Below are 144,179 nucleotides of genomic sequence, written 5' to 3' on the forward strand. Positions count from 1 at the left end.
CTCATTTAAAAGCTAAACAACTCATGTTAACGTAATTTGATTATAAAATTAGAAACCACAATTATATTTCAGGAACACAGTACCTTAGTGATATTAAAGGATACTTCTGATTAACCTGGCATAGAAAATTATGTCTTGAGCCTTCACATCCTATACCAACTCTATACCTCTGGCCATATGTTTAATTTGTTTAAGAGTTTAAGATGTGGGGATATGTTTCTGTTAAGCTAATTTCAAATCTTAAGATAGAAATGAATTTTTTTTTTAATTCCCAGATACCTTAAATGCTACTATCTTATGACTCTTTCGGTTCAGCTCACCCTACACATAGCTTATTGTTCTTCCAAACTATGTCTTATTAAACAATACTGAAAAATTAAATAGATAAAAAAGTTATCACAAAGGCTATAAAAATCATTAGCCGTAAGTCATTTTTAAAGCTTGATTCGAAATAAAACTTAATCCAAAGGGCACTTGGAGAAAATGGCACAAATTTTGCTATGTAAAAAAGTAAATTGAAATCATAGGCTCAAACTCCTAAAATTTCTGATGGCCTACAACTTAGGTTCTTAAGGGCATAGCGTTGACAGAAACTTTTATAGTTATTTAAAAAAAGGCAACACTTCATTGTTTTCCCTTGAAAATGGTTTCCTAATTTACTTGCAGGATAAAGGTTAAGGGAAAACGAATAATAAAAACTAGCCCAGTGCTCAGTAATTGGGCTTCCTGCCTACTTTCCCCATTCCAAAGGAAGAGGAGACACCATCCTACAAGAAATAATTTCATAGACAGCTGGGCTTTTGCAGTGTCAGTCGGCACCTGATGCCCCATATCTCCTGGTTCTTTTTGTTCCCGACAGTTGGCCTGGCAATGGTGGTGAAATAGGAGCAATTAATTTGCAGATGAGGAAGGGCTTCCCGTAACAGTTGAAGGGTACCATCTGGCACGATTCCAAAAACTTGTAGTGTTTTTAGTGTGGGAATTTCTCCAAGTTCACTGGAAAGGAAGAAAGATACTTTTAGAGGAGCAATATCTAGGGAAACTATTGACTCACTACATGGCCCAATTTTTACTTTTGTACCACATTTCACAAAATGCAAATTGGAAGCAATTCACAGTAAATGATTTGAGGAAATGTAAAGGTGGAACAACCTGGAAATCATACCTGTGCCATTTGCTAAATGAGACTCCTAACAACCTTTGAATCCTCTCCAAGGTTTACTTGAAATCCAACTGTGTTTGCTTCCTTTCTCCATTCTTGATCTCAAAGGGGTTACTGTGCTGTGAGGCAGCAAGCTCGTGATGATTAACATAAATGTTTTGCTGTGGCATCAGTTGGAACCACCACAGACGGTGGTGGATTTTAAGGATGTGGACATGACCTTCATTTGAAAGACGCTCCAACTCTCAAAAGATTTCAGCAGGGTTTTTGATAATAGTTCACAGTGAATAGGTCCATTATATGTGATGAAACTTACCAGTGACTTCCCTAAGATCATGGAGTTGGGTGCAGATTAAGAGAAAAAAAAAAAATCTCACTTTTCTAGGGGGCAGGAGCCTCTTAAAGCTATTCTATGTATTACCATTTTACCTATCACAGATAGGTGAGTCAGTCCCCTTCTTCGGTGTTTTATATTAGGTGAAAAGCAACTGTGTCAACAGTGAGATTTTGGTTCACAAAAAAGAAAATGAAGCCTATTTCCAAATGTAAATACTTTTTGGTTTTGGTAATGATTCTTAACACAGATCTATGTGCCTAGAAATTCATCTCTGATCTGTATTTGCTCCAGGTTGGGACAAAGTACAAAGTCTCAGGAAACAGAACATTTATTTTGGAATTTCAACAGAAGCCCACTGCAGATCAATGAACAGCACATCAATGACCTTGAGTTAGAAGCATCCTTTGGGTTTTTATTGTCAATAATTACTCAAATGTGCATTTTTAAGAACTGTCACATGGCCTCCAACCTCTTCCTTCAAGCACATTCTACACCATTGTCCAAGGAGTCCTTATAAAGCCTTGCTCAGATTATGGCACTCATCCACCCCCAAACCTTGGGTGTTTCCTGTGACTATTCAACAGGCTATAAGACCTTCTGTTCTAAACCGGCTCTTCCAGCCTTCCCACTTTCCCTCTAAACTGAATTTATTCTACATTTCAGAAAGGGTCTTAAGCACCACAGATATTTAATAGATGTTAGTTTAATACAAGATGATGGGTACTGTGGAAAACAAAAGCACTATTCAAATAAATTATGCTTGTTCATAGGGGGACAGTGAGATCTGAAGGTCATAACAAATCAAAAAAAAAAAAAAATCAAGAAGAACAAATAGCTGTTGTTTTTAAAGCAAGCTACTTTCTGGACTATGGAATCAAGTCCCGATCCATAGATCTTTATACTTATTACTGAAGATGATCATTATCCCATCTAACTTCACATCCTTCTTATGTGAAATCTAAGTGTATAAGAACCGTATGACTGTGAGAATTCTGGTTCTGGGATAACCAAAGCAGCTGAGTTGTGAATCATTCTGCAGCGGGTAATATTTAAAAGGAGCTGTAGGTGGGAGTGAGAAAAGGAGGAGGGATGACAGATGGCAGAGGAGGAAATGTTCCCACAACAGCATTGGAGAGAGATTTGTTGAGGATGGAAATCACACAGCCCTCTCAGAGTCACAGAAGGGAGCCACATGGGATGGGCTGAGGGGTCAAAGATCAGAGTCTTCAAAATTTTAAAGAGGACAAAAACACCGCCTCTTGTTACATGCATTACCTATAACAGAGAAACTGCAAGCATCTCTGACATTACATGGAGAATGTAAATGAACGCAGCGATACTGAACTGAAATGAGCTTAAAAGCCATTATTTCTAATTTAAGAAGTGTAAAATGACGATGGTAATGTCTTCAGGATCTCTTTTCAATTTTAGTAAACAAAAAATCTTTATAAACTCACAGTTTACTCCTCATCTACATAATCCTATTTTCCTTTTTAAAACTGAAAATGCCTCAACTGATTCTCCTAACAAGAATGTTTAAGTCTCTCCTAATGTGAGAGATCAATTTACTCTCCTCATCTTAGATTTCTTACTTAAGTGGTAAAGGCAATATTTAGAAGAGAGTTTAGATGTGGGAGATAAGACCAATTTAGGAATAAGGAAATAAATATGAGAGGATGTGAGGAGGAAAAACCTGAAGTTTGTCAGTATTTCTCAATTATTATTACAGAACAAACATTCAAATTTTATTTTCCCACTTCTTAGATAAGGGGTCAATAACTTTGAATTCTTTAGCACAGATGACTGGCTCTCTGGAAATTATTGTTGAGGCACCTGGAAGTTTTAATTATGAATTTAAAATATATCAGCTGCAGAATGAAATTACTGGGCAAGGCATTTTGTTTTGAGAGACTTAAGGATAGGGTATGAACAAACAAAATCTTAAGGGATTTATCATGTAAAACCATCATACTGTTTACATTATACCTAAAGAAACACTCTTGGCCTTAACATTCAAGGACAGTATCTTTCTTCTTGTTCTCACTCTTTGCTGGCACTCTGACTTGTAACTAAACTCCTGATGCCCATTTCTCTTATTTCAAGGTAAGATTTAGAAAACTAAGTAATAATGCAGAGAAGGTTCACACCTTCTCTGTAAATATTCCAGGCCCAGGCCTGAACCGTCAGTTCACACTGGCTGTGCGGATTACTAATACAGGTAGTACAATTATCCCGTTGGACACAAACATTAAAATATCAGGGCTCACAGCCCTCCCCTCACCTCTGGTTGAGGAAAAGTGTCTGGGTTATTACCTTCTTAGCTTCTTTGTTTCTGCAGAGAAGGGACCAAAACAAGACATATGGATAGATTCTCTTGAGAAAAGAAACCAGAAAAGAATTCTCTCCTGGCAAAGAAGTGGGAGCCCAGATGGCAAAGGCAGGAGAGAAAAGATGACAGAGAAACCTTTTTGGGTAGACTCTAGAGGCTCCTAGGAGTTCTGGATGCTAGAAAATAGAGAGGCAGGAATTTTAATTAGAGTCCCATGTTTACGAGTTTAGATCCCAACATTTGAGAGCCATGCAGGTAAACAGTGGCATCTTTTTTAGGTAATGCTTTTCCAAATGAGATACCAGCTAAATCCCTGAGCCCTGACATTCATTCATTAAAATAATTAATCATACAAGTACCAGATTTCCCAATATTAGTTAACCTGATATAGCTGAAGTATCTGATTTAAACATTAACTACGAAAATCTAATTTACAAGATCCAAACCATTAATTTGAGAACTAAATAATGTTTTGGTTTAAATTCACCACCTTCCTTAGGTAGGTAGCTAAATCTAAGTTACCGTCATTTGGATACTGAGCTAAATGAGCATAGCAGCCTAATATGGAGCATATATTGACTGAATGTAATAAACAGCACCTGACCAAGGGCAAAATACTGACCTCTTGTGGTTTGCAGTGAAATTGCTATACATTTACATTAGTCATTAGGAAGACTATTACAGCCCTCTGGGATAAAATAAAGGAAAACTTTTAAAAATGAAGAGACAATGATACTATTCCCAAGACACTTTGGGTATAAATACTTCCTAAAAGAAAGATGGATTCAATTGCTTTTATTTCTTGACTGTAGAAATTGTTAAGCAGGTAAAATTAAACCTTGGATGAACCACCAAACTCTTTTTGCATCTTTCCAGGAACTCTCAAATTTAGACCCAGCTCAGGCAGTAACTCACCATCACACCTGGGTAAGTCACTTCACTGACAGCCCTTCTGCTCAGACAGCATGGAGACTCCCATGAATATACACCACCTACATGCTATGACTCTTCATGTTCCTTGACCATCCAGGTGGTATATCACTCTTACAGAACTTTTTATTTAAGTCCAGATGAAGGCTTTTGAGTTAACTAGAGCTGATTTGAAACTTTTTTTTTTTTTTTTTTTAGCAGGGGGTGGGGTAGGCAGGGAAACCCATTCACTCACATGGGGTCTGCCTTCCCAATTATACTCCGAGTGCTCTGGAGGTAAAGGCTTGCTTAAGCTTCTTTTGCAAGTCCTTCAAAGACACCACACAGTATTCTCGTATTTTAAAATGCTGACAGTGTGATAACAAATGTTTAGTGAACAATCTCAGTCAACTCAACTTTATTAGATATTCCAAGCAAGAACTCTGCTTTGGCTTTTCTATTTTGCTGGTCTTTCCCAGCTAGCTTGTATATGCTAATCTTAATATTTAAGTTGAAATGTTTGCTATTATTAGTGACGGATTTAAACACCAAATGGAATCTCTGTTGGTTCCTGTCTTCTACAAGAATTAAAAAATAAATAAAATTTTAAAAATATAAATAAAAAAATACAAAACCAAAACATACTCACAGTAGAGTTTCAGGAATTATATCATAGCACCGACTGAGTGACAGGTGTTGGAGGTAGCTGAGCTGGAGAAATTCTGGAAAGCAGTCATGCTTTAGCATGACACTGTCACTGTAACAGAGCAGAAGAGAGGACATTCAAAACCACCCTGGATGGAGAACGCCACTGCTCAGTTCCTTCCATTCAACATTAGGGTCCTCTCCCCCAATCAATGAGCAGTCCAGAGTTTTCAACTTTTGATTTAAAATAAAAAACAAAAACATACCTTAAGTCCAAATGGACAAGGTTGGGGCATCTTCTGACTAAGGTAGAGACATCTAGGAAAAATGAAGAAATATGATGGTCACTGCTAAATGAGGAACAAGACAAGGATATTAGTATCAATACTACCACATTTAATGATTGTGCTGCAGGTTCGAGACAATGCAATTTAACGATGCACTATTAGAAAGAAAAAACCAAAATGATCACCTTGGTATATAAAAGTTTCTACTGAGAAAACCTAAGAGTCCATCTGAAAGACTACTGGCAGTGTTGAGAAGGCTGTGTGAAATGACTGGCTAACAACAACCCATAGCTTAATTATGTATCAGCAACTGGTGGGATAAAAACAAGGAACAAAACAAAACAACAGTACATACAGACAAATACACAGGCGGCACTTCAAACCAGTGAGGAAATCATGTCTTAAAAAACAGTGTTGGGATGGGCTTATGGCTCAGTGGTAGAAGCACTTGCCTTACCTGGGTGAGGCACTGGGTTCAATCCTCAACACCACAAAATAAATAAATAAATAAATAAAATGATATATCCCAACAAATTCCACATATAATATAGGCAATTATTTATTGAATCTTGGGATATATAAAGACATATAGGAAACACTTATAATATACTACATATATTTTTGAAAATTCTACCATGCAAGGGCTGGGGATGTGGTGCTTAGTGGTAGAGTGCTTTCATGGCTAAGATCCTGGATTTGATCTCCATACTGAAGGGGAAAGTCTACCACGTTGGAATAAAAAAAATTACGGAAATATCAGAAAACTGGGAATAAATGTTTTCAACACAAGTTAAACAGTTAGTAGTCTTACTGTACACATAAGAGAAATATATATATGTGCATATACACACACATATACATATATGAAAAAAATAGCAGTCAAAAAGAAAATAAAGTAACAAATACTAAATAAAATTAAAAATACCACTTTTCAGCCATCAAGTGAAAAAAATTCTATTCTAAGCACCCAGACCTGATGAAATAATTGATGAAACCGTCCACCAGAAATGGATATTTGATTTTATAAGCAGCCTTTCCAGAGGCTGAAAGTGATTTCTTTTCTTTTTTCTTTTTGGATGCTGAACTGATATTTTAAAGCATATTCAAAGCAATATACATCATTTTACCTTTTGGTCTAGTTGTTTCACTTAGAAAAATGCAGATATGCAAGAACATACTGACTGTAGTAATAGTTACAAATACCTCTCCTTCAGGTAGTTTAGTTTGTTAACCTTTGTCTATTTAATGAAATATAATACTAATCATTATTATTAAAAATATTTTTTTTTCTGTGACATGAAAAAACATTAGGAGATACACTGAAAACAAAACTTCTACAATCCAGTGTAAACTCTATTTAGTTGTGCATGCACACACACAAACCCACTTACATATACAAACTCACAGAAAGAAAGACAGGAAAGAAAAAACCCTAGAAAAAAATATTCCAAAATGTTAACTAGTAAGGGGGTTGGGATTGTACAGATAACGTTTCAGAATTTAGAAAAAGTCACACAAGCTCAACAATATGAATCAATAAATGTGATTTATGCAAAACAACAACAAAACTTCTCTATCGTTGAGGATTTTTTTTCTTCTCACAGCTATATTTTTGGCCACATCATCTTCTCTAAAGTCTAGACTTTCATTTCCAACCGCCTTCTCAACTTATCCATTTCAGGTATATGATGGCATCCAACTTACATCTAAAAGCAAATACTCAGTATGTCCCCTAAATCTGTTCCTTCCCTAAAGTTCTTCTCATCTCAGAAAGTGATAACTTTATGGATCCAGTTGCTTAGGCCCAAACTCTAGGAACCACATTTGACTGTTTTTCTCACTGCCCACATCCAATCTGTCTCCAAATCTTGCTATGCTGGATTTCAAAATGCACCCCAAATCTGATCATTTCTTAGTACCATGAATGTTATCACCCTCGTCTCCTAACTGTCCTCCCAGCTTCACACTTTCCCCCCTGGCACTAGAGTAAGCCCTTTTTAAAAAAGGCAAGTCAGAACCAGGCTTGTTGGTGGTGCATGCCTGTAATCCCGGTGACTCAGGAGGCTGAAGCAAGAGGACTTCAAGCTTGAGGCCAGCCTCAGCAGTTTAGTGAGACCTCATCTCAAAACAGGGCTGGGATATAGCTCCCCTGAGTTCATACCCTACTAACACACACACACAGGGCAGGCAATTCAGTTCATAACACTGTTTGACTCAGAATATTCCAATGGCTCAGAAAAAAACCCAAAACTTTTTCTTTGGCTTAGAGAGCCCTTGGCTGCCTGTTCTCCCTTGCTCCTTCTCACATACTGGTTGCCATGTCAAGCTTTTGCATCTGCTGGTCCTTTGTTCCAGAATGTTATCTCACAAATCCACATGGATTTCTCCTTCACTCAACCAGGGCTCTGCACAAGCATCACCTCCTCAGAGAGGGCCTCTGTTTCACCAGTCCACCTAAGAGTAGTCTTCTCCATCCACATTCCACCTGCTCATCTGCTTTATCTTTCACAACATTTGGGAGTTTTGTTCACTGTCTGGCTCCCACATAGAATGAAAGCCGAATCAGTGTGACTGTCTTCATTTTGTTCAGGGCCACATTGTTATGTAACTCTGGAACACAGCTACATATAACCTGGTGCTCCATCAACATTTATTCAATGAATGACCGCAAAATTAAGAAAGTGCATAATACAGTTTTGGGTGACCAACTGTCTAGTTGGCCAACTAGCCATCAGTAAAATTTTAAAATCTTTGATACCACCAGAGGAAAAACCAAACAGAGAAGGGATAAAATTAGTCTCCCTTTCCATTCCTAATTTAAGCCTTGTCTTCCCTGGGTGGGAAGTGTTAGTAAACAGTAGTCACTGACAAGATTCCCTTTTCACTGTTCCCTTCACTTGGCCACAAACAGATCTACTAAAGCTAGAAGGGATCTTAAAAACCAGGCAATCCAACCTGTCACTTCAGAGCAGAGCTGATATCTGCTGGGAGTCAAGGTCAAATGCAAGATGAAAAGCTAGGTCCTCCAAGATCACATTGCGCTTATCTCATTAACTGCCTGCCCCACAGGGAGGGAAGTGATACTGGCTGGTGATGCTGAAATAACAGCCAACAGTAACTCTCACCACGTGCCAAGAACTATTCAATGTGCTGCACGTACATCAACTCATTTATTCTTTATTATAACTCTAAGAGGTAGGTCCTATTATTATACCCATTTTGCCGATGAGGAAACAGGAACAGAAAATAAGGAAATTGCTCATGGCTCTCCAGTAAATGGCAGAATGGGTATTTGGAACCAGGCAGCCAGGCACCAGTTTGTGAGCTAAAACCAAATCCATATTATCTTATATATAACACAATATTGTGTCCTACACTAATGGCATTAATTAAAATTTTTATTTCCATGGTGTATTTAAGAAAACTATCACTTTTAATTTATACTCTCTTTGTCCTTGAGCTGAATGTATCTAGTAAGCTGGATTTTATTATCTATAATTCTTAATTAAAACTTGGTAAACAACTTATCTTCACCTTTTCTGGAAGAACAAAAAGAAGAGTTTAATCTATACTCAGGCAAAATTAAGAGCAGTTGCTTTATGGCAGTTTTTCAAGCCTACAACAAGTTCAGTGTCAGAAGATGTCAGAATCTCCCACTACCTCATTAATGTATGGTGAGACTCTGGTGCAGGAAGGGACTGTACCTAGAGCACTGCCAACCCTTCTCCTGAGCATGAGCAGGGAAGAACCAAGTGTGGTGGTATTCAAGGGGGAGGATATCCTGCACACTGGTGGTATTTTAAACTCCTTGGAAGGTGGTCTGGAAAGAACTAGCCAAAGCTTAAGAACCCATTCTTGGAAATGTGCCTGAAGATTTGTCTCTGTCCATCCCAAAGTTATTTCTAGAAGTGAGAAACTCAAAAGATTCTAAATGTCCATTAGAATATCAGCTGCATAAATTATTATTGTTTAATATAAATTATTCCATATTCAGTTGATGGTGTATCATACGGCTGTTGCTGATGTACAGTCACTGAAAATGGAGCTATTTGGAGAGAAGGCACACTACAAACTAGTATTCCATATATTAAATTCCTACACTCAAATGAGCTAGTTACCAACATCAAGACATGGTGGATGTGTGTCACTGGATTAACTAGCTTTTATGCAGCCCAGACTGAGACTGCAATGTGAAGCTATTGAAAAAAAAAAAAACCTTTCCACTTGTAACCTTGTCCTCTAATTCGCTAGCTATTTACCTTCACCTAACCCTTCCTGATCAGCAGTTTCTCCCCTGGAAAAGGAAATAACACAGGCACTGGGCTAACTTTGAGATAACTTAGGAGCTGTTTAATATATCATATTTATTTGTACTATTAAAGCCTCAGTTGCCAAGGCCCGGAAGTTCAAACCTGATTTCTGAAGATTCTTTCGGTAGCCACTAAGATTCAGCTGGGTGATGGTCTCTGACACATGTGCGACAGCCACCTGCACGTGCTTTTCAGTGAACTCATAGCACCAGGAGAGGTTCAGCTCATCCAGTCTGCACAAAAGGAAGGTAATAAGGATAACGTGAACATATCACACAGGAATGAATTTGCCTCAAGCAGTAAATAAAGAAAATATAAAACCAGAGATTCCGTACAGTTTTATGCACAGAACACCCACTGTTCTAAGCATCTACCTTTGCTCATCTGAAACTGCCTTCTTCCCTTTGACATTTCCCTACCCCATTTGCTCCTGAAAGTTGCTCAGGGGATCTGAGCAAAGATCCTAGTGTTTCCCTCTTCTGGAAATAAAGGGGAGCCCCCTCCTCTCCTGCAGACTCAATCCTCATCTCAGGACTGTAAGTGGAAATGCCAGCCTATATGTTTTCATTCTCAAACCATCTAGGTGGTGGGCGAACAACCAGACAGACTGAGCAATCACTGAAAACATTTTACAAAACTGGTAGATGGTAGTAAGGGTTGTAAAATGCCACTTTGTCTAATGTGCCTCTGTTAACTGAATCAATGAGGTTTTCAAAGACAATCATCCACTAAGTCACACCTTCCACTTCCCAAAATCACTAGAGTAGCACTATACATCTATATCTTATTGATGACATTCTTATCCAAAGGCAATTGACTTTTAGCAGATCACTAATAAGACACAGGTACAAATGCTATATACCAGAGACAAAGGAATAGTTTAAAAAAAAAATAACATACTACACACACATACACACACACAGTACTGTGTATTCTATAAACCATGTATCCCCTCACTTAGAAATATCTCTAACTCTGTACCTTTTATCACTGACATTATAAAAGATGTTAATGGAATCACTCACATCTATTATGGTTTATACTTAAAATGTACCATTTTTGATCAAACCTGCAAGTTAGGTCTATAGATATTATAGGGGAAAAAACTTGACTACATAAGTCAAGTGTAAACAGATTTCTTTCACCTACACTGTGATAAATACACCACATTCCCCCTGCTTTCATAGTAACAAATAAACAGAAAAAAAGAAATCACTATACAAGCATCTCTCCCATAAAAATGGAATTGATTTGATTCTAGAATTTAGCAGGAAAGTTTTGCAAAGCAAAGGATACTGTGCTTTGTCAAGAACGAGGAGAATTAAGAATAGCTCAGAAAGTTCATCCAGCTCTGCTCAGATGTGAGGGTAACTGCACCCGATTCAAGAGCTCTATAATCAAGGCTCAAATCTTTCCTACCTGGAACAGCTGCTTAGCAGAGTCTTCAGGGCAGACTCAGAAAATCCAGCACACCCACAAAGGTTGAGTCGTACTAAATTTGAGTTCTGCGCAAGATTACTAGAAAAAGAGAAAAATGCCAAAGGAATACCGATGAGGCACTCTTGTTCAATCAATAGGAACTTGGAGGAAAGCAAGTTAGTGTCCTAAGTGCACAGGCCTTTGAATGAGATTGAGTTTAAAATTCACATTTCACTATCTCTGGGACACTCAGCACGGTTCATTGCCTCATTTTATTCACCTGGGCAATGGCCATAGCAGTATCTTCTTTGTGGGGATATTAGGAAGATTAAATGATACAATGAAATAAAGGACTTGGCACAGTATCTGATACAGAGTAAATGCACCAGAAACACTGATCAATGTACTTTTCAAATTAAAAAAAAAAAAAGCAAGCAATGGGATGAACATTAATTCCATTTGTAAGCAAATTTCCACATGTAAAAAGTCACAAGGTTCTTGCAATATTACATCACTTAAATTTGCCCTCTCCTCTACTACATTCCTAAATACCTTGTTGAGGGCAACTTAGTGATTAAGAGCCATTATTCTGAAATCATGTCTTAATGACAGGTTCAAATCTTGATTCATCACCCACTAACAGTGTGACCTTGGACAGTGTGACCTTCAGCCTCTGTGTGCCTCAGTTTCCACAGCCATAAGAAGGAAACAATAAGAACATATTTCGTGGGATCCTCTCAGAATGGAATGAGCACACACTTAAAGAGCTCACTTAGTACATGGCACCAGCAGCTTTACCTCAGCTGCATCCTTTGTCCAACAGTTCTATGTGAATGTCTTTAATACCTGACTCACAAGTCACTTCCTCTGAGAAGGCTGTCTTCCCCAAATTTAACTGGCCTCTCTCAATGCCTCATAGTCACCAATCCATTTAACAAACATGTTGCACTATAATTATCCATCTCACCCATGAATGAGGCATGGATCGTGCATGAAGTTCTGGAAAGTTCTACAGAAGTTGGAGCACTGCACGAGATATTTTGTGTGTCCATCTGGACACGAACGGAAGTGGCCCCTAGTTACAGACAGGGTACACGTTTAACAAATACAAGAAAATGCCTTTGTCACATGTTTTGGTTGCTACTCACTTGACAATGGGATCAGAAAGCTGGAGGCCTTCCAGGCTTAGATTCTGCAACTTGGAGCACTGAGACAGAATGCCATGGAGGGTAGATACGTTTATAACTGAGTTAGACAGATCCAAGTGCTGGACACGAAAAGGGCTGAATAAAGAGGACAAAAAGGAGTTCTCCGTGAGGTGGCTGCCACAAGTGCACTCAGGTCCTATCAGGTCCTTTCTTTTCCCCAAATGAGCAATCCATCACAAATAAGACCCTAAATACACATTTCATGTATTGAATATAGTTCTGGTCATAAAACAAATTGCTACTTGTTGTTGCCCACTCTTTTTTTTTTTTTTTTTGTAAATTCAAAAGGATCTTTGCCAAGTGCAGACACTGCTGCCAATACTGTCCCAGTTCCTATGATGATCCTGGTTCTGGCGAGGGTGAGTGGGTACGTGGCAGTGGTTATGCACTAGAACAGGGAAGACAGAAGAGGAGGCCAAGTTTAATTTTAGATATGCTAACATTGAGGTACTTGGAAGAAATTCAGGTTTGGAAGTCTTTAGTTAATTAGAAATAGGGAGCTTAAAAGAGAAGGCTGAGCTACAGATAAGGATGTGAGAGTCCTGAACATAAACATGTCTGAGAACAGCACGTAGATGAGAAGAAAAGCAGCCAGGAATGAATTCTGGAGAGAACAAAAGGAATCACACATGTACAGAAGACTAAGAAAAGGCATGAGTCGGGGAGAAAGAAGCCGGGACATGATTCAATGATGGAGAGAAGGGAAAAGTCCTAGGGTGGGGAGACACGTTTCACCCTTAGCTCTGCTGTGGCCGGCTTCTTTCTCTCTTCAGTGTCTAGTTATTCTACTCAAGCGTGAGACAGCACCAACCCTTAATGCTGCATAATTAGCAGTGCCAGAGAAATATTTTTTCAAAACAGTCTACCAAACAAACAAACAACAAAAAAAGAAACCAAAAACAAAGAGGGATTCCCCCCACCCTCCCATTGTAAATCTGCCCAAGTTTGTCCACAACAGGACTGAAAGCACAAGCTACAAATCTGAAAACACCACTTGTACGTTTCTGTTTGTCAGAAATGGGCAGTGGGGAAAGACAGAGGCTGTTTGTCGCGTGCCTCGAATCTTCACGATCTCTACCTGCTGAGGACCCAACAAGAAAAGCTCAATGAACACCTTTTGTGTTTGTGTGTGTGTGTGTGGGGGGGGGGAGTGATACTGGGGAGCAAACTCTGTGCCTCATAAATCTAGGCTAGTGCTCTACCACTGAGCTACATCCCCAGCCCCTCAATGAACACCTTTAACCCCAGGAAGAGTACAGTAGAAACCCTGAGTTAAAATCAGAGTGACATCACTGAAACCTGTGCCATATTTCAACCCGAAGGCCACAGGGCACGATGTGTACCTAATGTCCCACACTGCAAAGAGGATCTGTCACAGGCTGTAAGGCTGGATAAAGAAACAAAGGCGTCTTGCTCTGTGTTCACCTCAAGGTTTAGAAAAGAGCCTTTTTTAGGGAGTTTACTTTTTTACCTGCAATGTTCAACCAAGGGTTGGTCCACAAATGATCGGGGGCAGCGGAAGGCCACCACGCCTCGAGACAGCAGACGAACGATCACATCTGGGTGCAGATTTTTACCTGTGAGGTCCAGGGTTTGCCAGAGAGATTCATCAAACCTAGAAAAGAGGAGGTGCTTGACTTGGTAAGTAGTCACAGGTAATGCTGGAGGCGCTCAAAGATATTACTAACCAGTGAGACACAGCTGCTAAATCCCCTTGAAGGAAATTTTACTTCAAAGATGACTATGCAAATAGCTAAGATATTTTAAAGACACTACTAAATATTTCTTGATCATAATATGAATAAACTTACACATTTTACTTTTTATATATTTCTAATTTAAGTGATTCAATGCTAAAATTAGCACTTTCAATGATCTAGAAGCAGAGAATAAAATTTTAATTTTCAGGGGCTGGGGTTGTGGCTCAGCGGTACAGCACTTGCCTTGCATGTGTGAGGCACAAGGTTCAATCCTCAGTACCACATATAAATAAATAAAGGTATTGTGTCCATCTACAACAATAACAAAAAAATTTTTAAAAAGCTGAATATTATTTTAAAAATCTAGTTTTCAATTCAATATGACAACTTTAAAACTGATTATTCAAGATGGATGTGGTGGCACATGACTGTAATCCCATGGGCTTGGGAGGCTTGAAGCAGGAGGATCTCAAATTCAAAACCAGCCTCAGCAAAAGCGAAATGCTAAGCGACTCAGACCCTGTCTCTAAATAAATACAAAATAGGGCTGGGGATGTGGCTCAGGGGTCAAGTGTCCCTGAGTTCAATCCCCAGTCCTGCCCCCACCCCCAAAACTGATTATTCAAATCACTTGATTATTTACTAGATGAGCAGTTTCAAAGTTTCTTAAATGATACCTCTTGCCATTGTCATTAAGCATGAACAGACCTGGCTTGGTGGGGCATACCTACTATCCCAGGTGGGGCATACCTACTATCCTAGTACTCAGGAGGCTGAGAAAGGAGGATTGCAAATTCAAGGTGATCTTTTGTAAGTGAGGGAGACCCTCTCTTAAAATAAAAAATAAAAAGGCCTAGGGACATAGTTTATAGCTCAGTGGTAGAGTGCCTTGGATTCAATCTCTAGTACTGAAAAACAACAACAACAACAAAATCTGTGAAGAGATCACCACAATTTCCAAAAGTAACATGCAAATAGAACTTAAGAAACAAAGTTATTCTATTTTATCACTATTTTATTATGAGATACAGCTATCATAGATATTGTCTAGGAAAAAGCAGTCATAGTTCAGCTCTGCTTTATAGTATCTTACACTGAAATCAATCACATGCACCCATATGTGTATGTATGTACATGTGTGTATGTGTACTACTGTGAAAGAAAAAGGGAAAATATTAGGTTACAGTGTTTCTAAAATAAAAGGGAGGTTCAAAAAATGTATCCACAGATGAATTCAAGCAAATGAAATAAAATGTGAAATATAAGCACATGAGGGGATATTCTCAATTCTTAGGTGCAGCAGAATTTTCTTTTTTTTTTTTAATAGTACTTGAAATAAGTGGCCCACTGGCCAGGGTTTTGAAACTTTTGGTATATAGAAATTATCAGTGTGTGATTTGACCCCTATTATTAGAAAAGGGCAGACTGTAGATAAGATATCCATAAGAGACTGGAATGCTTTGAATCTTTCTCTTGCCCAGACAAAAATCTACTTCCAAGAAAATGACACTGGATTACCCGCTGGTTATCTCAGATCTCATGCCTGACATTTCTATTTGCACGGAGGCAAAAACAGCTTACTAAGCATTCTGTAACAACCTGGGGAAATTTCTGGAACATTCACATTGTTCCTGAATAACATCCATCTTAAGCATAGACAGGAAGATGAATTCAAGAGCTGTCTGAACCCCAAGCCAAATATAACTAGTTAGGGTTACAGCTGTGTAGTCAGCTGGACCTTAGATTCTTGTTTTCCCACTTACCTCTCAACCTACTGTTCCTAAAACTGAAATAGTATGGATATTGTCACTTAAGACTATATGGAAGATTAAACTGATAACACAGCCCCTGGCACATAGTAAGTGCTTAATAAATATCATTGATTTACATTTCTGACAATTGAAATGAAGAGCAATGGACTTCAAGAGGGGGAGATAGAGGTCGAAGATACAAAGCAACAGATATGTAGGCTAAGTAAGTCTCAAGATCTAAGATACTACATGAGGACTGCTAGGAATATTGTAGTGTATTTGGGATTTTTGCTAAGAAAGTATATTTTAAGTGTTTTTGCTACAAAAGAGAGAAAAGGGAACTGTGAAATGATGGATTTATTCATTTCCTCAAGCACAGAACTATTTCACTATTTGTATATTAAACCATCATGTTGCATACCTTAAATATGTACAACACAATTTTTTTTTTTTTAAAGGCTGAGATTTTGCATGGAGTGGACAAACGCACTGCTGGTGGGAAAGGAAAACCAAAGTGGGGTTTCCTGGGTGGGGAGAAGTAAAGCTCAGCCATCGTGCCAGCACTACAGGCGTGCAAATTCTTTCACCTTCTAAGCATACAGCCTGCTCCTGCCAATGCCTATGCTGTCTTGTTTCCAGACACCCTGGAAGGCCTCCTGCTGTCTCACGAAGGGAGTTCTGAATACGTGGAGAGAGAAACCAGATAGATGGTCTCCAAACACAAAAGCGGAGATGGGGAAGGGTGGAACTGGTTAAAAAAAAAAAAAAAAAAAGAAAGTTTCGATTAAAAAGCAGCCTCAGGACTAGGAATGCAGGTCAGTGGCAGGGTGCGCCTAGTGCACAGGATGCCCTGGGTTCCATCCCCAGCACTGGAAAAATAAACAACAACAAAAACCTCAGTCTTTTTCTTGCTTCAGGCCTGTTACTGTCTTCCCAGCCCACCATCTACACCTAAAAATTGTTACCAAAAAACACCTAGGGTGGTACTCAACATGCCCGGAGGCAGGCACTGCACCAGCAGTACAGTTTATCCTCACAGCCACACTACACTGAGGGAAGCATCACTGCAGGCTTACACAAGGGACGGGGAGGCCGAGGCTAGTTAGCATCAAGTACCTCACTCAAGTCGTGCAGAGTGTAAGAGGCAGAGGCGAGGCTCACACGGGGATCTGTGCTCATACCTGGCCTCTGGAGTGAGGCACACTGTCTTTATGGCTTTCCAGAACTCTCTCTGCTCTTAGCCCACTGCTTGGCCCAGACAACACACCTGGTAAACAGGTGCCAAACTGAATACCAGGCCAAGAAGTTGTCAGAAAAGGGTAAAGTTTACACTTCCAGGAAACTCCTCTCTTCCACTGTGAAACGAAGACACTATTATTAAAACTAAGACAGTCTGCTAGGGCTTCTGTACCTTTCTTGGCTTTTAGTTTCACCAGACTGAAGTGAATTCATCTCTTTCCCTTCCTCCCTCATCTGTGCCAAAGGGGTGCAGAATACTTACGCGAGGCAGTACCACCTCTTACAAACGCCGGAGACTTTCAGCAGATCGGGGAGGCAGAGGCAAGAGAAGATCCCCAGGAGCAGCTCATCTGGGAGGGAGTCCCACGAAACACCTGTAAGACAAAAAAAAAAAAAACAAAAAACAAAAACAAAAATAAAAAGTTTTCTTATCACCATTCTTCTTCCTTGCCAAGTGAACTGAGTCTTGCTAAGCATGCTAAGGGTTCACAATGGTTAGCTTAAAAGGGGGATTTAACACTAACTGAATTCTTCAGCCTCACCTTTGCTTTTCTGTCCAATCCAAGCACCTCACTTTCTCAGCAGTATGAGAAAGAACCAAGACTACTGGTCCTGTCCTTTTCCCCTTCATTGCCAGTCGGCTAGCCACGGGCAGGGACGTAAATGGTGGCACAGAATGAGGCCCTAGCCCATCAAGGTATCATGATGTTCTGGGTCACTAAGACAAGCATCCTTGCTCCCCAGGCTGTTATTCATTTCAAAATCAAATTGGTATGTAAGGCCCAACTGCTATGCTTTGAAGGCCTCGCAAGACATCCTCAAGGACAGGTCCTATCTACCATGATTTATTTATTTATTTACTTCCTCATTTCTCTAGCCCCGCCCCCCCCCCCCCCGCAGTCCACAAGTTTTGCAAACGACCCCCCACTCTGCTTTTTAACATTCTTTATATTTCCAGAAATAAGCACAAAGTCTAATCTCTCCATCCATTCATACATTTACTGAACATGTACTACATGCAAAGGTCTGTTCTAGGGATACAAAGATAAACACAGCATAGTCCTAATCTGCATTTGCCCAGAGTTTGAGAGGGATAATAAGGAATTTCAGTGAAGTACGGTGATAACCTACAACAGGGCCCAGGGTGTTCTGCAGTACATGGGAGTGCAGCGGCGGCAGGGAAGTCTCTCTAGAGATGGTGGCAGGATACAGGTGCAGGCTCTATCAATGCCTGTCCTTCTCAGTACGTAACAAAGTTAAAGGACTGACTGAGGCCATGAAAACTAAGGGTAGTGGGATAAAGGCAAATCACCCATGCTGACGGTGGTCCTCAACCTGGAGAGACAGCTGGAGGTTATACTGAGGGTCCTCAGTGTGACAACCTTTCTACCACAGCATTCCTCCAGAGTCAACGCAGGCAGAGGACAGAGGTTCTTAAATCAAGTTCCTGCCTGCTCCTCAAATCCAAAAAATGTTGAAAGACACTTCTTTCAAGTTTTCCTTCCTTAGTTCTTCATTCTTTGCTTCCTCCTGCATATATAGGGCATATTTTCGTATTTGATCTGATAAAAAAATTATACAGTTGCTAACATGTTCAGGCTTTACTATGATCTACAAAGATGATCCAAGTAAGTAGCCTCCGGGAGTTTGAGAATTATTGTACTGAGGGAGAAGCCCAACTTTGATTGGAGTCCCAGCAAGATTGCCCTGACTACTGTGAATTTAGGTAAGTTACTTAATCTCTCTGGGCCTCGATGTTCCATCTACAGGAATGAGAATAAATAGATTTATCTTGCAAAACCATGAAGATAAAATGATGTATGAGCAAGGATAAAATGATGCAGCAGAGAGCTAGTCAATCATTCTCACCTTTATTCCTCTCTTTCCCTCATTAAATCTGCATGTTTTCCTTTTATGACAATGTCTTCTTTTCAATACGTGCTTTAGTTTTTTACCAACAGGCGAAAATACAAGATCTGAAGAGAGTTGACAAGAGCTGCACAGTGTGATTCACCAAAATCTCATATCTGCCTCCTAAGTTTGAGATTCCTGGGGACAGACCCTGAGAACATGACTTCCAGTCGTTTCTTTGGGAAGCAATGGAAGGAAGAAAAGAAAAAAAATGGAGACATGGAAGAGAAGGAAGCTTACTCAAGGCATGTCAATAAGTAAGTTACTGTTATGGGCAGCTGGGATTCAAATCTTCTGGGGACTCTATGAGACTATCTGGAATTGCCCCATAGCTGTCCTGCCCAAGGGCATGGATGCTGGTGAGTTCATGAGGGCTATCAGTCTCTCTGCTGTTAACTCCCTAGCATTCCCTTCCAGAGAAAGCCCTCAAGCACAGAGTCACAATGCCAGAAAGCCTCTGGCATTACAGGAATGGTGAGCTTCATGGGGGCTGTGGACAGGGCGCCAAGAGGGTCCACTGAAGATGGGTGGGAAAGGAAATTAAGAAAGCTTGCTGAGAAATGCAAGGCAGGTAAGATAAAAAATACAAAATACAAAATAAAATACAAGTTTGGTGCTTTTAATTTTATTGTAAAGATGTAAGAAAAAAGGAAAAAACAGAAGAGCAATAGGAAACAGTTAATTAAAACTGCTAGGAAGAAAATGGAGCCAGAAAGATGAAGGTAGAGCTAGCACACCCAGGCAATGAAGCTGAGCACACAAGAGAACAATCTGGAGTTAGGAGGCTTTGTGCTGCAACTTCTGTCTCCAACTGCCTGGCTCCTCCCCCTCCTCCTCCAGACTTCAGCTCAAACAGCTCTTGCTCAGAGAAGCATTCCCAGGTCACCAACAAAGCCCTACGCCCAGGCTTCCACATTCAGCACCTCACACAATGTCCGACACATAAATGGCACTTGATAAGTATTTATGAAATACAATATACCTTTTATTCCCCTTTCATCTGCCGCAGTCTGGCTGGGCACAAAATAACCGAGCCACCATGAAGCACTTGTAGGTTCAAACAGCAACTCCTTTATTGCCCGAACTCCTGCAAACGCCACCCACAGGGCCCTTCCAGGAACACCACACACCAACTGGAACTCCCTCCACTTGAACCTCACCAAGCAATGCGAACTCTCCAGGAGTCCCCGAGAGAGAGCTCAACTGGGAACTCCTCAATGGGCACCCAGGGCAGCAGGAGCCGCCATATTGCCAGACAGCAGGGGTCCATATACAACTGAATAGACAGCCGGTTTCAATCCAGCATCATCCAGTCACAGCAATTATACACAGCTTAACTTAATTATCAACATCTTAATGGCTAGCTGGCATCACCTCTCAACCACTCTTTCTGGTAATATGCCAGGCACCAGGCTGTGGCTCTCAACATTCATCCAAGCTATAAATGTGTTAATTTTCTTAATGTGATTGGTTAATCTTCATTAACCAATAAATACATGCCCAGTGCCTAAAGCCCAACACTGAATATTAGAAACTGCCTAACTGGTATTTCACAAAGGAATGATCAATACTCCAAAGAATGCTGGCTTTAATTTAAATATAAGCCTGTTAAGACCAGTTTCCTCATTTGTAAAATGATAAGGTTGACCTGTGACTCCTCTTTCAAAGACGTGACTGTGCTGGGAGCTAGTTAGGAATCACAGCTCCTGCCCAGTGGCCTCATTAGGAGATGAACTAATAAACAAAAACATAACCTAACAATTAAAACTGCCACCTACTGGAAGCCCTAAAAAGTCTCAGGCATTTATGGAAGAACAGTGATGCAATCTTTGGGGCAACCTGTGTATGATCATCTGTGGGGAAATTTATCTTAGTGGGGTTAAATAACTTCACCAAGGTAACAACAACTCTTAGAGGGCAGAGGCAAGAAACTTGGGTTTCCAAACTACCCTACCTCACAGTGAGGTGCAGTCACAAGAAGTGGGAAGCCTGATGACCTGCCAGGTGGCAGAGGCCCTGTAGGTGGAGGTATAGTACCTGCAAAGTACCCAACTAGTGCATGGCAGAGTGGGAATTCAAACCCAGGTCTGACTTTGAAACATGGACCCTTTCTACCTCCTTCATACTCTTAAGAGTTTATGTTTTCCTATTGTGAACAGTACTTGATTTATTCTAAAAGTTTAGCAAAGGTGAGAATTAAATTATGACTTGCTATGGAAAAAGAAATCAATCAGGGCTAGCAAGAGATCAGTGGAGGGAGAGGGAGCAAAACGCGAAGATGCTGAGAGTTCCAAAGGGTTTGCCACCGAATGGAAGAAGCAACAGCTCAGGACATAGAGTCTGAGCTAAAAGCCAAGCATCCAGGGCTCCACTCAGCTGACCACAGAGCATAATTCACAGGGCCCCTGTGTTGGGGTGCAACAGCCTGGAACTGGCTGCTGTCTGAGCAGACAGGCAGAAGTTTGTCTTCAGTAGCTGTTCTAATGGCTGGCATCCAGGATGTGATATGCTTAATCTAATTTTACTTCCCATATTTAATTCTCAAAACATCAGCCATCTGTTTCCTGGATTCCTGACTACATCGCGGCCTGGTCTGTTTGCTGAGAGAGGAAGGGAAAATCTAGGTCTCTTCTCCACTCGCTTCTGCTTAACCCACTGAAGCTACGTACTGATTAAAGCTGTACACAATGATAAAGATTCCAATCTTAAAAGACATGGACAACAGCAAAACATGCTTCCCAGCCAGACCAGGGCAAAAACTGGCCAGAGCAGAGAGCTTGCTGATCACCCTCACCCACCACTTTCAAACTTCTCCTCAGGCACAGACCCAGCTTCCCATACCTCTGTAACCCATCATCTTCCATGTCTCCTCTGGAAAGAGGGAGGGACTTATAGTTTTCCTTCCTTTTTTTGGTGGTGCTGGGGATTGAACCCAGGGCCTTATGCATGTAAAACAAGCACTCTATCAACTGAGCTATATCCCCAGCCCTATAGGAGAGTTTTCTATGCATTTGATCTGTGCAATATAGTTAACATCTCTTACTTGAACTATATTTTTCTCAGAATGTCTCCTACACTCAGATTCAAACAGAAAATTCAAAGTAATCTTAACCATCTCCCAAATTTCAACTTTAAAAAAAAGTTGCTTCTCTCTTGAAGGCATCAATAAACAAATTATACTTGCAAGAGAAGCACGCATCCTGATGCTCATGGCTACTGTGTTTTTTAAAGGGAGGGGGGTTCACTTAATGATTGCTTTTCTGCCTTGTTTTAAGTAGCAACACCCCATGCTTCCATTCTAGGGAACTACACACAGATTCTGCCATCCTGGATAAGCTCTCCTTCCTCTTCCCACAAACAATGAAGAGAAAATTAGATTGTGCTAGCTTTTGACATTTTTGGTGTTCTTATTTTTTGGCTAGATGGGCCAAAAAGCAAAACTGAAAAACTAAACAGGGGTCCCCAGTGCACACCTTGGCCCACAACCCTTTATTTCTATGAAAAGCTTGCTCAATCCTGGGGGATGCAAGGAGTTACAAAGAAACAGTAGAAACTAAGATTTGGGGACTCAGGTACAAAATAGAAGCTCTGAGAGCAGGATCTTTTATTTATGTACATGTCTTTATTCCCAATTTCTATAGTGATGCTTGATAAATATTTGCTGAATGAATGGAAAACAGAAAACAAAGCAAGATGACTTGAAGGGTTCCATAAAAAGTCTCCTATGTAACTACAATTTGGGAACTGTTGACTGAGACTCATTGATAAGTAGTGAAATCAACTTAGTAAGTTTAACTAGTATTTTCTTTCATTAAAGAATGGAATAGAACAGAATAGAACAGAATAGAAAATATCTTGGTAAGGAGGTATATAGTTTGGTGAAACTCTCATTTCATGTAAACACCCAGGATTGCAATATACTTCTTCTTGGTTAAAAACAAAAAGTTGGGGATGACCATTTGCCCTGGGGTATTGAAACACAGATTCCCAGGCTCAAGGACTTCTTGATTCATAATCTTAGGAATTTTGCACTTTGAACCAGTTCCCTTGAGGATTCTGATATACTCTGAACTTTAGAGTCTCCAAACTAAGAACCTTTGGAGGGTCTGGAATTTCGAGCAGTCTAACAGCCATGGAAGAGCTGAGCCACAAATTAGTTCAACCACATTTTCATGGTCATCACCTGTTTAAAGGCCAGGAAAAGGCATTTAATAAGCATAAATAAAATGTGACTGTCATCTTCTCACTTATAACTGGCCTCATTGCTGGGCTGTTTCTCCATAACTCTTTTCATACACGGGCCCCCAAGGGCTAACCAGACCTGTTCTGGCACAAGCTGGCCACATAACTTTAATCTTTGAAAATAAACAGATGAAGAGGATTTAATTGCCAGATGTGAGGCTGGAATGGGGCCTGCAAAAAGACAATGCTTAGCAAAGAACTAACAAAAACTTAAACTCTGGACCAGTCATCAGATCTCTATGTACAGCAGGTGTGGCCTTTCCTACCCTAATCCTGGCAGAGCTATTAGCCACCTGTCCTGACAACTGCAGACAAAACTCCCTGGAATGAGGATCCAGCTACACTGGAGGCCTAAGCTTCCAGAGGCCATGAGGAATCCTCTACACCAGCTGTCCCTCACTCTGTATCACTGGGCCCACTCCCCCAACCCATCCATCGCAACTGACCAATCCACATGGAAGTCCATGTACATACAAATGTGTCCTGTTGCCTCCCCTGTTTCTCTCAGGTGATACCAAACATAAGTCAGTTTGTTCTCTTTCACTTCAGACATATATTTATTTAGTCGATTTTAAAATCTAGACTCCCTGATCAGACAATTTTCAGCTCCTCTCTTTCCTTGGAAGCTCCATTTTTGCTGAGGGGAAAGAGGACTGCCCACAACAACCCGATGGAAATTAAGTTACTTTTGCATAAGGGGTTCCCTCTCTCTGGCTCTCCAGAACACTCACTGTTTGAGCTACTCATCTGCAGCTGGTGTTAGCCACAGCCACATATTGCCATGTATAAGTTGCTTTTATTTATTTTCTTTTCTCCTTGTTTGAAATTCCTAGGAGATAGCATCATCCTTTATACTTCTGTCTGGTTTCAGTGACTTGCTTAAATATATTTTTAGGAGTTGGAGTCGTGGTAGAGCTCAGTGGTAGAGCGCTTGCCTAGCACATGTTAAGACACTGGAGTTCGATCCTCAGGACAGCATAAAAATAAGTAAATAAAGTTATTATGTCCATCTACAACTATATTTTTAAAATGTCTTTTTATTTATATTTGTATATATGAATGTGGAATGACATATAGCAATCAAATTGCATTGGATAAGTTGATCAAAATATGTTCATCTTAGCAGAAAGTATCTTTCACCATGTTTGGTCAGTTAAGCACCAAATTGCTAGTGCTACATTGCAGACACTAAAAATAGCATGTGACATTAAATTTTAAAGATAAAAAGTCTATATTTCTAGGATCAGACTAACAGTATAATGGTTAAAAACCAAAAACAGTCTCTCAAATAGGTGTCAGAAATTTTGGTGACTAATAGTAACTGGGTTTACTTATGGAGCACTATGTGTCAGCAGCATACAAAGAGCTTTATTTATGTGCAGCCTCAGTCTTCACAGCAACCTAGGAAGTGGGAATTATTATTCCATTTCACAGGCCTTGAAACTATAACTCAGAGAGTTCCAACAGCTTTCCAAGGCGGGTAAACAGCAAAATAAGGATTCAAATTCAGATTTACCTGACCTCATCACAACCTTCTACCGTCTCTCCCAATAACTCGAATTCTTGGTATGGATTTTCATGCCATAAGTTGGACAAGGCTCTCTTTTCTAAAGAAAGGGTTGAGGAAACAGATTTTTTTAAAGCAAACAAGCAATCAACTCATCAACTTTTCTGCAAACAAAGCCACACGGGAGAACTTAGAGATGTACTTATTTACCTTGGCTCTTATTTCTTTAATCTGTCTTCTCCATCATCACTAACCCAATTTAGACTCTAATCACCTCTTCCACAGATAATTCAACAGCCTCCTGATTCTACTGTCTCTAATGTCAGAATATATCCAGAATCTGATTACTGCTGATCCTCCCCCACACATCTTGACTTTTATCCTCCATCCCAGGCAGTTTAGTCTGAGCAAACCAGAGTTTTTTCAAAAGGTTCCACAGGGTTGCATCACAGCTCTGCTCAACACCACCTCTAGCCTCTCCTCCCCCTCTGATTTCCTTTCCCACTGTTGGTATAAGGCTTCCTTCTTGTTCCTTGGGCAAACATGTCATCCATTTCTCCAGGATCTTGCAAGAGTTGTTCCTTTTACCTGGGGCTCTTTCCTCCAAGATATTTGCATGGCATAGTCCCTCACCTCCTTTATGCCTTTGCTTAAAGCCACTGTCCAACTGAGGCTTTCCCTCAGTCTCCTATTTAAAACTGCAATCTACCTTCCACCCCTGGGACTTCCACTCCCACCTGGCTTGCTCTAATTTCTGTTTTTAGGCATCATTCTTATCACTTTCTAACAATACTGCATGAAATACCATATTTATTATGTTTATTGTGTTCCCTCACTACAATGAATGTTCCACAAGGGTAGGAATGTTTGCTCCGTGTTATATCCTCAGCACCGAGAACAATGCTAAGCACATAGTAGATGCTTAGCAAATATTGCTGAATTAATGTTTTAAATTATTTATTAGCAAGCAAAATTCATTACCTCCAGGTCAATGTTCTATGTTTACCCTATGGCTTTGAGTACTCCAGGGTTCAGGGTTCTGTCCACCTTGAGGCATTCATTCACTTGCTTAAGAAACCAGGAAATGGGGAGGTACTAAAAAGAGAATAAGCTGAGCACAGGGGTGAAAGTCTGTAAGCTATTAAGCAGCTGGGGAGGCTGAAGCTGGAGGATCACAAGTTCAAAGCCCAGGCTCAGTAATTTAGTGAGGCCCTAAGCAACGTTGCGAGAACCTGTCTCATTAAAATAAAAAATAGGCTGGGTATGGTGGTACATGCCTATAATCCTAGCTGCTCCAGAGGCTGAGACAGGAGGATCGCAAGTTCAAAGGCAGCTTCAGCAACTTAGTGAGGCGCTAAGAAACTTAGTGAGACCCTGTTTCAAAATAAATACAGCTGGTGATGTGGCTCAGTGATTAAGTGCCCCTGGGTTCAATCCCTGATACCAAAAGTCAATCAATCAATAAGTAGAATAATATACGGTGATTTCTCTTTTGGTCAATCCATTCCAACTCTGGGGAATGGACCTGGGGAAAAGAAGGTGAAAATCATGAGTCCATAACAATAATTCAGTCAAAATGAGGAGAGCTTGAGAAATATTTACTAGACAAGAAGGAAAGCTACAAAGATTGATTAGACATTGGGAAAGGAGAAAATCAGGTTTCATCTTCTGTATTGGGTGACTGAAAGGATAATGCCACAGTAATGGAGATGAACATCCCAGGAGAAGCCCATTTGGGCGTGGACCTGGGAGACAAGTTTCCACCACTTTGAATAACATTCATTTTAGCAATCTATTGACAAATAGCTAATGTGATTAAGGCAGAAAGCTTAATGAAGTAAAAAGCAGCAATTATAAACAAAAGGGATCCTAAAAGAAGATCATTGTTTATGTTCCCATTTATCAGTGGTACTGAGCTGGACTTTGGGCAGGCAGATGCCCTTCTAAGGAAAAAGGCAGCAAAGTCTTTTCATGGGTTAAAAGTTTCAAGTAGATTGTGCATTAGAAGACTTAGAGACTTAGAAAGATTTCAGAAGATTTTAATAAGCACTGGTCCCACTTTATTGGAAAATAACTTTTAATTAAGTAATTCTGAAAGAAAAATTTAAAAGATCCCCCAGCGAAGGGTTACCAACAAAACAATCCAATCTACCCCCTATATAACTGACAGTTTTCCCCTCATCTCTTACCGGGGAAGTTCTCTCGATTGAGTTTAGGCCTGCGGATGATCACAAAGTCTTTGTCACTCCCTTTGCTTTTCAGCCGTTTCCGTGTGGGGCTCTGAGGGTGGCCCAGGTTAGAGAGCAGTTCCTGGGGGATGTTCTCACTGTCCACCTCCTCCTTCTCTAGGGCGGAGACCCCCATGCCTGACAGCAGTTCAGAAGTCTTGCTAGAATCCCATCCCCACGTGAAGCTGGTGGTAACGTTGCTACTCTGGTCCGGAATCTCCTGGAGGTGCTTCCTGCAGAAGGGCACAATACCCCATTCCTTTTGAAAGCACACCCCTAAAAAAGTCCAAGGTAGGCATGCAAGAAGTAAAAAATTATGGGTTGTAGACAACTTTCAAAGCAGCTAAAAGAATTGCATTTGTTACGTGCCTTCAGCGAGTTCCCAAGAATGAAAGGAAAAACGGGGTGGGGGTGGGGGAGAGATCCAAAAGGAGTTTTGATTTAGGATCCCGTACAAGGCCTCAAGAATTTCTTCCCGTGGAGCGAACAAGGGGAGAGGAAGAGCAATGTGAGTGAATGAAAATGGTAGGAGAAAAACCCATTTAGAGACGCCAAATAAAACTGCACGCTGATCCTCGCTCTAAAACATCCATCCATCCATTTCCCCCCAAAAGGTGCTCTAGGCAACAATACAGCATTAGTAACAATCTTAGCAAAAGTAGCAACATGCGCGGCCTAAAAGAATTGAGACGGTCCATTCATGCTCTGCCCTCTTCTGCAGTCGACTTACCTGTGCATGGCGTCCACAGGTTCAGGAGTTTTAAATACCTGCATTAATTGCACAACTGCCCGCCTCCCAGATTCCCGCTTTGGCGCGCGACAGCTCCCAGCGTGCGGTTCCAGCCCCCAGCAGCCAGACCCGCGCACTCTAGCAACGTTCCATTCCTGCAGCGCGCGCAGGGCTCTCCTGCCCGCTTTCCACCGCGGCCTCCGCGGCCCCGCAGCCTGCTGGGAATTGTAGTTCTTGGCCTATCTCGCAGTCCGACGAACTCTCTCCGACTTCCTTCCCTTGAGATTTTCCCCGCCTTGCAGATACCCACAATCCCCCGCGGAGCAGGGCAGGAAAACACCCAGAGTAGGCGGGGAAACGGAAGTGGGCGGAGCTCCGACTGACTGGGAAATGTCAGCTGCTTGACTGTGGACGAGTTTTCCTTTCCCGGGAATCCGAAGGCCTTCTGGTGACCGCCACCGCCGTCGCCTGTGCTCGTGGGTCTCAGACCCTGGACGGCTGTGGCGGACGTGGAGCTTCCCTGTCTTTTCCAGACGCTGTCTGGCGAGATCGGACGGTGAGCCTTAGTGGGAGCTGTGAGGCGCGATGGGGTCTGGGGTCCGGGCGAGCACAGGTAGAGATAAAGGGGGTCCCTCGAAGTCTCTGAACGGCCGCTGTCGCGAGGCGCACCTCCCTGGCCTGAATGGAGGCAGCAGCCAGGCCCGCCGATCGGTCAGGTGAGAAACTGCGAGCCGCCGTGTCACACCTGACAGTCCCTTTGCCAGGAAGCTTGTTTCTCCACCAGGAAGATCCTTACCTCATCTATAAAATAGGCACCGCCACAGCGACGCAGCTCTCACGGGCTTGGAGTGAGGATCACTTCAGATAACGTGTGTGAAAGCCTTGTGTAAACTAAAGCGCAGGTGAACTAGAAGCGGTGGTTTAATTTTAGGGGAGCCAGACACCACAATGGTTCCTGTGTGGGGTGGGAAAGCTGGGTATCACCTTAAAGGCTTGACCAGCCTCATAAATTCTAGCAAGGGAACAAATAAGATTACGGTGTGAATGCAAAGGGCTGTGCGAAGCTGAGAGCCACTGGAAAGCTATTCGGGTGCTCTGGCTCCACCGGCTGCGTGCATTTGCGTCGCAGCTTAAAAGCAAGCTGCATTTAGAATATCTCTGAGTAGAGGAGGTTGGGGGTGGTTAGAGTAGGGAGCTTGTGGTATTTCAGGTAGGATGACCATGCGAAATTCATTGTGCACACTGGATTATAACCGTGACCCCGGGAAAACAGTGAGAGAGGAAAAGGGGATAAATCCCAAGCCTAATAAAAAATAAAGAGCATTTATAAGGTTCAGAAGTAAGCAAGCCAGCTTCATTACAAACGTATTAGAATATTAGTTCATATGCTGTATGACATAACGCTGTGTTTCTTTGAAGAAGAAGCGGGGGGAGAACCTTCCTTTCTCAGGTATGTGCTTGTTTCAAGCTTGATCCTTGGCTTGAAAATTAACTGTTACCTCTCCATAGAGGAAGAAATTCTGACACTTTTTGTTTTTGAAAGTAGGTGAGATTGGTGTAAAGAGAAGATCTGTTCACAAATTGATGTTAATTGAAACGATATGAAGAATACTGAGCTCATTGTTAAGAATTCATTAAATAACGTTACTATATGGAAAATATTTTAAAATGCAACCTTCTGGTTTTTTTGACATAGAGTAACCTGTATATTACTTTGGAGAAAACAGTCACCTTAGTTTAACTCTATCTACATCCTTTCCCTTAAGATTGCCACTCACTAGGTAAATGTTTTAGCAAAAACATAAAATCAAACAAAACCCCCCCCCCCAAAAAAAAACCCCACACAAAACCATATAATAAATACATGTACAAATCCATACACACACACCCATATGTTCAAAAAGAGCTAGAATATGTGTGATACCTGAATTAGTGGACACTAAGTCCTTTCTAGGGCTCAAGGTAGAGCCTGTTAACTTTGAAAATTAGAATTCATTTTGCCTTGGTAACAAATATTTAAACTTGTTAGTGTGTGTGTGTGTGAGAGAGAGAGAGAGAGAGAGAGAGAGAGAGAGTGTGTGTGTGTGTGTGTGTGTGTGTGTGTGTTATTGATTCCCTCTAATTGTGGTCTTAATAAGTAAAAGTTTAAATAGGTACACATGACTTTTTAAACATACATTAATTGTGTTGATTTGAAGATTTGAAATTGCTAGCTACATAGAGACAGCTGTCTGATCCCTTTTTTTAAAGTATTGCATTGTGATTATTACTAATGAATCATATTTTAGTTTCCTGATTAATCTTGTTAGTTTAATCTTATTTGGCATACTGCATATACCATATTTCTAGTACTAGAATTGATAGATCAGTATCCAAAAGAGTTACATTTTTTATAACTGCAAATGATATTAGGGTAAGTAAAAGTTTCCAATACTCTGGAAACTTCAGATAGAATTAAAAGTTACTTTGTAAATCAGAAAACTATTTATCATGTAACATCAGATGCTTGGAAACAGCAAAGTGATATCATTTATGCATAGTCAAAATCACAGCATGGTTACAAATTGATCAATATTAGTAGGCCTTAGGAGGGGCCTAAAAGGACTGGCAACCATAAATAATTGCTAGTATAAATTACTAGTAGTTGTTAGTTTCAGTTCTGATTATCAATTATTATAAAAGAGATTTCATTTAAGTAGAAGAATGATGTGCTTTTACCTTAATGCCATCATAGCATGAAGTGAATTTTAAAATTCGTTTAGTTTTATTCTCACATTAGTTTCAGGCACCAAAGACTGAGGGAAATTACAAAGCAAAAGTTTTCACCTGTCAAATTTCAAAAAGATCCTTTTCCCTTGATTAGTTTTAAACTAGACCTTTAGATATTTTCAATTTAATGCTGTGTGATGGACAGATACTGGGGAAAGAACAAAAGGGTTCTCCTTTGCTCTATTTTCTTTTCTACTTTTCCTGTGTAGATGAGACATATATTTCTATAAATCAATTAAAGTTACAATACCTGAAAAGTAAAAAGTTGTACCTTAAACAAGATTTTCTTAGCATTTTGTCTTGTATATCTAAAAGAATAATTAATAGGAGAATGATTTTTTAATTTGTCCACTAGAAACCTGAACTAAAGAAGTTATTCAAACAATTTAAATTACAGAAAGAAAGAATATCTTGATTGATTGAAGATGAGACATGTAATTGCCATCCAAGCTGGATTGCAATCCAAGTCAGGATGCCTCTGGCTTTGCTACTTACTGGCTATGGGAACTTGGGCAAAGTACTTATTCATTCTGTGCCATTTTTCCCTTTATTAAGCAAGGATACCATCCTTTCTTACTAGATTGTGAAATTTTGTTGGATTAAGTAAGTGCTAGCACCATGCTTTGAATCTGGCAGACACATACTAAATGTCAGTGCTTCCTTTTTTAAAAATTACTTTGTTATTAAGAAGGATTCTAAGGTTTATTATGTATTGAAGTAAGTCTATAATTTATATACCTGGAATCTTAAGAATTTGTTAAGTTTTTGCTTTTCTTACCTACCTACCTGGTTGCTGTCTTCCCTTTCATGCCTTGCTGAAGGTGAAGCAAATTATAATGTGTCTCTCTTTATAAGTTGCTTGGAGGGGCTCTTTACACTTTGGAATTCAGGTTACTTGGTTGGTTTGCCCACTAAGCTCTTAGATGGTTTCAAAACATACTATGACTTTTTCTCATTTTTAGAATGATGATGATAGTCTATTATGGTATTCTACATCCTAAAATGAACTTTCTCAAAACTCAAGATTTAAATATGAGAATAATGATTATGTTAAGCAAGACTTAAAGTTTCATTGGCAGTAGAGAATTGTTGACATTATTATTCACTTCTAGTTCTGATTCTTTTTATTTTTCATTATTAGGATCTTGAGGCATCTCAAGATCATTATTATTCATTGTCTGAGTAAAGATACCTATTTAACACTGAGTCTGATGAATCATTAGATTCATTCATTCAAATCTGAGTTTTTTTTTCATTCAGTTTCAGAATCTTTGGTTTATTTTTTTTCTAATTTGTTATAGCAGAATGCAATTCAATTCATTTTACACAAATAGAGCACATTTTTTCGTGTCTGGTTGTGCACAAAGTGGAGTCACATTATTTGTGTTTTCATACATGTACTTAGAGTAATGATGTCTGTTTCATTCCACCGTCATTCCTACCCCCATGCTCCCTCCCTTTCCCTCCCTTCCCCTTGTTCTATCTGAAGTTCATCTGTTCCTCCCATGCTCCCCACTCCACCATCCCCATTCTGAATCAGCATCCTTATATCAGAGAAAACATTCCACATTTTTTTTTGAGGGGGGATTGGTTTACTTCATCTAGCATAATATTCTCCAATTCCATCCATTTACCTGAAAATGCCATGATTTTATTCTCTTTTAATGATGAGTAACATTCCATTGTGTATATATACCACATATTCTTAATCCATTCATCTACTGAAGGGTATCTAGGTTAGTTCCACAATTTAGCTATTGTGAATTGTGCTGTTATAAACATTGATGTGGCTGTATCCCTGTGGTATGCTGTTTTTAAGTCCTTTGGGTATAAACCCAGGAGAGGGATAGCTGGGTCAAATGGTGGTTCCATTCCCAGTTTTCCAAGGAATCTCCATACTGCTTTCCATATTGGCTGCACCAATTTGCAGTCCTAACAGCAATATAAGTGCACCTTTTTCCCCACATCCTCACCAACACTTCTTGTTGTTTGTATGCAGAATAACTGCCATTCTGACTGGAGTGAGATGAAATCTTAAAGTAGTTTTGATTTGCATTTCTCTAATTGCTAGAGATGTTGAACTTTTTTTTCATATATTTGTTGATTGATTGTATAACATCTTCTGAGAAGTGTCTGTTCTGTTCCTTGGTCCATTTATTGCTTTGGTTATTTGGGATGTTAAGATTTTTGACTTCTTTATATATCCTAGAGATTAGTGCTCTATCTGATGTGCATGTGGTAAAAATTTGCTCCCATTCTGTAGGCTCTCTATTCACTTGACTAATTTTTTATTTTGTTGAGAAGAAGCTTTTTAGTCTGAATCCATCCCATTTATTGATTCTTAATTTTAATTCTTGTGCTATAGAAGCCTTTTTTGTTTTCTTCTTTTTTTGGCTTTAAAAACTTTTTAATTTGTTCTACTTAGTTATACAAGTAGACAGTCAAATGCAATTAAACATCAGAATGCATTTCAATTCACTGTACAAAGATGGAATGCAACAATTCAATTCTTTGGTTGTACCTGGTGTAGTGATGCACCATTTGTGTAATTATATCTGTACCTGGGGTAATGATGTCCCATTTCATTCCACCATCTTTCCTATCCCCATAATCCCTTCACACTGTCTCCTTTGCCCAATCTAAAATTCTTTCATTCTTTTTATGGTCCCTCTTTCATCATAGATCAACATCCATTAATCAGAGAAAACACTTGGCCTTTAGATTTTTGGGATTGGCTTACTTTTCTTAGCATAATATTCTCAAGCTTCATCCATTTAACTGCAAATGCCATAATTTTATTCTCTTTTAATGCTGAGTAATATTCCTTTGTGTATATATACCAGAGTTTATTCCTTTGTGTATATATACCACAGTTTCTTTATCCATTCGTCTATTGATGGGTATCTAAGTTGGTTCCATACTTTAATTATTGTGAATTCAGCTGCTATAAACATTGGTGTGGCTGATTTAAAGTCCTTTGGGTATAGACTGAAGAGTGGGATAGCTGGGTCAAATGGTGGTTCCATTCCAGGTTTCCTGAGGAATCTCCATACTGCTTTCCAAAGTGGTCGCACCAATTTGCAGTCCCACCAGCAATATATGATTGTACCTTTTTTCCCACATCCTATCCGAATAGGAGTCGTATTAAGGAAGTTGGGGCCTAATCCCACATGATGGAGATTTGGGCCTCCTTTTTCTTCTGTTAGGTGCAAGGACTCTGGTTTAATTCCTCGGTCCTTGACCCACTTTGAATTGAGTTTTGTGTATGGTGAGGGATAGGGGCTTAATTTTATTTTGTTGCATATGAATTTCCAATTTTCCCAGCACCATTTGTTGGAGAGGCTATCTTTTCTCTAATATGTATTTTTGGTGCCATTGTCTAATATAAGATAACTGTATTTATATGGGTTTGTTTCTGTGTCCTCTATTCTGTACCATTGGCCTACAAGTCTGTTTTGGTGCCAATACCATGCTGTTTTTGTTACTATATCTCTGAAAGGTCTGGTGATGCCACCTGCTTCACTCTTCTTGCTGAGGATTGCTTTAGTATTTTGGGTCTCTTATCTTTCCAAATGAATTTCATGAGTGCCTTTTCTTTTTCTGTGAGGAATGTCATTTGGAATTTGATTGGAATTGCATTAAATCTATATTGTGCTTTTGGTAGTATGGTCATTTTGACAATATTAACTCTGCCTATTTAAGAACAAGGTAGACCTTTCCATCTTCTAAGGTCTTCTTTAATTTCTTTCTCCAGCATCCTTTAGTTTTCATTGTAGAAGTCTTTCACCTCTTTCATTAAGTTGATTCCCAAGTATTTTTTTTTTGAGGCTATTGTAAATGGGGTAGTTTTTCTAGTTTTTCTTTCTGAGGCTTTGTCACCGATGTACAGAAATGCCTTTGATGTATGAGTGTTGATTTTATATCCTGCTACTTTGCTGAATTCATGTATTAGATCTAGAAGTATTCTGGTGGAATTTTTTGCGTTTTCTAGGTATAGAATCATATCATCAGCAAATAGTGATAATTTGAGATCTTCTTTTCCTATCCATATCCTTTAATTTTCTTTCATCCTTCTAATAGCTCTGGCTAGTGTTTCAAGAACTATGTTAAATAGAAGTGGTGAAAGAGAGCATCCCTGTAAAATCTTTGATTTTGACAAAAATTTTGTCATTTTTTTGTTTACATTCTCATCAATTGCTATTAATTCTTTCTCATTTTAAACACTGGGGTTCTTGAAATTCTAAAGTTATCTTAACCTTTAAATCTTCCATTTGGAGTATACTTAGCCTAAAGAATCATTATCAACCATAAAAGGGTAAGGAACCCGTACTCTAAGTAACATTAGCAAGCTGATTATTAAACTATAATAAAAGCATTTGACAGTAATATTAAATAATATCTTGATGATTGGAAAAAGCCTGAATTAGATTTTATGGATTTAGGCTTTTGGAACTGATGTTTTGAAGGTATGATCTGCCTGCTTGTCAGAGACTAAAATTTGACAGAATGAGTGAATTGGCATTTTTAAGTAAAACTACTTGTTGCGTTAGTGTTAATGCCAAACTATGATAGCTTTAAATTCTCTTTTATTTCTACTCACCAGGAACTGAATTTTAATTTGCCTCCAGATTTTAATATCATAATCATCTTCTCTTTATTCTCCCTAAACATGTTATTGTAATATTTGGAGAATGTTAATCAACTACTGTGGTCATCAAAGACCTATTTCTCCTTTTTGCCCTTAAAATTTTTGCAAAGCTGCGTGTGGTTACCATTTAACAAATGATTTATATTTGTCCACTTCTTTTTTGATTGTGTGCCTAGGAGAAGGAGATTTTCTTTCTATGTAGCATTGATGAGTCAGGCACACCTTCTCCACACAACTCTTGAGATGTGTTCTGTCTCTTAACAAACAGATGAAAAGGCTGTTTAGTCTATCCTGCTGACCAAAAGAGATAATCCTAATTTGTTGAGAAAAACAACAGGAGCCAGGCTCATATCTTGTTCTATAAGAATATGGGAGAACCCAGACTGTGGTAACCACAGAGGATGAAAAATAAAAAGTTACTTACCATTTCATAGGTTTATTTAAGTTTATTTTTGTTCTTGTTTTTGGTACTGGGAATCAAACCCAGTTGCGCTTTACCACTAAGTCACATCTTCAGCTCTCTTTTTTTCCCATCACCCACAGATAATCTTTATTATAATTTTGGTTGTATTTTAACAAAAGGAGAATAACATTGATACTATCTGCAATATGATTTTTAAAAAATTTTTTGTTCTCTTTACTTATATGACCATAAAATGTATTTTGACATATTATACATACATAGAGTATACCTTCCCATTCTTGTGATTATACATAATGTGGAGTTACACTGGACTTGTATTCATATATGAACATAGGAAAGTTATGTCTGATTCATTCTACTGTCTTTTTCCTTCCCATCCTTCTTGCCTTTCCTTCCCTCCCCTTTGTCTAATCCAATGAACTTCTGTACTTCCCTTCTCCTCCCTTATTGTGTTTCAGCATCAGCATGTCAAAGAGAACATTTGGCCTTTTCTTTATCTATTTATCTGTTGAAGGGCACCTAAGTTGGTTCCATAGCTTAGCTATTGTGAATTGAGCTCCCTATTCCTTTTAAAAAATATATTTTTTTAAGTTGCTTAGGGCCTCACTAAGTTGCTGAGGCTGGCTTTGAACTTGCAATGCTCCTGCTTCAACCTCCCAAACTACTGAGATTATAGGTCTGCACCAGTGCACCTGGCCTCTATTTTGTAGGTTTTTTTTTTTTTTTTTGAGGGAACTGAGAGTAAACCTTTTAGGGTAAAACTACTCTTAGACCATTGAGGCAACTAATCTCCTAAATGCCCTCCATACAAAGGCAACAAAGTTTAGTAGCTAGCATTTATTTAGTACCTATTCTAATGCCTGGAACTCCTTCATGGTGTTTTACTTTTATATATCATTTGATCCTCATAGCAACCTGTGTGAGGTGATTATCCTCATTTTGCAGCATAAATTGCATAAAGTTATACAAATATTAAATAGAGTTGGAATTTCAAACCCAGGTTTGCTAAGGTATAAGAAAACATTTGTATTTTAAAAGAGTTGTAATGTTAGATACTTAACATCCTGCAAAAAATTTCATTCTCTGTGTATTTTACCTTCATATTACTACATTGATTTTTAAATAAATTTAAAATTATAAAATAATATTGTTCCGTTTTTAAAAACTAAAGTGGCATACATGGATCCAAGAAAGCACAAAGAAGAAATTAGAAATCATCTCTTTACTACACGGTTACAACTGCTATCAGCATTTTGGTGTGTGTTTGTCCATGCATATGTGTATGTTTCTTGTATATACTCCCTACTTCTGTCACTTTTTATATATCTTAATGTGTCTCTCTGGATCTCTTCTTTTTTCTAAGTGGGGACTCTCGTGATCTCTCTAATCATTCTCTGCATAGTTAGGTAACCCTTGACTAAGCATGGGTCCCTGCTCCTGTCAGTCATGGTCAGAGCATCAGGATAATAAGTTCTAAAACCATGACTGTTTTTCTCAAAAAATCTGTGGACTATTTAGTACAAATATTTAAGTTGGCCTGTTTTTATATTTAATGCTGTAATGAAAAATAACATGGAAGATAAATCTTTTTTATCTTTTCTTTTTGAGAATAATTTATCTGAAAAGGAATTGCTAGGACAAAGGATATGTACTTTTCAAAAGGTTTTGTCAAGTTGTTATCCCCTCTAGCAATGAGGTTTTGGTTTTTTAAATCTAGGCTTGAGTTTTCTAATCTTTATTATTAAATTATACTTTAATTGAAAATTTTCAAGAAATTATATTTAATGTCAAATAACTAAATCACATGGAGAATAAGATGCCCCTATCTTTCAACAGAAAATTGTTTTAATTGATATATAGGAATTCATAAGGAACCCTAGAAAGTGTTATCATTTTGTGCTATAAAAATTCCTCACTTGAATTTAGATATAAGATCAAAGATATGGACTTTAAAACTATTATTTTCTCATCTCAAGTTAGGGAAACTCCAGTTTTTATCTCCAATTTCATGGGACCAGTAGGCCTCACCTATGTCATAACAAGGCAAAAGAAGAGCTGGGGTTGTGGCTCGGCGGTAGAGCGCTCGCCTAGCAGGTGTGAGGCCCTGGGTTTGATCCTCAGTTCCACATAAAAACAAATAAACAAAATAAAGGTATTGTGTACAACTAAAAAATAAATATTAAAAAAAAGACAAAAGAAGAAAAATAGATGATGTGGTAAACACAATATAGACGCACAGTGATGTCTATTTCCTAATCTCTGGAACCATTAAATATAGTTAGATTATTCAGATGGATCCAGTGTAATCAAATGAGCCCTGAAAGGTGAACCTCTCCCAGCTTAGGGCAAAAGATACTTAACACCCTGCAAAAAAATCTTTGAAATCACATAGATTTCAAGTTTGAGAAGGACTTGACAAACCATTGCTCTAAGATGATATACATGACCACCAAAAGGAAAAAAAAGAAAGAAGAAAAGGAAAAAGGTAACTATGTAAAGAAATGGATATATTAATTAGTTTAATTATGGTATATTGACAAAACATGTGGTGCACCTTAAATGTATATAATTTTTAAAAAATCATATACAGGGCCACATGTAAAGGCTGGGAAGAGTCCTCTTGGCTAAGGACAAATGCTAACTAGCAGCTTATAAGGAAAGAGGGATCTCTGTTCTATAACGATAAATAATTGAATTTACCAACAGCCTAAATAAGCTTAGAAATGGATTCTTCTCCAGAGAGGAATGCAAACCTACCGACACCTGAGCATAGAACTCAGCTGAGCGATGTCCTGCTTGAACTTCTGACCCACAGAAACTATGAATAATAAATTGGTGTTTTTATAAGTTACTAAGTTTGTAATACTTTATTACAGCAGTGATAGGAGATTAATACACTGAATATAAGAAGTAATATCACAATATAATTTCTTTAGTACTAGAATAAAGGATCCATAATTCTATTTGTCTACATCATTTTAAAGTACTGTGAGTCAGACTGAGAAATTGAGTGGTAGTAAAAAAAGTAATAGTGGCAAGTTATAACTATGATTTTGGTTTTTGTTTATGCCCATGTTTTTCCTATGTCATTGTTGTCTTATTGTTTTTATGCATATTATGTAAAATTGCATGTATTTAGTTTTTCAGTTAATATTAGGGTGATTTTCAGTAAGATTCTATCATTTAGCATTTTTTTCATAATCTATAGTATTCAGTCTTTTTCCCTATGATTTGATTATCATATTCTTTGCATTGGACAATTTCAGGTAAATAAATACCTCAGACAAACTAAGGGATTTTCAGACAATAAATGTTGCACTTAAACAATAATTTCACACTAAATGATTTTTTTTAAAAGCTGGATCTTGAAGATGGTTAACAGTTTTCATGAGTGTATTCTACCTTGAGTTTTCAGTAAAATATTTAATCTATTCTTGCTTTAAAAAGATTGCCTTTGAAATGAGCAGAAATAGAAAAAAATTGTGTAAATACTAAAGTATACAGTAATTTTTTAATTCATTCTTTTATTCCTTCAAAAGATATTTCTTAAATACCTACTATATGCCAAAAACAACTCCAGATACTTAGGATATGGTATGGATAAAATAGTTAAGTGCTACTGTCTTGGAATCTAGGGAAGGAAAAATTAAGGGAGACGATGTTTACAAAGAACATGTATCAGGTAGATAAGTGCATACTGGGAAAATGTCACAAGATAAGGGGATAGAGAACAATGAAAGGGGTTCAACTTTACATTTAGGAAAACTGAAAATATTAGTGTTTTAAATTTGTAGATGAATGGAAAGAAGTCACTTCAACAACATAAAGAAATAGTGAAGAAAATAGTTTAAAATGTGATTTTTGTGATATTTCATGAAGAGTTAATTTAGTCCATTAAAGTAATCAAACTTTTATTCTTCTTATAACTAGTTTTGGCTGGAGAGGTTTGTACACTTGAAGTATATTATCAATTCTGCTTTATTTTTATTTTGTTGGGTGGCATTATGATATTTATTCTCAATGTTAAAATATCAGTCAGTAATCATCCATAGACAAGCAAATATGCCTAACATTGATTTAACTGCCTTCAGTTAGTAAAGGTAAATTATTTAGGAGTGGAGAGATATTGAATAAGTCTTGTTGACATCTGTATAATCAACATTTTAAAATATTTTCAAATGTATGATTTTATTCAGTGGCATTCATGATTGTTTGCACATAAAATAGGTAAAATGGCTTTCTCTAAAGAAAATAAGGTTTACATAGATAAATGGCAAATAATATTGTAAAACAGTAAATAAATAAATTTCAAGTTCTTGAAGTTGAATTGTTAGAAAATATTAGCAAAAAAAAAAAAAAAGAAACTAATGTTTTAAACAAAGGAAAGGTTTCTTCCCATTAGTTCCTCTCTCTTCCTTTCTGTCTTAGAAAATATTAAATTATGGGCTATGAATCATCTTAGAAAACTTTATTTGAAAATGAATTCCACCTCTTGTACTAACCCCTACCCAACTTGTTTCTGCCAGTGAATGTGCTAATCATGTTTTAGAGTTGTTTTATGATTTTCCTGGGGTCTGTGATGATTTGCTAAGAGATACTATGATGTATGTAAAGTCCCTGCCTTCCCCAAAGAGTGTATAAAACTGCTGCAAAAAAGAAAGAAAGAAAACGTTATTTTACTAAATTTCCATTTCCTAGGATCCTAATTTCCTAGGATAGCATGTTTGTTTAAAATATTCTGTCAATACTTAAGACACAAACTCCCAAATGACACTATATCAAAACTCTGCACCACACATAAATAAATAAATAAATAAATAGTCCATTGACAACTAAAAATTATATAAAAAGAGAATTTCTTAATTTGTAATATTTTAAGAACTTGTGTGACATTTGTCAGAGAAATTTTTTTATGAAGATACAATGTATGTGAATTTTTTTTTTTAAGTACTGGGGATTGAAACCAGAGGTGCTTTACCATTGAGTTCTGCAACCAGCCCTTTTTATTTTTTATTTTGAGATAGTCTCACTAAATTACTAAGGCTGGTCTCACACTTGAGATCCTCTTGCCTTAGCCTCCAGAGTCCCTAGGATTACAGATGTGCACCACTGTGCCCAACTGTATATGAAATTTTTAAGATGTGCTTTGAAAAGTAAGATATAGGACTTAATGTTAGGAATTATCCTCTTCATCTTATTCATAGTCCAATGTAAAGCATGACAGTTTTCCACAGAGGTTATGAATATGTTAGTAAATATTTAGAACATTTCCAAATGGTCACTTCCAGTTTTAATGCTACATTTTATTTTATATTTTTTTCAGTGAAGAGATATGGTTCAGAAGCATACATGAATAACTTTGGTTCATCAGAGTGAACATTCAATAATGAGTGGTGCAGCTTTGGGACTCGAGATTGTTTTTGTCTTTTTTCTGGCATTATTCCTACTTCATCGATACGGAGACTTTAAGAAACAGCATAGACTTGTAATTGTTGGAACACTGCTTGCTTGGTATCTCTGCTTTCTTATCGTCTTCATACTGCCTCTGGATGTTAGTACGGTAAGATGCGAAACTAATTTTCGCAATTTAGAAAGCAACTGTAATTGTGCAGTTTGTTTGAGATATATTATTTTTAAGACAGCTGAATTGTATAAGGTTATACTTATATTTAGAATTTAAATGTTATTTTAGGAATTTCATTGTTAAACAGCATAGCCAGGAAGGTAAGTTTTGGTAAGCAGATTTACCAACTCTAATATCCCTTGAGTACTTGGTAACTTTTTGATTCTCATTGTTTAAACCATGTATTCATTGCTTTAGACAATATACAACCGGTGCAGGCATGCCGCTGCAAATTCCAGCCCTCCTGAAAATAACAGTACAGCAGTTGTTACCCCAGTTCCAAGGTATGTATTTCTTTTTTTTTAATATAACTATTGTAGAGAAAATTGCTTAAAAATTAGCAGTTTTTATCATCCAGATTGTGTATTTAGAAAAGTTATTTTCTACTGATCTTCCCATTTTCATTCTTTGCTAGTAGTTATTTTATTATGTGGTATTCTAAACTTTAAATATTTAAATCTAAGCTTTAAATACTTAAATCTAAACTTTATTGTTACACAGGGCCTTTCAGTAGATGATAGCGAGAGCTTAAGAAAAAAAAAAAAAACAACTAATTGTTTGCTCTGGTTCTTCCCCTTATTAAATGTGTACCTTCCAAAACCTTTTTCCTCTTCGTCTGTCTCATATCCAAAAAATGGAGCGGTTGGGGTTATGGCTCAGTTGTAGAGTGCTCACCTGGCATGTGGGAGGCACTAGGTTTGATCCTCAGTACCACATTAAAACAAAACTATTGGGTCCATTACAATTAAAAGAATATTTTAAAAAATAGAGCCTAGACTTTCTTAGATTTTGGCACCATTACTAAATAAATAAAGGAGTATGCATTTTCTCTTTTGCCTAATTTACAAAGTTGTTATAAAGAACAAGGGGGTTATTCTCTATGTAAGATACTCCTTTCATATTTCATATCCTGTTAAAACATCATACTTTTTCAGTAAGAAGGAATAAAATTTAAATTGTCAAAAGATTATATTGAATTCATATTATATTTCCAAGTAAAAAAATAAGTCTATGTTGATATAAGACTTTTACCAATGTTTTAGTATTTGTGTGGTTATTTTTGCAGCTTTTATAAAATATTCTAACTTGAATAAAAGTAAATTTAAAGTGTATATGCTTTTTCTCTTTGATGAACCATGAAAAACTAGATATAGACCAGAAGCAATTATTGCATTAAAAGTCTTTAGACTAAAGGATATAGGAAGATTATTAAGTGGAAGAATCTATGGTCAGAGACTCATCATCAGAAAATTCAAGCAGATGCTTGTGTGTATGTCCACAGGAGCTATGCCAGTGTGACTAATATAATTTACATTCCAATTTCCAGGAATTAATAACCTAATGACTTCTCTTGCCCGACCCCTTCTGCTAGATAGTAATAGCAAAACAAAACATAACCAACCCTACAACTGGGATCAGTCTTTTTACCCAATGATTAAAAATACACTGCAGTTGGGCTGGGGTTGTAGCTCAGTGGTAGAGCGCTTGCATCGCACGTGTGAGGCCCTGGGTTTGATTCCCAGCACCATATAAAAATAAAACAAATAAAAAATAAAGATATTAAAAAAATACAATGCAAGTTGAAAACCATAATCATTCCTTTTTAGAACAAACTGTTTTGTATCATGTACATTTTTTCTGTTTGACAGTCAGCTTTGAATTTTAAGTTTTTTCCTGAAATTTTATGAAAATCAGTAATTATTAACCTGATGTAAATGAACTTTGCCACACAAAAATTAATTATATAATTCATTTAACTTAAAATTGTTTGTGATTAATTGGCTTTAAATTGTTATTAAACAGCCAACATCCATGTTTTAAGCCATGGAGTTACATTCCTGATGGAATCATGCCAATTTTCTGGAGGGTAGTATATTGGACATCACAATTTTTAACATGGTAAGTGACAGTAATGGACAAAATTTTTAAAAATTTGGCCAAAGTAAACCAAAATATATGATAATTTCTCAGTGAACCCTCATATTTTGCAATTTATTCATATGTTACATATTGTTTCTCTTAACTCTGTATCTTCTTTCTGCCAGCTCATGTCTCTTTTATCTTAAAAAAAAAATGAAACAAAAAAGAAGAAAAGGGAAACAGACCAAAAATATAGAGAATAGAAAAAAGTTTTCCTGGTCACTGTTTCCCTGCAGTTATTGCCTTTTTTTGTGACCCTCAATCTAGTCTTCTTCTAACCCATTATTACATGAAACTACTCTTGCTAAGGTCACCATTATTCTCTGACTTTCTGTCTCTTTATCCCAACCCTCTGAATTTTCTTCAGGGGAATTTCCTTCATATTAGTCTTCCCTAAAATTTTATGTTTGGTCATCTTATCTGACTCTTCCTTCATGGCTTTGAATTGTAGCCATGGTTTCATGTATCCAGAATCTTGCTTTCTCCCCATTATAGCTTTGTCCTTCTGCTATGCACTAATCTCAAACTCACTCCCTACTGAACATCTCAAGATATTCTGGAGGCAACCAAACTCAAATGGGAGGTGGTGAACATTAAGACAAATTGCATAGCAGAATAAAGTAGTGCCTCAATAAATTCATGCTTGTTAACCATCTGGGCCCTCAGTGTTGCCAGAATTTCCTTCTTTGCTTCATTAATCTGTTTGCCTATTCTGTACATCAAATATTTCCTTATTATTTAATTTTTTGAGTTCTTTGTATACTCCGGATATTAGGGGTCTATCTGAAGTGTGAGGAGTAAATATTTGTTCCCATGATGTAGGCTCCCTATTTACCTCTCTTATTGTTTCTCTTGCTGAGAAAAAAACTTTTTAGTTTAAGTAAGGCCCATTTGTTGATTCTTGTTATTAACTCTTGTGCTATGGGTGTCCTATTAAGGAATTTGGAGCCTGACCCCACAATATGTAGATCAGAGCCAACTTTTTCTTCTATCAAATGCAGAGTCTCTGATTTGATATCAAGCTCCTTGATCCATTTTGAGTTAACTTTTGTGCATGGCGAGAGAAGGGGATTCAGTTTCATTTTGTTGCATATGGATTTCCAGTTTTCCCAGCACCATTTGTTGAAGATGGTATCCTTCCTCCATTGCATGCTTTTAGCCCCTTCAGCAAATATAAGATAGTTGTAACTTTGTGGATTAGTCTCTGTGTCCTCTATTCTGTACCATTGGTCCACCCGCCTGTTTTGGTACCAGTACCATGCTGTTTTTGTTACTATTGCTCTGTAGTATAGTTTGAAATCTGGTATCGCTATACCGCTTGATTCACACTTCCTGCTTAGAGTTGCTTTTACTACTCTGGGTCTTTTATTTTTCCATATGAATTTCATGATTGCTTTATCTATTTCTACAAGAACTCCTCACACTTCAGATAGAGCCCTAATATCCAGAGTATACAAAGAACTCAAAAAATTAAACAATAACATAACAAATAACCCAATGAACAAATGGGCCAAGGACCTGAACAGACACTTCTCAGAGGAGGACATACAATCAATCAACAAGTACATGAAAAAATGCTCACCATCTCTAGCAGTCAGAGAAATGCAAATCAAAACCACCCTAAGATACCATCTCACTCCAGTAAGATTGGCAGCCATTATGAAGTCAAACAACAACAAGTGCTGGCGAGGATGTGGGGAAAAGGGTACACTTGTACCTTGCTGGTGGGACTGAAAATTGGTGCGGCCAATTTGGAAAGCAGTATGGAGATTCCTGGGAAAGCTGGGAATGGAACCACCATTTGACCCAGCTATTGCCCTTCTCGGACTATTCCCTGAAGACCTTAAAAGAGCGTACTATAGGGATACTGCTACATCGATGTTCATAGCAGCACAATTCACAATAGCTAGACTGTGGAACCAACCTAGATGTCCTTCAATAGATGAATGGATTAAAAAATGTGGCATTTATACACAATGGAGTATTATTCTGCACTAAAACATGACAAAATCAAGGAATTTGCAGGGAAATGGATGGCACTAGAGCAGATTATGCTAAGTGAAGCTAGCCAATCCCTAAAAAATAAATGCCAAATATCTTCTTTGATATAAGGAGAGCAACTAAGAACAGAATAGGGAGGAAGAGCATGAGAAGAAGATCACCGTTAAACAGGGTCGAGAGAGGGGAGGGAAAGAGAGAGAGAAGGGAAATTGCATGGTAAAGGAAGGAGACCCTCATTGTTATACAAAATTACATATAAGAGGAAGTGAGGGGAAAGGGGAAAAAACAAGAGAGAGAAATGAATTACAGTAGATGGGGTAGAGAGAGGGGAGGGGAGGGGAGGGGGGATAGTAGAGGATAGGAAGGGCAGCAGAATACAACAGACACTAGTATGGCAGTATGTAAAAAAGTGGATGTGGAACTGATGTGAATCTGCAATATGTATACAGGGTAAAAATGGGAGTTCATAATCTGTTTAAATCAAATGTATGAAATATGATATGTCAAGAGCTTTGTAATGTTTTGAACAACTAATAATAAAAAAAAAGAATCAAAAAAATATTTCCAGTCACTCCAAACTTCTGTCCTCTTAGTTGCTGTCTTCTACTCATTCCCTAAAAGTCACACTTACTCTTAGCATAGGACTTTACTTTCTGTCAACCTCACAGTGAAAATAGAAGTCATCAGATGGCAGTTCTTTTAGCTTCTCACTAACAAACTTTCTTCCAAGGACAGAAGAGTCATTCTTGTTAAGCTAACCCCTCTCGTTAAATTGTGGACTCACCCCATTCACCTCTTGTTACCTATTTATAATTTCCTGTTTTGGCACAACAAGCAAAAAGTCTTTTACCTCGAATCCCTTTCCAGTCTCCACCTTGTTGATCTTATCATGACTAAAATTTTTGGAGACTTTTTAAAAAATTTAAGTGTAAACTTATACTGAAAAAAATGCATATTCTGTTTAGTTTGACTTTTTTTTCAAAATGAATGCATCTATACACCAACACTCAGATAATGGTGATTCAGGACATGAACAATGCCCCAAGATGCCTCTCTCATGTTACCCCAGTCATCCACTAACCACAGAGGTCACCATGATTCTTTAAAAAAAAAAAAAAAAAATTATTTATTTATTTATTTATTTATTTATTTGTAGTGCTGAGAATCAAACCCAGTGCCTCACACATGCTAGGCAAGTGCCCGGCCACTGAGCCACAACCCCAGCCCCATAACCATTATTCTGTCTTGCATCACCATAGATTAGCTTTGCCTGTTTGTGAACCTTATAAACATTAGTTGTATGGTATGGATATTTTTGCATTTCTTTTTTGCTTACATATTTGGAAGATTCATCAACATTACGTTGTATGTATTAGTGTTCTGTTCTTTTTCATTTCTATAAAAGATTTCATTTTATGTACATACCATGATTTATCTTACTTAGCCAAACTTCTTAAATGAACTATCATTTGACATCTCCATTTATTCATTATTTACTTATTCCTCAACCCGTGTACCCATTTTTTTACACCCAAACCTCCACTCACACATAGAGGTCATCAGTTTACTGGACCTCTTGGCAGCATTTTATTCTATTGTTTTATGTTTCCACTTTCAAATACTTCCTTCTCTGGTTTTTGTTTAACTTGCTCCTTGAATTTTTTCCTTGACCCTCTATTGTTATATCTCAGTCTCCTCTGATTTTTTCCCCTTTTTCTTTACTTCTTCCTTAAAAGTTGACATTTCTAAGTACTCTCTTCTGAACTCTAAAGTTGGATAGCCAACTACTTCCTCCTCTTGAAGTCTCCCTTGGATATCTTCTAGGTACTTTAGAATCAGTAGGTTGACAACCAGTCTTTTCCTCTTCTGCTTCTTATTACTTCTATCCTTGTCACACTCAGTTAGTTCTGGTTTTGTTTCCTCTCCATCCATTATCCTGGGTGAAGTCATAGAAAATTTAAATTTGATCATACCTTTCTTACTATTAAAGAAAATGTTTCTCATTCTTTGGGTATAGTCCAAACTCTGCATAAAGGCTTTAAAGGTCTATTTTTAGACTCATCTGAAGTCATTTAACACTTTTGTACTTTTTGCTGGTCATTGTGGCCTCGTTTTCTCCTAGGAAGTACTCTTTCTTGCCTTAGGGCACTTGCTTTCTGTCAAGTTTAATATTACAAAAATAAACAGTCATCTAATAATGTTTATTCAGTATTAACATGTAACTACTCATAACTGTATTTATTACTGAGAATTGCATATTAAATTTGAGATTTATGTATTTCTTCTGTTTTGAAATTATATAGATATATAATTGTTTTGTTTTTTATTATATTTTCCCTCCATCTAGGATTCTCTTACCTTTCATGCAGTCATATGCAAGATCTGGAGGGTTTTCTATCACTGGAAAAATAAAAACTGCACTGATTGAGAATGCAATCTATTATGGCACCTATTTGCTGATTTTTGGGGCATTTTTAATTTATGTAGCTGTAAACCCACGTTTACATTTAGAATGGTAAGAAAAGTAGTGTTCTTAATGTTCTGTGAATGTTTGCACTTTTAAAAATCAATTTTTATCTCATATATACAGGTCATTTCTCAAGAAATATTCCTAATTTTTTTATTAATTCCCCCAAAAGAATATTTGAATAGTCTCTATTACTAAGAAAGAAAATGTGGAATAGCATCTTTAAATGTAACCAGTAAGTGGTAGATTAATGCTTTGACTAATAGCTATATATTAAAAGTAATAACATTGTTTTTATTTTTTGGTACTGTGGATTGAATCCAGGGGTGCTTTAACACTGAATTATATCCCCAGAACATTTTAGTTTTCATTTTGAGACAGGGTCTTACTAAGTTGCTTAGGGCTTCACTAATTTTCTGAGCTAGCCTTGAACTTGTGATCCATTTGTTTCAGCCTCCCAAGTCTCTGGGACTACAGCATGAATCACTGTACCCACCTAATAACATTATTTTTAGATAGGACTTCAAATTTTATAAATGAACAAATAGCTGTTTTTTTTCCTCACCAGAACTTGTAAATATTTGTATCTTTTGTTTTAATTGTAGTTTAAGAGCATATTTGTCCTTAAAGTTATTTTAGATTTAGATATTTCAATGAAATTGAAATCTATTTTGTTTTTATGATGGGTAATGTATGCAAAAAGCCAGGTCTGAAAATTTAGGAATAGAGTAGTAGTGATAAGTGTCACTGTTACGTTCCTGGGATTTGTGTAGATTGGCTTTGATACAAGTTAATTTGAAATTTTTTCAGCCTTCTCTTGGGTAATATTAAATAAGAAAGTACCTGGTGAAAATTATGTTTGTTTGTGAAAAATGTTCATTTTTTTTTGCCATGAATTATCATGGGTTCTCATTTTGAATATAATTGAAACATTGTTTCTTATGTTAAAGTCCATTTTTATAGTTGTTTTATCTTTCCATTAAAATAGACTTATTTGCTGTGACTGAAAAAAATAACAGGATTTGAAGATATATATATACATAAAATATATATATATATATATATATATAATATATATATTTATAAATACATATAAATAAATAATTTTTCCATCTTTTAGGACAGTTTTCTGAAAAAGTATTTAATACTAGTTAGTGTTACTTTGCATTTTTGTAGGAAGATGTATTTATTATAGCTTTATTATTCTCTTTCTCAGGAACCAACTTCAGACAATTGGAATAGCTGCTGCCAATACATGGGGTCTATTTCTTCTTGTGTTGTTGTTGGGGTATGGCTTGGTGGAAATTCCTCGGTCATATTGGAATGGAGCTAAAAGGGGTTATCTACTTATGAAAACTTATTTCAAAGCAGCCAAACTGATGACAGAGAAAGCAGATGCAGAAGAGAATTTGGAAGATGTTATGGAGGTAAGCATTTTTAAATCTTACAAAAGCAACTTTTCACAAGTATTATGTAACTCCTTTTTGTCACCAAATTTTTGGTTGTTGATAGCACATGAATGGGCTTCAAAATGCAAATTTGATGATGTCTCTATCAGAATAACTTCTTATTTCATTTAGTGCTAGAGATCAAACCTAGGACCTTACACATGCTAAAGCAAGCAATCTTTTGAGGTATCATCTTCTTCTGACAAATGTCTGGGAAATTATGTTCAGTAGTATAAGGCTATGCCTGTTGTATTGGGGTACTTTCAATAGTGCTTTCTTTTATGCTCAGAAATTTCCCAGATTAGACAATAAGTTATATGGTTACTCTAAAATAGTGGAAATGAAAATAGTGATCAGAGGACATTAGTTCCTAGTTTAACCAAAGGCAATCCCACCATGTGGGAAACTGAGAATAATTTGCATGAAAGTTTGTTTTCAGCAAGTTTTGTTCCCTATCTGTAATCTTAATTAGGCAATTCATTGTATTCACTTGTAAAATGCAAATTACTTGAACCAACTTCACCTTATTCAAAGTATAATTTGAAAGTCATTACTTTCAGGAATGTACACAAAAATATATAACAAATTATAAAAATTTGCTGTGTTAAATAATAACTTGCTCATGAATTTAAAAGAGGTATTGTAGACATTTTTTTCTCCCAGAAGAAAACATGCCACTTTGGTGATGTTAGTTGCCAATTTAAAACCTCATATAGAAAGCCTTTCATTCATAAAAGGAGTTAGCATTAACTCCTAAAGTTCTAATATGGCCTACAAAAAATTAATTTGGCCCATGTTTAGCTCTCCAGCCTTATCCCAATCCCCCATCTTCCTTACTCTCGTCACTTTGGTTACTCAGACTTGCTAATAATGAAACAGTAAACAATTCTTTAGACTTAGTATTTATGTAACACTCAACTTTGGTTCCTTAAACTTAATAATGATAATAATAACAAGCAGGAAAGACAGTAGAATGAATCAGACATACTTTCCTCTGTTCATATATGAATATACCACCAGTAAAACTGCACATCAATACAACCTCAAGAAAACAGTTTTAGACTTACTGTTTGCCTAAGTCTTTCTAAATACTTGACATACATTAATATACAATTAACCCTGAACAATGGCAGAGGTTAAGGGCATTGATCCCATGTAATAAAAAATCCACATAACTTTTGACTCCTCAAAAACTTAACTACTGCTATGCATGTGGTACACACCTGTAATCCCAGTGGCTGGGGAGGCTAAGGCAGGAGGATCCCAAGTTCAAAGCCAGCCTTGGTAACTTAGGGAGGCCCTAAGCAATTTAGTGAGACACTGTCTCTAAATAAAATATTAAAAAGGCTATGGATGTGGCTCGGTGATTTAAGTACCTCTTGGTTCAATCCCTGCTACTAAAAAAAAAAAAAAAAAAAAAAAAAAAAGCCTTAATTACTAGTAGCCTGTTGTTGACCTAAAGTCTTACTAATCACATAAATAATTGATTAACACAAATTTGTATGTGTATCATATATGGTGAAATATACACTAGAACCAATGAAAGACCATTTTTTACTGAGAGATACAATTTACTGAGAAGAGGAACTGAACAGGGCTACAGGGTTTTAAGTGGATATTCACAACACTTAAGCTCACCTCATCAGCAACAAGAGGTGGTTATGAAATGTATTACAGTCATATATACTACAGTTAATTTTAAGCAATTATGACTTAATACTGTATCTTTACATTTTTAACGTTTTTCATGACTACAAATGGTGCTATGTATAGGGTCTGTAAGTGTGTGTACATTTGGATGAATTTTGACTTTTTAGAATAAATTTGTATATATTTTATGGTAGTAAATGATAATAGACTATCCTATGTACCTTTAATGCATTCATAACAGAACTAACTTTAAAAAATATTTTTTACAATATTTCTAGGCTATGTGGTTCATCTGTGGGTTTTTATTTATTTTTTTAAGGAGAGGGGGGCTTTATTTATTTATTTATTTATTTATTTATTTATTTTTATGTGGTGCTGAGAATCAAACCCGGGTCCTGCCCGTGCTAAGCGAGCACTCTATCACTGAGCCACAATCCCAGCCCTCTGGGTTTTTTTAATTGTTACAAACCTCCAAAAATAAAAAATCTGCATACAAGTGGATCTGAGCAGTTTCAAGGGTCAACTGTATTTAATTAAAACAATAGCTGTAACAGAGTTTATTTTTAATTCCCATTTTATGAAAATGATGCACAGAGAGGTTAAATAACTTTCCTATATATCACACAGCTAGTAAGTGGTAGAACCAGAAATTCTAACTTTAGCTTGTGCTATAATAAAGACTAGCACACTTTTTTCTGTAAAGGCCGGATGGTAAATATTTTAGGCAGTGTGTGCCATATGGTTCCTGTTTTAACTACTGTTTTTGTAGCATGAAAGCAGCCATAGACAATACATAAATGAATGAGCATTCATGTCTTCCAGTATAAGAACAAATAATGGACTGGATTTGATCTGATCGGATGACCTCTATCTCTTAATCATTACATTTATTACCTCTCTTTTCTGTCTTTAAGCATGCTTTTCCCACACTCTTGAAATATTCTTGACCTTCTTCAACTAATTTCTTGCTTCATTTTCAAGTCTTAACATAAATGAGAATTCTTTGGGGAAGCCTTCTGTATTAGCATCCTAGGACTGCAATAACAAAAGTACTACAAACTAGGTAGCTTAAATGACAGAAATTTATTGTCTCACAGTTCTAGAGGGTAAAAGTCAGGATCCACACATTGGCAAGTTTGGTTTTTTCTGAAGGCTGTCAGGAAAATCTGCATCACACCTGCCTTCTAGTTTCTGGCTTGCTTGTAGTCTTTGGTATTCCTTGGATTTTAGATCTCTGCCTTCATCTATACATGGTGTTCTCCTTGTGTGTCTCTGTGTTCAAGTTCCCCTTTTTATAGATACCAGTTATGTGGGATTAGGGCCCACTATACTCCAGTATGGCCTTGTCTTAATTTAGCTAATTTTATCTGCAACAACCCTATTTCTAATAAGACCACATACTGAGGTACTGGGGATTAGGGCTTTAACATATGAATTGTTAGAAGATACAATTCAATCCTTAGTGCTTTTTCTATTCCCCAGACTCTTAGACCCTAGCAACCATTTTTTAAGTGAATGAATAAATGAACAAATGAAAGTATACTGTGGAAAATTTTATGTTGACTTTTCACATTTATTCTCTATAAAATGTAAGAACTGTAGCAAACGTTGATTCAAAAAGTCGGAATAAATATCTAAATATTCGAATATATTTCCTCAAGTCTATGATGAATGTTATCACATTTTTCAAAGAAGATAATTTACATTTGATAATTTTATGTTTATATTTTGATATACCTGAAAATTTGAAACTGAAGGAAAATTCGAGATATTTGAAAATTTATACTTGATAATATACTGAATGAAATAGATGTTGTTATTAGGTAGGAGCACTTAGAAATAAGGTGTGGAAAATGAAGAAAAAACATTGGTGCCTTCAGTGCTACTTTAGTATTCATAGGTTTAAAGTGGGGGGATTTAAAAAACTTTAGATAAGAGAAAAATTTCCATATGAATAAGAAATACCTCTTTTCTTAATGGATTATAATAGCAGCTGTTTCACATAGATAGCAGAAGCCTTCTCCCTTACCCATAAAAAAAATGGTTTGAATGTGGTTTCATTTGTCCATATACAAGTACTTATTGTCTTTCTGCCATAAGAAGTGCTATGTAGAACTGACTGTTAGAATATTAACTGTCTAGAGTGGAAAACTGTATCCTCCCATATAATGTATGGTAAATGTGATGTGAATGATACAAAGAAAATGCTCTAATATGGAGAGCTTTCATATCTGAATAGTAATCAGAGGAGATATAGTATGACCTGGTATGACCTGGGTCTTTAAGGATGAATAGAATTTTGATAGCTAAAAGCATTCCAGTTAAATATCTGAATGTTTTAAACCAAATCAAAGTGAACATAGAGTTTATCTTCAAAAGATAAAGTCATAGTTGGGCCTTGAATGCCAAATGGAAAAGTCCAGAATGTATTTTGAAAATAATAAGGAAGCTGGACATGGTGACACATGCCTATAATCCTAGCAGTTCAGGAGGCTGAGGCAGGAGGACCTCCAGTTCAGAGCCAGCCTCAGCAAAAGCAAGGCTCTAAGCAACTGAGTGAGACCCTATCTCTAAATAAAATACAAAATAAGGCTAGGGATGTGGTTCAGTGGTCAAGCACCCCTGAGTTCAATCCCCAGTACCACCCCCTCCAAAAAAAGAAAGTAATAAGGAACCAATCAATGATACTTTCCAAGCAGGGAAAAGATTCTTAGATATCCACATAATCCCCAAATGCAGTTTTATCAAAACTACTTTGGTATATTTAAAATATGTATCTCTTTGGAATTTAAAGGTAAAATATTTTATATAGAATATACAGTCAGATTGTGTAGTTCGTTTTTCAAAGTAGGATAAAATTGTGCTCAATTACAAACTTTAAGGCAGTTTAATAATAGACAATTAAAATGTAATAATGTTTCAAGGGGACATTTTAAAAACTCAGGTTTGTTCTTGTCACTCTTGCATTTGGGCCTCACACATTTACCTCAAAATAAATTGTTATTAATGCCTTTTAGGAGCACTTTGATTTTCTTCTTCGGCCTAGTGAAGTGCTAGTCAGGACTTTACTCTTCTTTTCTCTGTAGTCATGCTGGCTTTTTGTTTGTTTGTTTGTTTTTTCCTATCTAAAATAATTTGTTCACTTCTACCTGGAGACCTTCGTATTTGCTGTCCTTGTTCTTCTATTTGGAATATTCTTGCCCCTCCTTTTAATTGACTAACTTCTACTTATTTTGTTTTATCTAATTTTAAATGAAGTACGGCTGTCTAGTTAGGCCTCAGTAGCCACATTGAAATCATATGCAACTTTATTTTAGTTTACTTTATTTATTTTATTTGTGGTGCTGTGGGTCAAACCCATGGCCTGTGCTAGCCAAGAGTTCTACCTCTGAGCTACAACCTGAGCCTGTATTTCACTTTAACTTATCAGTGTATCAGAAAGCCTCCTATAAGAGATTATACCCCCTCAGAGGATTTTACTTTTTTTTTTGTTTTACAGCAGTTTCCACAACATTTCTACTTGACTAATGTCTGTTTTCTTCATTAAGCTAAGTTCCTTGACAGGAGCAGTGTCTGTTGGTAGAGATTATTCCTAGAGTATGCATATACTAAATTTTGACAGACAGTGCCAGGATTATATAGATTATATCACTTTTTACTGCATATGGAGGGCCTGTTTCCTTACACTCTTATGTCACTACATAATGTCAAGTTTTTTAACTCTGCAGGAAAGCTCTTTTTTAAAAATTATTATTTGTTTATAGTAAGCTTGAACATTATAATTGTAATTATAAACCAATTGTATTTCTTCTGTATTCTATTTTTTCTATTTAGTAGTAAGAGCTATTCATATATTAAGGATGGTGATTCTTTGTCATATAAATTAAATATTTTTTCATAACTTTTTCTGCCTCTAATTCTCTATCCCTTGAAGCCCTTCTCTGCCTTATAGTCCCAATGTTCTTTTTTTTTAAATTTTTTTTTAGTTGTTGATGGACCTTTATTTTATTCATTTATTTATATGTGGTACTGAGAATTGAACCCAGTGCCTCACACATGTGAGACAAGCACTTTACCACTGAGCCACAATCCTAGCCACCAATATTCTTTTTAACATCCTGCTCAGTTCCCTCTTAACTCCCAGATTGTGATACGGAGTTTCTTCTGCCTGAAATAGTGATTCCAACTCTTGTTTTTATTTCATGAATATTATTGAATATTTCTTAGGAACTACTAGTTCATAATTGTTTTTAGTAAGCTTGAATATCTTTTTAGACATTTATGGATCAATTGTATTTCTTCTGTATTCTCATTTTTTGTGTATCTGCCTGGACACAGTGACATAAGCCTAAAATCCTAGTGACTCAGGAAACTGAGTCAGAAGGCTAGCAAGTTCAAGCCAGCCTGGACAACTTAGCAAGACCCTGTCTTAAAATTAAAAAATAAAAGGGCTAGGGATGTAGCTCAGTAGCAGACCAACCCTGGGAGTTCAATTCCCAGTATGGTTATAAAAAAAAAAAAATCCTCTTCCTAACTCTTTTTATGCCTTTCATTAAATTACCTATTTAATTATCTTACCACTACATTATAATTTGAGTCAAAGATTGACAATGCAATGTCTTCCAACCTTGCTATTCTGTATGTATTATGGTCACCTTATAGCCACCACAGTGCTGACATGGGTTGATCTTAATAAACAAATATGAGATGAATCAATCAATTGTGGCTGCTCTAGAGTATTCTCCTATTGGAAACATCAGGTGCTTTGTGACATGTGTAGTCTTTTCCTTTGGTTTCTTCACTGTATAAATGAAATGATTCATCTTGATGAGTATGGTGGAGTAATACAGTCCTGTTCTTAGGATCAGTTTATCAGATCCTTTGTGAACATTTTAAATAATGTTTAATCATCTTTGTATATTAAGTAAGCAAATGATAAGGGAATAAATCTAGAAAGTAATAAAAAGTGAGTGAATAGATACAATTCAGTTGCCTTATACTTTTGCATGTCTTTTTAAGAACTCGTATTCAATAAACAAAACAAAAAACTGTGTAATGCTAAGTAATTTGAGTTGAAATTAAACTTGTAAAGTTTTAGTAAGCTTGAAATGTCTCACCTCTAGAAATGGAAATATTCTTATTCCTCTTGTTCTTGTTATAGGAGGTTCGTAAAGTGAATGAAAGCATCAAGTATAACCACCCATTGAGAAAATGTGTTGATACAATACTTAAAAAGGTAATTTTAAAATATATAATTACATAATATATAAATTAATATGTAATAACAACAAAAGCATCATAAAAGTATAAAAATGTCTATGGTTCAGGTCTTCCCAGTGCATTTTCATGGAAATATTAACCATAAACCAGTAGTAATTTGTACATAGACTTTTTCCTCTTGTTATTATAAGTTTAATGTTAATTAGTGACAATATTTTCTACTAAAACATGAAGATAGAGTTAATATTGAGTTATGTAAAATAATTGCTATGACACAGTGTTGGAGATAAATCTTTAAGGTGCCATTGTATATAAGCACTGAAGACATTTCTTTTAAAAGAAAATAAACTGGGGCTGGGGTTGTGGCTCAGCAGTAGAGCGCTCGCCTAGCATGTGCAAGGCCCTGGATTTGATCCTCAGCACCACATAAAAATAAATAAATGAAATAAGTGTATTGTGTCCAACTACAACTAAAAAATAAACATTAAAAAAAGAAAATAAACTAACCTCTATAATTTCTTGCAACTAGCTTTCTAAATGTCATTTTTACAATATAATCAATCACAAAATAACTGACATTATGAAGTATATAATAAGTATTTAATAAGAAACCATATAATTAAGGTTTTGATGCAGTGGTATTGAGTTACAGGTATTCATATACTTCAAACACAGTTCTTTGTGGTTCCCCAGTTGTCTTTTATGCAGCCTGAGAACCACTGAAATATGTCTTTTCCTATTGTACTGATTGTTAGCTAGTGTTACTTTGACTATTTTAGTCACAGGAATAAATTTTCTGACCATTTTTCTCGTAATTGTAAGTTTTGGAGACCTATTTAGAGAGGTTAACTAACTTGCCCAAATTCATATAGGTAATAAGTGACCAGTAGTACAGCAGATACCCAAGATCCTACATGTGTTTCTCTATATTATGCCTTTCAAAACTTCAGCACCTTGGATTTCTTGTAATGTTTTTCATGATTTAGCTAGAAAAATAATTGACATTTTTTTCAGATGCTTATTTAGCATACACCTTTCAAATACTATTTGCTTCATGTAGGTAAACTTACCTACAATTAAGGTAAGTTTGCCTCTACCATTGTCTTGACCATTCCCTAGCTAGTATATCTGAGATAAAGATTAATGTTAATAGAGGTGAGAAGAAGCTGAACACATTTTTTAAAACATTTTTTAAAAAAGGTGAGCAAGTGAAAATCTATTCAGAGATGCCAATAAAGGAAGAAAATGTTTTCAAGAAAATTAAAAATGCCCAAGAATGAAAGATTTTTTAATAAAAATAAATTTTCATCTTTTATAATTAATATTTTAAAAATCTGTTTTCTTTTTAGTGTCCTACAGAGTATCAGGAAAAAATGGGTAGGAACATGGATGATTATGAAGATTTTGATGAAAAGCGTAATGCCTATCCAAGTGAAAAGACTCTGGTAAAATTACATAAACAGGTAACTTAAATAATTAATTATAGCTCTTTCTCTTTCAGTTAGATTTGCAATTACAAATCAACTAGATTTATAATTATTGCACACAAAAAATAAATTTTGATTGAATTCATATCTAAAATTTCTTTCCATACTATGCATATCGTTGTTCTTTGAAATGTGTTAACTTTGTGCTTCCAGACAGTGGTACCCTGGGCAATTGAGTAATAAGGATTAGAACTGTTACAGTCTATGGAACTATCATATCATAAAAAAAAAAAAAAAAAAATTCTTGACCCTACACAGTAAATATCACTAGTATGTTCATGTTGTGACTAAAATAAAATAAAATAAATAAAAATTAAAAATGCTCACTAGCATTTTTAGCGTCATAGCAAGAAGCACCATGTCACTTTGTCCCCTTATTTGTGATCATTAGGTTGACACACTGTTCTCTCAGACACATTCACCCCCTTATCTTTTTTAGGTGATTTATTCAGTTCAGAGGCACCGTCGAACTCAAGTACAATGGCAGATACTCTTGGAACAGGCATTTTATCTAGAAGATGTAGCGAAAAATGAAACTAGTGCAACTCATCAGTTTGTTCACACCTTTCAATCACCAGAGCCTGAAAATCGATTTATCCAGTATTTTTATAATCCTACAGTTGGTATGGAATTTCATATAAATTTCAAAGTTTAGTAGTATTTTTTCTACAGGAAAAAGTGCATATTTTCTCAGTGCAAAGCTGAATTTTACTTGTATTATTTAGTTTATACCATGTGGTAATATGGGGTAACTATTTTACTTGTAAAAATATATCATCTGAGCTGGGGTTGTAGCTCAGTGATAGAGCACTTGCCTAGCATGTGTGAGGCACTGGGTTTGATTCTCAGCACTGAATATAATAAATAAAGTCCATTGACAACTAAAAAATACTAAAAAAAGTTTTATCATATCCATTAGTTTCCAGTGTTACTTCAAAAATGATTAAATTCTAAAATGTATAACAAAAATATATGTAATATCTCAAGCATATTATATATGATATATATTTAAACTAATTATAATTTTAAGCAACTATAAATCACCAGCTTGAGTCATATTGACATACTACTAAAATATCCCCTAAGAAATCCTCTTTGCTTATTTACATTCTAGTCTTTTTTTTTTTTTTTTTAGAGAGAGTGAGAGAGAATTTTTTAATATTTATTTTTTAGTTTTCGGTGGGCACAACATCTTTGTTTGTATGTGGTACTGAGGATCATACCTGGGCCGCATGCACGCTACTGCTTGAGCCACATCCCCAGCCTCTTACATTCTAATCTTATTTATGAAGACTAGAGAAAAATTAGAAATGCCCAAGAAGAAAGATTTTTAATAAAAATAACTTTTATAATTAGAGTTTTCAAAATCTGTTTTCTTTTTTAAATATTTTTTTTTTAGGTTAGACGTTTATTTTATTCATTTATTTATATGTGGTGCTGAGAATTGAACCCAGTGCCTCACACATGTCAGGCAAGTGCTCTACCACTGAGCCACAACTCTAGCCCCTGTTTTTTTTTCAGTGCCCTCCAGAGTATTGGGAAAAAATTAGTAGGAGCATGTATCCTACCATAAAGTCTCCTTTAATCTTTAATGTTTTTAGTCTTTGTGTTTTATAACTGAGGTGTTTGTGGAAAGTACAGGCCAGCTATTTATTCAATGTCCCTGAATTTGAGTTTGATATGTCTCATGATTAGATGTAGGTTATGCATTTTGAGCAGAAATACCATGTCAAAGATAACATGTTCTTCTTAGTGCATCATAGCAAGAAGCACTATGTCACTTTGTCCCCTTACTGGTGATCATTTGGTCAGGGTATGTCTGCAAGATCCATCCACTGTAAAATTGCTATTTTTCTTTTTATAATTATCTTGTTGGGATATTGTCAATACCCTTTTACTCCTCTAGTTTTCCTAATTGTATTTTTTCTTTAATTTTCCAGAATGGTACTGGGAATGTCTTTTGCGACCATGGTTTTACAGGATACTTGCTGTGGTTTTGTCTATCTTCTCTGTGATTGTTGTGTGGTCAGAGTGCACATTCTTTAGCACAACTCCTGTCTTATCCCTCTTTGCAGTCTTCATACAGCTGGCAGAAAGAACTTACAATTATATTTATATTGAGGTCAGTTTATTTCATATCTGTCATAAAATACATGTCTGTTCACAGCATAATCCTTAACTATTGTATCTTTTCTCATACGTTTCTTCCAGTAATAATAAAACCAGTGAAGTTTCCCACAATGTTATTAGTCATACTTCCAAAAATGAACTTCTTCAATTTGCCCAGAGTATAAAACACTAAGAGCTATATTTGAGGAGAGCTAGTGAAAAATTGTTTTATGAGAATACTTTGATCCACTTTATGCCAATGAAGCTACATAACTTATAATCTTCATGTGAAGAGTTGCCAAGGGAATGGGAAAACAGGCTCACTTCAGGAGGTAGATTTGAAATTTATGGGTCTAGGATGTTGAACTGGTTGAAATGTAGATTGTTTTTATATAATTTCATTTTCTTAGGTGATTTTTAAAAACTACTTTATTGTATTTTAATTTTAGGACATCAATAAGTATTAGGAAATGAAGGGTAATGCTTATTATAGTATATAAAATAATAAAGTCCGTTAGTCTTAAACTGTTCTGTTTTTGTTTTTTTCAGATTGCTTGCTTTCTGTCTATCTTCTTCCTAAGTATCTGTGTTTATTCTACTGTATTTAGGATTCGTGTATTTAACTATTATTACTTGGCTTCACATCACCAGACTGATGCGTACAGTCTTCTTTTCAGTGGCATGTAAGTTGGATTGAGTTTAGAAATAAGAGAAATGTATCCATTGCATGCATTATAATGGACCTCTCTTTTATTGTTTTTTTATGGATGTTGCATATATTTCTATGATATGATTGATAAGGCTTAAGTATTGAATAATGTTTGTTGATTCACAGATAAATCCTCCTTGAGGTTTAAGGTTAAACTAGGTGTGTTAGTCAGCTTGTCATTGCTGTGATCAAGATTTGTGACAAGAACAACTTAGAGAAGGAAAAGTTTATTTTGGGTTCATAGTTTCAGAAGTCTCAGTCATCTCTGTTCATGGTCAGCAGACTCCAATTCTGTGGGCCCGAAGTGAGGCAGAACATCATGCTGTGAGGTCATGGAGGAGGAAAACCATTCTGTTCATGGAAGCTGGGAAATAGAGAGAAAGAGAAAGAGCCAAGGACAAAGTATAATCCTCAAGGGCAAGTCCCCAGTGACTTACTTTCTCCAGACACACCCCACTGTTCACAATTACCACCCAGTAATTCATTTATATTATTAATCCATCAAATGGATTAATCCATTTATTAGTTTCAGCTCTCATCATCTAATCATTTTATTTCTAGAGCTTTGCAACATGAGCTTTCCAAGGAGCATCTCATATTTAAACCACAATGTTACATATCCTAGATTACAAAGGAGAAGTAAGACACAGTGAGCTTGAATTTACCAATTAGAGATTCAGTATGTAGATAAATAAATAATAGAAACAATTTAAAGTTTATAAATATTAATTCATACTTAGAGAATATTCACAGAATCAGTGGCCTAAACTGAATTGAAGAAAGAAAATCAACAGGAATAATTTTTCCTGAGGAATTTAGAGTTTAGAGAAATGGCTCTAGGTTGGGCTGGGTTGCACAATCTATTATGTATTGTCAAATCAGTCATTTGAGGCATTTCTAAGGGTGGGGCTCAAAGATGTTCACTGGAATTGATACTTGAAGTATCTTTAAGACTCTTGGGGCTGGGGATATAGCTCAGTGGTAAAGTGCTTGCCTTGCATGCACAAGGCTCTGGGTTCAATTTCCTACACCACAAAACAAAATAAGACTTTTATTTTTATTTGACAAATAATTATGAACTTGAAGGAAGTTGCTAATGTACTACACAGAGTCCTATGTATACTAAACTTCTCCTGATAATGAAATGTTATATAACTATTGTATAATAACAAAACCAAAAAAATTGGATCATTACTGTTAACTACTCTGTAGACAATATTTAGTTCTCACCATTTTCAGTGCTTCATTTTTCTATGTAAATTCCTACAGGTACCATCACAATCAAGATCCAGAACTGTTATCTCACCACAAAAGAGCTTCCTTATAATACCTCTCTATATTCTCGTTTCTTCTTTCTTCCCATACTCAATTCTCTACATATGAAGTTTTGTAGGGTACTTTTTAAAACTGAGCAACCCTTTATACTCACTATACCTGTCAGAATGAACATTTTGATGCAACTTTAGATCTTTTATGTACAGAGTACCATACCCCTTGAGAATGTTACTGACATTGCCATGCTGTGAGATACATTGCACAGATAGTAGAGTTAAAAGAGGTGCATACAAAGGAACTTCACACAAGTTATGGGGTACCACTGTGACAAGGAGCCTGAGGCTATAGTTTTGCCATGTAGATTTTGATGGTTTTAAGGGGGATATGATTAATAGGATTTTCAGAATGTCTCCCAAGTGACTAAGGGATGTTCATGTTAAAAATTCAAAATGTATATGGTGCAAATAAATGAATACTATAGCTATAATGATTTGAAATGTTTTTAGTACATTCAATGTAATATAAAATATCTTTTGCTGCACTATTTTTTATATTTTCTGGTATTAAAAAATATTTACTGCAGGTTATTTTGCCGCTTGACTCCTCCTTTATGTCTTAATTTCTTGGGTCTGACCCATATGGATTCATCCATCTCTCACAAGAATACTCAACCAACTGCTTATACATCTGTAAGTATGGCCAGAAAACAGAATTCATTATCTCTATGAGAGATCATTATTGTAAACTTTCTTTTAATGCTGGCAAAAATGTACTATAGCACTTTTAAACTCATTTTTGTGACTGAAAATTTTTCCTGCTGAGTGTGGTAATAGACATTTGTAATCCCAATTACTTGGGAGAAGAGGCAGGAGGATCTCAAGTTTAAGGCTAGCCTGGGCAACTTAGTGAGACCCTGTCTCAAAATAAAAAAAGGGCAGGGAATAGAGCCCAGTAGTATACTCCCCACTCCTGGATTTAATCCCTAGTACCATTGGGAAAAAAAATTAAACTTTTTCTTAACAATGTATATGTGATTACTAATGCTGACTGGATAAAAGTGATTTTGCTTCTCATCATAAAAAATGTTTTTTTGTACATAAGTTGTCTATCAGAAGAGTATCCAAAGACCTGACCTATAAAATATTAACCTTAATAAGACTATTAAAAGCTTAAGAGAAAATTTGGATTAAAAAAACAAATTTTTTAAAAATTTGACTGCATAGTGTATTGCTTTTATTTTTTGATAAATTCAGTTTATTAATATGACTATGGTTGTAGGTAAATTTTCTAAAGACAAGAAGGAATGAAAAATATAGAACTGTGCTGATTTAACTTACTTTTTTCTTGCTCTTCAGATTATGGGTTCCATGAAAGTTTTATCCTTTATTGCAGATGGATTCTATATATATTATCCTATGTTAGTGGTAATTCTCTGCATTGCTACTTATTTTAGGTAAGAAGCTTAACATTACTTTTCTCATACTCATAGTTGTATTGGGGTATCTTTTCTTTTTAAAACTTTAAAAAACATTTATTGGTTGGGTTTTAGTTGTTTGCTTTATTTTGGTTTGGGGGGAGCTGGCATAGTTTGAAGGGACTGCTTGAGTGATCAGGTCTGGTTCTCTCTCTGAGGATATTTTAAAGAAAAGGGAGGTAGAGTTATTTTACTACAGTTATTCAGGCTACACAATGGTAGGGTTAATTACAGAATATTAACTTCTAAATCCTGATCTTTGACACCGACAGCCAGTATAGCTTACAAAACCCTTCAGCTTGTCCAGCTTCTTTCCAATAACATAATTTAGGGCTTTCCAGATAATTATTGCTGGATTTCTAGATTCCTCAGGTCATGGTCAGTGCAAAAGGTCGGGTGAGGAACAATTATAGTCAGGAAAAAAACATAGGGTTAGGGAAGAAATTCTCCCTTAGTTTTCTTTTGTGAGATTAGAGAGAAAGGTGGAATCTTGGCTGGAATTCAAAAGGAGTTAATGGACAGTTGTGTGTGACTTCTCACACCCTATCTTATCTACTTTCATGTGTCAGGTATCTGCCCCTATATTGTATGTATTCTATCTGCCCTCTCTGTGTAAGTGTTCCACAACACACCCAAAATATCACTTTAGCAAAAATGTCTTATTAATGTTAATCAGTTCGATTCTCTAATGAAAACAACATTTGTCTACCTGTTTTTCATTTAAATTTTCCAATATCACTACATAGTTATTGTAAATAATATTTACTAATAGGTAAAGAATAAATGGATATTTTTTAAAATAAATTCTTTGTTGAATTTTAAAAGGTATTTATATTTTATCTTCTCATAAGTAAAATAGCTAAAAAATTAAAGCTTATTTATTTTTGCAGTACTGGGGATTGAACCCAGGAGCCCTTTATCACTAAGCCACATCCATTTTTTTATTTTTTAATTTTTTATGAGACATGGTCTCACTAAGTTGCTTAGGGCTTCACTAAGTTTTTGAGGTTTGCCTCGGACTTGGAATCCTGCTTTAGCCTCCCGAGTTGCCAAGATTACAGGCGTGTGCCACCATGCCCCACAAAGACTATAGTTTAAATTATGTTGTTAATAACAACTGATAGCAAATATGATATTTTGAGTTTTTCCTTTAAGGTAGAAAGGACAAAAACAAATTTATAATGCAAAAATGAATTATTAAAAAGAAGAGACTAATCATACTTTGTATGTCTAAAACTAAGTTTTGATGATATGCTTATTCATTTTAAAAACTTATAAAACTATCAGTGGAACATTAAGTACTTGTGATACATAAGTGATGTATTTTCATGTCAGTAGAAGTATTAGTATTTTGAGATGAGATGATTATATGGATCAAGGAATAAGGAGTAGAATAGTACTCTGTCTACTATAAAATCTTAAAAGGAATCATTATGTCTAAAACTTAAAAAGAATTATTAAAAGTGTTTTTCTGGAGTTGGGATGAACATTGTATGTCCTTTTATATTGAAGTAAGAGATCAGGAGCTGGAGTTGTAGATCAGTGCTAGAGAGCTCTTGCCTACCACGTGCAGCATTGGGTTTGATCCCAGCACCACGTAAAAATAAATAAATAAAATAAAGGTATTGTACCCATTTAGAACTAAAAAAAAAAATTTAAAAAATGTCATATTCCTCAATTTTTAAATTATCTCATAAAATAATATTGTGTTATAGAAATGTATGAAGCGATATCTTACTGACACTTATATGTAACTTGACTTTATAGGTCCATTTTCATTTGTAGTGCGGTCACAGTTTAATTCTTATACTAGGAGCAGAAAAACCAGACCCACAGATAATGTTCAGATTTATTTGCCCAGACAGAGTTAGGTTGTTTCCTGGCACTTTAGACAAAGACCTTTTCAGAAACTAGTTTCATGCTTCTCATTCCCCCCAAAGATATGAAGAGGTTAAGGAAGTATTTAAAGTCACAGAATTAACATAATTATCTACCTGAAAGCCCAGTTTCACTCAATGGTAATTTGTATAAAATATTCTTTATATTGAAACATGCATATGTATTCTGAATTAGCCAGATATTTACACATTTAATGTAGATGGTAGATCTTCACTTCAACTACCTGTTTTTCCTTCTTCATACACTTAATTTTCATCCTTGCCTCTTTCTTCCCCCTTTGCCTCTGGAATTCAGGTTTCTGCAATTAAAAGCACATCAGAGACTGGGGCTGTAGCTCAGTGATAACATGCTTGCCTCACATTATGAGGCACTGGGTTTGATCCTCAAAAATAAATAAAGATACTGTGTGTCTATCTACAACTAAAATATATATATATATTTTTTTAAAAAAAGCACATCAGTAAACAAGTCTGAGAACTAAATGTAATAAAACAAGCACTTTTAAAATTTTTGTCTTGGATTGAAGTCCCAGCTCTGCATTTATTAAGAGATTTTTAGCAAACAATTTAACTCTATGGGCCTGTTTCCTTATCAGAAAAGTGATATTTATTTCTTAGGGTTATAGTAAGAATTAAATAAAAGCATCTGTAAATTGTCTCATGCATAATAGTAACAATATTAATTCTGCCTTTCCATCGATTCCTGCCTTCCTTGTGTTCCATGCTTTCAGAGTACTAGTACTTCTGTGCTGCACCACAATCAGATTTAAAGTAAATAGCAAATAAAATCTGAGGTAAAAGCCCACAGATAAGGCCAGATAAGGCGTAGATTACTTTACAATATATAACTTTAAAAATTTAAATATAACTGACTAGTTCTCAGGAAGAAAAATAGAACATTAAAATCAATTTGCATATTTAAGACTTTCTAAACCAGAATATTCTGCATTTGAAAATGCAGGTTTTATGTGTGCATTTCAGTTGTAAAACTGTTATTTGAAAGTAATAAGGTGTTCTTGTATGATAGTCATTATTTAGCATCCTGGTATAGTTGTTTTCTGAAGATATGCTGAAGGCCTAACATAGTTTGCTTCCATAAGAAATCTGGGTATAATAACCCCTAGTGAGTGAAGTACTGGACATAAGTTTCAGAAAGTGAAACAAGTGCTTCTTGATGAATGATGGATGTAATACTACATACTTGCCATGATAACTAAAAATGAAGCATAAGCTTCTTTGAGGGTGACAGTGCTAATGAAAAGTTTACCTAAATATTTACAATGTAAAATAATGCTTGTCTTTTTGAAAATCTACTTTTATTAGTTTGGGAACCCGTTGTTTGAATCTGCTTGGTTTCCAGCAGTTCATGGGTGATAATGATATGACATCAGATTTAGTTGATGAAGGAAAAGAATTAATCAGACGAGGTAAGATTTTAAAAAAAGAAATATGTCACATTAGATTGGGTAGAGAGAAGTGATGGGAGAGGAGGGATGGGGAAGGGGAGACAGGAAGGGCAGCAGAATAAAATGGACACTAGTATTGCTGTATGTATATACGTGTCTGTATAACCAATGTGATTCTGCAACCTGTTCACTTGGAAAAATGAGAAATTATACCCCATTTGATTCAAATGTGAAAATAAATAAATAAAGTAAATGAAGGGAAAATGCTAAGTACTAAGATTCAAAGTACAAAATTAATGTTTGTATAATTTGTAAATAATTTGAAATCTCTTTTCAGCAATTAGAAGTTTACAAATTTTTTAGCTAAAAATCTACACACACAGCTTTCTTAGGAAATATAATTGTTTAATAAGTTCTGCATTCTAGAGTATGTCTACAATTACATAACACACTTGTATTGTCTTTTAGTTGTTTTCACATTTGCCTTGAAACATATTTGCCAAGGTCTATGCAAGTATAAAATTCATTTATTTAAAAAACTATCAGTTTGATAACTACTTGGGAAATTATTCAACCAAGAGTACTTTTTTATAGAATATAATGATTATTAATGTGAGAATGTTAGTACTGTTAGAATATATATAGCAGTCTATTAGAACCTATTCTCAAAATTGAAAGTATTAAATTTACTGATGTTCAGATGATGATGGGAAAGTGGGAAAAGCATGGACTTTAGAACGTTGGTTCTTAGATATACTCCAAAATTAGCTTGCATAGCCTTCACATGCTTTAAAAGAAGGGAATGCCTAATTGATATTATGCTTTCTGCATTAATTAGAACTCATCTGGCATATCATGTCCAGTCCTGAGTAAGATTTTTACAAATAAGATTGATGAATTGGAAACTGTTAAGAGGATAGTCAGAATTTTACACTTTTAGAGCATATTCTAGGGGAGATTGGGACCCAAAAGGGTGAGTGTATAACCTGAAAAGAGTAACAAGAGAAAAACACTTATACAGAAAGAACAGAAATAAACTTAGTTTAGAAGATAGGACTAAAAAAGAAAAAAAGTTACAGAGAAACAAATTTCAGATCATCATGAGGAAGAAGTGTTTTCCTTCACTAAAGCTATTTGACAATCTTCACCAAATATAAAGAAAATGAGCCCTGTGTGGTTAGGTTACTTCTCAAGTTCTTTCTAAAAATGACTTATTACATTTGATTTTGTAGTTATTTAAAAGAAATATTGGTCATAGACTGATATCTTTACTTCATTTTACTGTATGTCTGATTAAACCATATTATACCAAATTTGAGGCTCTTTTTCTGTCTCCAGAAAAGAGAAAAAGGCAAAGGCAAGAAGAAGGTGAAAATCGAAGAAGAGTAAGTACAATATTTATTACATTATTATAACCTATTGATTAATGTGAAATATTGTAAGAATTGTAGTAATTAGCTGAAGACAGAAGAGCAGTGGGAATATGGCATAGGATGTATTGTTAAAGGAGGAGAATTTTATTACTTTTACATATACATGCTAGGTTTCCTGTCAGACTTGTTCTAAAATATCATTAGTAATAAATTATTTCTTATTCAGCATCAAGCAGTTTCTCATCTAAGGCATGTAGTCAGTAAATATTTGTTAAGTGAATGAGTGAATTCATGTAGTCTTCCTAATAAAGTGGTTTGGATTACTTTAAAATTGTTACATTTTTGCAATAATGCAGTAATTCTTTTCCTCCTTAATTTTTTCTTTAGTATTTGCTGAGGAAACAGACCTTCTCCTAGAATGAAAACACAAAAACTGAGAAAATCTATTCATGGTTTCCACAAATTTTTAATAATTGGTTGTGATTATACTGATATATTTTAGTGTATGTCATGTGAAGGGGAGACTTGTTCTTTATTTCAGAAAAGTAGAAGAATACTAGAATCAAAGAGTAGAAGGTACAGGAGGTAGATTTCATTTCTCTATGAGAATTTCTGACTTCTACAATTTACCAAAATTGTAATAGACTGCTCAAACATAGAAAATGATATTATCTAGTTGAAGAGCTAAAAAGCATCTGGCATGGATATTTTACAATGAGTCCCTGCATTACATGGAAGGTTGAATCAGGTGATCTTGAATAGCCATTTCAATTCTAAGAATTTAATTAATGGAATCTCAGTTAATGTGACTTTACTACATATAACTCATAATTCTATGTGAATCAACTTTAATTATACTATCAAAAATTACTTCAGGTCTCTAGCATTTGTAGTGAATTTGAAAGAAATTTTTATTAGTATCTTAATCACATAATTTCATAGTTTTTCCATAGTCCACAAGTTTATTGGAACACTGTTTCAAATTTTAGTTAGAATAAAAGTTTAACATAATCATAGCTGGCAAGTGTCTTTAAATGTTTTCATTAAGAATTAAAGTTTATAGGCTGTATCTCCCTCTGGAGATGGCCTACATTCTCCCTTTAATGTGTCTCTGTTTTCCTAAATAAACCTTTGTCTGTGTCTCTGAAAATAAAAGATTAAAGTTTATAGAGGCTAGTTTTAATAAATCATGTGAAGATAAAAACATTGGCTTTTTTTTTTAAGGTATGAGGATTGAACTCAGGGCACTATGCATGCTAGGCAAACACTAGTGCTTAGTATCTGATTTTTAAAGGCACTATGGAAATTATACTATTACTAATAAATTTCTGAGAGAAAATGATTGTTATATTACCCTGCATATAGACTTTTGACATTGATGAAATATTCTCTGTTCTTTTGTTATATATTAATTTATGTTTCTTTTCTAGGAATGGAAAGAACGTTATGGACATAATAGAGAAGATTCCACTAGAAACAGAAATGTTCATCCTGACCCAAAAGAGTCAAATTTCTCAGATATCAATACCAATTGGTGTAAGTAGTTTATTTTCTAGTTTGCTTTAAAATATTTTTCTTGTGCTTACTTGCATAGAGACTGATAGTTAGGATTCCCCTCCAGAAATGTCTCTGTAGAGTTGTAAATGTGCATCTGCAGTGACTTTCCTTTTTCACATTCTTTAGTATATACAAGGAAGGGTAAACTCAAATGTGCATTTTGGTAGGAAAAGGAGAAATTAAGACATCAAATGAATACTATAAGTATACTAACCTAAATATAAAAGCACTTGTTCAATGTGTTAGGCAGGTACTTGTTTGTATTATTTACCTTGATTTTTTTTTATAGATGTGGGTATTCAGCTGGTTTTACAATTGTTTATTGGCTGACTCTTGTATTCAGGTACTTTCTATATATACACTGATAAAGAGAAGGTAAATTTCTTGTCCTCATGATGCTTATAATTTAGCAAAGAATTGATACCAGGTAGAAGCCATCAGTCACTGGTATGTGTTAAGAAACTTTCCCATAGCGCTGACTCTGTACTGACATAAGGCAGAAACCATTTGCCCCTGGGAAGGTGCCAAGAAACCTATTTCTGTCTAGGACTTTGTACTGTGTAGAAGGCAAAGTCTGTCACTGGGAGAGATATGATGTTGCTGAAGGAGCCCTACCACTGAGGCCTCAGTGCACAGAAATCTGCCTAAGACTGAGGATTGAGCAGGAAAGCTGAGCCCAACAAGAAGTTTTATGCAACGTTAGGCTACTATTAGAGAAGTAGAAAATGGAGAACCCCCTCTGTGGCTGAAATATGAAGGTGGAAAAGAATACTGAGAGAAACCATCTAACAACTTGGGGCCCTCCCAGGTATGAGGCAACGACAGTTCATTGCAGGAGAAATGTGAAATCTGTGGAGATTTAAGGGAACTAAAGCAACAACGAAGTCCAAATCCAGATTAACTACAGATTAACTACAGATTAAATTGATTCAGTCCTACAACACTAAGATGACCCATTCTGAGCACATAACAGTTATTTATCTTAATTTCTTCTTTTATACAAAATGTCTGGCATTTAACCAAAATTATGAAATACACAAGGAACTAAGAAAATATTAGCCATCTTTAAAATATAAAATATGCAACAAATTAGACATAGAAGCAGCTCAAGTGTTGGAATTATTAGACTGTAGAATGAATTAGTACATTAAAATATCTAATAGAAAGATTGGATAATGTGCATGAACGGAGGGGGGGGGCGGGAATTTCTCCAGATGGAAACTATACAAAAGAGGCAAATGGGAATGTCAGCAACATTTTAATGATAGACTATTTGTAATATTTAGATTTGTCAGGAGAGTTATTACTGAAGGGTGCACACCTGGTGCTGAAGGAACCCACCTAGGGAAATGGAAAAAAAGTTCTGTCTTGGGAAAGGAGTTGTGTAATACAAAAATATTTCTGTAAACATTTGTCTGAACATTGAGGAATGAATGGTATTTAGCTAGGTAAACAGTGTTCTAATCAGAATGAGTGCAAGAAATAGTGACATGAAAGAGCCTTTAGAAGTGTGCATGTCTTTTCTGTGATGGCAGCCTGAGCATAAGCTGGCTGATAAGAAAGAAAGCCACAGAGATAGTTGGAGGAACAGACACTGTCATGCTCAAAAGTTTAGATTTTATCCTAAAGGTAAGATTTTAATCTGGGAAGAAGCATGATAAAGATGAATTTGATGCTATAATTTTCAGAAAAGAAAAACCATAAAAAAACTTTTTGGAGTCTGTTACAGTAATGCAGTTAAGAAACAAGGAGGGCCTAAAATAAGGCAGTGATCCTGAAGATAAAAAGAAAAGGATTTATTTAAATGATATATAGGGTAGAATTAAGAAGGAGAGGGCTAGAGTTTTAGTTAAAGCTAGGAAATAGAGGAATCTGTAAAGAAATTTTGAACTCTTACCACTCAGTAGAAGTTTATAGAATGGAAAGATCTGGGAGTACGGGGGAATGGTTAAGAGGAGAGGAGGCATAAAACCTTAGATGAACTAGAGAAAAACCTGGAATGTGGTATTTAACCATAATTTGCTGAATGAATGAGTGAGAAACATGACAAAGACTTCCCTTTAAAGCTGAGTCTGAGATGACAAAAATGTAAAATATGGATAGTATGCTTTAAGTTTTTAAAATAAACTATATTAGAAGTTGTTTTGAATCTATTTGGATTAGATTAAATTTACAACAACATTGTGAGAATTTAAGTTGTTATGTAGAAATCCACATCTATGGGCTGGGAGTGAGGCTCAATGGTAAGAGTGTCTGCCTGGCATGCAAGAAGTCCTGGGTTCCATTCTGAGCACCTCAAATAAATAAATAAAGATATACTACGATGCTTCCTGCTTTAAAAAAGAAAGAAAGAAAGAAATTTCCATTTATGTAGAAAAGGAAGAGTTAGTTCTCTAGATTTGTACTGATTAGTATGATAACTATTAGCCACATGTAACCATTGAATAGTTGCAATGTGGCTGGCGCCCCATGTTAATAACATTTTGAATATATTGGATTAAATTAAACATATTAAAGTTCATTTTATCTTTGTATTTTTACTTTTTAATGCAGTTACTAGAAAATTTCGAGTTAAAATATGGAACTCAAATTTTATTTTTGCTGGCCAGTATCACCCATACTCTTACCTCATGGGCAAAAAACTAAGGCCTTTCTTTAAAAGGATGAGTTTATTATCTTGTAAAGTCTAGCCAAAAAAATGAGATTCACTATGAAAGCAAGTGAAACTTGATTTAATAATGAACAATTCCCTATTACAATATCATAGTTAAATAGTAACTCTGATTCATACTATTTAAATCTTTGTACCAGATCTGCCTCTCAGCTAGATCTAACTACAAGACTGGAGACATTTTTGTTATTACATTCTATTATACTGTTTGCAATTTTAATCTGATTTCTAAAGAACCATTAGTTATCTTTTCTTATGTTATTTGTTCTCACAATAAAGATCTGGCTCCTTTATAATCTTGATTTTTTTTTCTGTGAGTCTATAGACTGTGACCCACAAATTAAAAGGTGATAGGGAAGTAGACATTTTTTTCTTCTTTTGAACAGCATCCAAATATACCAGAGCTAATAATAAAACTGAAAGGGACCGAATAGAACTTCTCCAAGATGCAGAACCTTTGGATTTTAATGCAGAAACATTCACTGATGATCCTCTTGAATCTGAATCAGGAAGGTAAGTTTTGGCTGAGTGCTTTTGGCTCTAGCATTCCTCTGAAATTTTAGGAACATACTGACTTGAGAAAGTTGAAAACAAGTAATAAATAAACATAAAAGATATATAAATTGGGCTGGGGACATAGCTCATTGGGTAGGGCACTTGCCTAATATGTGTGAGGTCCTGTTTTTTAACACTAAGCAACACACTCACACACACACTCACACACACACAGAGTACATCTTTACTACTAATAAAAAGCATACTGGTAACCTTTGAAACCTTTTTATACCCTCTGATGCTGTTATGTATTAAACAACATTAAGGTATTCATTAATGATAATGTAAATTGGTGTTTTCATATAATACAAGTATACAAGTGGTATTATAAACAAGAAAGAAAAATTGAAATATATAGCAAATAATCATAGCAATATTATGTCTATACCTGACAATTCTATGTATTAAGCGTATTATATTTAGCCACAACTGCAAGATTGTGTTGATGTCAGACACGATTCTAAGAACTTTAACATTTTATATTTAGTTTAAAATCCAATTATATTTAAATCCAGAGAGGCATAGTAGTAATTTGCCTAAATATCAAGTCAAGCATTCAAACTCTAATAGAGCAAACTCTACTTTTACTTTAGAAGCTGTTCCATTAGCAAGTATTCTATGAGAAAATAATAAAAGCATAAATATATTTACCATATTGCCTATAAATAGCAAAAAACCTAGAATATTCTATTTATATTCAACAATTAAGAGTGGTTATGAAATTGATTAATTTCCTGGATGTATCTTACATCCCTTCCCCATTTTTTTATATCCTTCACTCTTTCATACATGTATCTACATGTATGTATTATACAGCTCTAAGACAGTTGCTGGTTGATTTATAATTAAGTCCTTTTGGATAATACACTTGGAAGGTAAGTTCCTGCTTTCAGCTACTGAATAGATTTTATGGTGCTTACCAATTATATAGTCAGTTCCTTTTAATGTGTTCTCATTTTTCTGTCTTTATTATTTTTGATGCTTCAGATCATTTCTTTATGTTCATCTTTTAGGTATCAACCTGGTGGACGATATCTCTCAATGTCTTCCAGCATAATATTTGATGATGTCTAAAGTCTGGAAAAATTCATGCAATGACTAATGAAGGTCAAAACATAAGTTCAGTCTTTATGAACATCTCTGTGCCACAGAATTTCCTCTGTACTCTCAGTGAAATGTCAGAACAACAAAAAGGCACTGAGAATTAATTACATCTTAGTAATAATAGTTTATTGTTCCCTGAGTTAGAGTATCATCTTTTCTATTAGGATTTATTGCACCATTCCCTAAGTGTCTGCCTTAGTAATACAGTCACAATAGAAGGATTTAATTCATGATAAAGATCAGTATATGTTGAGAACATGTAATCCAGTTTGTTTCAGTTATTTTTTTTTTCAGGAGAGTTATATTAAAGGTCCAAGAAAGCCATAGGTCATACTAAATAATATTATACACTTTTATTATTGTGATTATATTTTTGCTGTTTCTAAAAAGTATGTTCAACCTATATTTCCCAAAGAAATATAAATGAGTGGAGACCTCAGATAATAACCATATTCTCAAAACTTATGTCTTAAAATAAGACTTGCTTATCAGACATAACTGAATGTAAAAAAGCTCTTTTTCAAGGCTGTGTGTAAATTAGTGGAGGTTTTTGCATGTAAACTAAAATTATAATTCAACTGATAGCATTAGTGTCTTTAGGATGTATACTCTAATCAAGTAACACAGTATTCTTTCAGTCCTTGTAGTAAATGGAATTTTTTATGCTTTTGGTATTCCTCTGTAAAACAATTTCGTTTAAGAGAGAAATTTTTACTTTTAGCATTTAGTATATTGATTTCAGTGTTGATTATTCCATTGAAGGAGACATTCTAAGCATTAATGGTGAATAGTTTTATTTTTTTTTAATAACCAAAGAGTTCCAAAAATTCTTTCATGTTTAAAGTTGCCTGTTTACACTTTTTAAAAAGAAAAATCTGGTTATTCAAAGGTTAAGAAATGAATCCATTTACTTTTATTGCTAGCACTTAAATTGTGGTTTATAGAAAACAGAAAACTGAATTAGAATGAAAATGTAAAATAATAACTTGTTGGTTAAACATGCTTACTATTTTCAATTGCTTGTTTTAATCTTTTTGTTTAAGTCAAAGTTAGATATTTCTTTTAAAACATCATAGCTTTATTGCAAAGTGAACATGATTAAATGTAACATGCTTGGCAGAGAAGTTTTTGTGGCACTGAAATATTTGTACAATATTTCAAATCCCATGCTATATTTGATGACCATACTTGAGCTTGCCCAGATCAAGTTTCAGTTTAATACCTATTATCCTTGTAATTATTACTTTCACTCTCAGCTGTGTCCATTTGAAGATGAATTATATGGTCATCCTAATAATGTGCTCTGTTTCTTGAAGCTAATCTTTTCTTGAGTCATAAATTTAAAATTTTCATTTCTCTCTTTAATGAGTGTTAACATGTAATGTTTTAAAGACAGTTCTATGCAGGTACTGAAAAAAATAGTGCATCATCCTAATTATCTGATTTTTTTTAATCTTTGTGTTTTTATAATCTTTGATATTTGGTCCCTTTAAAATAATTATCAGTGGATATATTTACTATTGATTGAAGGTCATAGAGACTGCTTATTTGAGGATACCTATACCTATACCTTTTTTTTGGGTGGAGGGGTTACCAGGAATTGAACTCAGGGGTACTCAACCACTGAGCCACATCCCCAGCCCTATTTTGTATTTTATGTAGAGACAGGGTCTCACTGAGTTGTTTAGTGCCTCACCATTGCTAAGGCTGGCTTTGAACTTGTGATCCTCTTGCCTCAGTCTTCTGAGCCTCTGGGATTACAGGCAGGAGCCATCACGCCTGGGGAGGACACCTATACCTTTTATTGTGCTGTGTGGTCTGAGAGCAGTAGGCCAGAAGCAGTAATTTAATACCATTTGTAATTTTAGAATTTACCTTAGGCAGATCATGTGACCTTTCAGTGCCTCAATTTCTTCATTTGTAATTGAAGATGACACTGCTGTTTATCTACAGATCTACCTCACAAAACTATTGTGAGGAAATTGAGTTGATGATTATGCACTGGAATTTAGAAAGACAAAACAAATTGTTAGCTATGTTATTTTTCCTAGTGGTGCTTGAATGTGTTGAATGGTAGAAATGATCTTTCCAGAAAGAGGTCTGATTTCTCATTATTACACAGAAGACCACAAGTCCACAGAGCGGAAAAAAAAAAAAAAACACCAAAAAAACTTTTTGGACTAATTCATCAGAAGTCCCATGAAAATTGTGTTTTATTATTTAGTGTTTGGTTGACTTTGTAATATTTTTCCTTAGCAGAATGTTGTTTCTCATCAGGTTCTTTCATGATATTCTGATGCTATTGTACAAGTAGAAACAAAAAAGAAAATTTCCAATTACTATTATACTATCTTTTATAGCACCCTATAACATTCCTTTATATATTCTTATATAAAGAATATATAAAGGAATGTTACTTCTTTCCTTTACTATTAAATTTTTATCATTATAATAATTGAAGCATATATGTATACACATATACTTTGCAGATGGTATATATTCAATTATGACTTTTGAATTATTTCCAAAATAATTCATGGTTGTTTCAGTGATCCAGAGTATTCAAATTTTAAAGCAGAATTTATCTTATAGGATTTTGTATACAATCATATACAAAAGTTACTTTTGCTGGGTAAATTTGAGTTCAGAAGACAATGATTTAACCCCTAAAGACTCAGTTCATTTCTGGAGGTCTAAGTTAATATTTTTTTAAACCACTTTGTGTAGAAAACCCCTGCTATTTGCAAAAATTTTTTCCTTTTTGTTTTTGTTTTTGGTACTGAGGTTTGAACTCAGGGGTACTTGACCACTGAGCCACATCCCCAGCCCTATTTTGTATTTTATTTAGAGACAGGGTCTTAGTGAGTTGCTTAGTGCCTCACCATTGGTGAGACTGGCTTTGAACTTGTGATTCTCCTGTCTCAGCCTCCCAACCCTCCCACACCTCTTACAGGTGTGCACCACCATGCCTGGCACATTTTTCTATTTTGAGAAGCTTATTAACATATAATGACATCTGTTGCAAAATACTGCAACCAAATTCATCTACTTTACATTCTTGAAAAAAGTATTTCTGGCAATTACTTTTTTTTTTTTTTTTTTTTTTAGTATTCTGGGATTGAACCCAGTGCCTCATGCATACCAGTCAAGTGCTTTACCACTGAGCCATATCCCCAGCCCTCTGGCAATTACTTTTTGATGTCTTTCTTACATGTTAATAAATATCTGTTTAGAATTTTCTAAATTATTATTATTATTTTAGATAGTTATTAGGTATGGTTATTCTATAAGCCAGTAATTCAAAGTAACCATTGCAGAAAGTAATTATAATCTGTAATTTTCATGAATCACCTATAATTAACTTTTAACTTAATCACCTGTAATTAACTAATTAACTTTTTTTACTACTTAAATAACATGTTATCAATAGAGCATTTTGTAAAAAAAATATTCTTAAGAGATAAAGTCTAATTATTAAAATTGGCTCTCTTACCAAATGAAAATAAGGGCTTTACAATAATTGCATCACACAGAAGGCCCTCACTTCACAAAAGTAGTAATAGTTAAATCAAAACATTAAAGGTTTTCGATTTTTAAAAGAATAAATCAAACAATTCAATAATCCAAACATTCAGAAATAAATGCTGCCAAGCTATTTGTTTTTGGCCTCTAGTTTTTGTTTAGATCATCAGTTCTAAAATTTAAGCAGAATGTATACCCAAATCAATGTAAAGGAAAAGTCAATGTATGTTTCTTTAAAATTATGTTTCAGCATGTTAATGAAAAAATTGCATTTTTCTTTAATAGCACACCTCATTTTTTATACCTTTAATGAGTTTACAGAATGTTCTTGTGATATGTGAATTACTATATTAAAGAAAAAAATAAACTCTCTATTACGATTCACACTGTTTAGTAAGGTTAAGTTTTGTACTTGTGATTTGAGTGGGAAAGTGTATTTTTGCACTAAGAGACAAAATCTGTCCTGAGACATGTTAGCATACTTGAACTCCAAAGTATAATGGATCGTATTATATTAAATCCTAAATATTAAGAAGTAAATGTATTTAGGGTTTTGTCTTTTTCTGCCTCCTTTTCTCATTATTTATGTCTTCCTTTCTGAGACCTCTTTCTAGTATGACTTTCAGTGTGTTGACAGATTTTTCTTCTATTTGTTTTTGTGTAAATTTGTTTTGATGAGCAGTACACTCAAAAGAAACTACTTCTGACTACAAATCACACTACTTGAAATAACAGTATTGTACTTAAAGTAGTGAAACAGGTTTTGCTAGATAGCTAAGCAACATCTGGATGTAAATGTGAAGTAATCTGGCTCAGTGTGTTGTCTGTTAGGTCACCAAGGAGAGCACTTCAGTAAAATGAATTGTTTTCAGTAAGTTTTAGCATAAGAAATGGATTTCCAAATTTAAAAATCCCAAAACATTAAGAACCTTGTGACCTTTTTCATGAAAAGTGATTCATAGATAATATAAATTATTAAAACTTTCCTTAGGATAATTGAAACAATATAAGAGGCATCTTCCATATGAATTCCCCTTTGTGTAGGGTACTTCAACTCAGAGACTTTTTCAAGAAGATTGGGAAACTAGGCAGTGTAACCCACTTCTCCAGCTCCTAGAATCAGGCCTTATGAGTCGTCTCCCTTAGCAGGACAGACATGAGTCTGATCCTATTTTTTTCTATTGCAAAGGGAACATTCTTTCTGTGCTTAGCCTGGTTTAACTAAAAATTTTCCCCCACCATTTTCAAAAGATTTGTCTATTGAGGTAAACTGAGGTGTTGCTATAATTTTAAATTTCTTAATAAAGACTATTTGCATTTTTCTCCTTTCAAAGGTGTTCTAAAAGACATTTGTTTGTAATACATTCTTTGGGAAAAATTAGCACCCCCCCAAAAAAAAAAACCTTTTCTTTTGTGGTTATCTTCATCTAAAATCATTTTGTGAAAGGAAAATTTTACTGTACTTGGTGCAAAGGAACAGAAAGAGTGGCTTACTGTGGCAGACATGTAAAGTCATAATTTATTAAACTGTACAGCACTATTTAGAGTTGATATTATTGACATAAATCTTATCAACCTATATACTTACAGCTGTATTTATCACAAGAATGGTGACTAGCGTCTTCCCTACTTAGCATATTAAGTTGTAGGGGAGAGACTGTGTATTTATTTTTTAAAGCAATCCAATGGATTTGTTTTTGTCCATATTTTGAAACCAACTTGAAGGATTTTCTCATTTTAGAATGTAGAGAATATGTGGACTTGCTTTTAAAATTACTCTAACCTAACATATATTTATATATTATAGCATTGAAAAATACAAAAGAGCTCTAATATTGATGTTATTACTTCATGGTATTTAATTTTTATAAATGTTTTTGTAAGTAATTGTAGTTTTGCTTTTAAAATGTCTAAAACTATTTCTCAAATGAGTTCTGACCAGACCCTTTTCCTTAGGATAATAAATTCTAAGCTTCAGTACTCTAATGTGGATTTGAAATATTCCCACAATCTCTTCAGTATGTTTTTGTATATACCAATATCCAAGCAAAGTATACCAAAAGGCTAATTTCCATGTTGCATTAATAACGTGCTTGTTATTTTGCCTTCTTCTAATTCAGTTGATTAGATGAAATAAAAGATAAATTTCTCAAATGTGCATTTGATTATGATTTTTCAAAATGTTCATTCACTGTGTTCATTTTTGGTGCATGATGCCAAATTTCATTTTAATCAGTCATTATTACCTGATATGTAATGACAGATGTTTTCCTATCTGATCAGTGGGTTGTAGATTGAACTATTTTTCTCTTTAGATGTAGATTCTCAGTACAATTTCAAACATGTATTTGGGAAAAGCTGCAAAGTGCTATCTATAAGTAAGTTAGCATCATTGGCCTTATCTGTGCATAATGTTCTCTCAGTTTGAATTTGACAGATTTATTGACTTGCAGCTACTTTGTAGTATTGTAACTTATTGTGATGTAATGAATTTTTGAAATGTTTATATGATTAGTTGTTAAAATATAGGAAATTAAGTAGCTTTGCATGAAATAAACATTTCTCTAAGTTATGAAGAATTTTGCTGATTATTTGTGATTTTATTTCACTTGAGATTAAGTTCTTTGAGGTAGATTCAGGCTGCTAAGAACCTCACCCCCCCACCGGCACCAAGGCCACATTTGGGGGCCAACAGAGGTGAGGCAAAAAACCTCACCCCCCCCCCCACTGGTGCATAGGCCTATCCACAGGTATGGCTATATACTGGACCGGTAGTCAGTGACGGGTATGATTCAATTGCAGTGGTATCAACCTAAGACAGGAGGCTGACTCCTAGAGGTCAGTTTTCCGATGACGGGTAAGAACCATATGTTGAATTGGACATACCTAACAGACACAGTCCCTAGCCACATTGCCTGTTGCTTAATTAAACAGAAGGGGGCAGATGCTAAGAGCCACAGCCAAGTAATATGATGCATGGCACTTTTGGTTGTAAGGTGACGCCAGCTAGCCATTGAGATGATATGATTATGTTAAGATTTGCATTTATATGGATATTGGACTCCTGCTGTTCACCTCGGCCTGCCTCGGGACTCCTGGAGAGTTCCCATTGGTTGGGGAAGTACAGTAGGAGGGAATTCCTGGGCAGGAAGTTGTTCTGGGGTTCCGGAAGAAGACCACCGCATGGGTGGACCGGTTTCTTCCTGGACGTGTACGGGGTATTGGCGGCATTTTCAAAAATAAAGTTTCGTTCCTGCTTGAGTGGCTCATGGTTCTATGCCCAGCCAGACTGCGGCATCAGGCATCGTTTATTCCTTACAATTTATTAGCAAATTTTAGAAATATTTTAAGATTAAAAAAACACATATAATTTAGGTTCCACATTACTTTATTATGTGTTTATAATTAAAACAGAAGTGATTATAAAAAGTAAAGTAGAAACCATGAAATTGCGAATGGGAAAATAATAGAAAAAAGTTAACAAAACAAAAAGCCGGCTCTTTGAAAAGATCGATAAAAGTAATAAAACCATAGCCAGCCTAATCAAGAAAACACAGCAGGTTACTTTGTAAATATCAAAATTTAAAATAATTGGAAATTGAAATTAAAAATAATAATATTTAAATTAGTACCCCCTCCCAATTCAGTACTCAGGAATAAATCAAACAAAATCTGTACAAAATCTTTGTGAGAAAAACTACAAAAGAAATCAAAGAACTAAAGAGAAATAGTCCACATTCATGCATTGGGTCACACATATTATCAAGATGTGAGTTCTTTCTAACTTGATCTATATATTCAATGCAATCCAATTTAAAATCTTATTTTGGGGATATTGGCAAATTGATTCTGAAATTTATTTGGAGAGCAAAAAAACCGAGAAGAGTCAACTCATTGTTAAAAATACAGCAACTATATCAGAGGACTAACACTACTGGCTTCAAATCTAACTGTAATACTATAGTAATTAAGACATTGTGGAATTGGTGAAAGAATAGACAGAACAATGGAATAGAATAGAAAGCCCGGAAAAGGGATCCACAGAAATGTAAACAAAGAAACAGAGGGAATTCAACGGAAAATAGACAGTCTTTTCAACAAATGGTGCTGAAACAACTGAACATCTACATGCCAAAAAAATTAATCTAGGCACCAATCTTACACATTTCACAGAAATTAACTCAAGCCAGGTCCCATGGTGCATGCCTCAAATCCCTTTGTCTCAGTAAGCTGAGGCACAAGGATTGCAAGTTTGAGATCAGCCTCAGAAATTTAGCAAGACCTGTCTCAAAATAAAAAAATTAAAATGTGGAGATGTAGCTCAGAGGTAAAGTGCCCCTGGGTTCAATCCCCAGTACCACTAAAAGCAACAACAAAATAAAAAACCCACCAAAAAATCATGTGGAAAGATTTTATATATATATATATGTACAGCTGAGAGAAGATCGGTAAGAGCCTACACATGGGAATTATTTTGGCTCACATTTTTGGGGGGTGAAGATTTCCAATATACCGAGAACCTTGTGTCTACGTGTTTGAAAGGATGATAATGATGATGAACTCATCGTATGGATCTTGTCAAAGCATTGTATTAGGGTGACCTTGTGAAAATAAGAAACATTTTTCCAGGGCAAAGTGTACCTTGGAAATCTTTGAGGCCAATTTTCAGCTATAGACTGAAGCCAATGAATGAGAGAGTTTCTCAGGGTGGGCCACTTTAGAAATAATGTGCTTAGCCTAACTACTTATATTTGCCAAATGAAACTAGCTGTTCACCACTTTGCATCTATTAAATCATAATGATTGTGAACATCATCGCCTTAGGTCACGAATGGAAAAGGACCACTAGAAATTTCAGGAGCTGCAGGAAGTACAGCTCTACATACATACTAACTGTAGACAATGTAGACAATCTGCATACCTAAAATTGTACACATCCATGCACATGTAGACAATGCTACTCAAGAATCTGTGCCACTTTATTCTTCTTTTCAGGACCCAATCAAGAGTCCCAAATAGGATATTATCTTTAAAAACACATAAATGAAAATTTATAATTAAAAAGTAAGCATTAAAGATATTTTGTTTATAATGTTACGAACACCAGTACATCAAATAATTCTACAAAAGTTACCATTATTTTGCCTGGTATCAGTATTTGGAAAAACATTTGTTGGTCTTAAAAGAATTTCCCCAAAGTATTTGGCCAAAGAATAGATTAGGGAAACCATACCCCTCCCTTTTTAATTTTTTTTATGTAGTTGTAAATGGACAGAATGCCTTTATTTTATTTGTTTATTTTTATGTGGTGCTGAGGATCAAACCCAGTACCTCACTCTTGCTAGGCAAGTGCTCTGCCACTGAGTTATAGACCCAGCCCCCCACCTTTTTTTTTATACAACTTTTTATTTCTCTGGTTGTACACAATGTAGAGTCACACCATTTGTGCTATTGTACCTGTATATAGGATAATAATATCCATCTCATTCCACCATCTTTCACACACACACCCCACTCCCCTTTGCCCAATCCAAAGTTCCTCCATTATTCTCTGCTCCTGCTCCATTATGGACCAGCATCCACTTATCAGAGAAAACATATGGCCTTTGGTTTTGGGGGATTGGCTTACTTTACTTAGCATGATATTCTCTAACTCCATCCATTTACCTGGAAATGCCATCATTTCATTCTTTTTCAAGGCTGGGTAATATTTCATTGTGTATATATACCACAGTATCTTTATACATTCATCTATTGAAGGGCATGTAGGTTGGTTCCACAGTTTAGCTATTGTGAAATAAGCTGCTACAAACATTGATGTGTGGCTGCATCACTGTAGTATGTTGATTTGAAGTCTGGGATAGCTGGGTCAAATGGTGATTCTATTCCAAGTTTTCTGATGAATCTTCATGCTGCTTTCCAGATTGGTTGTACCAATTTACAATCCCACCAGCAATGGATGAGTGTATCTTTTTCCCCACATTCTTGCCAACACTTATTGTTGCTTGAATTCTTGATAATTGCCATTCTGACTGGAGTGAGATGAAATCTTAAGTAGTTCTAATTGCTAGAGATGTTGAACATTTTTTTCATGTGTTTGTTGATCAATTGTTTATCTTTTGTGAAGTGTCTGCTCAATTCTTAATTGAGTTATTTGTTTCTTTGGTGTTAAGTGTTTCGAGTTCTTTATATATCCTGTTTTATCTGATGTGTATGTGTGGTAAAGATTTTCTCCCATTCTGTTGGCTATCTTCACATTATTGACTGTTTCTTTTGCTGAGAAGAAGCCTTTGAGTTTGAATCCACCCCATTTATTGATTCTTGATTTATTCCTTGCACTTTAGGAATCTTGTTAAGGAAGTCAGGTCCTAAGCCAACATGATGAAGATTTGGGCCTGCTTTTTCTTCTATTAGGCACAAAAGCTCTGGTCTAATTCCTAGGTCCTTGATCTGCTTTAAGTTGAGTTTTGTGCATGGGAAGAGATAGGGATTTAATTTCATTTTGATGCATATGGATTTTTAGTTTTCCCAGCACCATTTGTTGAAGAGGCTATCTTTTCTCCAATGTCTGATTTTGATGCTTTTGTCTAATATGAGATGTCTATATTTATGTGGGTTTGTCTCTGTGTCCTATATTCTGTACTATTGGTCTACAGGTCTATTTTGGTGCCAATACCATGCTGTTTTTGTTACTATAGCTCTGTAGTATAGTTTAAGGTCTGGTATTGTGATGCCTCCTGCTTCACTCTTCTTGTGGCTATTATGAATCATGAATCTCATGACTGCTTTTTCTATTTCCATTGCATTAAATCTGTATAATGCTTTTGGTTGTATGGCCATTTTGACAGTATTATTTCTGCCTATCCAAGAACAAGGTAAATTTTTCCATCTTCTAAGGACTTCTTTAATTTCTTTCTTTAGTGTTCTGTAGTTTTCATTGCAGAGGTCTTTCACCTCTTTTGTTGGATTGATTCCCAAGCATTTTTTGGTTTTTTGAGGCTATTGTAAGTGAAGTAGTTTTCCTAATTTTTCTTTCAGAGGATTTGTCATTGATGTACAGAAATGCATTTGATTCATGAGTGTTGATTTTATATCCTACTACGTTGCTGAATTCATTTATTAGTTCTAGAAGTTTTCTTGTGGAATTTTTTGGATCCTCTAAGCATAAAATTATCTTGTCGGCAAATAGTGATAGTTTGAGTTCTTCTTTTCTTATTTGTATCCCTTTAATTTCTTAAGTCTGTGTAATTGCTCTGGTTAGGGTTTCAAGGGCTGTGTTGAATAGAAGTGGTGAAAGAGGGCATCCCTGTCTTGTTCCAGTTTTTAGAGGGAATGCTTTCAATTTTTCTCCATTTAGAATGATGTTGGCCTGGGTCTTAGCATGGATAGACTTTATGAGTTGAAATATGCTTCTGTAATCCCTAGTTTTTCTAGTGTTTTGAACATGAAGGGTGCTGTATTTTGTCAGATTTTCTGCATCTCTTGCGATGATCATATGGTTCTTATCTTTAAGTGTATTAATATGATGAATTACATTTATTGATTTCCATATTTTTTGGAGGGAATACCTAAGATTGAACTCAGGGGCACTTGACCATGAGCCACATACCCAGCTCTATTTTGTATTTAGAGACAGTGTCTCACTGAGTTGCTTAGCACCTCAGTTTTGCTGAGGTTGGCTTTGAACTCATGATCCTCCTGCCTCAGTCTCTAGAGTCTCTGGGATTACAGGCATGCAGCATCATGCCTGGCCAGATTTCCATATGTTGATCCTACCTTGCATTCCTGGGATGACCTCATTTGATGGTGGTGCAGAATCTTTTTAATATGCTTTTGTATGCTATTTGCCAGAATTTTATTGAGAATTTTTGCATCTATGTTCGTCAGAGATATTGGTCTGAAGTTTTCTTTCCTTGATGTGTCTTCATCTGGTTTTGGTATCAGGGTGATACTAGCCTCATAGGATGAGTTTGGAAGGGTTCCTTCCTTTTTTATTTCATGGAATAATTGGAGGAGTTATTAGTTATTAGTTATTGTTATTAGTTCTTCTTTGAAGGTCTTGTAGAACTCAGCTGAGAATCCATCTGATCCTGGGCTTTTCTTGGTTGGTAGACTTCTGATGGCGTCTGCTATTTCATCGCTTGAAATTGATCTGTTTAACTTGTGTATATCATCCTGATTCAGTTTGAGTAGAACATATGACTTTAGAAGTTTGTCGATGTTTTCAAGATTTTCTATTTTATTGTGTTAGACCACGACCCAAGAAAAGACCACTGACTCCAATTAAAATCAAATTAAAGCAAGCTTATTATTTCGACCGGCCGGGCTGCCTTGCCCCTCAAAATCGTGGGAGCCAAGGACAGCCCCGAGGCTTCTTTGTGGCCCAGTTTTATAGCCCAAAAAGTCACACAAAAGGGGTGGGTTACAGATAACAACGCTCTGAGGAGCATAACACACGTTTACATTTTTGCTGGCCCCAGCATCAGAATTTATGGAGATCTTAGAGACTCAGAGAGGGTCGTTATCCGGCCAGGGAAGGCCAGAATTTATGAGGTGTCACTAGGTTTAGGAAAGGGTTGTTATCTGGTCAGGGAAAACCGGACCTGGGTGAGTTCAGGGCACGGGCAGGCATTCCAATCAGCTTTACAACATCAACTAATGGCCAGGCCATACAGACATCCTGATATTTTTACAGAAAACAGAAATGAATCCTTCATAACTTGTGACAAGCTGGCTTCTGATCTAATGAGATAACTAGGCTAGGTATATCAATTGGAGTATAAATTTTCAAAATATCTTCTGTATTTCAATAATGTCCATTGTGATATTCCCCTTTTCATCATGCATTTTAGTAATTTTTGAGTTTTCTCCTTCTCTTCATTAGTGTGGCTAAGAGTTTTACCAATTTTATTTATTTTTTCAAAGAATCAACTTCTTGTCAATTTTTTCTGTTGTTTAAATTTCATTGATTTCAGCTCTGATTATAATTATTTCCTGTCTTCTGCTACTTTGAGTGTTGATTTGTTTTTCTTTTCCTAGGGATTTGAGAGGTAATGTGAGTTCATTTATTTGTTGACATTTTATTCTTTTAATGAATGAACTCAATGCAATGAATTTTCCTCTTAGCATTGTCTTCATAGTGTCCCAGAGATTTTGATATGATGTATCAGTGTTCTCATTTACTTCTAAGAATGTTTTTTATCTCTACCCTGATGTCTTCTGCTTTCCATTGTTCATTCAATAGCATATTATTTAGTCTCCAGGTATTGGAGTAGCTCCTATTTATTTATTCGCTCATGATTTCTAATTTCATTTCATTATGATCTGATAGAATGAAGGGTACTATCTCTATCTTTTTTTTTTGTAGTTGCTAAGAGTTGCTTTGTGACATAGTATATCATCTATTTTAGAGAAGGATCCATGTGCTGCTGAGAAGTAAGTGTATTCACTTGTTTATGTATGAAATATTCTATATTTCATCTAAATTATTGATTTTATTATTGAATTTTATAGTTTCTTTGGTTGTTGTTTGAAAGATCTATCCAGTGGTGAGAGAGGTGTGTTAAAGTCACCCAGTATTATTGTGTTGTAGTCTATTTGATTCTTGAAATTGAGAAGTGTTTGTTTGATGAACATAGCTGCTCCATTGTTTGGGGCATAGATACTTATGATTGTTATGTCTTGTTGATGTTTGATTCCCTTAAGCAGTATGAAATGGCTTTCTTTATCTCTTCTGACTAACTTTGGTTTGAAGTCTACTTTATCTGATATAAGGATGGAAACCCCTGCTTGCTTATGAAGTACTTGTGAGTGGTATGTTTTTTTCCAACCTTTCACCTTCAGTGTGTGAATGTCTTTTCCTGTGAGATGAGTCTCTTGAAGGCAGTATATTGCTGGGTCTTTTTAAAAAATCCAGTCTTCCACTCTATGTCTTTTGATCGATGAGTTTAAGCCATTAACATTCAGGGTTATTATTGAGACATAACTTGTATTCCTGGTCATTTTGGTTTATTTTTGGTTTTTAACCTGACTTGGTTTCTCCTTTGATTGGCTTTTCCTTTAGTGTAGTTCATCCCTCTGCTGATTTTCATTGTTTTTCATTTCCTCCTCATGGAATATTTTGCAGAGGATGTTCTGTAGTGCAGGCTTTCTAGATGTAAATTCTTTTAACTTTTGTTTATCATGAAACGTTTTCATTTCATCATCAAATCTGAAGCTTAATTTTGTTGACTATAAGATTCTTGGTTGGTGTCTATTTTCTTTCAGAGCTTGGTATATGTTGTTCCAGTACCTCCTAGCTTTGAGGGTTTATGTTAAAAAATCTGCTGACATCCGAATTGGTCTCCCCCTACATGTAATCCAATACTTTTTTCTTGTGTCCTTTAAAATTCTATCCTTATTCTCTATGCTAGGCATTTTCATTATAATGTGCCTTGGTGTGGATCTGTTGTAATTTTGTACATTTGGTGTCCTGTAAGCCTCTTGTGTTTGATTTTCCATTTCATTCTTCAAGTTTGGGAAATTTTCTGATATTATTTCATTGAATAGATTGCTTTGTATCTCTGTGTCTTCCTGTATCTGGTAATTCTGTCTTTTCATGTTATACCATAATGCTTGCAAGTTCTGTTCATGGTTTCTTACCATCTTCACTTTGTGCTCAACTTTATTTTCAAGATTATATTTTTTGTCTTCATTGTCCGAGGTTCTTTATTCTAAGTGATCTATCTAGTCTGTGGGTGATAGTTTCTATTGAGTTTTTAATTTGGTTTATTGTTTCCTTCATTTTAAGGATTTCTGGTTTTTTTTTCCCAGAACCTCTCTTTATTGAAGTAATCTTTTGCTTCCTGTATTTACTCTCATAGCTCTTAAGGTGATATTTTGTTGCCATGTTTGCTCTCTTATATCATCCTTACTTCACAAATCATTTTAATTATGTACACCCTGAACTCCTTCTCTACTGTGCTGGCCATGGATTCTATTAATGTAGTATCTTGGTTTATTTAGAGCACTTTCTTCCCTTGTTTTTTCATGGAGGGGAGAGTGTTAGGAGACTATAGATACCTTGGTATTGAGCTTCTAGGCCCTGCCAGGATCCCAGGATGGAGGTTGCCCCAGCTAACGATGGTGGTGGTGATAACAAAGGTAACCCAAGAGGTGGCAAAGGTGTCCCAAGATGGAGGCCACAGCTTTCAGAAATGGGGCAGCAAGGGTGGGCCCTACGGTGGCAATGGGCCGCCTGTTCAGAGATGCAGGGCTCTAGTGTGCAGTGGTGTGGTGGGTGGCACTGTCCAATGTCCACAGGTGGAGGCTACCACACGGAGGGGACTATGGCAGCAGTTTCAGTTTCCCAAGAGTTGGCTGGGAGAGCCCGCATTAGTAGATGGGGAGCTGGGGCGGTAGATGGGGCAGGGGTCCTATACAATGTGGGCCGGAATAGAAACCATACCTTTATAAAAGTATTTTAACTAATAATTGAAAAGAAAATGATAGATTTTGTAACCTCAATAATCGAATGGACACAGGCATTGAAGATTAATGACTGCTAATATCATAAAAAATAGAAAACCAGTCATTTGCACCTCTCTAATGAAAGAACACACTACCACCAAGAGAGTCAACCCAGGTCTTCTCAAGCCTCTGCTTTCAATTTCAGGAAAAAAGAGAACATCTTGAACCAGCACCTGAGTATGCAGTCACCATAATCCTGACTGTGAGAAACTCTATAGGTCAAATGCTCTGCATAATTCTACAGATCAATTATAAAGAGAGGGACAGAGGTAGAACTTGGTAGATTAAAATTTAGCACACATTTTCAAATGGACAAGACTAGCTTATGATGAGTCGGGAGATACACTTGAGAAGTGCTGTGATAAAGAACATTGATCAATTTAAATTATTTTAACAAACCTTTATTCCTTGGACAAATGTAACTTCCTCAATGAGGCCTATCCTAACTACCTTATTTAAAATAGGAACTTCAACCTCCGTTACATCTGCTACAGCCCATTCTTAAATGCCTCAGCATTTCCAAGCCTCTTAACTGGGCTCTAATTTTTTATTTCTATGCACTTTCATCTTCTAGCATGCTATATATTTCACTCATTATGCCTACTGATTATCTGTGCTCCCCTCCAAAGAATGTAAACTTTATGAGTGTGTCCAATTCACTAATGCATTTCAAGTATTTAGAATGGTGCCTGGCATCCAGTGAACATCTGATGAAGGAATGACTCAGGGAATAAATCAATGTGAAACACTCTTTGAACTGAGACAGAAAGACTGACCTGCCAGAAACTGGAGAAGATGAAAGTCTATATACATATTAATTGCCCAAATGTAGACAGTACTGCATATATCTATGTATTTAATCTATATATTTGTTCTTTTTTCTACTCTTCATGAGCCAGGAAATGTCCACTTTTTATTCTGCAAAGCAGACTGTAGATTCAGTGTGAATTGGGGACCACCCTGTGGAAGTAAAGAGACCCCAGCCAAATCAATTTTATAAGCAGTGATTAGAATAACAGTAAGACCTCATTGTACATAACTGCAAAGAAAAGAAATTTATGATAATTTCAATAAATTAAGGAAACAACTGGAAAAACTTCACATTATTTATGAAAGAAAAACTCACAAATTTGGGAAATAGGGAAATGTTTTTTATTCATTAGATGATAATATAGAAACTAAGTGTTCAGAAAAATAATTTTCTTCCTGTGCATCAAAGTTAGACTACATTTCCAGGAACATTTGCATCTGTTAGAATCATAACATAGAAGGAAATCAAGATATGTCTCATATCCTAGAACATATAAAGAACTCAGACTCAAGATGATAAAAACAAACCAATAGAAAAATATCAAGAAAACTGAACAGGCCCTACACAAAAGAAAACGCCCAAATATATATGTGCTTGCTTTCCTTGGAATTATTGATAAGCAAATTTTTTAAAAAAGGCCTCTGCATACCTACCAGATTGGCTAACATGATAAAGAATAGTAACATTATGTATTGGCAAGAAACAGTGGAACACTGACAGCATAAATTAGTACAACCACCTTAAAAACATTTTGGTAATATCTATTCAAATTAAAATAAGTATACCCAGTCGTTTCACTGTGAGATGGATGATGTGCATATATATGCATCAAGAGACATGTAAGGGAATGTTCACAAAGCATTATTTATAATAACACCAACCATGAAAAACTTAATCAGAACAATGAATTTATTCAACAGATGGACAAGTGGATAAATGAACAAATGACAGTGAATTAGTTCCAGTTAAGCAACAAAATGGGTGAAGCTCACAAACAAAATGTGAATCAAAAGAAACAAGACATGAAGATATAAAATAATTCTATTGGCAAAATACAAAATACAAAAGCAGGTAAATGTAAATTATCCACTTTGAAGATGAAATTTTTGTGGTAAAACCATAAGAAAATCAAGGAAGGGATTGATAAATGTATCAGGCTATTGCTTACTTTGGGAACTAGGAACAATTAGCACGAGACAGGCTCTGGATGGCTGGACATTCCATTTCTTGATCTGGGGGTGGCTTTACAGGGTGTTGACTTTGTAATAAATTGCTGAGTAGTGCATGCTTGTGTATGTGTGCTTAGTTTTGCACTTTATTTCATAATAAAAAAATATTAAGGCTGGAGATATAGCTTATCTGTTAGAGTGCATGCTCAAGGCCCTGGGTTCAATTCCCAGCATCACAAATCATCATCATCATCATCATCATCATCAAGTAAATTAAAGCATCTACATAAAATAAAATTACAAAACATATAAATTGAGAGTGAAAGATCAGTTTTAGTGTTACAAGGTGGGAGTAATATTAGGAGGTGGGTAAAGATATTGTTTAACTTAGACTTTTTCAAATTTAAATTTATTTTTAACATAAAAATATATAAAAGTTTAAAATTGTACATATTTGTGGAGTACCATGTGATGTTTCAACATGTGTATACATTTGAAATATTTAACTCAGGTTAAACATATATTTCCTCAAACATTTACCATTTACTTATGGTGAAAACACTCAAACTCTTTCTTTATAACTTGGACTTTGAGAAGTTAAGCATGTGCTATAATCCTTTTGGCAATCATTAAAAAATTAGAAGTGGGATGCATCTTCAGATAGAGGAAAGATGGAATAATTTCAAAAAATCAAGCAAAACATAGAAAGAACAAAATAGTCCCAAATTAAATTTTATTTAATGAAGTTGAGCAAACTATTAAAAAAAAAAGCGGGGGTTCGTTATGTGATAGTATGTGACTCTCAGAATTAGTAGGAAGGGCAATGGAACACTCAAAAGCCAAGAGGAAGGTCCAGAAAAAAGGACAAGGAAATATTAAGATTGTTGTACTGGAGCAGTGCTGCTCAGTGTCACTTGTCACATGTCCTGCCCACAATGCAGGGCTTGTAGTACAGAGTTTGGCTTGGCCAGGCATGGCAGGAATGAGCAAGGCTGGGCAGCAGGGGCTTTTTCTTTGCCTTTGTGCTATTAGGAATTCTGCTGCCAGGGGGCGCCAAAATCCTGACTCTGGTGTTGTTGGGTGTGAGGGGCAGGCACTGCTAGAGCAAGAGAGTTCCACCTGGGCTGCTGGACTGCTGGGCAGAGGAGCCCTCCTCTCTCCTGCTCCTACCTCTGAGCTGTCAGGTTCTGGGGCAGAACACCTGGGCATCTCTGAGCTGAGAGCAAACTAGGAGGAACGTGCACTTTGTGTGAGCCACTATCTTAGATCAAGTCTTTCTAGGTCTTTCCTTATTCTTTAACACAAACCAGGTCCATCTCGTTTCTTGGTGGGGGAGGTGGTGAGGTCCATGGTTGGGGAGCGATGGCAGACTGCAGGTAACCCAGGGGAGCCAAGCTCAAGTCCAAAAGAACTATGCTCTGCCAAACGTTTTGACATGTGAAGGACACTTACCAGTGTTAAAGGGGACTGCCGTACCTTCTCTCTTAGGACTACCTCTCACAGTCTTTTCTAGCCACTGTCTGTTGGGTGCTCACTTCTAAAGGATCAGGATGGTAATCGTGATTTGCTGTCTGCTAGGGAAAGCCACATGCAAACCACATGTACAGTTATTTTTCAGAGCATGATTAAATGGCATGGACTTACTGACCTGTAGTCTATCTACTTTCTAGCAAGAGGAATGCTCTATGTGCCACCCCAACCCCAAATTTATCATATTGATCTTGAGCCCATAAGTCACAATGCAGGGACATTTTTGAAGAGGGTCGCTAAAGTTCAGGTCACAGAGAGCTTGGAATCAATCAGCATAAAGACCCCCCCAAGGCAGGGCTGCCCAAATGAGAAATGCAGAGGGCAGTGAAGCTTTCCTTCCACTCACCGTCCAGCCAGGGTTTCTTCTGAGGCATCCCTGTTTCCCTACCTTCTTGGCTTTCCCCACCTCTGACCTCATAAACATGAAGGACTGCTCCTAAGGGGAAGTCATTATCTACTGATGGACCGTTTCTCATATTCTTCAATATCGGGGCATGATGTGACCTCACTTCAAACCAAAGGACTTTCTTTGACATCAGGTATCATAGCTACTTATTCTTTGCACCAGTGTCCACTAGAAATATAACATGAGCCACAGATGCAAGCCACATAATGTAATTGTTAATATTCTGAAAACCTTTTTAAGATTTATGAAGAAACATGGGAAATTAAACTTAATATTATTTTACTTAGCCCTATTCATCCAAAATATTATTTTTAGCATGTAATCAATATATAAATTATTTATAAGGCATTTTACTTTTTAAGTACCATCTTTGAAATCGAGTATGTATTTTATAATTCACATTAACCATATTTCAAGTGCTTAACAGCCGTATGTGGCTAATGGCTACCATGTTGGGCAATATGCAGAGGTAGCTTCCTTCCACAGATGAAAACCAGAATGCTTTAAATGTGTCTGTGTTTAAGTACATTTTATTAGCATATTTAACGAATACAACATGATGTTATGAGATACATATAGATGGTAAAAAAAAATCACTATAGTGTAGCAAATTAACATAACTCCTATCTCACATAGGACTATATATGTGTGTATATTTGTGTGTATATAGTAGCTACAAAATATTCTTTAGAAAAAATTCTGAATATAATACAATATTACTGACTATCAATAATATACTCCTAATAGTACACATGAAAACTATACAATTTTTCATTCCACTGATATGCTACTTTCCATTCTTCCACTGACATCTTCTAATTCCCTCCTCCTCGCTTTGTCCCTAGTAACTCTTATTTTATTCTCTCTGTATATTTTGTCTGTTTATTAACTCATTTGGATCCATTGCTTATCTTAATGTTTACCTAAATCTTAATAACAATGGATGGCAAGAGATCAGAGATTTATAGAGCTTACCTGACCTCAGGGAGAAATACTACAAGTTCAAAAAAAGTATCCTAAAATAGTTGCCATCGTAGAATTCTCAACTCCTTCCCTGTCCCTCATAATTTTTTTTTCTCCTGAGAAGACACAGCTGAGAGACAGACACATGAGTAAGGTAAGTGGGGGACAAAGTGGAGAGCTTGGTTTTAGACCTGCAGTGGCCTGGTTTTGTGATCTTCTCCCACTGAATTAGACAGGTGTGTTCCCTGGGGGCAGCTGGACTACCCTGGTCCCTTGAAGACAGTTGCTTTCTCACTCCCTTTTCCTCACGTGAGCCAGAGATTTTATTTATTAGAGAAACCAAACTCCCGCAAGGATTCCAAGTGGTAGGCAAGAAAGGAATACTCAGATCAGGGGTTTTACACCCTAACTCTGCTAAGCTTGAAAATTATTTGTTAGCAACGCCAATACACTCCAACCAGAAGGTGGTAGAAATCTTTCCTGGAAGAACTGAATATCCTAAGGTAAAGACCTTAGATGTCATTATTCAGGAGTCTCCTGAGAAAGCCAGTTTTTTGCTTGGTCTTCTAGCTGAGAAGCTCACCTTTTCATAAACCCTATCCCATACATAGAGCTGATAATTAGCTTTATAGAGCCACAGAGCCGTGCATTTAAATGTAAATGAACACCTAGGATCAACAGGCATTTGAGGGAAGACTCCAACATAAAATCAACTAACACAGTGCATTAGTCAGTTTTATTTCACTGTAACAAAATACCTGGGATAATTAACTTATGAAGAGAAAATTATTTGGGCTCACAGTTTTGGAGATTCCAGTCCTGAGACTGACTGGAGTGGCCCTATTGCTTAGGCCTCTGGTGAGGCAGTGTACCCTGGGAAGAGTCTGTAGCAGAGCAAAACTGCTCACTTCATCATCCCTGAAGCAAAGGTGAGAGAAAGGATGGGCCAGAGTCCCTAGCCCCCTTTGAGAGTCTGCCCCCAATGACCAAATGATCTCCCACTAGATTCCCATCCTCCAAAGGCCCATAACACTTCCCAACAGGGCTACCCAGGAGAACAGAGCCTTTACACATGGTTCTTGGGGGACATTCAACATCGAGATCATAACATATAAGGATAAAGAAAATGGAAGAATGATAATGCAAGACCACAGCAAGCCTCACAAGTACACGGAAAACCCTATGTTAAAGGAAAAGCTTTAGACCAAGGAAACAGCGTCTAACGGAGCAAAGGAAGAGTCACCCGCCTGGTAGGCCTCAGAAGCAGAGCTGATTGAGGAGGACTCCCACTTGAAACATGGTCTGAAAACCATTTATGGACAGAAAAAGGGACCGAATGACAGAGAAGAGAAGGAAAGAAGAGGGAAGCTTGATTGGTTCCAGGTTGGCACTCGCCTCTTCTGGATCTGATTTCAATAACTGGAGGCCTGAGACTGACCGGAGCTTAGCTGCTTTGATTGGCTGGACTCAGCTCCTCATTACAAAGACAGACTCCTAAGTGAGCTTTAGTTTACTTATGTACAAAAGTTAGTTTTCAGGGATCCTCCCCTACTTTGTTGTTGTTGTTGTTGTTGTTGTTGTTGTGTGTGTGTGTGTGTGTGTGTGTAAGGACTCAAGTATGTAAGTGAAGAAGCCTTTTCGGGGAAATTTAGTTTTATTTAACACCTGAAATATTTTTAGGAAGAAAGGGAAAGACAAACCATGCATGAACATAAAAACAAACAAACAAAACTGGGAGGTTGCCATTTGCAGAAACAATCAGACATCAAAGGAGTAGTTTTGGGAAGAGAAACCAGCAGAGTAGAGCAAGGGGAAGGTATCTGGAGAATGAGACTGATCATGTTATGTGTATGTGCGGTATGGCCTAAGGAATCCCACTGATATGCATAATTATAATGTACCAATAAAAAAGAGTTCTTGGAAAGAAAAAATAAAGAAATTGAAAGCTAAAGTTGAAGAAATATTTCAAAGGAAAAGATACAGGAAGAAAGAAAAGATATTTAGAGGAACTCATATAAATAGAGTAATATTGTGGGAGAAAATGATTCAAAAACTAGCTTTTCTTTTAAAATTAAGGGAGAATTTCCCAAGCTGAATTACTGTACATGTCTTCATGTTAGAAGTTTCCATGCCTAGCACTGGAAACAAAGAATTTAACAACAACAACAACAAAAGAAAACCCACACAAGACACGTCATCATGAAAATTCATGATACCAGTTATTAGTAAAAGTCAACCTAAAGGTTTTCATACATTTCAGTGGTGAATAGGACTCAGGATGACATTAAGCTTTTCAGCATTGGGATCGCAATTGCAAACACAGCAAACCAACAAGATGTAAGGGTAAAACACTCTCAAAGATTTTCCTTTCATCTACCATTTATCAAGAAGTTACTGCAGGGTTAGCTCCCCCAGAACAATGAATTATCCAGAAAAGAGAAGGGCTAAGAGTCAGAAAATAAAATTGCCCCAAACAGAGCATTTTTAAAGATTTGTCCTAAGATAACGGCTGTGTAAGTACCCTAGAGCGTGGACAGTTCAGAATGGATCCATGGAAGAATTCTGAAGGAATATCACCACTAGAAGAGAACTTATTTAATAAGTGGACTTTATTGAAAATTATATTGTATTGTGTATATTGAAAATTGAGAATATTTGAGGGATTTAGGACTGACCAAAAGACACAAGAAAATCAAACATACAAACCTAACCTGATTTTTTTTTTTTTTGCAGTTTTAACAAAGACTGCTTTATTTCCATCCTCCCACCCCCACCCCATACTGGGGATTGAATCAAGTGATATTCTACCACTGAATGATATCACTGGACCTTTTTATGTTTTTTGACACGGGGTCTCACTAAGTTGCCACGGTTGGCCTTGAACTTTCGCTCCTCCTGCTGTTACCGCTGTTGGCCAGTGACGAGTCCTTGCTTCCCTGATGTTGAAGAATAACACCAGAAAAGCACACGCTGAGGCAAGGTCAGAGTAGAAATTAGAAGTGTATTAAAGGACAGCAGAAAAGACTTCTCCTGGAGGAAGAAGGGGACCCAAGAGGTGGAATCCATTACCTAACCCGATTTTTAAAAATGCAGTTATTAACTCCAGAGGGGGAGAAAACTGCATAATTGGAAATCAAATAATAAATAAGAATGAACAATTAATACATGATTATAATAACACAAACCCAATGTTTAAGTGTTTATATAACTCAATATTTCTGCAATTTCTGCAATTTGGAAGAAGTTTTCTTGGCTTTGAAAAAGTCTGACATTTTCCTAAGAATATATATGGCCATGTTTATATGCAGGGCTATGCACAGGCTTGGAAAAGTTCTGAGAAGGTCTTACTTGTGGCTAACCTTGAGCCTTTGCAGAATCAGGAAGTGAGGACTGAGGCAGTGTTGGAAACTGAAGAGAAGTGAAAGTCTGCTGAACATACACACACACCCACACACACCCACACACAATTCCTTGGCAAAAGCTGAAACATTTACTGTTGGAAGACACTTGGGAAAATCTCCACCCATTTATTAGTTGACCACCAAACTATTGATCAAAGACTTTCAAGGCTAACAACAAGAACAAAATAGGTTTTGTAGAATTAGTTCAAGAAAGTCACAAAACAAATAGCAACAACAGTAATGAACAGTAAGAGTTAGAAGATGTGGGGATGGGGGAACTCTTATTTCCACAATCTTATTCAAAATGTCTATGTTTCAACAAAAAATTATGAGACATGCAAATAAATAGGAAAGCATGTCAGCCAAAAGCAATTGATAAAAACTCCTTGAGGAAGACGGTATTAGATTTCTAAGACAAAAATTTCAAGTCAACTTTTATAATGCATTCCAAAAAAACCTAAAGGAAGTTGTATTGAAAGAGCTAAATGAAAGTATAAGAACAATGACAGTGACTGCTAGTACATTTGGAATTTCTCTTGAAGAAGATGGAATGTTCTAAAATTAATTGTTGTACCAGATATCACAATTCTGCAGATCTCACCAAACTTAGCAACTGGTACACTATTTATTTATTTATTTATTCATTCATCCATTCATTCATTACAATTCTTAATACACTATTATACAATAGTTTATCATATCTCTGATATGATAAACAACATAAGGCATGTTGACACCAAATTCACATTTTTATACATGTATTTTGTATAATGATGAGGGTCTCCTTCCACCATCCATGCTATTCCCCTTCTCCCTCCCTTTACTTCCCACCCCTATTCCCTATCTAGAGGTAACGTTCCTCCCTTGCTCTCCCTCCCAACCCCATTTTGAGTCACCCCCCCTTATATCAGAGAAGACATTCGGCATTTGTTTTTTGGGATTGGCTAATTTCACTTAGCATAATCTTTTCTAATGCTTCCATTTCCCTGCAGGTGCCATGATCTTATTCTTTTCTATTGCTAAGTAATATTCCATTGTTTATAAATGCCACATTTTAAAAATCTATTCATCCACTGAAGGGCATCTAGGTTGACTCCACAGTTTGGCTATTGTGAATTGTGCTGCTATAAATATTGATGTGGCTGTGTTCCTGTAATATGCTGTTTTTAGGTCCTTTGGGTATAGTTCAAGAAGAGGAATAGCTGGGTCAAATGGTGGTTCCATTCCCAGTTTTCCAAGGAATCTCCATACTGCTTTCCAAATTGGCTGCACCAATTTGCAGTCCCACCAGCAGTGTGTGAGTGTACCTTTTTCCCCGCATCCTCACCAGCACTTGTTGTTGTTTTTCTTCATAATGGCTGCCACTCTTACTGGAGTAAGAAGATATCTTAGAGTAGTTTTAATTTGCATTTCTTTGATTGCTAGAGATGATGAGCATTTTTTTGTATATTTGTTGATTGATTATATATCCTCTTCTGAGAGGTGTCTGTTCAGGTCCTTGGCCTATTTATTGATTGGATTATTTGTTTTTTTGGTGCTTATCTTGGACACCGTTGTCTAATATAAGGTAGTTGTAATTTTGTGGGTTAGTCTCTGTGTCCTCTATTCTGTACCATTGGTCTACGATAGAACATAACTGATGAGTTTCACCTTGAGCCAGTAGAGAGAGGCCAGAGATGTTGACCATAGCGGGTGACATCTCCCAGGAAGGAGGGAAAGAGACTAAAGGGGGTTTGGATGTGTTCTTTGTGGACTGTGTGAAGAAAAGGAGAAGAAGGCTATTTCAGCTCCTGTAGATGTCATATAACAACGGCAACAACAAAAACAACAAAAAAATTCAGGACATACAAGCTTACTTGATGACACGGAGAAATAAACAAAAGCAAGCAAAGCTCTACTATGTCCCTGAAAGAAGAGGAAGTTATTCAGTAAGAATTCTTGTGAACTATTCCAATTCCCAATTTTGTTCAAAAATAATCAAGTTTGTTTACATCCAGAAAGTTCCATGCTAACCTGAGAGGAATACAGAAAATGACAACCAAAATTTTTAAACTGATGGAAATTTTCCTGCACAACCCAATCATGGTTTGAAAGAAAATCATGAAAACATTCTAAGCTGAATTAAAATGCCTAAGACCAAAGGGGCAGATATAAAAAAAACAAACAGAACTAAAAATAAAAAACTAAATAAAATTTTAAAAAAATAAAATGAAAGTTGGTTTAAATTAAGAAAGAAACAGAAGGAAAAGGAACATAAGTCTCAACAATAAAGAGCAAATTGCAAGATATGTAAGAGAAAATAGGGTCCAAAAAATTTTTTAGAAAGTAACACCAGAAGAGGTAAAAACTATGTCCCCCCAAATACAATAAGACAAAGTAGTTTATATAGAAGGTAGAAAAACTTACAGATGATGCTTGCACATGCACGAAGCCCTGAGTTTGATCCCCAGCACTGAAAACAAAACAAAACAGCTGACGATGACATAAGGTCAAGTAAGAAGATATGACACTGGGAACATTATAAAAAGGTGGTAAATTTAAAAATAAAATACAGTAATAAGCAATAAAACAAATAATACTGCATCACTGAATAAAAACAATAATTCTAATATGAAAAAGCTGACAGCAAAAGATCAGTCATAAATAAATGTGAATGGGCTTAACCTGACTATTAGAATTAAAAAATTTTCAAAAAGCAAAATGCCTCTTTAACTTTTATGCAAGAGATATGCGTCCAACAGGAAATTCAGGTAGATCGAAATAAATGGAAGGACAAAGACAGGATCTGCAAATGGAACAAAAAGAAAGAGGGTTTGGATTTAAACCCTAAACCCTTATAGATGACTAGGAAATATACATTTATTGCTGAAAACCACAGTTTACAATGGATATGTGATACCAAGGAGTAGTGTATCAAACAACAAAACAACCATCCCCGGGAGTAGAAACCAATGATATAAGACACGGAGAGAAAAAGAGAATTAAAAGAAACATACTAGTAATAGAGGACATTAGTAAATCATCTTTAGTAAAAGAGAGGCCAAGAGAACAATAAAATAAGTCAAATGCAGGTCCTCTTGTTGTGGTTTGGTTATGAAGTGTTTCCCCAAAGCTCCTGATAACGTGGGGATATTCGGGGGTGAAATGGTGGGATGGAGGGCGCTGACTGTGCAGCCCAAGCTCGTCTGCATAGACTGGTTGGGGGGTGACTGTAAGCCGGTGGCCTGACGGGAGCAGGTGGGTGACTAGAAGTGTGCTCTGGACGGGAGAATCTTTCTGGTGGTCCTTCCCCATCTCCTATGCTTCCTGGGTGCCACGAAAGGAACAGTTTCCCTCTGCCACACCCTTCTGCCATGATGTGCTGCCTCACCTTGGGCCCTGAGCAATGGAGTCAGCCATTTATATACCGAGACCTCTGAAACCATGAGCCAAAATTATTTTTTTTTCTCCTCTCAGTTGTTCTTGTCAGCCGTTTTGCTCACAGTGATGTCACTAAAGCACCTATATATGATAGTCCACAGGACAGAGTTTATGAACATATGTTAAATTATACCACCTGATGCTGGAGAGTACCTCTGTGATGATACCTTTAATGCACTGAAAGACTAACACTGGCAACTAAGATGATGAATACACAGACGACTGATGGCAAAGCTGTCTCCTCCGACGTCACAAGCAGACTTTCCCAGACAAACAAAAGCTGAGGGAGTTTGTCACCTCAGATCTGATTTACAAGAGATCCTAAAAGAGTTCATCAAGCTGAAGTCAAAGAATGAAAACATACAAAAGTGTAAATCTTATTGGTAGAAGTAAATACACAGATAGATTCATATTACTTTAATGCTGTGATGCAGAAATGATTTATATCTTTAGTATGAAAGTTAAAATATAAAAATATGAAAATAATATTTGTTAAGGGACACATAATACAATAAGACATAAATCAAGAAACCAAAAACACCCAAAATGAAGGCAGTGGCTAAAAGTGTAGTTTCTTTCTTTTGTTTGTTCGTTCGTTCTGTCTTTCAGTGAATAAAGTTGTCACCAGCTTAAGAGAGCTTGTTATAGGATGTTTCCTGCAAGCCTATAGAGTATACAAAAAAATAAAAATTAACTAATCAACATTTAACTGGAGAAAAGCACCTAGTCACAGAGGAAGTTATCAAGAGAAGAAGAAAGGAGCAAAGAACCTACAAAACAATCAGAAAACAATTAACAAAATGGCAGTAGTAAGTCCTTAATCATGAAGGGATAGTCACTTTTGATCTACGGGGATATTCCATGCAAATGCAAACAAAGAGAGCAACGTAGCTATACTTATATCAGGTAAAAGAAATTTTAAGTCAAAAGTTATTCAACAAAATAAACAAGGTCATCATATAATGATAAAATATTGTCATCTTGAAAAGGTTTACCAAGCATTTAAAGAACTAATCCCAGTCCTTCTCCAACTTTTCAAAAAAAAATTGAAGAGAAAATACTAAGCCCATTTTTGTAAGACCAGTATTACACTGATACTAAAGCCAGAGAAGAATCCTACAAGACAAGGAAGATGGAGGCTAATATCCCTGACAAACAGAGGTGCCAAAATCCTTAATATAATACTCGCAAACCAAGTTCAATAATATAGTAAAAGGATCATTCAACATGATCAACTAGAATTTATTCCTGGAATACATGGTGGTTTGATGCAAGCACATCTGTAAATGCGATATATTACATTGACAGAATGAAAGACAACTACCTGATCATTTTAGCATATGCAAGAGAATAACTTGAAAAAACTCAACATCCTTTTATAAATTAAAAAGCTCTCAATAAATTAGACACAAAAGAAACTACCTCAACATAAGGCCATATATGGCAATCCTACAGGTACTATTTTACTCAGTGGTGAAAAGTTCAACACTGAGTAGGAACCTCTAAAAGCAGGAAGAAAACAAAGACACCCTCTTTCTATGTTTCAACAAACTGTGCACACAAAATGTACAAATAATTCTTTGCATTCATGCAACTGTTCTGTCTTTGGATCCAAGTATTGATATTCCAGAGTTTCTTTCAATCTTCTCTGACTGGTGGACATTTCTGAGGTTGCAACAGAATATTCTTTCTTTTCTTCTGCAGTGGAACTTGGATAGAAGTCTGAAGTAGGGAAAACACATGATTGGGTTATTTTTTGCTGACCTGATACCCAATACAGTGTGTTGAAATATTCAAAAGTTTGAACTACCTGTTTGGTTCACTTCCCTATATCAATAAATTATTTACAATTTAATAAATAAATGACTTCAGGGATACTGAAGGAACAAACATTTTTAGTGCTCACCAGCTATATTTTCCAATCTATAAATGAAAATCTCAAGTATAAGATAGTGTCCAGGGCAGTAAAATGTATGGCATCTTCCTCTGCTGCACAAGGTAAGCCAATTCCATTTGGTGGTGGTGGTGGGGGTTATAGAACTTAATAAAATACAATTAATTTTCTTCCAAATATCAGAACCCACAGAGAGTCACAGGAGTCAGAAAGATAATGATCAAACTGTCAGTCACTTTTTTCAAGCCAATCAGAAAACTTATCTTGAGATATATTTAAATGTTAAGAGTTGAATCAAAAAGGTAAAGGTGACCAGGTATGGTGGTGCACAACTGTAATCCCATGTGTCAGAAAGCTGAGACAGAAGGATTGCAAGTTCAAAGCCAGCCTCATCAACTTAGGGAGGCCCTAAGCAACTTAGCGAAAACCTGTTTCATGAATGAATGAATGAATGAATGAATGAATGAATGAATGAATGAAGGGCTGGGAATGTGGCTCAGTGGTTGAACACCCCTGGGTTCAATCCCTAATTAAAAAAAAAAAGTCTTACACAGAGGCGATGCATGACCTCAGGGTATTGTTTAACCTGGTCATTTCTGGTGGTCACTGGGGAGCGTGCTAACATGTGGACTGATGAGTTCCCGGAGGACTCTGACTGCAGGCTTTCTCCCATGTAGCACTCTCCTTTTTGACATTCTATTTTGTGAGCTGTGGCTGCCTTCATCTCCCTGACATCTGGATTCAGTCTCCTCTTCTCAGGAAGAATGCCTGACCAGGTGTGAATACCTCCTCAGTGAGCTTTATTCTGGAAACTTTCTCCAGCCAGTAATAAATGGTGCTCAGTGATGTGCAAGGTCTAAAAGTATTTTTTCATAGATCAGAAATGGATTTAGTCAAAGCAAACAGATATAAGACAGGTCTTCAAATGACAGTGTGGCCCTTCCATGTCAGATACCATGTATAAAAGAGAACACTTATTGGTTATCTTGCTGGTAAACTTACGTAAACTTTCATTTTATAAACTTTTACATACACTTAGATAAGGCTTATAGAGGGATGCAGTTCTCATATGTGTGTGTGTGTGTGTGTGTGTGTGTGTATGTGTGTGTGTGTGTGTGTGTGTGTGTGTGTGTGAAGTCACATATCTTTAGGGTGTCAACTATATTGTTATAACTTAAAATAGGTTGTTTATTTAACCAGTTACAAAATAATCACTTAAGACTTTAAAGCAGGTACAAACCCTAATTCTTTAAGACTTATTTTCCCTAACTAATAAAACCTAAAAGATAAAATAAAATTATCTTGATAGATAAGAGCATATCAGTGTTTCAGACTTTGCTTTATATCAGTACATTAAAGTTCAAATAGTTTTGACTGGCTATGCTAATTATAGCCAAATTAATCACAAACACAAAATTTATGAGATTTAGCTTCTGAAAACCTTCTGTGACTTATTTAAGACATTCCCAACTTGTTATATCCTTAAGTTTGTCCTCATTTTCATCTTGGACTTTAGCACAAGAATATTACTTCACCAGACAAACTACTTTCTCATCCAGAAACATTTCTTTAACCTTCTAATTTTCCATACTAAAACATATTTCCATACCTATAACTTCCCTTTATTTATTTATTTATTTATTTTTAAGTTTTAGACCATTTCTTAAATTCAAATTCTAAAATAGTACTTATGAATGCTATGGGTTCTAAATTGTACTTAAAAGTTAAACTTAGTTAAATGTAAAGCTTAGGAGAGTACCCTACCAAGCTGGTGTTCTCTGTACTAAAATTATCTTTAGCAATAGTCTTGGATTTGTATAGAAATAACAAATTTGGTTGGTATTAATTCATGTAATTTGATGTTTTATATCTAGATAAAGTAATTTGTTATCAATAAGTTATATATAAAATTTTATGTTACTTTTCCAATCTATAAATGAAATCTGGAATAGGAATTTAAATGTGTTTTTGGAAGGTAATAAGGAGAGTATGATCTGGTTAAAGGTGGTTGAAAACATGAAAACATTTTGCCACTTTTTCCACAAAAAGAAAGTTAAAATCCCTCTTGGCCTTTGTTTGATTCATGTTTTAGATGCAATGTTGTATTGTGTTATTTGTCAAGAGGCTCTTGACAACACAATACAACATTGCATCTAAAGTCTTAAAGTCTTATGTGATTACTTTGTAACTGGTAACCTAAGATAAGGCTCTGCCTCCCACCTTACTCCATGTTAGAATGGCTACAAAATAGTTATACTTGAGCTCATTTAGAGTTGTGTTCAAATGATTGAATTTTGTTGTAAACATTACTGTGATCTCAAACAGGACATAAAACAAAACTAAGTAAAGGTTTAAGTTTATTAAAATAATTTTACTTGGCTATAGCTATTACAGAAACTGAATGTTTTGCTCTATTAACTTCATTTTGTATTTTCCTTTTTAAACTTTGTAACTGTTGGCTGTTAATGTTTTGCAGAGGTATTGCTTCTCATTAAAAAAAAACCCTGAGTTAATTTGAGATAATAAATCATCACCTAATGGACAAATAGGATATAATGTTGACTTACAGTACTAATAGTGACCCCAGTTAAATGAAAGAGGTATCTGAAAATTATAGATACTGAGTTACAACCTGTTACTCCCACTTTAATATTGGTGAAACTGGCCTGCTTGTTGTTTAAAACCAAAAACTTTAATGCCAAAGTCAAGGAAGTAAAAGGGCCAAGTAAAATGCAGCCAATATTTTGGCCCTTGCCCTCTAAGGTCAGCCAGGACCCAGAGAATGATGGAACCACTCTTTGAGCCCTGCAACTCTGGTGAGTCACCCAATCTACCAGTCAGAGAGATAGAGAGGACCCTAGAGAACAGAAAGCCAACCAATGCACATTCTGCAAAGAGGAGGGTCATTGGAGATGTAAATATTTCTGATGCTTCCAAGAGAAGTCATGTATAGTCTGTGAGACTGACCCATTCTGGCAGATAGCACAACTGTTAGAGGAAAGCTAAAAAAGCTAAGAGGCTTTACATATGTCCCCAAGAGTGAGCTCTGAGGAATCTCAGCTGACTCTTTTTTTAAAAATTCTGATTTTTTATACACAACAGCAGAACACATTACAATTCATACTGTATAAGTAGAGCACAATTTTTCATATTTCTGGTTTTACACAAAGTAGAGCCACACCATTTGTGTCTTCATACATATACTTAGGATAATGATGTCCATCTCATTCCACTGTCTTTTCTATTTCCATCCTGTCTTATTTCCCCTCCCACCCCTTTGCCCTATCTAGTGTTTGTCTAATCCTCCAATGTTCCCCCCTTAAACCCCATCATGAATCAACATCCTTATATCAGAGAAAACATTTGGCATTTGTATTTTTGGGATTAGCTAACTTCACTTAGCATTATATTCTCCAACTCCATCCATTTACCTGCAAATGCCATGATTTTATTCTTTTTTTAATGCTGAGCAATATTCCACTGTGTATATATACCACATTTTCTTTATCCGTTCATCTACTGAAGGGCATCTAGCTTAGTTCCACAGTTTAGCTATTGTGAATTATGCTGCTACAAACATTGATGTGGCTGTGTCCCTGTAATATGCTATTTGAAAGTCCTTTGAGTATAGACCAAGAAGTGGGATAGCTGGGTCAAATGATGGTTCCATTCTCAGTTTTCCAAGGATTCTCCATACTGCTTTCCGTATTGGCTGCACCAATTTACAGTCCCACCAGCAACGTATGAGTGTGCCTTTTCCCCCACATCCTCTCCAACACTTGTTGTTGTTTTTATTCTTAATAGCTGCTATTCTGACAGGAGTGAAATGAAATCTTAGAGTAGTTTTGATTTGAATTTCTCTACTTCTAGAGATGTCTAACATGACAGCAGGACATATTACAATTGTACACTTTTTCATATATTTGTTGACTGATTATATACCATCTTCTGAGAAGTGTCTGTTCAGTTCCTTGGCCCATTTATTTATTGGTTATTTGTTTTTTTTGGTATTAAGATTTCTGAATTCTTTATTTATCCTAGACATTAGTACTCTATCTGATGTGCATGCAGTAAAAATTTTCTCCCAAAATGTAGGCTCTATATTCACCAAACCGATTGTTTCTTTTGCTGAGAAGAAGCGTTTTAGTTTGAATCCATCTCATTTATTGGTTCATGATTTTAATTCTTGTGCTATATAGGAGTCTTATTAAGGAATTTTGGCCTAATCTGACATGATGGAGATTTTGGCCTACTTTTTCTTCTATTAGATGCAGGGTCTTTGGTTTAATTCTTAGGTTTTTGATCCACTTTGAGTTGAGTTTGTGCATGGTGAGAGAGAGAGGTTAAATACAGGAAATAAGGGATTACTTCAATAGGGACTTAGAGGTTCTACAAACAGAAATTCTTGAAATGAAAGAAATAATAAACCAAATTAAAAGTTCAATGGAAAGCAACACTGACAAATTAGACCACTTGGAAGACAGGACCTCAGACAATGGAGACAAAATATATAATCTTGAAAAGAATGTAGACCACATAGTGAAGATGGTAAGAAACCATGTGCAGAACTTTCAAGAAATATGGGATAGCATAAAAAGACCAAATTTAAGAGTTATTGGGATAGAGGAAGGCATAGAGTTCCAAACCAAAGGAATGAACAATCTATTCAACAAAATAATATCAGAAAATTTCCCAAACATGAAGAATGAATTGGAAAACCAAATACAAGAGGCTTACAAGACACCAAGTGTACAAAATCACAACAGATTCCACCAAGGCACATTATAGTGAAAAGGCCTAGCATATAGAATAATGAAAGAATTTTAAAAGCCACAGGAGAGAGAGAGGAATCAGATTATATATGGGGGAAACTAATTAGGTTATGTGAGATTTTTCAACCCAGACCCTGAAAACTAGAAGATCCTGGAACACCACATACCAAGCTCTGAAAGAAAATGGATGCCAACCAAGAATCTTATATCCAGAAAAATTAAGCTTTAGATTTGATGATGAAATAAAAACCTTCCATGATAAACAAAAATTAAAAGAATTTACAACTAGAAAGCCCTCACTACAGAACATCCTCAGCAAAATATTCCATGAAGAGGAAATGAAAAACAACAATGAAAATCAGCAGAGGGTGGTATTACACTAAAGAAAAAACTAATCAAAGGAGAAACTAAGTCAAGTTAGATACCAAAAATAAACAAAAATGGCTGGGAATACAAATTATGACTCAATAATGACCCTGAATGTTAATGGCCTAAACTCACCAATCAAAAGACATAAACTAGCAGATTGGATAAAAAAACAACAGCCACAATAACAACAGCAACAACAACAACAACAAAACAATATGCTGCCTCCAAGAGACTCATCTCATAGGAAAAAAACATTCACAGACTGAAGGTGACAGGTTGGAAAAAATCATATCACTCACATGGACTGCGGAAGCAAGCAGGGGTTTCCATCCTCATATCAAATAATGTAGATTTCAAGCTACAGTTAATCAAAAGGGATAAAGAAGGTCATTTCATACTGCTCAGCTAACTATTACAAGTAGATAGGAACAAGGTAGCTTTTGACCAACTTGGTCTTAAACACCTGCAGGAGAGTATAGCCTAAGCACAGTCCTACATGGACATTTAAAAGGAAAAACATTTTTTTTAACTGTAACTTAAAATGTACACTTGCATAAGTCCTACCAAAAGTAAGAGAAGCTGGAGACTATCAAGAACGGTTCTTCTGTGGGAGTGCCCAGTAATAATGATCACAAAGGACTCTACAGTTGTAAGTTTGTCCTAAGTTAATTTAGCCTGATCTCCTAGAAACCTCCTACATTGATAAACTCAATCTGTTTTTCACTAATATTATTATGAGTTACCATCTTCACAGTTGTCAGAGTGGCTGAAATACTAATTGCTTTTGTGATAATTGTTCACAAAAAGTAATGCTTTATCTTGTTTATTGTTGTCTTAGCATAACCCCTGCCCTATGTATGCCTTGTCCAGGCACGTGCCATCAGCCTCTGTGGACCTCTGGACTTTTCTGATACTGAATAATCTTAACTGTGCAAAAAAAAAAAAAAGAGTAGGGATAATAACCAGAGAATAATATGATAGATGATCTATAAGACTAGGGTGTGAGGGATAGAGATGTGAGTAACTGGTCCATGGTTTGTTTTTGCATGGTTTGAGTTTTGAAGATATATTATAATTGTATGTGACATCTATATGATTAAGTAAACAATTTTGGAAGAGAAACCACAAACTGGAATATAGAGATGAAGACTTATGAACTCCATTTTGTTCAAATGAAAATGTAACCACATGAACACAGTGCTGTGGCTATGTAGAGTTAATCTAAACACACAAAAAAACCCTCAAAATCAATATTGTAGTCTGTTGAATGGGATTGTTCACAGTTAGAAGATTTGAATATTTTAACCTAATTTCTGTGCATAGTGTGATTGAACAAGTGAATACATTGATAGTATTGAGAGTCAGGTTTCTTTTCTTCTTCTCGTTCTTTTCTCCTTCCCCTGCCCCTTTCTCTTCTTCTTCTTCTTCTTCTTCTTCTTCTTCTTCTTCTTCTTCTTCTTCTTCTTCTTTTTTAACCGGGGATCGAACTCAGGGGCACATGATCACTGAGCCACATCTCCAGTCCTATTTTATATTTTATTTTGAGATATGGTCTTGCTGAGTTGCTTAGCATCTCACTTTTGCTGAGGCTGGCTTTGAACTTGCAGTCCTCCTGCCTCAGCTGCTTGAGCTGCTGGGATTATAGGCGTGAGCCATTGTGCCTGGCTTCCTTCTTTTTGTTCTGGGGATTGAACCTAGGGACACTTTACCACTGAGCTACATCCCCAGTTCTTTCCTTTTATTTTGTTTTTTTATTTTGACACAGGGTCTTGATGATTTGCTGAGGATCTCCCTAAGGTCCTAAGGCTGACTTGAACTTGCGGTCTTACTGCCTAAGCCTCCCATGTTGCTGGGATTATAAGCATGCACCACCACCCTTGACTGAAGTTGAGTCAGTATTTTTATTTTTGGAAAAGGAATTAGAAATATGGAAAATGAGAAGATTAGAATAACCCTTATGGCTTCATATTAAAATTAAATTTATCAGCAGTTATTAATAATTTATTTAAATATAAATGCAGGTATATGGTGAGAAACAGATATGTATTCTTTATATCCACATCCACCTATTTATTTCCCAGCTCTGTTCTCTGAAGAGATTACAAATGAACACTATGACAACTGTATCCTGATTTCTAAATACCATTCCTTACTAACAGTGTTTCTTGAGCAATTATAGATTTTAAAATAGGAACAGGAAGAGTATAAAATGAGCCTAGAATGTAATGTGAAAGGAAGAAAGAAAAAATTCCAGAATAAAGGGACTTCCACAGGAGCAAAACCACAAATAATGGTCAATACAGATTCTGTGGGTTGTAGCTCAGTGGTAGAGCATTTGCCTAGCATGTGTGAGGCACTGGGTTTGATTCTCAATACCACATATAAATAAATAAAATAGAGGTCCAACAACAACCAAAATTTTTTTTAAAAATTCTGTCTCACTGAGTAAGAATCCAGGCATTAATGTTGACAATAAATAAATAGACATGACAAATAGGTAGGTTCATAGGGAGGTAGAGAGGGAAATGTGAAAATAGAATGTCATATGAAATGTAGGAAGAATATTAGAGTTAAAAATTAGAAATTTGCCTCCATCACAGTAATAATTGATTCAGACAAGAATCATAGATGTTGATAAGATGTGAGTGGAAGCTTGATAAGGAATAGGATACTTATACAGTTTCAAAATATCTTCACACCAATTATTTACTAATTATAGAGGAAATCTAGCAACTTTAGAGTTGAGAATAATAGTGGATACAACTCTGACAAACAAATTAAACTTGATATCACTAATAATGAGACAATCTTATATCATGTGCCTCCTTCTGAGATTCACTGACATAGAAGTGACACCACTTTCATGATATTCCTGACACAACTCCACAAGTATAATGAAGAAAACAAATCCAAATTGATAAATTCAAATCAAGAGCAATTTCATAAATTAAATGGACTGTGTACTTCAAAATAGGAGTGACATGAAAGTCAAGGAAAGGCTGTCCTGACTGAAGAAGATAAAGTAGTCAGGTTATTTAAATACCTTGTATGATGCTGGATTAGCTCCTGCACCAAAACAATAATATTACTACATAGGATATTATTGGAATGCTGGGTGAGGCTTGAATACAGTTAGAGGTAATGCTATTGTGTCAATATTAAATAGAACCTTTATAATAAAGATGAATTGTTTCACTAGGAAGATACAATATCTGGAAAGATAATAATTATCAAGATGTATACATGTGATAATATGTCCTTGTGCATAGCACAAGAAGGCAGAGAACTAGAAGAAAAAAATGGAATAATATTGGGAGGATTTTAATAATATTCTACTGAATATTTCAAATATTTATAAGGTAGAACTTCTTGGTGTCCCATCCAGCTACAATGATTACTAACTCCTAACTTTTTTTTTATTTGTACTCCCAGGATCCCTTCCACTTTGCATCCCTTGATATCCAAATGATTTCAAATCAAGCCCCAGATGTCATAGCACTCCTTTTGTACGTGTTTCAGAATGCACATCTAAGAGAGACTCTTTTGACATAGCAAAGTAACATGAGAACACATCCCCAACAGCAACTGCTTAGTATCATCAAATATTTACTCTTCTCATTTCTCTGATTGACACATCTGTGCTCAGAGCTCTCTGATAGGAATGTAAAATTTATAAGAGTTTGGTTGAATCATTCTCTCCTGATCTCTGACCCTTCCCACCTCCTTCCCTGTCTTTTTCTCTTTTGTAGTATTGATCACGAATACATTACATATTCGAATGCATTCTACTGACTCCCTCCTGAGGATGGAAATTCTGGGAGGGCAGGTTTTTTTTTTTTTTTCTCTGCTCATCATCAGCAAAGACAGAGTGTGGTGCATGATGAGCATGACAATCAGGATAATGGTTGGGTATATGAATAAGTTTGGAATTAGATAACAGGTACAAAGATAAGAGATGAGTTGGAGCCTAGGGATACTTGGTAAATGTGCCCTCTGTCTCTCTTTCTCACTTCAGTGAGTATGGCTTTGTAAAGGATACACAAGCATATGAGAATGCAATGATTTAAATTCCGACTTATAAAAAAGATCTATAGATAAAAGGCACATAATACTGCAAAGCAGAATTCAATTGCTCACTGCAATCTACCGTCATGATGTTCAGTAAAGGACTTTCTCTGCCTGTTTTAGCATTGCACTGGCCACTCTTACCAAAACCAATCTTGTTTTGGGGACAGAGGGTGTGAAGATGATTTTTAAGACAGTGTCCTCCTTTCCTCAGGCCAAAGGTACCAGGGGGTCAGCCATCCTCAGCTTGTGAGAGAGAATATAGAAAGAGTCCCAATCCTATTTCTGATGCTCATTTAGAATCGTCATTAGCTTTAGAGACTCCGTTCTCCCCACAAAGGTCAGGACCTCAAGAAGCACTTGGGTAGGACACCGGCACCTTTCCAAGAATATGCTGCCTTCAACAGAAGTCTCTGAGCAGTAGTTACATGTTGTTTTTCTTTGGGGACTGGCTTCTGGAGGTCTTGAGCTTGGGACACCAGCTAGGGATTGAGTTGGAAAGGAGTAGGGCACTAGAAACTCAGGGAACAGATAAGGAAAGGCAGATGGCCCAGGACACTGCAGCTGGAGCTGTCCCTGGTTTGACTCCCTAAGGTCCTTACCATTCCTGGCTTCTGCAGTTTGGATCTTGCATGTTCCCTAAAGGTTCATGTGACAAAGGCTTGGTCCTCAGCTCGGTGCTTTCTGGAAGGTGGTAGAAAACGATTAAGAGGCAGGGCCTCGTGGAAGGAAGCTAGGTAATTGGGGGCACGTCCTTGAAGGGGATATTAGGATGCTGGCCGGCCTCTCCTTGTCTCTCTGTCTCATCTCCTGGCTTCTGTGAACTGAGCAGCTTTTATCCACATTTTCCATGAGGTACTGACTTGCCACAGGCCCCAAAGCAAGGAGGCCAATTGGCTGTGGACTGGAACCTCTAAAACCATGTGCCAATATGAACCTTTCTCCTTCTAAGTTGGTTATCAGGCATTTTGTCACAGTGACAGAAAGCTGGCTGACACACTCGGTCACAGTATATTCCAGGCAGGCAGGGCAGTGGTTAACTAGTCAGAGGAGGGTGACTAATCCATCTTGCCAGCCACTTCTCTCCACAGGGGAAAGTGAGGATAGAATATTCAATGAACACATGCCAAGAGAGGAGGGGCACAAGTGCAAAGAGGATAGCGAAGACAGGCAGGATTTCTCCTCTTAACTCTTTCCAGACTCAGAGATGGTGCCTTTGGTGGAGGCACACAGGGTCTCTTAGACAGGCACGGGGTGCACAGCTCAGGGCTTGGCCCTACAGCTTCTACAGAAGTGAGTGTGGCTGCGCAGCAGAAGGTTTTTCTTGCTGAAGTCTTTTTCTTGCTGGGGTCTTGTTCTCTTGACTGCGGAATTCAGAGACAGGCGGGTCCAGGGTACCAGAGTCTCCAAGGACTCAGGCAAACAGGGATTGGTTAGAGGGTCATTCACATCCATGAGGTTTTCCAGTCCTGCGCCTGTGTCCCTCAGCTCCTCCTTCAGGGCAGGGAATAGGATGTTCAGAGGATTACCCTAAGCTTCTTTGGGGTACACAGTAGCTACCTATAGAAATTGTGATGAACATTTTCAGGTTCTTAGCAGCCAGGGGAAGGTAGTAATGGAGGATATGAAACAAATCGGGGGTATTTCAGCCCTAGGAAACCTGGAGAAGTAACTGAGGCAGAGGAAAGAACCCCAAGTCAATAGGGTCCTGGGGAGCCCCTACGTTTTTTCAATTTAACTGCTCAAAAATTTTGAAGGACCAATGGGGCAGTAAGTTCTGCACATGGTGGAACCAGTTTTGTTTTCTTTACCCTTGTCCCAAGGGAAATTGCAAATGAAAGAAATTTACCAGGATAAAGGGGTCATTCCAGGATGGGGCGCCTTTTATCTGTAGTGATATCTATTCAAAACTTTCAGAACACTGAGAATCAGGGATCACACTGCTAGAAGGAACCAGGAATCACGGGAATCACGGGAAACCGTCCCCACTGAGTGTGAAACTGAGAGTATGCTTGGCTTCTCTAATGGCACAGGGCTCACTCAGGGTTCCTCATCCCAACACCATCTCTGTTATGGCTTCCACTCTCAAGTCCTTCACAGTGAGGACTTTTAAAAAATCACTCTTAAGAACTCTCTAATTCCATCTCCAGCTGTTATGGTTTAGATGTGGTGTCCCCCAAAAGTTCACGTGTGGGACAATGCATGAAGGTTTGGAGGAGAAACGATTGGATCATATCCTTAACCTGATCACTGGATTAATCCCTGATGGGATGAACTGGGTGGTGAGTGGAGCCAGGTGGCTGGAGGAAGTGGTTCATTGTGGGAGGGGCTCCGGGGCATATATTTTGTATCTGGAGAATGGAGTCTCTCTCCGCTTGTTGATCATCAAGTGAACTACTTCCCAATGCCACACTCTTCCACCATGATGTCCTGCCTCACCTCAAACCCCAAGGAATGGAGCCTGCTGTCTATGGATAGAGACCTCTGAAACATCAGCCCTCAAGTAAATGTTTCCTCTTCTGTAATTGTTCTGGTTGGGTCTTTAAGTCACAGCAGCGAAAAAGCTGACTAAGACACCAGCCATTTTCCCCTCTTTTGAATGCTAGTAGTAATGAAGCAAAAGAGCTTCCTTATCTCATAAAAATAGACAGTTCCTCTGTCTCAGACTCTTAGAAGGAGCTGGTGTGGTTGCTGAGGCAGTTGAATGCATCTGGCTCACCAGGACCCATGGTGTGTGCATGAGTGTGTGTGGCTGCCCTTTTCCCACTTACATAGATAAAATGTGAGCCAGAGCAGGCAGCCTAAAGTATAGAAAAAGGCTCACTTTTATATCCCTTGTTATCTCAGACCACACCAGAATGGGTGTTAAAAAAGTCACTCCCATAGATACACATCTTTTCTCTAACCTCATAGCCCCACCCTAAATCCAATCATCATTATAATTTCATTTTATAAATAACACCTCCTTCTAATTTTGGGGGATTGCCATCCCTTCTCTCCTGATCTGCCTTTCTGGTGCTGAGACTCTTAGATTTAAGAAAATGCCCCATGTTGGAATGCGATTAAGGACAAGATGTTGGACTTGTACCTATCCTGAGATCCAAGCTTCTCTTTCCCTTAGGGTACCAAGAATTTTCTAGGATGTGTGCTGTTCCAGTCTCTCAAGCAATCGGGGTCCTACAACCCACCTCCTCCATGTTGTCCAGAAAGTCTTTATTTAATCTTGTACAAGATTCAAGACTCTCTTGAGGGCTTCTCAAAATCCTTTCTTCTAGATTTTGAAATATTGTTATCTATAACCACCCCATGGTGCTATAGCACACCAAACATTCTTTCTTCTATGTAACCATAACTTGGTACCCACTGACCCACATTTCCCCATCTCTCCTGCCTTCTTTTCTCCTCTGCTTCTAGTAACTACTAGTTAGTAATTCTAGTTCTAGTTCTAGTAGTTCTAGTCTCTATTTGTATGAGATTAACTTTTTTTTTTCAGTTCCAGATGTGAGTGAGATCATGCAGTACTTGTATTTCTGTGCCTGGCTTATTTCACTTGACAAAATTATATCCGGTTGCATCCTGTTGTTGGAAGTGGCAGAATTTCATTCTTTTTATGGCTGAATAGTATACAATGGAATATGTGCACATTTCCCTTATCCAGGTGTCAGTTGGTGGATGCTTCGATTGTTTCCACTGTTTGGCTGCTGTGGATAGTGCCTGCCATGAACATGGGGCGTGTCTCTTCAACATCTGAGTTCATTTCCTTTGGATATATAGCCATAATGGGATGGATGGATCATGTGGTAATTTTACTTTGATTTTTTTTTTGATGAAACTCCACACTGTTTTCTATAATAGTGGTCCTAATTTACACATTCCCAACATGCAAGGGCTCCCTTTCCTCCACACCCTTGCCAGAACTTGGTAACCTCAGTCTTTTTGATAATAGCCATTCTTACTGGGGTGAGGTGAATCTCACGCCTTTGATTTGTGTTTCCCTGATGAGTTAGTGATTGGCATATTTCTTTTTTTGTATTCCTTTGCACCTTTTGTCTTTTTTCTTTTGAGAAATTTTCACTGTTGTGTTTTGGTTTTGGAATGTTTCCTGAAGGCTCATGTGTTAAAGCTTTGGTCTCCAATGTTCCCAGGTGGGAGTTTTGGGAGAAGTGATCATGAGGGCGCTGATCTCCTGGGTCAGTCCATTGCTGGATTCAAAATCTGATGACATTATTGGGAAAGATGGAAACTGCAGGAGGTGGGCACTTGCTGAAGGGAGTGGGTCCTTGGGAGTGTGCCCTTGGGGACTGTATCTAATTCCTGGTCTCTCTGTCTCTCCCAGGCTTCCTCGAGGTGAACAACATTGCTCTCCCATGCTTTTCCACCACAATATTTCTTAACGGAGTGAGCTGACCATGGACTGAAACCTCTTAAACCATGAGCCAGAATAAACCTTCCTCCTGTAAGGCGTTTTTCTCAGGTATTTTGTCACAGAAATGAAAAAAAATGGCTAACATCTAAGTAGGCCTATAGAACATTTTAATTGTTTTTTTTTTCTATTGATTCTTTGGAGTTGATTATATATTTTTGACCTCAATCCTTGGTCAGATGTATAGTTTGCAAATATTCTTCCATTCTATATGTCATTTCTTCACTCTGTTGCTTCCTTTGCTGTGAAAAGGCTTTTTAGTTTGATGGAACCCCATTTACCTAGTTTTCTTATGCTTCCTGTGTGTTTTCCTGTGTATTACAACTTCCTGAAGTGTGTTTCCTGTGTTTCCTTTCAGTAGCTTCATAGTATAAAGTCTTACTTTTTATTGTTTAATCCATTGTGAGTTAATTTTTTTTTGAAACTGGTGAGAGATAAAGGTTTAGTTTCATTCTTCTGCGTGTGGATATCCAATTTCCCCAGCACTACTTATCAAAGAATTTTTTCTCTCCATGTGTGTTCTTTGAACCTTTGTAGACAACCAGTTGGCTATACATGCAGGGGCTAGGAGGAATTTTTTGAATCTTGGGTATTATTTTTTTGTTTACTAATTATTGAATTTTTCTATTCATACAAAAGTACTGTTTTGTATGAAATTCATTACTGAACTTTTTAAAAGATCTAATTTATTGAAAGAATGATAAAAGTGTGTGTTAGTGTATGTGTTTGTGTGCGTGTGTGTTTATTGTATCTTTTATGGCATGGCTATAGCAGAGTATTATGGTTTGGATGTGAGGAATCTCCCCAAAGCTCACATGTGAGACAAAACCAGAGGGTTCAGAGAAGAAATGATTGGGCTGTGAGATTTTTAACCCAATCAGTGAATTAATCCCCTGATAGGGATTAACTAAGTGGTAACTGAAGTGGTAGAGTGTGGCTGGAGGAGGTGGGAATTGGGGTGTGGCTTTGAGTATATATTTGTATCTGGCTAGTGGAGTCTCTCTGCTTCTTGATCACCATGATGTGAGCTGCTTTTCTCCACCACACACTTGGCCACGATGTTCAGCCTCATCTTGAGCCAGTCTTCTATGGACTAAGACCTCTGAAACCGTGAGCCCTCAAATAAACCTTTCTCCTTAACAATTGTGCTGGTTGGGTCTTTTATGTCCCAGCAGCAAGAAAGCTCACTAAAAGAAGGAGAAAAAGAAAGGCTCAGGAAAACATTTTATTAGAGTTACAGGTCTGAGAGACAGAAGGTATGCCATTCATGGCCACCATGGAATGTCACCAGAGTGATCCCAAGGCAGAACACAGGACTCAGAGGAAAGCATTAAATTAGAACCTTAATTGGTGTTCCTAAGGGAAAGGCAAGGTTGGGTGAGTGGTCCAGGATTAGCTGGTTTGAATACTTTAAGTGGACTTTGGGTTCTAGGGGCGGTCTCTGTCTGGTACCTGGCCCTGGGATGAGTAAAGCAAAGATATGTAGCTTTTGGGGGCACATGAGCCAGAAAGAGGAGGCACACTTCTGGATTGTTCAGTGTGCATAGCCAAAAGTATGCTACCAATGGGGCCATTTGTCATTTATAAGAAGGAGGTATTCTGAATGGAGACAGTCTTTCATCAGCCAGAAAGGCTGATGTCAAGATATTATAATGGAGAAAAAGATTTTTAAAAAATATACAAGATTGATTCTAGTGGCTTAGGAGGCTGAGGCAAGAGGATTGCGAGTTCAAAAGCCAGCCTCAGCAAAAACGAGGTGCTAAGCAACTTAGTGAGACCCTGTCTCTAAGTAAAATACAAAATAGGGCTGGGGATGTGACTCAGTGGTTGAGTGCCCCTAAGTTTAATCCCCAGTACCCCCATCCCCCCAAAAAACTACACGATTGTGTGGGCTTATGTTAACTGCTAAGTTCAGTAGACTCAGCTTCCACATGTCACACTGCTACCATATTTGGCTCCCTTACATAGTGTTACTCCATTCCATTCAACACTCACTGTGTTATTATTGATTATTTGGAGAAACACTACTCTCTGGTGTGGCTTAATTTTGTGTTGGACTGAAGCATCCACACACACCTAGATATCTGCAGACCTGGGTGCAAAATATCTACCCATTTCTGTGGGTTCTCATGGTACAAGGATGATGCACATGGCTAGGATCATGTCACATACAAAAGTGTTTGTGTGAGTGTGTGTGTGTGTGTGTGTGTGTGTGTGTGTGTGTGAGATAAAAGGTTTTATTTAAGCTGTTCTTATGCACCTTCTTGAAATAGTTTTGGCAATCATCCCTGAGGGATAGATGAGAAGCCCTCTTTGCAGAAGAAGAAGCTCATGTTTCATTTCCCTCATGATCTGGGATCCAGAGATGAGGGAACTTGAGGAGCTTGGCCAGTAACTCCCTTTCTCCCACTCACAGCATATTGTCCTTTACTGACACCTGGTGCATCTCTGTGCCAGCTGCATCCCAATCCCTGAAATCTGATCAGTATCATCTGGGGAGCCATGCAGATACCTCCAAGCCTTCTCCACGGGGCTGTGAGCATGATCTTGACCATCTGATTCTATCATTCTCCTGCTTAAATCCATTAGCGACTCCCACTGATTGCATGGAATACAAACCAGACACAAAAGAGTATGTCATAGATGATTCCATTTATGTGGAATTTGAAAAAATTTAAACTAATCTATGGTGATGAAAAACAGACTAGTCCAGTATGGTGGTGCAGGACTTTGATCTGGGTGACTCAGGAGGCTGAGACACAAGGATCACAAGTTCAAGGCCACATGGAAAACTTGGGCCTTGTCTCAAAATAAAAAAAAAAAAATTTAAAAAAGAACTGGGAGTGTAGTTCAGTGGTAAAGCACCTCTGCACCTCTGGGTTAAATTCCCAGCAACATACACATGTACACACACACACACACACACACACACACAGAGAGAGAGAGAGAGAGAGAGAGAGAGAGAGAGAGAGAGAGAGAAGTAGACTAACTGTTGCATGGGCTGTGGGTTGCTGGAAGGTGGACTATAAATGGCATAATGTAAGTGTAATATGTCTTGATTTTGTTAGTGTTTTCATACATGTTCACATCTATCAAAACTCATACTGCATACTTTAAATGGATGTGGTTTGTTGTGTACAAAATATACTTTAAAATTTATTTAAATATCTATAATGGGTGAGATGTGTTTGTTAATGTCTTTCCAGGTTGATATCTTAAAGTTTAGTATTTGTGAGTTACTGTTGCATTTGAAAATAACTGAATATGTGAATGCATTTTAATAGTGTCCAAAATAGAGTTGTGCAATTTGGAAGTGAGAAAAGGTACTTGTGTGTAAGAAAAAGATCCATTTCCTGGGCACCAGAAGACACATGGGAAATAGGCTAATCTTAGGGACTACGTTAATATACTGTATTAGTCAGCTTTTTGTCACTGTGACCAAAATGACTGACAAGAACAACTTAGAGGAGGAAAAGTTTACTTTGGTTAATTACTTCAGAGACTTAGTGCACGGTGGACCAACTCCTTTGCTTTGGGTTCAAGATGAGGTATCATGGTAGAAGAGGGTGGTGAGGGAGCGCTGCTCTATTCCTGGTGGCCCAGAAGTTGAGAGAAGGCAAAGGGGTCACATGGAAGGTGAGCCACTGGAGGATACTCCCCATAGACCACCTCCTCCTGCCATGCCCCATCTGTCACAGTCACCACCCAGTCTGCCCATCCAGACTAGGTCACAGCTCTCATCTCAACCCAGTCATTTCACCTCTAAACATTCCTGCACTGGGAATCGCTGAGGGGTACCTCTCTAAACTATAACATATATTCAGACCTAATCTAAGGTTTTGTGAGTGAGACCTGGGTTTTTTCCATAACCACAAAAAATACATTTTGCTTTTGACTGATAAATTCTAAGTGAAGGTAAAATATTTAATTTGTTGGGTTTTAAATGGGTGCTTATGAAACATGACACAAATTTACATGTAAAAAAATATAGATATGCTCTTCAGCTTACAGTGGAGTTATGTCTTAACTAATCATAAATAAAAAAACATTGTAAGCAAAGCATGCATTTAATAACCTGACCTTCCAAACGTGATGACTTAGCAGCACAGCCACGGTAGAGTATTTGTTGTTTTCCCTTGGGATGGCTGATGGGGAGAGGCATGATGTTAGTTGTTTCTGAGTATTGTACTACATATCTCTAGCCTGGGAAGTGATCAAAATTCAAAACTTGAAGTGTGGTGTTTGTGGAATGCATATCACTTTTGCACCATTATAAAGTCAAAGAAATATTGTTCAACCATTGTAAGTTGGGGACTATCTGTATTAAGTGGTATATTTTAAGATCCTCAAATGAAGTTCAAATGTTATTTGTGTTTCCTTATGTATTTTTGCATCACAACCACATAAGGGTTCTTTGTGTGCCCATCTGCAGTAAATGCTCTGTGGATGGATTTCCCTCTATGTCAGTCTTCTTTTGTCTCATTTATCACATCCTAGGCACAGCCTATTGTGAGATGGTTACGTTTTTTATTTGTCATCAACTGATCATGCAAAAGGATAACCTAAAGTCTTAGAAAGACTATTGGTTTTTATTCCAAATAGTACCAAAAAGTGGACCTTTTATTGTCAAAGTCCTTAATAGGAATGCATTTTACTCAGTTCAACAATTTGATTCAACCAATGTTTATTGTTGTGCCAGGTCCTGTGATGGGCACTTAGAAAGATGTCTTTCTTCCTCCTAGAGTATAAGCCCTCACTTGACTTTCGCTGTCTTACTGGTTAATTAGGAAGCAGATTTATCTGTCCTTGATGGGCTTCCTAAGTGGTTGCTCCTTAATAGCTAATTAGTTCGGCTTCATAATTTCACTTAGTGAAAGTGAAATGACACAGCTCAATACCACTAGGTGAGCTTTAGCCAGGAGGGGGACTTTTGGATAAAATGGCTCGTGGTGTGTGAAGAAGACACTCAGAACACCCTGGGGTGGAGGTGGGAGACACATGGAATCCCCGCAGTGTCCACATCTTCTCACTGCTTTATATCATGTGCCAAAGGTAGGGGTTTCTGGAAATAGCATCCGACTTTTAAAGAGAGACAAAGAAGATAGTTTTAGCAAGTAGATTTTTCTTTCCCTCATATCATAACTCTGTCAGAAATACCCTCAACCAATGCCAGTGTGTTATCTCACACCTTTGACCTCTAGGGCAATTCTGAGAAGTTGACAAGAAGATGTACTATTAATTTTAGAGATCTTAGAAATCGATTACCATGTTTCTGAGAATATGCATCAAGTCAGATATAGAAAAGGAAGTGGGATGCAGGTCTCCATATTCTGGTCCTGAATTCTTTGCATCACCCCACCATGGAAAGGAGCATGGGGTGTGAAGGATGGGGGGCATGCATAGCAGAGATAGCTAGCAAAAGAGACCATTATTTAGATATTTTCCCCTACCCAGGACAATTAGGTGACATTTTGTCTGGCAAATGTATTGCCAAGGAATAGAGGTAAAGAGAGAAGAGAAGAGAAAACCAAATAACAGAGAGAAAAGAGAAGAAACCAAGAATGGAAACAGCAGAAAAGTCCTTTTTATCAGTGCATGAATGTGGAGAAAAAGGGAGGGCTCTTCATCACCTGTGATTACACCTGCCTGCTCCTGAGAGCTGTGGTTTAATGTTTTGCCTGGTAGTAGCCTAGCAGCGAGCCTCTGGAGACCACAGAAGGCTAGGAAGGGACTGCCTGGAAGAAGTAAGACAGCTTGCTGAACATTATCTTGTAAAACGTGGGAGGCAAGTTTTGATGCTGTTCTGGAAACCAAACAATTGCTAGCAAAACTTCCTGCTGGCTTCTCTCCCAGAGCAAAGCTTGGTTTTTCACAGTCATAGGGATTTCCCAGGCAACAGGAGTGTAAACTTGAGCAAAGGCAGGACCAGAATAGAGAGTGACACTGAGCCAAGCCAATCAGGCCATGAGTCTGTAGCAGGGCTCCTAGGCCATCCAATTAGCACTAAGAGGGAGGACTGACGCTTCCGGAGGAATACAGGTAAGAGGGAGGAGGCAAAGGGGCTTGGGAGGGGACCAGATTTCCCAAATGGGGGAAACGGCATCCATAGTTTCAGTTGGAAGGAAGCAACTGGTGGCAACACTTTAACATTTAAGGTAACAATGTTTCACTTGTTCCATTGGTTTGGTAACTTTTGTTTCATTTAAACTAGGAACCGGAAAATAGTAGAAAAGGTTTTCCTTTTAGAGAGTAAAAAGTTGATGTGAGTTCTTAGCCATTGCTAGGCTCTCAGTCCAGGGAGGTTACAGCTTGGCACTGGGAGAACCTTTATGCAATCATTGCAAAGAGATGCTCAGGTAAAAATGTACAAAAATACATTTCATGCAGAAAAGGGAAGGAAATAAATATGGAGTCATTCTGTACTGGGTGCCCAAGTGTGTGGTGTTTGGGTGGTTTATTATAACTATGGCCATTTATTACACTGAATTGTGGAGGAGGGAAGTTTCTACATTCCTAAATCTCAAAGCAATGCCAAGATTGTGCTTTCACAAACCTTATTTCATCTGATAAGTTTGTACTACTTCATCCATACCTCTCTGAATTGATGACAGAATCAGAATAAGAATCAGAATTCTTATTAAAGACTACTGATATGACCTGTTTGGAATTTATACTAGAGAGTTGACTTGATTAATCATTATTTGGGAAGGATCTTGACAAATGGGATGTCATTTGCTCAGGTGCACATTCCTTTTGCCCGCAGTCTGGGGCATAAGTAAACCATACTAGGTAAGTGAAATGCTTTCCTGTTTTAAGAGTTCTTATTTTTTTTCCCCCTCAAAATCTTACAACCACAAAAGTTTCCTTATTTGGTTATTACAAATTTTAAATGTTGAGATTTAAATTGCAGGCATTTATTTGTATTTGTATTCTGATGAAAATCATCTGATAACAATAGCAATGATCAATTCTAATAGTCTTCTAAGAGCACCATGTGAAGTGCTGATGACAGGAAATGCAAATGACACAGCCCTTGCTCTTGGGGTCCTGAGAGTCTAGCAGGGCAGGAGGTTCTAAAAAATGAGGAATTACATTATGGTTCAGTTTGTGGATGCTATTTGGGTTTTGCACAAGGATACACAAAGATATTTCTGTCTGGGGAGTGATTGTGCCTTCATCCACAGTGATTATCCAAAGATGGGCAGGACTTCTCCAAGGTGACAGCATGTCTGTGTGCATAAAGACACGAGATCTCAAAGACCTTGATATTTTGGGGGAATGTGAGGAAGTAGAGATGCAGGACCAATTTTGAAAGGGGTGAAAATCACTAGAAAGAAGGAATAAAACACCCAGCAGTTTGGGAGGCAGAGACGGGAGGATGGCGAGTTCAAAGCCAGCCTCAGCAATGGTGAAGCACTAAGCAACTCAGTGAGATCCTGTCTCTAAACAAAATACAAAATAGGGCTGGGGATGTGGCTCAGTAGTCCAGTGTTCCTGAGTTCAATCCCTGTACCAATTTAATCAATCAATCAATCAATAAAATAAAAAATGAAAAAAGGTGGGATAAGACACAGGATTGTCCAATGCATGAATCCAGTGCTAAAATTTTTCACTTTACTTGTAGATTATTTAGTCACCAAAGGGTTTTATGTTTTTCTTTTTTAAAAACATTTCTCTTTTATTATTTTTATTGGTTCTAATTAGTTATATATGACAGTAAGAATGCATTTTGACACACTGTATACAAATGGATCACAACTTCTGATTCCTCTGGCTATACATGGTGCAGTTACTCCAGTAGTGTAATCATAACATGTAATAGGGTAATAATGTCTGTCACATTCCCATCCCCACAACCCCACCCCTTCCCTCACACCCCTCTACACAAACCAAAGTTCCTTTATTCTTCTCTGTCCCCCTGCCCTACTATGAACAGCATCCACTAATCAGAGAAAACATTCAGCTCTTGGTTTTTTGGATTTGGCTTATTTCACTTAGCATGATGTTTTTTAGTTCTATCCATTTACCTGCAAAAGCTATAATTTCTTCTTTAAGGCTGAGTAATATTCTATTATGTACATATACCTCATTTCCTTTATCCATCATTTGTTGAAATGCGTCTAGGTTGGTTCCTGTGCTGCTATAAACATCAATGTGGCGGTGTCACCGTAGTATGCTGATTTTAAGTCTTTTGGGTATAAAATGAGGAGTGGGATAACTGGGTCAAATGGTGGTTCCATTCCAAGTTTTCTGAGATATCTCCATACTACTTTTTATAGTGGTGGTATCAATTTGCAGTCCCACCAGCACGGTATGAGTGTACCTTTTCCCTCACATCCTTGCCAACAATTATTATTGCTTGTATTCTTGATAATTGCCATTCTGACTAGAACCAAAGTGTTTTAAATAAGAGTGTGAAGCTCAGGCTTTCAAAGATTCCTCTGATAGTCGTCTGAAGGATGAATTGGAGGGGGCAAGGCTAGAGGCAGGAAGTCAGCTAGGAGACAATTGCTTGCGAGGTACCCAGGTCCAGGAGAGAGCAATGAGGGTGAGGGAGCAGAGAGGTGGGCCGTGTCAAGGTAGTGAAGCAGGACTCCGCTGCTGAGTGGATGTAGAGGGTGAGGTGGAGTCTGAGACGACATTCAGTTAATGGTCTAGGTAAATGGTGTTGCTGTTTCTGAGGCAATGAGTAAAGAGAAGGTAGTTATTCTTCTGCTTACGTATTTTTGCATCACAACCACATAGGGTGAATTTCATTCTGGAACGTGAAACCTGAAGTCTCTGTGAGTCATGCAAGTGCACACATTTTGTGGGGGGAATTAGAAATCTGTATCTCTGCAGCTCAGGAGGGTTAGGGTTAGAGTAAAGACTGAGGAGTCACTGTTGCCTCAGTGGCTCTGGCTGAGATTGCTACAGATAAGGGAGAAGGAGAAGAGCATATATAATTGAAGGCTGAGAAGCAAGAGTTTTTGAGAAGCAGGCAGAAGAGAGGGAAGAAATGTAAAAGGATCCACTCAAGAGGACGGAGGAGAGACAGAGGAAGTTAAATTCATGGATATTGAGAAAAAAGTTTCAAAATGGAAGAATGATTGATAGAGTCAACTGTTGGAAGAAGAGAAGTGGAGACTGAAAATGACAACTGAAGTTGGTGAGCAGACTTACTGAGGACATGAGTGAGGACATGTTCACTGGAGTGACAGTGGGGACCACGCTGCAGTAGACTGTGGTATGGATGGGGCGTGAGGAAGTGGGGAAACGGGGGACTTTCTCGAGTCATTGGATTTGAAGGGTGATGGCCCAAGGAGGTCCAGGACTGAGGGACCACATGGATTCATGGACTAAGACTCATGGTAGAAGGAGGGAAAGGGCATGACTCATGGAGGAGGGTCCAGGAGGGGCTGGGGTCTCTATTGCAGGGGGGAGGTAATCCTCAGGTGGAAGGTCAGCACTCCACCAGGGGGAGGGGGAGTGCAGTCAGGGTGGTCTCAGGAATCTGTACTTTTATAGACTGGAAGAGAGTGCGAGTTTCCCTTCTGATGACATCATTTTTTTTCCGTGTCACTTTCAAGGCAAGTGTGCAGGAAAGTGGCAGAGATTTGAATTAGCCTCTGAGAAGAGTGGAGGAACAATGACCAGCATCATATAAACTCGGGATCATTCATGAGCTTGTCCCTGTTTTTACATAAGGACACACTGTGACGACTAGGGGCTCCTCATTTACAGAATGAATATTTTCTGAAATGTTGTGGGTGATTTACAAATGACCCTGCTCAGAATCTTGGTTTGCTACTTAGTTATGAACTGGCACAACACCTAAATCTCTCTGTAGCCCATTTTCCTATTTTGTAACAAAGGTTTAACCATGTTCCCATGCAAAAAAAAAAAAAAAAGTACATTGTAATATTTTAGTTGTAGATGGATACAATTTATTTTGTTTATTTTTATGTGGTGCTAGAATTGAACCCAGGGCCTCACACATGCTGGACAAGTGCTCTACCTCTGAGCTACAACCCCAGCCCCACTTACTTTATGATAGTAGAATGAATCAGACATTACTTTCTTATGTTCACATATAAATATATGACCAAAGTAATTTCACATCATGTATAATCAGAAGAATCAGAAGTTGTACTCCATATGTGTATAATATGTCAAAATACATTTTTAAAAACTTACTTTACACCAGAGAGAGATCCCATTCTAAACAAACCAATTGTGAAGAGTCTTCAAAACACAGGCCAGGACCCCGACTCAGGGTACATATTCAATAATGTTGCTATTGTTCTTATCTTTTTATAGTTTCAGGGTTGGAAATTGCCCTGATATGCTGCCAGATGATAAATATTTTAGGTTTTGTGAGCTAGAAGGTCTTTGATGCAACCATTCAACTTTGCGGCGGTTGTATGAAAAAGTCCATTAGACAAAACATAAACAAATGTGGTTGTTTTTCAATAAAACATTATTTATGAAACTTTATTTATGGAGGGTCAAATGTAGCCCATTCGTTTGTTCGATGCTTCAAGTCTACATCATTTCAGATAATGTTTTCCTGAACTCAGGGCATCCTTCATACCCACCAGTGGAAAGTTGAACCTTATTTGCTTTGGGGGAACAGAGGTTGAGAAGTGAGAAATCATTGATGTGCTAACTTCTGCTCCTTGGTCTTCCCCACCAGGGTGATCTGGCTGCTCTGTGTCAGCTCCAGGTAGTTGGGTTAAGCTGTTGGGGGTGTGCTCAGATTCCTGCTTTTGGAAATGGCTCTCCTTTCGCCCAGTCAGGGTGGAAACTGCAAGTTGCTAATTCAACAGCCAGTTTTCTCTTCTTTATAATAAGAACCTGGTGAGTGCAGCGTGCAAAGTTCCTAGCCCCAAATTAGGATTCCCAGCCTCCTTTGCAGGAGTGGCAAAAATGATATTTAAATCATTGAATGAAGCTTTTGGGAACCACTTAGTAGGGGGCAGATTGAAGTGGGAAGTGTATTCTTCCTGCTTTTTGTACCTTTTTCTCTTTTGCTATTTGGAGTGCAGATGTAATGGTTGGAGCTGCTTTGAGTGTTATGTACCTTCAGGCAACTTTAAAGATAAAAATCATGGTAGGCACAGATTATTAGCATCTTGGGACACTGATGACTACTTGGATAAGCAATTTAATGACTCCCTTTCTCAAAATAAAAAAATAAAATAAAATAAAAAGGGCTGGGGATGTGGCTCAGTGATTAAGTGCCCTGGGTTCAATCCATGCCTCCACCCCTGATAAGTATTAAATAAGTTTAATAAAAAATAAATAAATTTAACAAAGCCCAGATCAATGGTGCACATTTATAATTCCAGAGATTCAGGAATGGACTGCCTCCAGATTTTTACAGGAGAGAAGATAAATATCACTTTCAGAGATGATGGTCTGTTTCTGTTGTGAGTGGCTGGTGTGCCAATGCTTCATAGCTGATATGGCAGACTACACTAATGTTGGTACCATAACATTGCATTTCTATACACTTGCACTTCTCAGAGTCTTCTGGAAATACTGGTTAAGAGTACTTAGAATGCAAATAATCATCTGGGTTTCTAAGTGGCTGTAAAATAGTCTATTTTATAAAATAGACATTAAATAGACAGAGGACCCAGAGGGAACATTCTAAGTGATGGCACAACAGTTACTAAGTAAGGGATTTTGGTGCTGATGGCTGCGTTAGGGCAACTGTTGGCCAGAGATATGGCCTTGTCCTTGTAAGGACAGGGTTTGGAATCACCGTCTGACTAAATCTGTAAGGCACTTGAAAAACAGAATATTTGGAAGTTACTTGGTTATTTCTACAAGCATAGTCATTGAAGCCAGGGACTTTGGAAACAAGTTTTATTTATCTTTTGTCTTGGTTTAATTAGTTAATTTATTTGGTGTTTTGTACACAAATCCAGCCAAACCTTTGCTTACCTTTTGTGTAGTTGAGATATCTCTTTACTCTGTCTCTTTAAGATCTCGCATCTGGCAGGCTGACCTGACTCAGAATAGATTGCAAGTCATTTTCTGGTAAAAACCCCAGAGATTCAAGAGACAGCCCAGGGGACAGTAAGTCAGAGGAGGAGCAACAAGAGAGGCTATCAAGACAACTTGTGCATGGGACAGTTCCAGTGGATGCTCATCATACAAGGACCCTGTAACCTTGGAGCCTCTGTGTTTTATTAAACCTAGATTTTCACCATATTGTGCTAGTTATATGAGCCCATGAGTATCATGTATACTAAGCACTTTCCTCATTTGATTTCATAGTCAAAAGTGGTAGGGAAGCTGATAATTCACAATAAAATCTTCTTGAAAGGAAAGGTATTAATGAAGATAATGCCTTTCTGTCTCCTGATTCATGGGAGAAGCTGAGTTTCTCCTCACATCAGATTGCTAGTTATTTTTCCCAGGTAAGAGTCAATATTATGTTCAATCCAATTAGGATTGCTGCAAGAATAAGCTTTTTTTTTTTTTTTTAACTCTATCAGTTAGGAATAGTTTTGGCTGCAAGTATCAGAAACCAGACTGACAACAGATTAAACCAATAATACAAAGGGATTACGTTTCTCACATGACAGGAGTGTGATCAGGCAGTCACTGGCATTGGTTTGGCATCTCCTTGATGATGCTAGAACTTTCATTGGATATGGTTGTGATTCTCTTGTCCCTTGCCTCATGATGCAGAAAGTCTGTCACAGCTCCATGCATCACATCTTATCTCAAATCAGGCAACAGAGATAGAAGAGCTGTTCCAGAGTTCTCAGCACTTGCATTTGATTCTCTTTGGCCAGAACTTCTTCTCATAGCTAACCAGCTCAAAGTGGAATACAGCAGAGAAAAAGGGAAGTGGAATGACCTTTGAATCAGTTTTCATTTTCTAAAAAATCAGCTACAGGGGCTAGGGTTATGGCTAAGTGGTAGCGCACTTGTCTGGCATGCATGAGGCATTGGATTTGAATCTTGGCACCACATACAAATAAATAAAATAAAGGTAAAAAAATCAGCTACAATTCAAATTCAACACAGTTAAAACCATTGCTAAGAATGGAAATTTCTGAGAGTTGGAACATAGGTTGTCTCATCCATTTATATTATGTAACACATAGTAAGTGTTTAACATGTTGAAGGTAGACCAAGACTAGGGTGAGAATAGGTACGTGCTTAAGTACAAAGTTGAAGGAGATATTCATTCTCAGACATGGGCAAGGGTAGGGTTGACGTTCGCATGTCCTGAGATTGAGTACTTCCTTAAACATTGTATCCTAGGCCCTAGTGCCCCGGAAACACTGCTTCCTTAGTAATAGTCCCAACCCATGTTTAAATGAATTAAAGGAAACATCAAAAAAGATTATGCTATGAAGCAAGCACTTGATAGCAATAACACTTATAAAATATTATTTTTTAAATGTGCCGCTTTATATATATTAAGCTGAGGATTCAATTCACATCCTAACAATCATCAAAAAGAATAAAAGATTGTGATTTAGCAGAAGTGGATTCAAAGGAAACCTGCTTATTGACAGTACCTGCAACATGAATTCCAAAAATTTGAGAAAATACATTGTGGAGCAGAGACAATTTAGTGCCAGGCCTAAATGATGTTTAATTTCCACAGTGTGCTGACGTCAGCCACTGAAGAGTAGATTGAATACTGTCATTCTTTGAGCAGTACCTGAGAATTGGTAATCCAAACAGAAAATGGATGTTTCATATATATATTCATGCATTGCAGAAGTAATTTTAAAAGGAAGCTGTGGAAAACCAGTAAATGATAAAGTGCATAGAAGATAATGCAGTGTAAAAAAAATTCACACATACCTTAAAAAATGGTGCAAGAGGAAGAGACTCAGTAATATGGCTCACCTCAATCATAAGTTGACATATAGCCTTAAAGTTTTGAAAGGCCAAGCCTGGACCTGATGGGTGTGTGTGGGGGAACCCATGCCTAGCTGCCCCCCACTCTCTGCTGGGGTGAAATGCAGTCACTGCTCCAAGGCAATCTGTTCCCTGAAGCTTTTCCTTCCTTATTTCATGGATCTACTCTGAATTCCCAAAGCAATTCTTTATCAGCATCTTGGCATAGTGTTTTAGTCCTGGCTGCCACTCCCTAATGACACATTCTCAGGCAAGTGAACTGCATTTCTGGTCTCTGCTGACTTCCTGTAACGGGGGCAGTAATGTTTCATAGGACCCGTGACATTGGTAATGTGCTGATTGTGATGCACTTAGTCAAGGGCTAGGCCCATGTGCACTTGTAATTGTTATTGCTACCATTTCTCTTCATGGATTTATCTTGCCCTGGGTTGTGTTTTAGCCTTTCCTCATAAGATCTTATCCCTTTTACCAGAAGGTGACTTTGGATCTCCTATAGCTTGGGTTTTGAACTTAGGTATGCATTAAACCCATCTGAAAACATTAAGCATCTACATCTAGAGAGTCTAATTGACTGTGTTTGGTGAGGGGTGTGGATGTGTTCATTTTTTATCCTCACCCTGGGTGTTTCCTGGATTTCCCTATAGAAGAGCTTTTTAACCTCAGTGCTCTTGGTTTTGGGGACTGGACAATTCTGTTGTCAGGGGCTGTCTTGTGTATTGCAGGAATAGTAGCATTCATCACTGTAACCCACCAGATGCCCATAACACTCTCTTCCACCTCCACTGTAACACCCCCAAATATCTCCCGACATCTTTGAATATCTCCTAGGTGTAAAATCACAGTAGGGGGTGTGGGGAGCCACTGCACTAAAACCTCACCTGAAGAATTAGCAGCATTTTGCATACCTAGAGGTGGCGTTCAGGGCATGTTTAATTGCATGGAGCTCCAATGGGGTTGGAGAAGTGATTCTCACCCTATCAACCGCACTGACACACAGCTTTGCTGGGGTTTCTGAGTTGGGTCTTTAATTTTAGTCATAGTAATTATTCACTTCCTAGCTACTGGCTAGGCTGTTCTCAAAATCGGGTGCTATGAATGTCTGTGTCCCTCCAAAATTCATGTGGAGACTTAATCCCTAATGAAACAGATTTAAGAAATGGAGCCTTTACCAGGTGATCAGAGAGGTGATGAGGGCTCCTCCCTCAATAATGAAATTAGGGCACCTATGACAGGGGCGTCAACAGGGTTCAGCCCTGTTGACCTCCTGTCTCTCCCATTGCATGAGGACACATGGTCACATGAGGACACAGTGTTTGTCCCCTCTGGAGGACACGACTCTCAAAGCACCATCCTGGCAGCAGAGAGAGAAGCTTTCAGACAGAGAACCTCCTAGTGCCTTGGTCTTGGACTTCCAGCCTCCAGCATGTGAGAAACAAGTTTCTCCTCTTTACAAGTTACCCAACGTGTGGTATTTTGTTCTGGCAGCATGAGTAGAATCCAATATGTGTTCCAGAGGGATACTTTCTAAGGGGACACTACTGGAGGAGCCACAGGTTTTTGCCATTTACTAGTGACAACAGCTAGCTTATTAATTGGACATGAGTTAGTGCAGAGTTTAATTTTTTTTTCTAGTCACTGCCTTCAAAAATTGTATCTTTCTCCCCTCTGTGGATGACATTTCCCTACAGTTTTACGTTCAGTTCCCAGAAACAGAAATAGTTAAGACCACATTATGTTCCTGCTTTTAGAGCCAAATTTGCGTCTTAGTACCAGACCAATGCAGGCCACCCTGCTCCAGTAGGAGATGAAGGGCATCTGGACGTGGGTGTGCACAGTGTGCCTTTCATGGAATGCATCCTTTACCTGGTGGGTGGCCTGATGCCTGGTCGTCTGACGCACGACCATGGGCTTTCTCACGTGGGAAACGTGTTTATAGTGGGTTCCTGTCTGACCTGTGTCCTGTTTATGTCTGCCTGGCCACCACTCTGTGTGCTGGGAAGAGTCAAGCCTGGGTCAGAGCAGCCCCTGGTTCTTCACATGGAAGGTACCAACTCAACACATCACCACCACACTAGGAAACAGGTTCAACAGTCTATTATTTCTAGATCCTGGGCAAGGGAGCATAATGAGCCAGGAGAGCAATCTCCAGAGGGTCATAAGAAGCAGAAATGAAGAATCAGGGAGCGGAGAGAGAGGTTGGGGTGGGGGAATAGAGCAAGTTGGCAATATATACAAGGCACTAAGGGAGTAAGTGTGGGTCACCTTAAGTCCACAGGCAGATGGCCCCCTTAAAGGAAGAAGCAGTGGAAGTGCAGTCTTCTAGAGGGACGATGCCTGCAAGTTCTTAACTCTGGGCCCTTCCTAAGTTATTTGAGTGTGATATACAGCTGGACACCGTGGCAGGGGTGACCTAGCCTTAATTCTAGTATGAAAAAGTTAAACTTGCGTTCTGAATGGAGGCTGAGGTAACGTCAAATGCTGAGAGTTGGTTGTCATCCTCCATCCCCATGGGGGTGGCCACAGTGCTCACCATCCAGCCTGAGCTAGCACAGATACGACTTGGAGGGGAAAGTGTTTTTTTATCTCCTCAGAACTAGCTTGAAGCCCTCTTAGTTTCATCTACAGCTTCCTTCTATCCACACTGCCTTTCTCTTTTGTTCTTTTTTTTTTCTTATAGCAGAATGTTTTAAAATCATGAGGGGCCATTATAGCAACCCCTAGTTATTGAAAGTGGCCACTGTCATGTCACAGGTATTATTAGCATTACAGATATGCCTAAGAATGTTCTGAAGGCAAAAATCATTGCACTTTCTGGCTCCAGGGAAATGGGCTTGATGGCCTCAGGAGGTGGGATGGGCCTTCGGAAAAATCGCAGGACTCTGCAGGTACTTGCAGTGCTCCTGGGGCAGGGCTCGGGTGGCTTTCTGAATAGGATTGTTTCCTCACAGTACATGCTGTTCCTGCATCTCAGCAGCCCAAAGCAGAGGGGGTGCAAAGACAACTGCAAAAACATGGACAGGCAACCCCTGAACCTGGTCCAGCGATCGTGGTGCACAGCCTTGACAGCTGGCCATGTTGCCCTCCTCCCTCAGCACAACCCCCTCTGTCCCCTGCATGGCCTCTGCACCGCCTCCTGTTTGGCTGGTTCTGTCCTTCCTTCTCCACCTCATCTCAGGTTAGTTCTTTTCTCTGAAGTTTGTCTGAGGGGACTAAACTTGTTTTAGTTCCCTCAACTCTTTCAAGCGACTGTCCTTTTCCTGAAAGAGGAAAATCAGTCGTATAACCTCAGAGAAACCAAAGGGGCAGGGTTTTGAGACAAGGAGTGGGGGTGAGCCATTTCCTTAGGATTTTTCAATAAAAAGGACGTGGAAGATTTTGGTACTTTGGGATATGTGGATCAGTGATTCCTAGGTGGCCTCTGTGGCAACAAGATTCACTTTTGTGTTCATAGGTTGTTGGCTGTAGAGTCTTACATGAGAAAGAGAGAAAGAATAAGAGAGAGAAAGGGAGAGAAAGAGAGAGATAGAGATAGAGATAGATAAAAAGAGAAGAGAGTAGGGGGTGTAATTCAATAGAGATGTAATTCATTTTTCTGCCATCAGGGGGCACCAAAGACAACCCAATAAAGTGCAGGCTGGGCTGACCAGTTCCCTTTTCTTCTCCTAAGGGTTTAAAAAATCTGTCTCAGAACCCTCATGAGAACCATGAAGAGACAGACCTCCATAGATTTTCAGCTTTCTTCACATCCCCTTCCCCAGGGACACTGGAAATCCAGACAGAGAGCTTTGACAGTGGCAGTCAGCCTAGCACCAGGACCGTGGAAGGAGACAGCCTTGGTGGGGATCCCTGCCAGTCTCCTTTGCCTGTGCTGCTGGTGGCTCCACTCAGCCTCTGCCCCAAACCTCCAGGCCTCTGCATTTTGTTGCTGCATGAATGTCACCCCCCACCCCAAGTGCTATTGTGGGTGGGGACGGGGAGTCACAAGCAAGAGCCCAAGGTGCCAGCCCTCTCAGTGCACACCGTCCAGGCAGCATATTGGATACATCAGTCACCTCCTAGCCAGCGGAGGGGGCTCTTACAATGCAAGCCATTCCTGTTTTTTAGAACCCTTTGTGCACCCAGCACCCCCACTCCACCCCCGCCTCACTCTTGTGATCTGGTTCCTGCTTCCTTGCTCACTTTCATCCTCCCCACATTTCCCTGCCAACAGCCCCTCTCAGCCTCCACACTTTCATCTCCCTCCCCCACGACCCTCTTTCCAAACCATACTAAAACACATTTCTCAATTTACACTCTTTTCTCCTTCACTCTGACCTAACTAAGCACGTGGTGTTCCTGCTGTGGTACCTGAGATACCCATATTAACCCTCACAGCTCCCATAACCATCCCCTCCCATAATACTTAGGCATTATCCACTTTGAAATGTCTTCATAAAGCCCTGCTCCAAAGCTGGGTTAGCCACCTTCTTGTGATTTGTTATAGCTTAGAAATGGGGTTGCACCCTTCCCCCTAAGGCCTTCAATACTGTGTATTCCCTTTTCTCCCCACACTGTGCACACAGTAGACATTTGTTGAAATAGACTGAAACCTGCTTCTGGTAGGGGAACTGCGCAGACCATGAGCCAACACGCGGTGGCGCTGTGGCTACGTGTACCTCCTTCTCCACTTTGCTGGGGCCTGGCTGGGGAACTCACCCTGTGAGTCAGAGAGAGCCTCCTGGAGTCAGGAACACTTTGAGCAGCACTGTGAAATCAGGGACATCTTGATATTATGTTTGAGGACAGATTTTTGCCCTGTCACCTGGTGCGTTCATGCAAACTTTGAAAATTGTTGAGTGTTGCCCAAGACCTTACCCAATCCTGCCTTCCTTTAAAGATCCACTTCTTACAAACTTTTTTTTTTTTTTTTTTTTTTTTTTTTGTGTGTGTGTAAATATAAGGACTTCAGAATTCCATCTTATTAAGAGTCTAAGCTATTTAGAGCTTTGAGTAATTCCTTACCTCCTACCTTCTGGCCCCGTACTGTGCCTTGAAGAGAGTACACAATAAATATTAGCTGTTTGTTGATGGACTGGGTGACTAAGTGATTAACGGGGATAGCTGATGTGGGTAGTTCAAGTACCATCAAGTACCAGCGCAGTTTTTTCCCTGAGCTTGCCAAATTGGATTCCAGAGGTGAAAGCCTGTGTCATCTCCGGGTAGGATCAGCCTCCGATGACAGGACAGTTTGGACTCTGAGAGGCTTGTGATCTTGGATGTTCTTGCTTTCTTCTGAGAGAGGGCCATCTGCTTGTACTCTGACCCTCGTATATATTATTTCACAAACATGGTGCAGTAGAAAGAGCACTGCTTGAGAATCAAGCTCGGTATTTTGATGTTGGCCAGGACTTTGGGGCAAGTCAATTTACCAATCCAATTCTTGGTTCCAACCTTGGTTTCAATGTGTCCCCCCCAAATTCATATGTTGTTAATGGAATTTGCAGATGGGGCTGTTGATATATAAGATTAGATGAGGTCATGGGGCGGGACCTCCATGATGGCAAGTGTGGCTTTATAAGAAGAGGAACTTGCTCTGGGGTTGCTCCTGATGCCCTCAGCCATGTTATGATACAGCAGGAGGGTCCTTACTAGATGTCAGCAGTGCAGTCCCCTGGAATTCCCAGCCTCAGAACTGTGAGCAAAATAAACCTCAATTTTTTTTTAAATAAATGTTCTGGTTTCAGGTCTTTTGGCAGAGCAACAGAAAATGGTCTAACATACCTTCCAACTTTGTAAAATAAGGAGGTGGCTGTAGATAATCTGTAAAGTCTTAAATCCTGACACTACACGAATCACTGTGATCCATAGTGCTGTCTGCTCTGTGCAAGTGTCTGATTTCTTTGGACCCCTATTTATTTGTGAAATACAAAAAATAGTACTAACTACTTCATTTCCCCCCCCCCCTTAGCTCTTTTGCCAAGATGTGTATGTACCAGGCACACTTTTTTATTTACTTACTTCTAAATTGACAGATGCAGCTGTATGTGTTTACCAGGTACAGCATCATGTATTGAAGTATGTATAGATTGTGAAATGACTAAATCTAGCTAATTAACAAATGATCATGGGTTTTTAAAGTTGATATGAAATTCATTTAACATAAAGTTAGCCATCTTAAAATATTCAGCACCATCCTAATGTTGTGCAATCACCCACCTATATGAAGTTCCCAAGCATCTGCATCACCCCAAAGGAAATCCCATGCTTATTAAGCAGGCACTTCCCATTGCCCTCCCAGTATCAGCTCCCTGTAATCACTAATTTGCTTTCTGTCTTCTGAATTTGCCTTTTCTGGATATTTCACACAAGTGGAATCATATAATATGTGACTCCTGTTTTTGTACAGCTTTTTTCAGTTGGTATAATGTAGTCAAGATTCATACACATTGTGGTATATACCAAGACCTCATTCCTTTTTAATGGCTGAATGATATTCCATTGTGTGGATATGCCACAGTTTGTCCATCCATAGGTGGACACTTGGATTGTTTTTACCTTCTGGCTCTTGTGAATAATGTTGCCACAGACTTGGGTATCCCTGTTTTCAGATCAGTTCATGGGTTTTGTGAGGAATGAATACATGCTTACCATCTGGTGGGGGCACAAGAACTGTTAGAATTTGATGCTTTTAATATTTTCCCAAAGGTTTGCAAGGAGCACTCCACTTGCAAAATCCCTTAAACACCAGATCTTCCTGTCTCCCCACTGTTGGCTTTCAGTTGAGGTCTCTCTTTGTTCCTTGCTTCCTGTCATGGACTGTGTGGAAGTAGGACAGCAAGGAGAGTGGAGAAGGGGGAGGAGAGGTCAGAGGACAGGAGGAGGGGAGTAGGGGGTGGGGCAGCCCTTGGGACAAGGTGGGGGGGCAGCAGGTGCTCCTGGAAGGAGCCAGCCTCTGAGGGGGTTCAGAGGATGAAGAGGGCATGCTGCCCACCCACCCCAGTTCCTGCCTCTGCAGCCTGGAAGTTGGGAAGGCTGGAACAAGCTCCACGGAAAGAATGTGGCCAGGGCGAGGAAATGGCGACTCAAGGGTGGGTGGGGAGCAGGAAGCAGCGAGATGAGGTGGGGTGGTCTTGTAGGGGACACCAGAATCTGGTGGTGGATGAGGAATTCTGTGGGCATGGAGTTAGGACTGGAAGCCAGGACAAGCTCTAGGAATGTCAGCCCGAGGTCAGGTGAAAAAATGGTAAGAGACAAAGCCAGTGTTGAGAAGGTTCATGCCGCCAGTGGGGCGACCGCGAGGGCAGCAGGTGTTCAGGGGGACAGGTACCTTCACCTGCCGTGGACGGAGATGGGGTCTGTGGGGGCAGTGGGCGCCACCATCTGGAATTCCGGGGAATCTCTGCTTCGGTGCGGCACCAAGCAAAGGGAGACCCTGCCTAGCCTTAGGTGTAACAATTTCTTACAAATATGGAGTAAGTAAAGCAGCTGGAACTTCTGTGGGCTGGCCCAGAGTCCAAGAAAACTGAGTGAAGCACTCCCATCTTGAGCTACATGATGGAAATCAGGAGGGAGGGCAGGAAGAAGGGATCCTGTTCATCAGCTGGAAGGAGGCTACTGGAGATGGGGTGAGTTCAGTGTGTGCTCCTCTGTGTTGTCTAGTCGAGCCTCAGTTTTCGGTTTGAGATTCCCTTTCCTGAAAGTTAAATACTGAATACTTTATAGGGAGACCTTTCAGGGTGTGATAGGAAAACAGTTGGTACAGGGGAGGGCCCAATCCCCAGGGCTGCCATCTTTGATAAAAATAATTCTGTCCTTACACGGTCCTCAAGGCAAGTGCCAGAATTTGGACAGCCAGGGAGCCCTGAAGTCAAGGGTAGAGCACCATTTATTGTCTTGTGTGCACTGAATGCCATTCTTCCTACCCTCTTGCTCTTTTTATTTGGAGCTCAACGTAAGGTAGCTTCTAGAATCTTCCATCCACTGGGTGAGTGGACTCATGGAGATTACTGGTTTTTGGAGTCGGAATGAAGTTTAAAGATCATCTAAGCCAACTGAGAAGGAGACAGTGGAGGCTTTGAGATGGGCTCTGATGTCAGGGGGTGGGTCGGGATGGCAGTGGAGAGGTGGGACTGGGACCTGAGTCCCCAGGCTCCCGGTGCCCAGTGCTCTTTCCACCACTGTGGAAGTTCTGAGAACTGAAAGGAGGAATCAGTTCACCACACCACCCTTCCCTCCTGTTCTGAAAACTCAAATCACAAAAGCCAAGCTGGAGAAAACGATATCTTTTTGTATGTGTGTCAGCTGAGAGATAGTAAATATAGATTTTTTTTAAGTTGTTGATAGACCTTTATTTATTTATTTATATGTGGTGTTGAGAATTAAACTCAGTGCTTCACACATGCCAGGCAAGTGCGCTACCTCTGAGCCCCAGCCCCAACCCTGTTTAAAATATTTCTGTCTTAAGAACCCTGTTGCTGGGTGTGGTGGTGCCTCCAGCAGCTTGGGAGGCTGAGAAAGGTCGATCGTGAGTTCAAAGCCAGCCTCAACAAAAGCAAGATGCTAAGCAACTTAGTGAGACCCTGTCTCTAAATAAAATACAAAAATAGGGCCGGGGATGTGGCCCTGAGTTTACTCCCTGGGACCCCCTCCCCCAACAAAAGAACCTTGTTAATGGGCACATACCTGCTAATCAAGGAGAACACACTGATTGCTGGTAAGAATCATCAGGGCCCTAGTGTTGAGAATCTCAGGGAAGACAGAAGCAATGAAAATCAGTGTTTAGACCAAAGAGGAGACTCTTAATTAAACGTGGAGTGAGGGAATATGGAGAAATCTAAATAAAATGACATAGGATACGTGGTTGTTTCTAAAAGAGGGTGGAGAAGGAGAACTTGGACTTTTTATGGAGGGAGGAGGGCTTCAGAATGAGAAAATGGCTTTGTATTCATTGTTGAGCTGGGGAAAGCAGATGGCCTCGGGACACGGTCCAGTAAGTAATAAATATGCCAGGCACACAGTCCGCTTGGTTAAAAATTGGAAATTCTGGGAGGAGGTTTGAGACTATTCCTGGGAGATCTGATGGCAAAGTGAGCTGTAAATTTCCTTCTCAGCAAGATTGCTATCTCCTGTTCAGCCAGAGGCAGGTGGTGCGGCGGGGAGCTCTGCTAATGTGCTGTGAACTCTCCTCTCAGATGGCAGGGACAGCACGCCATGACCGAGAGATGGCCATCCAGTCCAAGAAGAAACTCACCACGGCCACGGATCCCATTGAGAGACTCCGACTGCAGTGCCTGGCCAGGGGCTCTGCAGGTATCAAAGGACTTGGCAGGTAGGATGCAGGAGAGGCTGGGGGGGTCCAGGTGAGGCTAGAAGTGCTTCGTGATCTTGGGCCGAGTTATTCCCTTACTTGTGAAATGCAGAGTTTGGAAGAGTTGATCTCTCAGGTCTCTTGTGACCATTTTTAGTTCTTAATCCCAGATTCAGCAAGGCCCAGGTGCAGCTGAAAGAGGGCAGGGCTCCCGAGGTAAGGGGAGAGGCACAGCCAGGTAGCACAGACTCCGAGCAGGACAATGAGACAGGAGCTCCCTGAAACTGGGATAGGACCGGCTGGGTTGGAAGAGGGAGGAAAGGACAGTGGTTTGGCAGTGATTATAGAATTTGGGGTTCTGTTCTCAGGCAGTCTTGTCTTTCTCAGCTCTAGTGGCACTGGGATTGCCTGTGGTGTCTGCCATGGGTGTCTTTGTCTTGTTGAGCCAATCCTCACACTCTCTGGTAGTGTGTCACCCTCAGGGCTGAGAAACCCAAGGGCAAAAGGAGACTGTGAGCCCCTAAGGGCAGACCCTGTGCATTATAACAAACTACACTGAGAGTCTGCTGTGGGCCAGACGATTCCCGGTGAACTAGGCTTCTCCGGTTCCCATGGAGTCATGTAAATGGGGCCCTGGGTGGTGGGAGCAGTTGTATATTGGAGAAGTACAGAAAGTCAGTGGGAGAGACACCCAACTCTGCATCCAGAGGTTGTGGAAGGCTTTAGGTCCATCTGATATCACCTTAAACCATCCCAGGTCTCAGACTTGGAGCTCTATCAGAGGCCCAGGCTACAGGTATGTGAAGCCGGGTGACCACATGGTCCCAGTCCAAAGGCAAGTCCTCTTCCTTCAGTACCGTGTCTCTTCAACCTCTCCCTGTTTCTCAGAGCAGTCCCCTTAGGGACCCTGCTTTACCCTCTACTTCCTGGTCCATCATTCAGTCCACTCCTTCCTGCCAATGGTGCCCTCTCCACCTGTTGGTGCCATTACACCCTGCACTTTCTTCAGCCCTTCACTGTGAACAGATGTTACCTCATCCCTGGCCTCTCTTACTGGCCTCTGCCTTCTCTAAGTCTCTCCTCAACTCAATGGAGGCAGCTCCTTCCCTCCACCCTGCACTAGGGTCTGTTGACAGGTAGACACTCTCCTTCACTCTGATCCCAGATCCCAGGAAATATTCCCTCCTTTTGCTCATTTCCCCACCCCCACCCCCAGCCTGCCTTTGAAGGGCATGTCCTCAGGGTAAGCTCTACTATTCGCCAACTCCAGGACACGTTCTTCTGTGAAGGGTTGGCTCCTAGAACAATCTTTCCACTCGGTCTGGAGTCTTTCTTCTGACTAAGACCAGAATGAGTCTATCATGACTTTGGCACCTTTGCTTTTTTGACTTCAAAGTCTGATGGTTTCCAACAGTTTTCCTTCTCAGTCATTCCCAATTATGACACAAATGTAGACGTTACCCAAGATTCTTTTGCCAGCATCTTTAATTCACTATACATCTCACCCACTCCGGAGTTGAGCTCATCTTTACTCTGGCTCCTTCCACATTCTCAGCATCAAGTCTTCTCCTGGGCTCCAAACTCATCACGTAATTTATATCCCCTTCTTCTTCTTCTTCTTCTTTTCTTCTTCTTCTTCTTCTTCTTCTTCTTCTTCTTCTTCTTCTTCTTCTTCTTCTTCTTCTTCCTTGTTAACTAGCCAGTTACCTACTGAGTATCTTTAATAGTTGTGTTACTGTTCAAAATAAAATAAAATTAATCATCCCTTCTTGCAAACAGAGCTTCCCCTGCAGTCCTGACCCTTTCAGTCACTCTAACAGTTCCTTGGGTTGGAAACTCAGGAAGTACCTTCATTGACCACCACATTGATGACTCTACTTCTACAACATCTTGTGATCTCTTTTCTTATCTTTATCTCAATTGCTTATGTGCAGGCACTGAGCATCTTTCCTAAGATTTTCTTACGGTTTTCTTTGCTCTCAGGCTTTTGTCTTCCAATCATTCAATCGCTATTGTTAGAGTTCTATTAACTTTTATTTTTATGATGTCACTTCTCATGAAAACTACTGAATAATGACTGTTCTTCTGAGTTTTTCTGTCTCTCAATAAGCTCTTTAAAAGGACAGAGATGGAGTCTCATTACCTTTGTATTCCTCCTCACAGGGCTTAGTGCAAAGTTTGGCACCTTATAAGTGCCTAATCAATATTAAATTTTATTGAATAACATAAGGTGCTTAAATGACACATCATTTATTTTGAATTTACATATATCTTATAAATTTACATATATTTTACAAAGAAAACAGATCAATCCATTTCCTGTATCAGTGTGATTTGTTTGTTAATTTATCATTTGTTCATCCAGAAAGCGAATTTTGACAGAATGACCATAACATTGTAAACATGTAACAGCAAAATAAATAAATAAATAGATAGATAGCTAAAAATAGTCAAGTCTCCTCCCTCTGGAATCTATGTGATGCTCTCATGCAAAGTGTTCTTTTTGATTTTTACATAAAGTGTGAAATTCAGAGGAGTAAGAATCTATATTATTGTTACAAATAACTAACATAGACAAAAGCATAAGTTGTGACTTCAAAATTGTACATTATTTTAGCATTCATGTGGAACTAAAGATTAACTGACTGAGTCTCTTACAGCAAAGTGAGACCCAGGAAAGTCACAACGTATGCCTAAAGTCACAAAGCCAGTTTACCAGAAGAACTGAAAATCAAGCTCAGGTTTTTGAGATCCTAACGGAGAACTCTCTCTACCTGTCAGAATACTAGCGAGACAGAAAATGCCCAGAGCTGTTCTGAGGGTAGTGGCAGATGATAGAGGAGAAAGGGAATGTGTGAAGGAGGAAGATCATGTAATAGGGTGTGGTGAGATGGATGGAAGACCTGAAGCATAACAATTAAACAAAATTAGAAGCTATGTTATTTCTTTCATGAGAAGGACATGAGTACCTTGTGGGTGGAGGTGATCCAACATAGTTGGATATAATGAGGCATGTTTCTAGGTGCAGTCTTTCTGTAACTAACACAGTGTTTATATGTTTTATATGGTCAGTGGATTATGTTGAAAAAATGAAAACCAACATTTATACTCTATGATAGGTTCTGGGGATCTTATCAAGAAACATAGCTTAAAATAGGATTTTTGATGTACTGACTTATATATTTTTTTGCTTTCCTTTAATTGAAAGATGGAAAGGGTTTGGGTCTTTTTGAGTCAATAAGCAAAGTTTGGATGCCTAAAAAAATTTATATATGGTGGGAGTTCTCCATTACTGTAACAAAATACCTGGGAGAAACAAGTTACCAGGAAGGAAAGGTTTATCTTGGCTCATTATTTCCATGACCACTCTGTTGCTTTTGGGCCTATGGTGAGGTGGCACATCCTGGTGAGGAATGCATGGTGGAGCAAAGCTAGTCACCTCATGGCAGCTGGGAAGCAAAGAGCAAAAAAAAAAAAAAAAAAAAAACTGGAAGAGGCTGTGGTCCCAATGTCCCCTTCAAGGGCACCCCTGATGAGCTAACTTCCTTCCCATGAGACATACCTCCTAGAAGTTCCTCCATCTCCCAATAGTTCCATAGGCTCTTGACCAAGCCTTTAACATGGGCCTTTCCGGCACATGTCATATAATTAGAATCCCACAGTGCAATTGTGCATGTGTATGTGTATGTGTGTGTGTGTGTGTGTGCGCGTGTGTGTGTGTATCTGTGTGTGTGAATGTGCATGTGTGTGGTTTAGGGTTTATTTTTCTTTTTGAGAAGCTGAGAAGAGGCTTTCCAATTTTGGCAGGGCACAGAGAAGAATCTCAGACTTCTGTATTTCACTTTGAAAAACTTTGAGTCATTTTCTTTTTTAAATCTTTACACTTATACCTTGTTCTTTGTGGGGAATTTTTGCTTTTGTTTTTTACTTTATGTGTGCATGTGTTTTCTTCAGAGTGTTTCGAATTATGGATGACAATAACAACCGAACCCTTGATTTCAAAGAATTTGTAAAGGGGTTAAATGATTATGCTGTAGTCATGGAAAAGGAAGAGGCTGAAGAGCTTTTCCGGAGATTTGATAAAGATGGAAATGGAACAATAGACTTCAATGAATTTCTTCTCACTTTAAGAGTAAGTAGGCTGTGAATCAGGGTGATCTGCCAAGTTTGGCTTTCACGTGGTTTGGTTCGGCTACTTTGAGGTTTGGTTTTCGCAAGTTGTTTGTACACTGTGGGCAGGAGACTGCAAATGGGCTGAGAGCCTGTTGTGGGCAATCATAGTGCATCTCATGTAGTGATACACAAGCTGGTCCACGTTATGGAGGGAGTAAGATATTTCATCATGTGTAATACAGGAAAGGCTCATTGGCATATGTGTGTACGTGTATGTGTCTGTTCATCTAGCCTCCCATGTCCAGAGCCAGAAAAGAGGTAATCATGCAAGCTTTCAGAAAGTTAGACAAGACTGGAGATGGCGTCATCACAATCGAAGACCTTCGCGGGTTGTACAATGCAAAACACCATCCCAAGTACCAAAATGGAGAGTGGACAGAGGAACAGGTCTTCCGGAAATTTCTGGATAACTTTGACTCACCCTATGACAAAGACGGACTGGTAAGTAAAAAAGGTTTGATCTAAATGAAATTTCTCCTGTTTTGGTTTGCAAATTTTTAATAGGAAATAGGCCCAAAGCCTTAGAAATTTTAACACATTGGTACTGTATGTATAGAGGTCGTCTGGAAAGTTGAAAAACAAAGTAATAAAATAGATCTCTCTCTCTCTCTCTCTCTCTCTCTCTCTCTCTCTCTCTCTCACACACACACACACACACACACACACACACACCCCAGTAGGGGATCCTACTGTACTCTTCATATGTAGCTAGGCACATTCCTATGAGATAGACTGCAATAAAACATATATAACTTCAAAATGAGACCACGATTCAGTTTTCTGCTACAAATTCACAAGGCTTTTCATGACGTTTTGGTGGCTTTTACATTTATCCTTATGGGCATCACTAGTCATCACCCTTTGCTACGTGGAAATGGCTTATCAAAAAG

The 144,179-nt window shown here is 37.6% G+C and overlaps 3 protein-coding genes across 5 annotated transcripts in view; 2 read left to right on the top strand and 1 right to left on the bottom strand.

Moving 5' to 3' along the window:
- Positions 1-500: 500 nt before the first annotated feature.
- On the bottom strand, positions 501-28,076 carry Skp2 (S-phase kinase associated protein 2). The gene is made up of 10 exons (XM_026401794.2): positions 27,915-28,076; positions 27,146-27,417; positions 17,559-17,670; positions 14,078-14,221; positions 12,547-12,681; positions 11,399-11,497; positions 10,082-10,212; positions 5,649-5,700; positions 5,387-5,494; positions 501-996 (listed from the first exon to the last, which is right to left on the bottom strand). Exons 1-10 carry the CDS (start codon positions 27,956-27,958, stop codon positions 783-785), a joined length of 1,311 nt encoding a protein of 436 aa, XP_026257579.2. The 5' UTR covers positions 27,959-28,076; the 3' UTR covers positions 501-782.
- Positions 28,077-28,293: 217 nt separating this feature from the next.
- Lmbrd2 (LMBR1 domain containing 2) lies at positions 28,294-76,059 on the top strand. 2 transcript variants are annotated; one of them, XM_026401784.2, is made up of 18 exons: positions 28,294-28,470; positions 41,079-41,315; positions 41,577-41,662; positions 43,182-43,277; positions 47,647-47,814; positions 48,983-49,193; positions 56,026-56,100; positions 57,434-57,547; positions 58,011-58,194; positions 59,512-59,693; positions 60,230-60,363; positions 62,248-62,353; positions 63,020-63,117; positions 66,360-66,463; positions 67,781-67,827; positions 69,246-69,351; positions 72,430-72,556; positions 73,612-76,059. In XM_026401784.2, the coding sequence occupies exons 2-18, from the start codon at positions 41,142-41,144 to the stop codon at positions 73,670-73,672; spliced, it is 2,073 nt and encodes a 690-aa protein (XP_026257569.2). In that variant the 5' UTR covers positions 28,294-28,470; positions 41,079-41,141; the 3' UTR covers positions 73,673-76,059. The 2 variants fall into 2 exon arrangements, with proteins under 2 accessions (XP_026257569.2, XP_026257570.2); XM_026401785.2 differs by lacking the exon at positions 47,647-47,814.
- A 62,941-nt stretch (positions 76,060-139,000) lies between these two features.
- Capsl (calcyphosine like) overlaps positions 139,001-144,179 on the top strand; it is an 8,416-nt gene continuing 3,237 nt past the window's right edge. The window contains exons 1-3 of one of the 2 annotated variants that reach the window (XM_026401804.2): positions 139,001-139,137; positions 143,071-143,248; positions 143,521-143,730. In XM_026401804.2, coding sequence (XP_026257589.1) covers positions 139,001-139,137; positions 143,071-143,248; positions 143,521-143,730 — 525 coding nt within the window. The remainder of the gene's footprint in view (positions 139,138-143,070; positions 143,249-143,520; positions 143,731-144,179) is intronic. The other variant, XM_077795534.1, reaches the window with a different exon arrangement.

The sequence above is a fragment of the Urocitellus parryii genome, chromosome 1 (assembly GCF_045843805.1).
Source record: "Urocitellus parryii isolate mUroPar1 chromosome 1, mUroPar1.hap1, whole genome shotgun sequence".
NCBI classification, from domain to species: domain Eukaryota; kingdom Metazoa; phylum Chordata; class Mammalia; order Rodentia; family Sciuridae; genus Urocitellus; species Urocitellus parryii.

Coding starts and splice junctions, on each gene's coding strand:
- Skp2 (XM_026401794.2), bottom strand. CDS start 27,958: ATGCAGGTATTTAAAACTCCTGAACCTGTGGACGCCATGCACAG. Junction 12,682..14,077: donor CCCTTGGTTGAACATTGCAG/GTAAAAAAGTAA, acceptor CTCTTTATTCAG/CCCTTTTCGTGTCCAGCACT. Junction 997..5,386: donor ATAATTCCTGAAACTCTACT/GTGAGTATGTTT, acceptor CTTCCTTTCCAG/TGAACTTGGAGAAATTCCCA.
- Lmbrd2 (XM_026401784.2), top strand. CDS start 41,142: ATGAGTGGTGCAGCTTTGGGACTCGAGATTGTTTTTGTCTTTTTTCTG. Junction 66,464..67,780: donor AAAAGAATTAATCAGACGAG/GTAAGATTTTAA, acceptor TTCTGTCTCCAG/AAAAGAGAAAAAGGCAAAGG. Junction 67,828..69,245: donor AAGGTGAAAATCGAAGAAGA/GTAAGTACAATA, acceptor TTTCTTTTCTAG/GAATGGAAAGAACGTTATGG.